Source organism: Equus quagga, chromosome 15 (genome assembly GCF_021613505.1).
Source record: "Equus quagga isolate Etosha38 chromosome 15, UCLA_HA_Equagga_1.0, whole genome shotgun sequence".
Taxonomy (NCBI): domain Eukaryota; kingdom Metazoa; phylum Chordata; class Mammalia; order Perissodactyla; family Equidae; genus Equus; species Equus quagga.
Genome location: NC_060281.1, coordinates 63,672,190 through 63,816,368, shown reverse-complemented (window position 1 = coordinate 63,816,368; position 144,179 = coordinate 63,672,190). Strand labels below are relative to the sequence as shown.

Below are 144,179 nucleotides of genomic sequence, written 5' to 3'. Positions count from 1 at the left end.
AGAGATGGTGAACAATGCACGTGGCCCTGCAGTTCCTGACAGAACATCTTGGGACCTCAGGACCCTGTGGAGAGCCCTTGGTGACATCTGCCGCGTGGCACATAACGTGAAGCCACAACTGTCTCTGGGTCTGAGAGTTCTGTGGAGTTCTTTTAAAAGTTTATGCCAGTCTGAGCTGCGTTTCTTGCATTCTAACCAGGAGTAGGACTGCCACTAAGAACTCTGACAACCACCACACTGGAGAGGCAGTGAGCACAATCGTCCTTGCCAGAGTTGGTGTCACCACGCATGTGGGCTGGTCAGAGATCCAGAGAAGCAGTCAGACTGTGCATGGAAATGCAGGGTGGTGATGCCGAGCATGCAGGCTGGTTCTGACTCTCCAGGGCCCCTTTCTCTCTGCACCAGAGCTGCACCTGGGGCAGCATGGCTTGTCCACTCACTGTGCGACAATGGAGCTCAGCCTACCTCGTCCTCCAGTTCCAGCACCTTCTCCCGGTACTCCTCCAACTCTTGGCTGGTCATGGCGATGACCTCCTGGAGCTCCTTCTCCAGCATCATCTTGCTGTGGCCGACTGTCTGCAGCTCCACCTCCAGGGCCTGGATTCTCTCCTAACAGCCAGGACAGGAAGGTGGATTTGGTCATGGGTTTCCACACGGCTGCGTGACAGGTGCTGACCTCCCTCCCTGCGTAGCCCTGCATCGTACCTATACGAGGCTGCTGACCACACTCGACAGGTGACGTGCTCCTGACAACACTTCCCTTCCCTTTAATGGACTTAACTAACCAACTAGAGCATGCACATAGTAAGGACTCACAAACAAAATAACTTTTTCAGTTAAATGCTTTGAAAATACAAAAAAATTTTGACTTACAGATGAGAGCTATAAATTACTATCTGTGACAAGTAAGGCCCACCAGGTAACACTACACGTGTCTGCATGCACATGCATATGTGCACACACGTGGACACATACACGCACAGGTGTGCAACACATGTGTGAACATGCATGTACATGGATACACATGCTTGCTACTGCTATGGTGCAGGCACTTTTGTGAAGTGAAGTATCTCTTCACTTAGCCATCCTAAGGAGGAGGTTCTGTAATTTACCTCATTTTGGCCTCATTTTACTGAGGATCAAAAAGGTGAGTAAACTGCCAAAGGTCCCCACCTTACAAGTAGTGAAGTGCAGACTGAACCAGGGTTTTGGCTCTTGGGCTGTGCTGCTCAGTTGCCACAGGTCGCGCAACAAGGAGGGGGATGACAGATCCTACAAGGCATTTACAGCCTACCACTGGGACCGTGTAAGCCAAAGAATTAAGAACACAAACAGAAATACTCTAAAGTAGAAGAGAAACTACATTTGAATAAATTCTCCCCTCTCAACATTTTATCAAGTCAGCAGGTGAGAAGGAGTATTTAATTTATTCACTTTGGTAAGAAAACACCATGCTATGAAATAATCTCTTCCTACTCGTAAATTCTTAAATGGAGAAGACATAGAAACAAACTTCATGTAAGAAGAAAGAGAACTGCCAAACGTAAGTAAAATGACTCAAACTGGAGAGTTAACAAATGAAATGCAAATTAATTTACTCAGGAAGAATTTCACACCTACTGGCAAAGTGAAAGGAAACAGTGGTTAGATCCAAAGCTGGCAGGGATGTGGGGAGACCAGGACACTCATTTCCTAGGGACAGAGTGACACTGGGAGGCTCTGAGCAAGTCTGAGAGGGTTTATCACATGAACACAAACCCCCTGACAAGCTAAGAGCTCCTGCCCTGCTTCCCCGTCCTCCACCCTTCTCATGGATGCCATCCACTCCTGTTTATCCTAACAATAATCCAAAAGCAAACGGATTTTTGCCTCGGGATGCCAACAGAGGAAGAGCGCTCCCTCCCCCATGTCCAGGGTCCCTCTTCCTTCCGAACTTGAGCATCTTACAGCCAATTCTATCCTGCTATGACCTCCTTCCCTGATTCTTCCAGAATGATGCCACGGTGTCTGTCAGCAGAGCCACCTGCAATACACCCTCAACCTGGATGCTGGGGGCCACCTGCCCACTCCGCAGCTCCTGGCCCACCCTGTGCTCACACATACAGCTTTCCCTCTAGGTGACCACCCAGTGCCACTGGTTGCTGCCACCTCAGAGATGCCTCCCCATCCGCCCCTCCTGTTTCCTATTTTGCTGCCTTTGTTTAGTTCTCGTCACTGCTCAGCTGCTGCAGGAGAGTCCAGCTGGTCTCCCTGTCACAGCCTCTCCTGGCCTCAGCCGTCCTTCAACCACTGCCCATCGGTGTCCTACCGACAGGAGAGTGAGCATCTCTCTCTGTCACATGCAGTCTGTTCTCTGTAACATGCAAGATCAAGTCCAAACTCCCCACCCAGCCCCTTCGCCCTCCCCAGCTATGCAGACGCACCACACAGCATCTCGCTGCATGCCTTGCACAGAAGCACTCCTCTGCTGAGATGCCCCCTGTCCACTCCAATGCCTCCTGCTTATTCAAGACCAGTTCAAATGTCGCCTCCTCCAAAAAGCTTTTCTGGGCTCTCCAAATGCCCTGAACCCTCTCAGGCCCCTCTCACGCTGCTCACAGTACTTCATCGGCTCACAGAAATTCCTCCCCATACACTGAAGGGGCAGAGAAGGACAGGAGCGAGCAAGGAGACCACCTGCGGACCCTGCCTTGCTTCCTCATGGCGAGGACCCAGGTGCCTGAGCCAAGGAAAAAGAGGTGACATCACACACATCACAGGTTTGCAGAGATTGAAGTGAGAACGTATGTGCATTGTGGAGTCCCTAGGCACATTGATACCATGCAGGGTATTAAAGAAAAGCTGCCCACTTGCTACTTTTGCTTCTCTTTTCTAGACTCTTCCATGACAGTTTCAAATAGGAAATGTCTGTAAATGTCACGTCCCTACACTGAGTCTCCTTGACTGGCCAGGAACAGATGGGTTACCCACGTGCAGAGTGAGGTCACTGCCACTGACGGCTGCCTGGGCTCTCAGCTGGCTCAGCTCTGCCTCTGCGGACTCCTTGGCCGTGAGGGCCTCCTGTAGGCGGCGGCTGAGGATGCCCACGGCGTTCTCGTAAGCCTTGTGTTTGCTCTTCATCTCCTTCTGAGCACTGGTCAGGTCCGAGCCTAGCCGCTTCATCTTCTGTTTCTGTTCGGTGATGGCCCTAGTGCACGACAGAGGAGACAGAGAAGGAAGTCTGAACTCACCTCCAAGGCAATAGCCCCAGCTTTCTAGCACAGAACACCAAGGAAAGGTGAAGTGCGCCTTGGAAGTCCATCCTTATCTGCCCCCAGCTCCCCTCTCTCCAGCGACCGCACTGCCCAGAACCCAATTCCCCAGGACAGGTCCGTGTTAAGTCACCCTGCTCCCCCCTTGGAGCTGTTTAAATGATGTCGTGAGGGAGGGAACAGTCCTCTCCTACCAAATAGAAACGCTTCCAGTGTTCTCGAACAGCAGCAATAAATGCAACCAACAGGTTCACGAGTAAATCACCAGGTGATAAAGCAAAGCAGGGCGGGATGCACATGGGGATGAAAAGGCCCCAGGGCCCCCCTCTGTGTGTGCGTGTGGGGTGGGAAGGACGAATGCAAACGCTGGTCTGTCGGGAGCAGGAGGGGGATGGATACTGCAACAAGCGCACAACACGAAAAATCACACAAAAACACACAAAAGGGGAGGACACTAACACATCCATGTATCTCCGCCAAATCACTAAGGAATCAATCTTCCAGCAGGATACCCTAGGTCTCCCATAAGCAGACCCTCAGCTGCTTCTCCTTGGCAAGGGTTCAATGAACAGTGTCCTCAGGAGTCTCCCTGGCCCCCAGTGGGTGCCACACCCCCAGCAGAGCTCACTGCCCCCTGCGCCTGTGCCCCCAGCCAGCACATATCACACGGCCCACTCACTTTGTGGCTTCTTGCTGCAGCTCTTCTATTTGTTTCTTGAGCACCTCATTGGCCTCTGTAAGAGCAATCATCTGCTCTTTATCAAACTGCAAAGACTTCAAAAGAAGGGAGGAAAAAGACAACATGAGGAACAAAAGCCCTCCCTCTGCAGCTGATTCTCGGACAGCTTCCTGGTGGGTAAACACGCCACTTCAGGACCACCCTTGAGGACATGGGCTTTGAAGAAAATCCTGACAGAGAGGTTTGCCCTTTTTATAAATGATCACTTTATAGAGGTCAAAAGTGTCCTGAGCTGTCTGTGACCGGAGCTTTGGAGGGAATAACTGGGAAGGACCAGCTAAGGGGAAAGCCGCTGGGTTATGTCTCTCACAGGCTCCCACCTTCACACTCGCCCGCCCTCAACCATGGGGACCTTCACACGTGCACATCAAGTCCTGTCGCTGGCTCCCGGCCCGTTGCTGGCTCCCACTGCACTTAAAGCCCAGAGCCTGAACCAGCTGCTGCAGTGCAACCACGGCTGGCCCAGGGCCTTCCTCATGCACCAGGTCACCTGTCTGGGACTTCGTGTGGTCCCCTCAGACTCAGGAGACTCCCTGGCTTTCTGCATGGTGGCTGAACTCTGAACTCAAATGCCAGCTCCCAGAACCCGTCCCTCTAACAGCTGTGCCCACCTCACAGGTGTATCCTGCCCGGACTCACCTGTCTACTCCACTTGGACATGAGCTCCAGGAGGGCCTTGTTCTAGGCTGTCTGCTCAAATCCTCTCCCCATGCCCCCACCCACAGTAAGCCCCCAGGCATATTTGGCTGTACCTTCACAAATCTAACACATTCCCAAACCTGTAAGTGCGTCTCCATCTCGTCCCGCTCCCTCTGCACGGACTGGAGATGCCCTTCGAGATCCGCCATCTGCTGATGGACCTGGGACACTTCCTTCTGCAAGCGTGAATGTTCCATCTCCACGGACTTTTTTTCCCCTTGAAGTTTAATTAACTCTTGCCTCAGCTCCTTCACCTCCGAGTCCAGCCTCTTCTTCGTGGCCTTCAGCTCGCTGATGAGCTGGTCTTTGGAGGTAGCATCCCGCCGGTAGGCCTCCACCATCACCTGCCCGACAAGACAGACGCTTCAGCCAGAGTGGGGTGAGGTCTTTCAAAGGGTCAAATGGCTTAAACAAAAATGCTCACTACTTATCCAGGGCATAACTTTTTGGGGGCTAGAGATAATATATTTCACCAAAACCCAGACACCATCAACTGAGATACAACATTATGCACCTGAACAAGCCTGGGTGATGCAAGGAGCAGTCACGCCAGCTGCTGGGTGCCTGAACTATTGCATCGTCTCCAAGGAATCTGACAATTCCTCTCCCTTCAGTTTCACTGCCTGGCATCTAACAGTTACTGCCCTTGCTTGTATCTCACTAATAAAATTCAACACCACTTACAACGTTCCCTCAGGGGGTTGTCCCTCCTTAGACCCTTGGCATTTGGCGCCACCTGACACTCATTCCTCCAACAGCAGATGAAAGCTTCACTAACAGAAAATGTACATCACGCCCTTGTGCATACACCATGGCTTATTTCAATGATGGATTATGCTGCAATTTCTTCAAAGACATGTTAAACATAAAACTCAGGGGCCGGCCAGTGGCTGCGTGGTTAAGTTCGCACGTTCCACTTCGGCAGCCCAGGGTTCGCTGGTTTGGATCCTGGATGTGGACCTACACACTGCTCATCAAGCCATGCTGCGGCAGCATTTCACACAGAGGAACCAGAATGTCCTACAACTAGGATATATAACTATGTACTGGGGCTTTGGGGAGAAAAAAAAAAGAGGAAGATTGGCAAGAGATGTTAGCTCAGAGTGAATCTTCCTCACTAAAAAGCATAAAAAAAGAAAAAACAACAGAAAATTCGGCCTACGTGCCAGTGATGCACACTCTCTCTGACATGACAATAGAGCATGATCCTCGCAATCACAGATATCAACCCCACTATGAAAGTGCATCCTGACTTTAGAGATATTAAAATAGGGAGGGATGAGGTGCATATTTTAATCTCTGTGAAGTGCCTTTAAAAATGGAAAGAATCTAGATGTTACCTTCCTCTTACTTTTGTTCCAGTGAAGTGATTAAACCATACAGGATTTTTTTCACACACTTGTTTTACATAAAGAAAACCAACACCACACTTTTACCTTTTGTTGAAGAAACTGTTCCTTTATTTTCTGCGTCTGTTTTTTCAGAGTGGTAGTCTCTTGCTGTAGCTGCTCCACCTATAAAAGACGTGTTTGCAGACATTTCACTGATGGCTCCAGGAGTGCCCTGTGCCTATGAAGGACACACGTGTACAGATGTTAAGCTGATGGCTCAGTTCTACTTCCCAGGGTTAGGTTGACCCTCGGTCCCTGAGTCAGGAAAACAGCCTCCAGGGTTGGAAAGACAGCTTTCCAGTGAGACTGAAATGGCACCACCACTAGACCCTGCTCTGTTTTTAGGATAATAATCTTAATCCAAAGTGTAGCACCAGTGACTTCGTTAATAACAATATAGGCAAAATTCAAATATGATAAATAATGCCTAGTACCACCAAATATCTGTCAGAGTCTTCCAAGTGTCATGTGATGTCCCACTTACTGAACTAATAGGAAAGAATTCCCACAATTCCTCTGAACTACCTCCCCTACTGCATCAATGACCAGCCTCAGTGCACTACCCGAGAAAGTAACTTACCATGGACAATCTTTACAGAGAAAACGCAGCCTCCTTTAATTTTACCTTCCAAAGACAACATGTTATTGATTTCCTCTTGTACTCAATGCTTATGAAATGGGATTTGCAGACAAAATTATTCCTTGACACTAACTCTACTTCCTGAACACCCTGTAGCTTTCTTCTTCTGTCTGTATTTTTAAACATTCACCTATGTCAAGTCACGTCACAGTGTTAGCACAAGAGCTCCCAACCGTGATGTGCAAGGTCATGTCCACACACATCCGGACCCTCAGGCCATCTCCCTGTCCGCACCACTCACATACTACAACTGTCCTGCCAATGTGACCAGTGGGTCCCACCACAGTCAGGAGCACAGGAAGGAAAAGCCAAAAGTCCATGAAGCTTTTCCCAAGTCTGAGCTCCAAGTCATCTTTGGATAGAAACTTGTTTCTTGGTAGATTACTTTCAAAGCCTCAAACACAACTCGGTTTCCTTGTTCCCGGCATCTATACACCTAGCTCCGAACACAGGACCAGAAGCACACCACCAGCTGGTGCGGGTCCCTTCCCCAAACGAGCCCTGGGCCCTGGCCTGGAAGTATTCTTCCACATTTATAAAACAAGGTGCTCAACAAAAGGAACAAACAATCTGCATTAATTCTTATATGGATAATTTCGATTCATAACAAAATGAGAGCAAACTGCATTACCTGGCTGGTCTTAACGGCTAATTCTTGTCTCAACTGCTCTAAAATTTCCGACGTTTCCTCGGTACCTTCCTCCAAGCGTTTTGCTCCTCTATCAAATTCCTCCCTGGTGCTCTTGGCCGTTTGCAAAGCCACCTCCAAGACAATCTTCTCGTTTTGTAGAAAGCGAATCGTGTCGTCCCTGGAAGCAGCCTCCCCTTGCAATTCCTCCAGCCTGGCCTGCAGCTCGTCATAGTGCGTCTGCAGGTCACCCAGGGACTGCTCCCTGGTGTGCAAGGTCTCCTGTGTCGAGGTGAACTGCTTCAGCAGGTCCAGGTGCTCCTGCTGCAAGGCCTCAAGCTGCTGGTCTCGCTGATGCAAAATCAACTTCACCTGGAAAGAAAGGAACTAGATTCAATATGACTGCTCTTGAATTAAGAGTTTATATTTTTTCCCTGTTTATATTTTAAATAATTTGGATGGACGTTCTAGAGGCAGTCTTTTGTATGTCAAGTTCTGGTGCAGAAGAATGCCAATAGAAGCAAACCCCTAGTAGGTCTACAATAGCAGCTGAGTCTGATGAGGTGACATTAAGATGATCCTGACGGACAGACCAATGGACAGCCATGCGAGGACAGCCACGTGTGGCACTGGGGTGTCTATACGAGCCCAGCCACTCAAGGACAGCCACGTGCGGCACTGGGGCATCTATACAAGGCCACAGCAGGTGCTTGCCTGCTCTAACTGCTGCTCTAGGGTAGCTGCCGAGGCCGCCATCTTCTGTAGCTGCTCCTTCTCATCTTCGAACTCTTCCAGCCTCCTCTGCAGATCCTCCTCCACCATCGTTTTTGCCTCTTGAATCTGCACAAACGCGGCTTCCTGGTCCAATATGTCAGCCTGGGCCGAGAAGACAGAGTATTTTTTAAAAAGCAGGATAATCTGACAGCTACAGCAGACTAAGCAGAGAAACCCGTCACTCCAGTGAGAGGCACTCATCCATATCAGCTTCCTCTCCACAACCTGCAAATGGAGGGCCAGGGGCAACAGGGGGCAAAAGGTTGGTGATCTGCTGCCCAAAAGACAGGCCACCTCCACCAACTCCACTGTCCATGGTTCCGTCTGCTGACCCTCGGGTCTGGCCGAAGGAAGAAGACAGGAGACAACCCAGTTTTAAGAACTGGGATAAAGTGACGGATGAAATCTCCATGGTTGCCGCTTACGTGAAGACAGGTTGTAGCGTGACCCTACTTGTGGGGTGTGATAAATGAACATTCTCTTTCACAGGATTCTCTCTTGGTACCACTTGGTAAAACCAGAGACCTAGAGCCCTGGGACAAATATGGTTTTCCTTACATTTGACCATGTAGCTAAGACCCAACAGCTAGGTGTTTCTTAGGGAAAAAATGTTAGTTTATAACTTTAGAAGTCTTTTTAGGTCTTTGACATTGAGCCCTTGAAGTATATACTTGACATAACATGATTCTATTCCATCATCCATGTCATTCATGAGGACAAAGACGCACGAAGCAGAGAGATGGGAGACCACACGAGTCACAGGATGCTGACCTTCCAAAGGACGGTGGAAGGTCAGCAACGTTCTCAGCACAAAATTGCCATGGTGTACACCCCTGAGGGCGTATATCTTTTTTATCTTTACTTTTCCCAACAAGTCTACTAAGTAGGTTTTATTATCCTCATTTTACAAAACAGGGAACAAGGCTCTGAGAGGTTAAGAAATCATCTGGGGTCTCACAATTATAAAAGAGAACAGGTCAGAGCTACTGCTCCCCACTACCTTGGAAATACTCTGCGGAAGCAGCTGGCCAAAATCATAACTACTTCATACGGTTGTTGGAGGATTAAATAGTAACGCAGGTTGAGTGCTCAAGAAAATGCTGGGGACCAGCTCCATGGCCAAGTGATTAAGTTCGCGCGCTCTGATTCGGGGGCCCAGGGTTTCCCAGTTGGGATCCTGGGTGTGGACATGGCACCGTTCGTTGGGCCATGCTGAGGCAGCATCCCACATGCCACAACTAGAAGGACCCACAACTAAAAACATGCAACTATGTACTGGGGGACTTTTGGGAGAAAAAGGAAAAAAATAAAATCTTAAAAAAAAGAAAAAGAGAAAATGCTTATTACCACTAGGCTCTCAAATGCTCTCAGATGTACAAGATACTAAACTCCTTCCTCCTACCTGCTCTCTGGCCCGCACCACCCCAACCGCCTGGACGAGCACTGCAACCCAGGCCCATGGCAGCTCAGAGGAGAAGAGCTCCAGGTTACCACTGACAATTCAGAGAGATGAGCTTACAGTGAAGGTGAGGAACAGAATCCCAAAACCTTAAATCACTGCAAGTTGTTCAAAATAATATTTTAAAGACATACATACGTATGTCTAAGTAGAATGTTAATGTTCATGTATACGTATCTGCATAGTTTCTCAACCTTGACCAGTGTCAAAAAAAGGCCCAAACCTCCCCAAAAAACATGAGGACGCAACAGCCCCAAAAGGGGCACGGCCCTCACCTCAATGCCCTGGAGCTGGACAGCAATGCGCTCCTTCTCCTTGATGGACCTGTGCTGGGTTTCCGTCAGCTGGTGGGACAAGGACACATTCTCAAGTTTCAGGTGCTCCAGGAGGCCCGCCTGGGTCATCTGTCCAACCTTCAAAGAGAAAGACTACAGGGTAGAAAGTTGCTAGATTTCAAGCCCAAGTGCAGACTGGCCAGACCCTGAGGCCACCAGGGTGAGGGTCTCTGCCCAGCAACAGCCCCGGGAGGACAGCTCCCCAGGACCCCACCACGCTGGGCTTCCCTGCCCACCCTCCTGCCAGCCACCTTGACATTCAGGCCGTCTTGGTTGTGTGTACCTAGGAGGGGTGAACTGGCAGTTCAGAAGTCAGTGGTCATCATCCCCAAGACTGAGCAGTTTGTGGCAAGACCTACATGGAAATTCCCATTGAAGGAGCATCTGCGAGTCCCAAGGTGAGAGGTCTGACCTGGACAACAGGGACAGCCAGGGCTGGAATCTGCCCATTAAACGAACAGACCAACTATGCCCAGACACATTCCAGGCCCTGCCCTGCCAGTGTCTGACTGTCCTGGACACTTGACAGCTGATCGTGGCCATTCCCAGGAAGCAGCATTGGCAATGCAGCCCAGGGTCTGACCAAAGCCATCACAGATAGTCAGCCCCCTCTGACTGACCGTCTCCTCAAGAAAAAGGAGCCCAAGTTTACACCACTCCAACACGCAGGCCCCCAGAGGAGGAGTCAGTAAAAAGAAGTCCGGGAGCACATGGCTCTGGGACTGGACCTTTGAGCACATCCCTTTCAGATCCAACCTGAACACTCCTAGACTTGAAAGATGCCAGAAGTGGATAGAAGTTGTGAGTTTCAGGGTCTAAATGGTAGCTGCCCAGAGCAAGGGAGATGCCATCTGCTGGGATTGTGTTTCAAGGCAATGAAAGAATAACTACTACCCTGCATGCTCCTCCCTCCTGAATGTTCCTGGAAACACTTCTATGTTTCCGGGAAAAGAGGGAGAAAATCTATCAAACACCCTACTCAAGGAATGCTGAACCCGGGTGCCAAAGGTCTGTGAAAAAAGCAGTCACAATACTCAAACTACCACTCCCTGGGACTCTTCCTCTTATTTTTGTCTTCCGAATTCCATTTCTGATTTATGTTAAGACATAAAAATCTGGCCTCTTTGGGGCTGGCCCCGTGGCTGAGTGGTTAAGTTCGCGCACTCCGCTGCAGGTGGGCCAGTGTTTCACTGGTTCGAATCCTGGGTGCGGACATGGCACTGCTCATCAAACCACACTGAGGCAGCGTCCCACATGCCACAACTAGAAGGACCCACAACAAAGAATATACAACTATGTACTGGGGGACTTTAGGGAGAAAAAGGAACAAAATAAAATCTTTAAAAAAAGAAAAAAAATCTGGCCTCTTTAAATATTTTATGCCTCAAAGAAATGCACTGTAGCTTCAAAATTGCATTAACTTGTTCAATGATTTATTTCTAAGTATGTTCTAAGTAGAACAAATACTTGTCTGCATGGTTCTTTAGCTTAAAAAATATGTAATATAAATTTAGGAACACTTCTATTTTGTCTATTTCTAGACTTTAGATTTTAAAAAAGGGAGCATTTGGTGGAATTAGCATTTTACATCCCCTACTTGAAAAACAGTTTCAATTAATCTACAATTTTCTCTATACAAAAAAAAAAAAAAGAAAGGAGAGAACAAAGCCCACAGGTAAATTCAAAAAGAAGACTCAGCTGATCAGGCCCTATCCAGCACCCTCAGATCAATCTAACGAGTACGGGCAAAGTGCCTTTCAGCAACTTGCCTACTGTCCCGAGTGCCTCCAGAACCGCCAGAGCACACTAAGCCCAGAGGGAGCGGCCTCACAACGAAGCACAGCACTCCCAAGTTCCTCTGCACACCTGGAACAACACACTCTCCCACCTTGCAGAACCAGAGGTGACATGCCTGCACCCTAACAAAATGGAAACAAAGAGAGTGTTCATGCTGGAAAGACCTGGGGATCAAGCAGCTGGAGAAAGGAGAGGCTCTGACCAGGAAGGTAACATGTGCCGTGCTCTGTGCACATTAGAAACCACGTCACAGGAGGGCAGTGACCAGGGCAGGGGAGCTGGGTACGAGAGTCCTCAGGCCCAGACAGACATGGATTTGAGAGCTAGGTTCAAACCTGAAAGGAATCCTCCAGAGGGGATGAGACTCACTGGTCAGAACACAAGAAGTTCCAGAGAGGAGGACTTTAAAACTAAAAATGCTCACGCAGAAACTGTGAGACTCCCTGCGTCAGAAGGTTATGGAAGGCAGTTACTGTACAGGATGGCTAATTGAGCGGTTAGTAGATTTTTTAAAAATATATCTGTGAAATCCAAAAAAAAAAGTCTTTTTAATTTAGGAAAAATCCAATTGTTCCACATGAGACATGAGGTATGACCTGCCAGGCCATGTCAGGGGCCATACGTACCTGGATGTGGGCCATCTCGCCCTGCAGTCTGACCCGGGCCTCCTGGGCCAGGGCAAGCTGCTGTTGGTACCACTGCCGGACATTCTGCAGAGACGCAATTTCTGCCTGGGATGCCTTCAGCTTGCTGGTCAGTGTTGTGCGCTCCAGCTGCACTTGTTGTAGCTGGCTCTGCAAGGCTGTCATCTGTTGTCGCAGGTCATGCACTGAAAGCAAGCAAGCACAGCAGCTCAGACTACCTGCTGCAAATGGAGAGCCTGCAGCTCTGCACAGACATTCAAACCAAAGTCAGTCTCTCTGCAGAGAGCAAGAAACCCAGCCAGTTCTTGTTAATCATAGTCGTGCTGTTCCATAAAGTCACGTGAACACTGCAATCGAGGACATGGAACCATGGCTCCTGGGGGAAATACAGGGTCAGGTTCTGGTCAATTCATGAGGACTCCACCTTGTTTTACGTGTTTCCGTTTAAAGACACTCACTCTACACTGTGGATTCATTAACACTGAACTCCCAGCCATGAGCACCATATGTCTGGCCTGAATGGAGCTCATCTAACATACATGTTCTCTCCATAAAATACATCATAGCCTTCTTGCACTTAAGAACACCAGACAGTGTTGGGGGCTGACTTTAAATAGCAAAACCACCCCAAAAAAGCAAAAAGATGCAAAAAATATGGCAGTAAACAGACCATCAGAGACTATCTGCAATAGGAGAGCTGAAACAAGAAGGCTGAGTGTCACGCTGTTCATCTAAGCTGGGAGCAATTACGTCCCGTGACTCCCATCTTTACCAGCCTGCACCTGTCTGCAATGACCGTGAAAGTGGTGTGAGCACTGACTTTGGGGTTACAGATAAATTTAAGTGAGTAGGGGCCAGCCTGGCGGCGCAGTGGTTAAGTGCGCACGTTACGCTTTGGCGGCCCAGGGTTTGCTGGTTCGGATCCCGGGTGTGGACATGGCACCACTTGGCAAGCCATGCTGTGGTGGGCATCCCATGTATAAACTGGAGGAAGATGGGCACGGATGTTAGCTCAGGGCCAGTCTTCCTCAGCAAAAAAGAGGAGGATTGGCAGCAGTTAGCTCAGGGCTAATCTTCCTCAAAAAAAAAAATTAAAGCGAGTAAGTGAATTAGGGGATCTGCAAATACTGAGGATCGACTGTGTGTTTGCAAAATCACTACGGGTGCTGTGGCTCTAGTCCCTGAACAGCCCGATGACGTCTGTGAGCCATCAATAAACTGAGGAATGGTATTGTGTTGCTAATTCCACACTAAAACCCACTCTGATATGGTCAACTCTTCACATTGATGAGAGCAGAGTGGGAGAAAGGAGGAGACAGAAAGTCACAGACAACCCAAATCACAGTACAAACAAAACTAGTCAAATATTTTAAAATTAAAATTATACTCAATATTGAAGAAAACATTTACCATTTTAAAGAGAGTTTCAAAAAAGAAAGAAAAGAAAAACAACAAACATGGTACTTTAAGAGGATCCTCAACCCCTTATCTGAAATTCTTGGGGCCAGATGTGTTTCAGAGTTCAGAGTGGTGAGATTTTAGAAAGGCAATAGAAGCCATCACTTCATACCCCAAATCCACTGCCTGTACCCCAATTCTACCACTCAGCACCCCTAATCCAACACAGGGCAGAGATATCTTCAGCTCAGCATGTGGAGGTTTGCACTGTGCTGTGAAATCAGCCTGAGGCTTTGTGTGAGTGTAGGTCAGATGAGCTCTGGTCAGGTCAGGCCTTGCAACCAGAGTTACAAAATTACCTTGGTGTTCACAACTTTTTGGGTTTTATAATTTTCTTAAGAGACTGGGCATCATAAAATTTTCAAAGAGTAAAAACCATCTATTTTGTTTCTCAGCTGGCACTTTCTTTTTTCTAATATCAGGATAAAACCTCTGTGACAGCAGTTTGTCACTTTTTCTTTTATGTCATCAGATCTGAAACCCAGTCTCACAAGCCTCCGGCCAAGACACCACCCTGGCAGATGTGATCCTTCACAGCAGCCCCACTAGCCACTGTCGTCACTCAGAGGGCCCAGAGCTCTGCCAGAAGAACCTCATCTGTCCAGCCTGCACTGGAGGATCTGAGATCTGGGCCAACTGATCGTCCCTCGGGCTCTGATCTTCAGTCTCCCCATCCCTGCTTCCTTGTCTTTCCTCCTCCTGGCAGCCGACCTGAAATGTGAGCAGGCAGACTAGTCTTTTTGGCACCTGGCTGGGCATGGAGCATCAACTCGGAGGATAGAGCACACACCCCCAGGATGAGGAGACAGCACATGAGGAGAGGACCACACAGGTTTTCCATACATGGCCTGCCACCAAGGTCTCCTTGACTCCATTATTCCATTTGTCCATCATTCCATAGGTGATTCCCACAGGGATCCAGCTAGACCAAAAAGCTGAACTCAGGGTAGGAAAAATAAAGGTTTCCTAATCAACAACCTAAAAGTTGCTTTTAAATATTTTAAATAAAACGTGAAATTCAGTGGAATAAGCAGGCAGCTGTAGCCCCCTGAACAACACTGGACTTTGAAGGCAGGATGAATGGGAATGAACTACTGACTATTAAGGTCCCAAGTCCATTTCTCTTTTTTTTTTTTCTGCTTTCTCACCCCAAGTCCCCCAGCACATACTTGAATATTTTAGTTATGGGTCCTTCTAGTTGTGGCATGTGGGACGCCACCTCAGCATAGCCTGATGAGGTGCCATGTCCGCGCCCAGGATCCGAACCAGCGAAACCCTGGGCCGCCAAGGTGGAGTGCGTGAACTTAACCACTTGGCCATGGGGCCATCCCCGCAAGTCCATTTCTAAGACCTAAGCTGCTCCCCTTGATGTGCATGCAAAAATGTACAGGAGTCCATGAGCTCAACCAAAGACAACACCTACTTCAGAAAAAGTAGACACCTCACATATAAATAAGAAGGAACACAATCCTACAACCCCCAGCACATCAATATGACAAAAGTCAGTCCCCAGAGCAGGTAAGAGGAACTCCACCACAGGGCCCCAACTCCCTGGGCACTTCCACAGGACTAAGGCACAGAAACACAGACCACCAGGAGCCACTCACCTGTGTTGTCCTTACTGAGGATGCTTCTCTGCATCTCTTCTACTTTGGCCATGAGTCTTTGGTACTGCTCCTCTGCCACCTGCAGATCGCTATTGGAGGACGCCAGGCTGGCATTCTTGGCTTCCAGCATGTTCTGCAAGTCGGTCATTGCTTGCTCTAGGTCCCAGCAGGACTGCTTCAAGGTGTCCACCTCCGAACTGAGCGAGTCCTGCTTCTGCTGGCTGCTGTGGCTGTGCTCCACCTGCGCCTGGAGCTTTGTGTTCAGGGCAGCCAGCTGCGCCTGCAGCTCTGCCTTTTCTTTAAGTGCCTGAAAAGATCCCCAAACAGCCACACTGACTTTCAGAAAAATAAGTCACTTCCATCCTGTGTATTAAGAGGGCTGCCAAAACAAACCAGGAGACAAAGAAAGGTGTCCGAAGGTGAACTTTACAGAAAAGCACCACATTTTCCAGACTACTCAGTCACTCTTACACAATGGTTATCCCAAAAGAAGGCAGATTCGCCAAACGGGCCCAAGAGGCAGGAGGGGGAACTAGAATCTGTTTTCCGCAAGCCAACACCTGAGCAGGGCAACAACTGTGGAGAGCTGTGCAGGCACCCATTCACCCACGAGGATGTTGGAAAGCATAGTTGTTAAAAAAACAAAAAAGCACACAAGTATGCACATGCAAGAGTGGTAAGGGACCCCTCAAAGATGGAGAGCAGTCCGAGACAGATCTAGGAAACAGAAGTGGCAGAACATCTCTGCAGGGAGAGGCTGCTGCTACCCCGGAGGGACTCTGAGGCTCCTCCAGGGCTGCTGGGCACAGAGCAGCCAGAGGCACCGTCCAGGGCTGGGTGGCAGGACCACAGGGACCACTGCCTGCAGGATAAAGCAGCAGTGAGAGGAAAGGTGGGGCCTCAAGAAGCCCCAGGGCAGCAGAGAACGTCCACAAAAAGAGGAGCAAAGGGCACGTGCCTGTCCACCAGTCAGCTTTTCACACCCATCCTACAGTCAGTCTGTCAGGGGTATGCAAGGAAATTCCAAAATACAAAGATGAGCAGACAGAGGCACATCTACACACATTAGGAGAAAACCAAAATCATGAGGACAAACAACAAATTCAACAAATAGAAGAACAAATGCCCAAGACACAGTTAAGTGAGCAAATGCAATGAAATTTCACAATAAGTGTAATTAGTATCTTATACAGAGATGCCAGAAAGTATCATACCCATAACAGCCCACCAAGATCTTGGTTTGTACACAAGTGAAGAGCAGATCAGCATCCCCGGAGGATAAGGAGGTAAAGTCAGGTAAAAGCTAAGGTTCTAGGATTCTTATGGGGTGAAAGTGCACATGAAATGAAAACACACTGGATGAGGTGACCTTCTAAAGTGGGATGGAAAGTGATAATCAGGTACAACCAAAATTAACCTTGAAACCTCTGCAATCACCTCTTCTTCTTTTTTTTTTGAAGATTGGCCCTGAGCTAACATCTGCCAATCCTCCTCTTTTTGCTGAGCTAACATCCGTGCCCATCTTCCTCTACTTTGTATGTGGGACGGCTGCCACAGCACGGCTTGCCAAGTGGTGCCATGTCCACATTCGGGATCTGAACTGGCGAACCCCGGGCTGCTGAAGCTGAAGGTGCACACTTAACCACTGCGCCACCAGGCTGGCCCCTGCAATCACCTCTTCAATCAACAGTTTTATGTACACAAAGTGGTGGGTCTGTGTCCCAGGACCACATCGAACAAAAAAGCCACAACAAATATGAGAAATGCATTTAGCTGAGTGAGCTATTCTCGGTGCGAGTAGTTTCCTGCCACCACCCCCACCGCCCCTGCCCCAATCTGAGTGTGCGCTCCTGAAAGAAACCCTCTCCTGCTGCAACATCACACCTCTCTGTGACTGTGTGCACGTCTCCGGCTCTCCATGCCAAATGTACACAGTCCAATTCAACCGAACTGACCAACTGTGTTGACATAAAGCTGAAAATTCAGGGCTTGAAAATTATCTTTCAGGCATATACTAACCAGATAAAGCAAAATTCCCATCAGAAAAAGCAGAACCCACAGCAAAAAGTATTAAAGGGGCAAAGATGACAATTTTACCATGCGAGAAAAAGGTGAAATCCACCAAAAGAATTTAAGTATTATGGATTGTTAGGTATCTACCAACAGAGCTAGGAAATATTCCAGGCAGATCCCTTTGGTGACACACGGAGAAAGTGAGCCATGCACAGTCAAGAGCAGGAAACACACACCTCTTTCTGAGGCTGACAAATCAAGTAGAAAAATGTGAGGATACAGAAAACTTGGCTGATGGTGACAATGATGACGATATTCTCAAAGACATCTAAAACTTTGTACCCAAAGAACAGGAATTGCACATTCTTTTCAAAGACACAGCACATTAATACATCCACCAAACATCCCTTACCTGACTAGCCTCCAATGATAAAGCTTCCAACTGCCCTTCAAGTCTCATTTTTTCTTTAAGAACCTGCAACATTTCATCATGAGTTTCAGCAACAGAGCTTTCCACGGACACGCTGGAGGACAAAGGCACAAAGGATGAGGCAGTGGGAATATGAGGAATCATCATCCCCCGAAACCTGTCCATGTTCTCCAAATTCCACACACTCCTGCTACTCTCCCCAACATTCTAAAAACTAAATAAAAAGATTAAAGTAGAGAACTAAAGCTCCTATGAATGCTAATAAACACCCCCACCCAGTGGGCATTTTCAGCCACGATGGGGCTGGAACATCCTTACTGAAATGTCAGCTCAGGTTAAGTATCTGTACGGATTGAGAGACAGGTCTATATAAATACTGGAAGACAGGATACCTTAATATTACAGACAATTACTGATTAGATCTAATTCCATTTCTTACAAAGCAAGAGAGTTGTGTACAAATAAAATGCTAAAGACTAAGGATGGAATTAAGGGAGAAAAACAGTGTATCACCAGCTCCAGCGACAGAGCAGGGTCTGTAGACATCACCCACCTGCTACAGATGCTGTCTGTCCGGCTCCGCATCTCCCCGTTGACCTCCTGCCCCTGGTCTTGGTGTTCAGCTGCTGCAGCCTGGAGGACATCTGTGATGGAGGGAAAATGGCCCAGGGCACCAGCGGCAATCTCCTGGCCGTTGACCACATAGGAGGCTTCTCGTGTACCCACAGTGTTCGCCAGAAGGCCGAGTGTCCCACGGGTGGAGACGCTGCTATAGGAGGAACTGTCACTCTCGTTCCCATCAGCCTCAGATGCATTGTCTCCTGGCAGAGAAGTGTTCTCCAGGCGGTCGTCTGCCTCAGGACACAGCCTGATCTCAGACACCACTGATGTAGCGCTGCTTCGGTTCTGCTTCAGGGAACCCCTGGCAGAGTCCACAGCCGGAACATTTCCACCAGAATTCCTAGTATCTGAGTCTTCAGTTCTGTAATCAGCCAGAGACCGAATTTTGCCTGATTTTGAACTTTTTTTCTCCTTAGGATGTGCCAGGAGCCCTAAGCTGCCCACCTTTGGCCCCCGAGGGACACTGGTGCGCAGGAAGGAATATTCTTTTGTCATAGCCACAGCACTGGCCCTTGGTAAGGTTTCTGGGTTCAACATAAGTTCAGGATCAAGTGTGCTAAAAAGTCTCATTTTAGTTGCAGGTTGACTGGACTGAGAAGAAAACAAAAGCACAAAAATTGTGTTTATAATTGACAAGGAGCCTTCAAAAACTGCCAATTCAGAAAGGCTGCACCAATTATCTTCCCTCTGTGGATAAAGAGAGCACCCTTCCACGACATCTCTCCCCACCCCGGCTCCACCCAGGCCGTCTACCCTCTGCAGTCTCACTGCCTCCACGTCACATCCCAGTGACCAGCCCAGGCACAGGCCTTTAACAACTGTGACCTGATAACACTGTCAAATATCTATCAGAGCAAGCCGTTCCTCATCATACCTCCTTTACAAAATTTTCCTGGCTGTTCTCCCATGTTTATTCTTTTAGATAAACTTGAAAATTTTCTTCAAGTTAAAAAAAAAAGTCCTGTTGAATTAGAACTACCTTAAATTTATAATTACCTAGGGGACAATGAGCTGCTTTCCTCCATTTATTCATATCTGCTTGCATGTCCCTCACCAAAGGAAGTTATGTAGTGTTCACCTAGATTCTAAGCCATTTTTACTGCCATTTTAATTTCTTAGATATTTTATCATTTTGTTGTTATTATAAATATTATCTTTTCCTGTTACATAACTGGTCATGTTAGGATAACACGATTTTTCAAATTCGCATTTTTAAACTGACAATTTTCGGAACCCTAATTATTTTAATAACTTTATAATATTTTTATAAATTTATAATAGTAATTTTTTCAGTTGGTTCTCTAGAGTTTTTCAGGGTGTTTCCAACACTTGCAAACAACAATAATATTCTCCTCTTTTTCAACATTTATGTCTCTTACTTCTTCTTCTATTATCATGTTAGCTAGAAATTCTCAACTGGCCCTGAATGAGGTTGGGCATGAAGGAAGACAGTGCTCCTTGCTGCTATTTCAACATGACTCTCACAGAGAAATAGTCAATCTTATGTTATTCTACAAAGTCAATGCAATCCCAGCAGGGCAGGGGGACAAAGGGGAGGATGAGAAACATCTCAAAATGATACTAGGATGCAACTGGAAGAACAAATAAGCAAGAATACAGGCATACCTTGGACATATTCTGGGTTCAGTTCCAGACCACCACAATAAAGCAAATATCACAATAAAGCGAGTCACATGAATTTTTTGGTTTCCCATACTATACTGTAGTCTATTAAGCATGCGATAGCATTATGTCTAAGAAAACAATGCACATACCTTAATTTAAATAATACTTTATTGCTAAAAAATGCCATCACCATCTTCTGAGTCTTCAGCAAGTAGTAATCATTTTTGCTGGTGAATGGTCTTCTAAAAAATGCAATAAAGTAAGGTATGCTTGTAGCTAGAAGAGCAAGGGTGTGGGGCTGTGGGTAGACTGGACCACCAACGTTAACATCACTTTAAAGCTACCACTAGACTCACTGAGAGCTAGGAAGGCAGCAGACAGGCCAATGACACAAAACGCAGCCCAGAAGTCAGCCCAAGTATAGGTGTGGTTTGTAGACATCCCAGAAGAACCACAATACGGTAGCTTTGGAACAAGCAATTCACGGTAACTGACCAGCTATCCAAAAAAGGCTAATTCCCACCTCTTGCTTTCATCCAAAATATGTCAAACGGATTAAAGAGCAAAAAAACCCCCAACTTTTTAATACTTTTTATACCATCTTACATTATTATGTCTTTATTTCCTTAGTATAAGAAGCAAACATTAGTGAATTTTTTTATAGTCTTCAAACGGGGATATCCTTTTGAAATATGACATAAATCCCAAAAGAAGTAACAGCAAAGATTGAAAAATTTAACTGTAAATATTTAAAACTGATGTGCAGCAAAAAAATTATACCAGAAGTCAAAAGACGTAGCAAACCGGGAAAAAATTATTTGCAATAAATACTAAAAAGGGATGATTTCCTTGGATGTGGCTCCTACATAGCAAAAAGATAACCAATAGAAAAATGGACAGAGACTGACAAAGACACACAGCCAGCCACTACATGAAAAAGATGTTCACTGTTAGGAGATACTATTTTTTTTGCCTATTGAGGACAAAAATTCAATTTTTGTTATTTCTAAAGCTGTCAAAGATGAGAAAGCTGGCATTCTTATAGGCTCCTAACTGGAGTGTAAACTGGTCCAGCCTATTCAGAGGGCAATAAATATCAAATAACAAATATATAAAACTTTTTACCCAATAACTTGACAGTTAAAGATTTACCCACAAGGGCCGACCGGGTGGTGCAGTGGTTAAGTTCACACTTTCCGCTTCTCAGTGGCCTGGGGTTTGCCGGTTTGGATCCTGCGTGCAGACATGGCATCGCTTGGCAAGCCATGCTGTGGTAGGTGTCCCGTATAAAGTAGGGGAAGATGGGCATGGATCTTAGCTCAGGGCCAGTCTTCCTCAGCAAAAAGAGGAGGTTTGGCAGTAGTTAGCTCAGGGCTAATCTTTCTCAAAAAAAAAAAAAAAAAAAAGAAAAGAAAAAGATTTACCTACAAAAGCATCCCAAGACACAAAACCTTCACTGAAGCATTGTTTGCAATTTAAAAAATTAGAAACCACCTAAATATTAATCACTACGGGTTGGTTAATGAAATGCTATTACGTACACAGAAAGCAGGTCTCCACTGTGCCCATGGAGAGGCACTCAGGACACGGTTAGTGAGAGAGGGTGTCCTACTACATAAAACCAAGCATCATCTGTGTGCGAAGGTATACACATGAAGATGCTCTCAAAGCATCTATCAGACTATAAATAAGAGAGGACTTTTACACATCATCTATGCCATTTAAATATGAGGTCTGAACAACATTCCTCACATTAAGGAAATAGTCCTAAAGAAGTAACCTCCTACTCCTAGTTTAGCAGTTTTTGCTTGTTTTGTGTGGCTTTTTTGTTTTGTTTTTGGTGAGGAAGATTGGCCCTGAACTAACATCCGTTGCCAATCTTCCTCTATTTTGTTTGTGGGACGCTGCCACAGCACGGCTTGGTGAGCAGTGTGTAGGTCTGTGCCAGGGAAGCAAACCCACAAACCCCAGGTTGCCAAAGCAGACCACAGGAACTTAAGCACTACATCACCAGGCCAGCCCGTTTTGCATTTTTTGAATCAAGAGTTCTGAATTTTTATCAAATACCTTTTCAGCACCTGCTGAGATGATCCTAAGTCATTTCACGTGGACCTACTACTATAACGAGTTCTGTCGACAGATTCTCCCATCTTAAACTAACCTGGACTTACAGAAAACCTCACTAGGCAATCCTGTGTTATTCTAAAACTGACAGACAGTGCTGACTGGTGACGAGCATTGTGCACTCCATTCACAAGCGCAGCAGAGCTCTGTGCTCAGATAGGCAGGTTCAAACCCCAGCTCGGCTGGTGGCACCTCTGACTCTGGTGGTCACTTCAGCTCTGAGCTTCAGTGAAGAACATTCCTCACTAGGTCGTGGGGAGCAGGGCGGCACCTCCCAGCTGCACTCTGCCTCAGTGGCCCTGCCCTGAAGGTCTCTAGGGGAGGGCACAGGTGATGGCTCACTTACCTGGCACCTTGCTGCCTGCCTCCCTCAGTGGGGACGGCTGAGGGTGAGGGGACTGTAAAGTCAGGCAGACCAGTTTGTGATGAACATGGCATTTCCATCAGTTTGAGAGAGGTTATCTCACCAAGGACTAAGAAAGGATCCTTCCATTTAAACTACCAGTTTTTTATATTTATACATATATATAATTTTTTAAGATGAGGAAATGATTTCACATTTGTAATTTTACATTGAACTCTTGACACACTGACTGCCTAACGTTGGACCACCCAGGCAAAGCCTGGGACTCGCCATGCAGGCCTCTGAGAGGCAGAGCGTGGACAGGCCCTGGCACACAGATGCTGTCTAGTCTGCATATCCCTCTGCCACTTTACCACCGACTGACCTCCAGCAAGATCCTTACCCATCCGAGCCTCAGTCTCCTCTTCCAAAATGTCACTTGTTTCACGTGATTGTTGTTAACATTTGTATTATATAAAGTCCATGGGGAATTTAACACAGTGCCTGGCAAATAATAATTACTATCATTATAACTTGTCGTGGGCCACTAAGTAGGTCCCTGGAAGCCCGTGACCAGGCAGGAGCCTCTGTCGGTTCAGAGCCTGTGCTGGCTCCTCCAGTCTGTTTACACCAGCTTCGAAGCAGAGACATCCACAAAGCCATGGTTCCCTCTTGGAAAAACAAACGGCCAACCCTGACAGGGACTCATCACTACTAAATCATTCACTGAAAGCATTTTTAAACGTTATTTTAATTTTAAATTCTTTTAACTTGAAATTTTTCAAATCCACAGAAAAGCTGGAGGAAGTGTGAAATGAATATTGATACCCCTCCTTATTTAGAGTCACTCGATGGGATTAAAGAGACTGCTTTCACTAGCATCCTAAAAAGCTTTACACCTGAGTAAAACTGACGTTAGCCTATCATACGGATGTGGCAAATTTCAGTGGAAACCGTATCACTCACACAGTAACAAGTGAAACCTAGGACTGGCTGCTCAAGTACAGGGAGCAACAATACCCAAGTACTTGTTGTCTCCGCTTTTCCAACGGCAGATTTAGGAGAAAACATGCTTGTTCCAAGGGAAGGACCAGAAGGGGCAGGAACCAGAGCCCTGCTGGAATCTCCCAAAGGGTGGGAACTACACAAGAGAAATGATCTTTCCAGAGAAGCAGAGAATTAAACAGCAGATCCTAGAATCACATCTGACTAATTATTGCTTTCACACATGAAGTTTTCCATTAGCTTGTGCAGAGAGGGAGACTCACTCTTTCCTGCTGGCGCTTCACCCTGTACTGTTTGAGCTGTTCTTCCAGTCGTTTCCGAGCCTGAAGTCGGACCTGCTCCTCCTTCTCGAGGGGCAGTGAAGACTCTGTTGAGCCTGCAATGGGGAAATGGCCATTTAGAAACACATAAAGCTCTGGGCACAGAGGACCAATCAGAATAGCAGCTTGGCTGTTTTCTGTATAATTACTAATATGATTCAGCTTCTAAACAACACACGGCTGTCTAGTTTGAAAAGACTATTTCCAGATGGAAAGAAAACTTTGAGCCTCAGACACTGGCCACAGACAGGACCCATCTGGTAGAAGACACACTGGCCAAGCACAGGGTCTGTGCTCAGCCACAAGTGCATCGCTCCCTAGGGCATCCAGCTGGTAAAACAGGACATGGACAACTTGTGCCTTTTAGTAACAAAAGAACTGAATTTTAAGTCAGTGCCAGTGTTGACCGCTCTGAGGCTCAGGGTCCTTGGCTCTCGCCAAGCTCTACTCTGCTCTCTGATGTTACAGAGGAACACGTGAAGGGCAGTCTTGATGGAATTACACCCAGTGATGGGGAACAAGAACATGCCTATCATACAGTCAGACGATACCAAACAGGCTTTCTTTATGCAGTTGCAATGAGGGACATAATTTGATCCACAAATTATATTTGAACTCCTGCAATAAAGAGTCATGTTATAGTAAGGTGTGCAAAATCACAAGAGTACTCAGACATTATTTATTAAGGAAAAAGCTGCTCACAGTTACCCCCTCAGGATCACAGAGTAAAGGCTGAGCAGTCATCCCCCCAGGGCCTGGGGCTGTTACCCGTTTCCTGATAGAGGCGATTCCAGTCCAGAGGCCTCACTCAAGAACAGGAGGGGAAAGGAAAATTTTTGGCTTATAACAGATTTTGAAATATCTAAAACCCAAATCTTCTATTTTTGGTAATAAAAGGGCTGAACAGTGAGTGAAAGGGTCCTTTCACCTACAGCAAATGTGTGTACGGAACCCTGCTGAGGGCTGAGGTGGGTCAGCTAATACGCTGATGAGAAGAGACAAATGTCATAATTTAACCACTTTATAGATGGCACCATCTTCAGATGTGGTTTCTGAGGAAATAAGCAGCTGTTGTTTTAAATAATCCCTAAAACCCAAACAGCTGCCAAGAATTTCACCGGGAATTCATCAATGTCTTCACTAATTTGTGTCTATCATGGAAAAGGCCTCTAGTTCTTTTCACAAGGCTAAGAAACCCAGACAGCAGAAACCCAGTGGCCTATGGCCTCAGGCAGGGAACCCAAATCAGCAAAGTCAACACCAGAGACACAGCCCCAGGGCTGGGTGATGGGTGAACACCCGTCAGGATGGGCAGGGCCAGGTGATGGGAAAACACCCACCAGGACGGCCGCTGGCAGCTGAGGCTGCTGCCGTGTGGGCACCTGGGGCTAAGCTCACGAATCCCTCAGATCAGGAATCCAGACTCTTATATGACGTCTCTTGACTTAAATGTTGACAGTTAGTTTACAGAAATGTTTAAAATGCACTGCAGCTCTAACAAAATAATGCCTGTGAAGAAAAAGTTAAATAGTCCAAAAGAAACATGGGCCAAACATATGAACAGACAATTCACAGAAAAGAACAGCCAAATGAGCATCTCATGATCTTGAGATCACGAGAGGCTCAAACACTCTGGTAACCAGCGGAGGGCAGGCAGCAAATTAAAGTAACAAGGAAGCACCTCCCACACCCACCAGAATGGTAAAAACAGAAAAGGAAGGATGTCTGTGCTGTAGGGGTGGGAGACAGTGTCCTCTCACGGGTTGTTAGGGGGGCAATCTGGCCACACGTGATGGAAATAAACATGCCCGTTGCTTCTGACCAAAAGTTCTGCATCTGGAATGAAGCCCACAGAGATAAGGCTCTGGTGCTGCAGACAGGTGCTCACTAACACTCAGTGAGGTGCTCACTGCAGCACCAGCATCGTGGCCAACGCAATGGCTGCAGAGACTTGGCCAGCCACGCTTGGGGCTCCTGACCAGCCTTCAAAGAAGGAATTTGGAGCTGCACCAGTGAGAAAAACATGTAATAATGTGATCAATATAATCCCATTTTAAAAAACAATGACCAAAAACCTAGCTGTTTAGAGAGGCCTGTAAAGAATCATGTGAGAATGCGGCTGACCCGGATGGGTGGGGAGGAGGTACCGAAGGGGGATGGAGGGATAAAAACAGCATGGGTGAGGTGATCCCCTTATGTAAAATCATGTATGTCTCTGTATGAAAACACAAGTGTTAGAGAAAGGCCTAGAGGGTTCCAGGGCTCACAAGCTGCCAGTCTGCAACTTGTTCACCCCTGAGTCCCCAGGGAGCAGCACAAAATAAACATCAATATTATTCATAAGAGAAAGCCTTCAAAGTTTAACTGTCAAGACTAACTTCCCACTGACTGCCTGCTCACCATCCAGGGTGACAAGAGACATGCACATACAGGCCCTTTAAATCTGGACCTTGAGCACCACTGTCAATATCGGACCATGAAGAAGTATATTTTCTCTCTAAAATGGAGCTGTTTGTTAAATGCACAACCCACCACCGTGATAAAACACTGAATGGCAGGGAGACAAGCAGCGAGCCAGTCAGGGCATGTACCTCTGAAGGGTGGTGAGTGACAAGGGACACAGGAGGAGGGTTGGGAGAGAGCAAGGAAAAGCCCGGAGGGAACAGATGCTTACACAGTTGCGTTTCTTGCATAGGAAGACTGAGTCTGAGAGACTGCAAGGCTTCTTTTCTAACATTGCCCTCAGCACTAGTCCCCTGAGACTTCCTTAGGTTGTCATGGAAACCAGCCACACCTGGAGAGGCATCAGGACCCAATGGGCTTGTGGTGGGACCGGGAGATGACAGAGGGTCTGGGAACTGTTGCGGTGGCCCGTTCTGACAGACGTCCCCCTTGCTAGGTACATCCAGGCTCTCTCCTTCATCTGAAGCTCTGCTGACCTCGACAATGGCACCTGGAAAAGAGGGCATGCTGGGCCATCACAGTTTTAACAACTAGATCATGTTGTTTTTCAGACACACAACTAAAATAGGACAAAAGAGAATCGTGAGCATGAACCATCTCCCCATCCTATAAATCTGTTCACTCTGAGAGGAGAGCAGGTCCTGGTTCTTCTCCTGTGGGCAGGTGACGTGGGACAAGTCATCCTTATCTGTGGAATACCTGCACTCCCACACTATGGTCGTAGAATTTAACTAGTAATGTTTCCTTTTCATTTAAATAAGATCAACGAGAAATCTTATCAAAGTCTTTTTAAAAATATCAAAAGAAAACAAATGCTTAATACATAGTGGACAACGTTCCTAACACGCATTGGTAACAGCAGCCAGTGCTAATCAGAGTCACAGACTCACATTTATGAAGGGATGATTCCAAAGTGATTTCAAAGCATAAGTTTATCCTCCAAAATGAAAAATATAAGGCAAAGAGGTTAGATTTGCAGATTTGCTGATCAGAACAACTATGGCAAAGTTGAGTACAGAACCCCGAGTCTGTGCTTCCGCTCGATGAACACTTATTAGATAAAACCCAAGTTTAACCAATGATGACTATGCACTCATGCATCAAGCTCAGTTTCACCCACTGACATTACTATACATAGACTTGTTTATACAATAACTAAAACCTATTTCCTTATCAAAAAGAAAGAAGGAAGAAAGACTTCTTACAATTAAATAATTTTTAGTCTTTTCCCTGCTCCCTCACCCTGCTGGGCCAGTCAGTCCGCAGTCGAAGAAACAAGACAGATGTGGAGGGAGGGAGGAGGCGTGCGGGGGTTTCCCAAGAGCAGCAGTGCCCAGTCTCTCACAGGAATCAGCGTCACTGGGATCCCATGATGTACCTGGTATGCACCCAGGAAATTCCCCTTTTGCCCAAGCAAATTCAAAATGTGTTTCCATCACTTGATATGTGAGTCCCAACTAATACAGCTACCCTCTCTCACACTTCCCTGGAAAGAAAACCAGAATACAAACAGGGCGCCACAGACACTAAGCAGAGCGAGGAGACCCGACCACAGCCCTGACACAAGTGTCTGCACTTACACAAACGACCCCTTCAGCTCCCCTGCTGGTTGAGGGGGGGATGCTGCAGTTCAGATACAAATTAATCAGGTCAATACCACTTTCTGATGGGTTTATACATCTGGGGAGAGTCTCTACACCTTTCCATTTACATAAAAAAGTACATTTTCGAGCATCATATTGCACTTTAAAAAAACCTAAAAGTAAGAAGAAGAATTGTTTCCAAACATATACGTAATTATGGATAAACAAATAACAATGATGACAATGGTGTCAGGACAATAACAAAAACGGCCACTACCACTTCCTGGACGGTTCCTGAGTGCGTGCCTTTTACGTGTGCCATTTCTTTTAGCCTCACAACTACCCTAAGATGTAGGTGCCATTAATCTTCCATTTTAGACATGAAGAGAGTGAGGCTGAGATAAACTAAGGATCTCGCTGGAGGGCATAGTGGCAGGTCTAAGCACTGGCTCCCTGTCTGTCCCACTGTAGAATCCTTGGTCTGGGACTCTTACTGGGCTCACCTGGCATTTAAGGACAGAAATCAGCAAAACCGTTTTAGATGCCTAAACATCGTTTTACAAGAATTAGAATGTAATTTCTGCCAGTAAATCAGTTCGTATATATGCTTCGATTTTCAAGCAGACACTGCACTGACCCTCCTAACAAGGAAGAGGTATGAGAACTGAGTGAACGATTCACCCTCTACTTCTGATGCACAAATAACCCATCAACTAATGTGCAAATGTAATCTGATAATCCTTAAATCACAACTGGACCATTTCCGGATCCCAGTTAATAAAATTCTGGCAACCAATCAACCCAAAAGGTAGACTGTTAGGCAGAGAACAATAACGTATCAGTGAAGACCCATAGAAGGCTTAAGAGCAAACACTGCTGCTCCATCCTGCTGGAGCAGAGAGTGGGACAGCTCCTCTTCTACTGAACACACATGATGCTTGATTTAAAGTTGGCATCAGCTAGGAAAAAACACTTGTCTGTGTACTAAAAACACACTTTGAATGAACGAAAAGTTCATTATGATCTTAAACACCACAGTCTTCCTCCAAAATGCAAGCTGGCCCATGTCCTCCTGTTTAAAGGCAAAATGTCAGCAGCACACAGAGTAACTGGCAACTTACGCTGTGCTTCGTCATGTTGGTCAGGCGGCGCCAGCGAGCCCGGGGACTTTGGGAGGGCCTCAGCATGAGCTGAGGCACCAGTGCTGGATCCATCCTCCAAGAGGCCATCCTGCACAGCAGACGCACCATCCATGGTCAGGACGACACAGGCTGCGCTGACACTTAGGGGCTGCAAGTGAACTGCTAGCAAGCTTGGTTTCTGCCATTAGCAACAGCCAAGAGCTTCTGGGAAGGACTGCACTAGGTTTTCCATTCTCAGGAGAAGATTTAAAGTCTCAAAAGTGGCTTGAAATCAAACCAAGTAAAATCATGATACCTGACAGGAGGGGAAAGAGAAAGGTTTTATCAATCTTCATTTGTCAGACTGAAAGTAACAATCCCAAGATTAACATTTGGTTCCTAAATTGCATCATATAGTAAACAAATACATATTTACTGATTCAACAAATAATCCTAATCACCTACAAGATCCTAGGTTCTGAGTATAAAAAGCTGATCAGCCACACCTGGGCCCATTCCTGAAGGCACTCGTGTCTGTATCAGTGCCGGCTAAAGACCGAGCTGCAGGCACAGAAGCTCCATAATTGGCTCCGTAACCATCACAGGTGGCCACTGACCCAGGGGTAGGGCTTGGGAGACTGAGGAACTGAGTTTTTACTTAACTAATTTGAGTGTAAACAGCATATGTGGCCAGCAGAGTCTGTACTGGACACGCAGGCCCAAGTGCTCACAGGGCAAGCTCCCCTCCCAGGAGACCTGGTGTGACGGTGCCCAAGGCCACAGCTTGGATCTAGAGGGGCAAAACAAAAGCAGCACTGTGTGAGACATGGTGACTGTGCACTGTATGGGGGAAGCACGGGGACGAGGATGCATGGAAAGGCAGCCACTTTGGACCAGGGGCAGAGAAAACATCTCACAGAGGTGACTGGTCCCATCTTTCATTTCTAGCAGGATTAACTATGTTTTAGATCATCCTGGGTTCTAAGTTTAAGGGAGGAAAGCTTTGCCCAAAGTTTGGCAGTTAGTTATCCCTTCTAAAGTGTACTGAGGATGTTATCAATTTGCTTCCTCATCAACAGATAAGGTGCAAGCCATCATTCATTCTGCAGAAATGCTGGCATTTACTTTACTTAAAATAAGTTTCATATTATCCTACATACTGTTCTGTGTTTCACATGTTTCAGGACAAAAATGTACATGACTTTCCTCTCCAGCTTACAAAACCCACAGACATTTCATGTAAGACCCTAAGCAGTGGCCCTCACAAGGAGGGGCTGACACTGACTCAACAGCAGTAGGACATAGGTGCACTTGTTTTTCCAGAAGCATTTACTCTGATAATCCTCTCTCACCCTTTCACCGTCAACAGGCACCCACTGGTGGCTGGCATAACCTGGTCTACCTATGCAGCCAGTGACAAGTGACGGGAGTGTCCTTCTGTGCAAACCCAGGAATGTTTAGCTCACAACTCTAACAATCCACATGTTCTTCTCTGCCGTCTGGCACCCTACAGGCCAAACACACTATGTGTTAACAAAAGTACTGTGAAGGATATAAAAAGGTTAGGTCTACTAAGAAGTGTAAAACTAGCAGTAAAGGTTTGTACTACAAAAGACTGTTGATTGAAATATGTGAAAACGTGGATAATTACTATCCAGTGTAGCTAACCAAAAAGCACTGGGTGCGGGGCTGGCGCAGTGGCACAGCAGTTAAGTGCGCACGTTCTGTTTCTGGCGGCCCAGGGTTCTCTGGTTCGGATCCCAGGTGCGGACATGGGCACTGCTTGGCACACCATGCTGTGGTAGGCATCCCACATACAAAGTAGAGGAAGATGGGCACAGATATTAGCTCAGGGCCAGTCTTCCTCAGCAAAAAGAGGAGGATTGGCAGCAGTTAGCTCAGGGCTAATCTTTCTCAAAAAAAAAAAAAAGCACTGGGTGCCAGTCTGGCTCATGGTGCCTGCTTCATAGAAGTATTTGAAGACTGAAAGGACATCTGAGTCAGAGAAATGGAGGGAGTTACTGAGGCTGGCCAAAACGTGATCCTGTGTGCAAGTTCTCAATCTTGTTTCATCTCTGCAACAACCAGTAACCTCCTTCATCCCTGGAGAGACTTTCCAGGTGCAGGGGTAGACAAACGGGCCCTTGGAGGCTCCACACCTCCTTGCACATCCCACAGGCCCCAGCTCCATGGAAAACCACCAAAACTCCTAGCAAGCCTGCCCCTCTACTACAATCCCAGACACTCCACTCCCTAAGAAGCAGCTGGGGTAAGCCTGCCAGGCCAGAAGAGAAGGCTGTAAAAAAGCAGCCCATAAAGGAAGGTGAGGCACTTCAGCCAAAGAATGGCCAGGCTGCCCCTCCATCACCGGCTTGCCACTTCAAGGACACATGACAACAGATAGATGTGTAGGAACAAACATGGCGGAATGCGGAATCAAACTGTCACTGCACACAGCCTACTGTACGTGCTGGTCATCCTAACAAGTTCCTCGACAAAAGAAAACATTTGCATTTTGCTTTGAAATGTCTTTATTTCTGCCTTGTGGGGAGCAGGGGTGAAGATGTCTAAATCACCACTGTATTGTCCACGATGCCCGGAAGGGTAACAATGATAGACGAATAATTTTCAGGCAGAAGCTGGTCCCTCTGCTGTGGACGCCCTTCTCCCCTTGACCAGCAGGCAAATTCCCATGGATCCTTCCACATCTACCATTAGGTGCTGCTCTGAAGTCTCTCCTGGGCCTCAGGTAAAGCACTTGGCCCACTGCCTTCTGCCATCACATTACCCTCTGCATGCACACCACACTGCAATGTGTGTCTGTCCATCTCCTCCATCACGTTGTATGATCCTTGGAAGCAGAAACCACTACCCCAAGACTGCCCCTACCACTTCCAACATCCCCCACTCAGAGCAGTGCTCAACGCAGGCTACTGACTTAATTCCTTGGCTTTCACTTCTTAGTGACCAAGACAGTGTTCCCAAACAAAATGATACAGTATTTGCATCCTTGAGCATCAACACTGCCTTTTCAAATACAGAAAAATTCTATTTCTACTAAAAATACTTGGGAGCTACAGATTCAGTGGAGGCAAAGAAAGCCCCTGAGAATTAAAAACTGAGAGAGCAGCTTGTAATGGCCACAGCCCAGATAAGCAATGTCACTGGTATGAGAAGGAGGAGCAGGACAGCCAGCAGGGGTGGACTTATCTACTAAAGACAGACATGCCAACCAGAGAAGTGGGGGCAGAGGGGCAGCCAAGGAGCCACAGAAGAGAATGTGCCACCACAGAGGAGTGGCACATGGTGACAATGGCTGACGCTGTCTAGAAAGAGGAACAAAGGCCGAGCCGTCTGAGGCCCACTGATGAAGGCACATCAAACACGGAGACAAATGCATCAGCCCATCTGAGCCCAATGCCATCACAGACTACATTCACTCAATTCCTTTTGGATTTGTTGCTAAACAAGAAACCTTCTAATTCCCAAGTAGTCCTACCCCCTCCAGAGATGCACGGTACAGCTCTCCAGAATAGAGAACCCGTGACTGTGACTGGTCATGAAAGTGGCTCCTGTTCACATGCAGCTCCTCCCGAAGCCAGACAAGACACAGAATTCACTGACTGCCCAAAGCGGCCTCTGGCAGAGTGGCACTTCTGTGGGTACTAAGCCGGCATTCCCTGTCTATCCTCAGTCTCACATGAATTTTACTTAGTATAACTCAGTTGTTCAGGGCCTCATTACCTCAGACTGCTGACAAAAACAAACGAGGAGGAGGGTCAGACAGCAGAAGCACATCACCAGGAAGCTGTTATTAGTAGCACTGCATTTTGTGATTTAAAAAAATAATAATAAATAAAGAGGTCAGTCTTATCATAGTACCATTCTGACCACCTGCATTCCACTGTGTTTCCTGGAGGGAAGAGACCGGACAAAGCCATGACTGCGAACTTCACAGAGAGTTCACACCTCTGGGCTCACCCCTGTCTGACATCAAGGGACTTCATGCTGAGAACCACCGTCAGGCACCTGTGCGACTCCCAGCTTCCCCCATACAGCAGATTACACGAATTCGGTATAGACACATCAACAGCTCCATCCCCCCACCTTAAGTTGTTCCTATGGGCAATTAGAAACAACAGAGTATGGCCAAAGATAAAACAGGCTTCCCTTAAGAAGATAATACCTAGTTGAGGCCACACCAGTAACCAAAAGTGACCAGAGACACACAAAGTGAAAGCCCTGAGAAACCCCGTGCCACTGTACAGCAGCGCCAGGTAAAGGGTGGCCCCGGGGGCAGGAATCCCGGCTCCCAGTCCCGACGCCTCTACCCTCAGCAGGAGATCCTGGGCAGACTTCTAAACCACAATCAGCCAGTTTCCTCATTAGCAAGATGAGAAAAGACACAAAATCTTTGCCAGTACTGAATGCAACAAGGCACAGGGTCTGTCCTAGGCCCTCAATAAATGGTAGTTATTACTATTAGTGTAATTTTCCTTTCAATTGCTTGTCAAAATTAATAGGGAAAAGCCAACTAAAGATATTCTCACTTAAGAAGGTATACTGCTGCTTAAGGGAACTGGCCCAAAAAAGAGCTACTTTTGAATGTGAGTAATGTCAGACGCTTTTTCTTTTCTTTTCTTGCTATTCAAGGTACACTGTAACTGAAAGCCATCATTCCAGTAAAGGGTTATGTTTGCAATTAAAGGGATAATTTAAAATTTTTTAAAGTCCATGAGTCACCTGCGAATGGCTCACGCGGACCCAGCGGTTTTCAATCACACTGACAACAAAATCCGAGCCTCTTACTCCGCGCGGCCCCGCCCACACTGCACCCTGGTCCTCGTCACACCCTTGTGACACTCCTCTGCCCAGGAACACCGACTCGGGTCCTCCCTCAGGGTCCTCACACTCGCTGCTCTTTCTGCCCGAAGCCCTCCTACCCCGCAATTCGGCACGGCCAGCCTCTTGTCCGAGGCCCCGGCCCCAACGTCACCTCCCTCCAGACCCCCGCGCACCACCCGACACGCTCGGCAAGCGCCTCTGTATCAGTCGGCATCCCCGACGCAGCGCGCGCAGCGACGGGGGACACGGCGCGACTTCCCCTGCACCCAGGACCCAGGGCGACGCGCCCGTCGCACGACTGACACAGCGGCCGTGGGCTCCACCAAGGCCAAGCCGCAGGTCCGTTCCCTGGGCAAGTGTGCCCGCGCCGCTCGGGCACCCCGGGCACCCAGACCGAGACGCGCCGAGAGAGGGAGAGGAACCGCCACCCGACCCTCGGACCCCGGCTCCACGACGGCTGCCGTCCTGACAGGACTCCGAGGAGGCCGAGCGCGCGTGACGGGAGAGGCGCTGCGCGGGCCCGAGGGGAAGGCGTTCGTGGAGCAGGCCCGGGCCCCCCGCGAGCAGCGGCACCAGCACCCGGCCCCCGCGTCCCCGACCCCCCGCCGCCCCCCGACCCTCACCGGCGCTGCGGAGGCCGCGACAGGCCAGCCCGACTGCTCCGGCGGAGACGTGGCCGTGCGAGGGGCGGGACGCGGTGCAGCGCCGCCTCGAGCCCCCCGGACACCACCAGCGCGCGCCGCCTCCGTTCCGGAAAAAGAACGTCCTCCTCTGCCCGCCGGGAGCCGTCCTCGGGCAGGGCTGCTCTGGACGAGGGCCAGGGTGACCCCACTCGCAACTAGCCCGACGCAGATTTCAGAAAGTGAGTCTGCGCCTCTTTTCCCGGTAGAAACGTAGCTCGCAAGACTTGCAGGACCAACTCCGACAGGAAGCCGGACAATTGAGCTTCCGGCGGAAGTGGCGTGGCCGGCGCGCCGGTCCCTGCCCCACCCCGCCCATCCCCTCAGATTATGGGCGTGACCACTCTGGCCCCGCCCCGGCCCCGTTTGGGGCGTGGCTAGTAAACGCGGGGGCGGGGTCATGTGGCAAGGAGGTGGGGGCGCGCTGGGTCCTCCCCACCGCCCCTCAGCACCCTGAACCCCGAACCTTTTATCCCGCCCATCGTTATTCATCTTTCCATCTTTTCATGGTTTCGTCTTTGCGTTACAGCAAGCCCTAATATGGAGTAGTGGATTCCTATCACTTTCTTCTTTTTCAGGATTGTTCTAGCTATTTGGGGGCCCACGTCCTACCATATAACTTTTAGAATAAACTTGTCTATGTCTACAAAAATCCTTCCTGGGATTCTGATAGGAATTGCATTAAAACTATAGATGGATTTGCGGAGAACTGACATTTTTACTATGTGGAACATGAACATGTATGTCTCTCCTTTTATTTAGATCTTCTTTGATTTCTTTCATCAGCATTTTGTAATTTTAAGCATGCAGATCCTGTACATGTTTTGTGAAGTTTGCGCCTAAGTATTTCATTGTGTTTGGAGTGATTGTAAGTGGTATTCTGTCTTAAATGTTGGTTTCCACATATTCATTGCTAATATATGGAAATGTGATGAAATTCTGTGTGTTGTGCTTGTATCCTGAGACCTTGCTGAATTCACTTATTAGTTCTAGGAACTTTTTTGTTGTAAATTCCTTGGAATTTTCTATGTAGACCATCGTGTCATCTGCAAGTGCAAAATTTAACTCAAAATAATTATGGATTTACATGTCAAAATATATGAATCAATAAAACTTTTACAAGAAAAATAGGAGAAAATTTTAAGGTCTGAGGACTTGGCGAAGAGTTCTTAGACATGACATGAAAAGCACAATCCACAAAAGAAAGAGATAGATTGGATTTTATCAAAATTAAAAACGTTTGTTTTGAGAAAGACTCCATTAAGAGAATAAAAAGACAAACTACGGACTGAGAAAAATTTGCAAACCACAAATTTGATGGACTAGTACCTAGAATATATTAAGAACTCTCAAAACTAACAGTAAAAAAATACTGGGCCGGCGGGTGGCACAGCGGTTAAGCATTTATGTTCCACTTTGGTGGCCTGGGGTTTGCCAGTTCGGATCCCAGGTGTGGACATGGCACTGCTTGGCAAGCCATGCTGTGGCAGGCGTCCTACATATAAAGCGGAGGAAGATGGGCACGGATGCTAGCTCAGGGCCAGTCTTCCTCAGCAAAAAGAGGAGGATAGGCAGATGTTAGCTCAGGGCTGATCTTCCTCAAAAAAAAAAAAAAGAAGAAAAGAAAAGAAAAATATGATTAGGGGGCCTGCCCGGTGGTGCAGTGGTTAAGTTCACATGTTCCACTTCAGCGGCTTGGGGTTCGCCAGTTCAGATCCCAGATGTGCACATGGCATCACTTGTCAAGCCATACTGTGGTAGGCATCCCACATATAAACTAGAGGAAGATGGGCATGGATGTTAGCTCAGGGCCAGTCTTCCTCAGCAAAAAGAGGAGGATTAGCAGCAGATGTTGGCTCAGGGCTAATCTTCCTCCAAAAAAAAAAATACAATTAGAAGATAAGCAAATATGTGAAGAGATGTTTCATTGAACAGGATATACGGATGGCAAATAAGCTTGTGAAATGTGTTCAACATCACTGGCCATTACAGAGATGCAAATTAAGACCATCAGGGAAGCTAAAATAAAATAGTGGCAATACCAAATGCTGGCAATGATGTGGAGAAACTAAAGCTCTCATACTTTGCTGGTGGGAATGTAAAATGGTGCAGCCACTCTGGAATATAGTTTGGCAATTTCTTTAAAAATTAAACATATGCTTAATTATATGACCCAGCAACTGCACTGCTGGACATTTAACTCAGAGAAATGAAACTTATGTCCAGACAAAGGCCTGTACACTATTGTTCACAGTAGCTTTATTTGTAATAGTTCAAAACTGGAAACAACCAAAATTTAACCAATCCTACAGTGGATGAATGGTTATACAAACCACGGTACATCCACACCGCGGAATTCTCCTAAGCGATGAGAAGAAATATTGATATGCGCAACAACTTGGATGAATCTCAAGGGCATTAGGCTGAGGGGGAAAAATATCAAAAAGACTATACTGTTATGATTATGCTGATATGATGCCACGTATGTAACATTCCTGAAATAACAAAATTATAGATATGGGAAAACATTAATGGTTGCCAAGGGTTATGAATGATGGGGGTGGCTATGACTGAAACAGGACAGGACGAAGCAGGTCTTTGTGGTGATGGGCAGTTCTGCATCTTGATTGCAGTGGTGGTTCCGTGAATCTGTACATGGGCTAAAATGACATGGAACTGTGCACACACTTCAGACCAATGTGAGTTTCCTGGTTTTGATATTGTACTGCAGCTATGTAAGATACAACTAATGGGGGAAACTGGGGAATAATTAAATTAGCAAGAAAAGTGTGACAAACACTAAATCTAAATACAAACAGAAGCAAATGAGCCTAATTATATATTAAATTGATGGCATATCCATGCAGAAGAAAAACACTACTCTAAGTAAAATTTTTAACAGTTTTATAAGGTATTATTTACATACAATATAGTTTACCCATTTCATGTGTACAATTCAATGATTTTTAAAGTAAATTTACAGTTACATTTACTACATTTTAGTAAAAAAACTGGATTTACTATGTTTAGTAAATAAAACTGAATTTACTACAATTCAGTTTTGAACATTTCATAACCCCAAATGATCCCTCTTGTCTATATGCATACAGTCACTGCCCATTCCCCCTTCTCTCAGCTCCTACCAACCACTAATCTATTCTCTATCTCTATGGATTAATCTATTACGGACATTTTGTATGAATAGGATCACACAATATGTGGCCTTTTGTGATTGCCTTCTTATTTACTTAGCATAATGTTTTGAGATTCATCCATGTCTTAGCATGTATCAGAATGCAGTTCCTTTTTATGGCTGAATAATAGTCCACTGTCTGGATATACCACATTTTGTTATCCATTAATTTGTTGACGGACACAATCCAGTGCCTCGAATGGCCTGGGCAATGTTCTGTGTGTAGGGGGTTAGATGGAGGAAGAGGAGAGACGAGATCCCCCACTCCAGTCTAGCTTCTTTTGTGTGGGAAATACCAGACATTCAGAGCAATGACTTACGTGTGTTGGAGTCAGAGGGCTGCCAGTTACATGGGGTCGTCATTCATTCAGTAAGTATTCATTGTGGGCAACTGTATACAAAGTGGTATTTTAGATACTGTACACAATCCCTGCTGTCGTGAGGTTACACTCTGTCAGAGAACTAGACGACAAACACAGACAGGCAAGACAGGAAGTGATGAGTGAAGAGAAGGACCGGGTAAGGAGGGGTGAGGAGGCATGCAGCTATTTCAGACGGATGGTATGGGGTGGCCCTCTGCCATGAGTGTGAGCAGACACATGAATAAAGTAAGAAAAGGAGTCATGGAGGGAACTGTGGGATCAGGGTTGCAGGATCGGGAACAGCAAGGGAAACCATGTATTCAAAGGTTTCTCGACGAAGTCATCCTTTAGCTGAACTCACATGGCGAGGAGGCATGTGAAGCTCTGAGAGAAGAGCTTTACAAGGAGAGGGACGTGCACGTCCAGAGGGTCTGCAACGAGGCTGAGGGGGCAAGCCGCTACGGTCCGTCAGAGCGCTGGGAAGCCGTCTGATGTGTTTGAAGAGATCACTCAGGTGCCTTCCAGATGTGAGTTGTGGGGCAGCTTGAGCCTTGGGCTCTGCTGGCCATGGGCCTGAGGCTAAGGGATGGAGCACAGCGGGAGGGCTGAGGCCGAGTTCTGGAAGTAGTGCTCAGTGGACTTGCTGATTGGGGGCGGGTGGCACTGAGGAAAAGAGAGACTGAGGACAACTCCTTGGGGATCCAAGCCACAGATGGGAGCTGAGCCATTTTCTGAGATGGGGGAGACTGCGAGGACAGGCATGGAGGGACAGGGCAGGGCTCTGTGCGGGAAACAGAGTTCTTTTTGCCAAGTGGAGTCTGCAGGCCGGCACCTAGAGATGAGTATTTGCAGTTCAAGGGATAGGCATCTCCTACATAGATCCAAAAGCCACAGGGTGGAGGAGCATCACTGGGGAGCAGGTGTTGCTGGAGCAGGAGGGCTGTCTCATTCATCAGAGTGACCCCAGCCCAGGGTACATACTCAGCCACATCCCATCAACAAGCTAAGGTGCCCACGGGAGCTCAGGTGAGCATAGAATTCTCTACCTCTTACTGCAAAGCCTCAGAAAACACTGGACCCCTCCTGAACACTGAAAACCAAAGGAGAAGCGTGTGGCGGGGGGGGTGGGGGTGGGGTGGCGTATTAGCTTCCTGCAGCCGTGTAACAAATCACCAGAAACTTAGTGGCTTAAAACACATGAATTCATTCTCTCACAGTTCTGGAGGTCAGACATCCAAAATCAGGGTGTCTCAGGGCCGTGTTCCTTCCGGAGGCTCTGGGGAGTGTTTGTTTCCTTTGCCTTTTCCAGTTTCTAGGGCATCTCTGGGCTACTGGCCCCTTCCTCCATCTTCCAGAGCCTCACTCCAACCTCTGCTCTGTCACTGCATCTCCCACCTCTGACTTTCTTGCCTGCTTTATCAGGAACTTGCAATTACATTGAGGACCCACAGGATAATGCAGCATGATCTCCTCATCTCAAGGCCCTTAATGTAGTCAGCAAGGTCCCTTTTACTAGATAAAGTGACATATTCACAGGTCCCAGGGATTAGGACGTGGGCGTCTTTGGTGGCAGAGAGCATTGTTCAACCTTCCATAAGGTGTTAATAGTATGTAGGTTTTGCCAAGAAAAACCATGTGATTTTTATAAAACCCTGTGGAGTTGCACGTTTGATGATAAGTGTTATGGGCTGAATTGTGTCCCCTAAATGTTGAATGCTCTAACCCCCAGGACCTTAGGATGTAACTGTATGTGGACACAGGGCCTTCAAGAGGTGATTAAGGCAAAATGAGGCCATATGGGTGGGCCCAATCCAGTGACTGGTGTCCTAATAAGGGGAGATCAGGACACAGACACGCACAGAGGGACGACCACATGAGGACACAGGGAGGAGACGGCGTCTACACGCCAAGGAGAGAGGCCTCAGGGGAACCAGCCTCCAGACTGTGAGGGATAATTGTCTGGTTTAACCCCCTGGCTGTGGCGTTTCTTATGGCGTCAAGGAAAACACACAGAACTACTACCGAGAGGAACACCGCTCACAAGCCCACGCTCGCACACATGGCAGATGGCCATAACTCCTGGTCTGATTGACTTCCAACATTTCATTCCCACACTCGTTCGAGAGACGTGGACTACTGCCAGTCTGCTGCTCTAAGACACAGTCCAGGCTCACTGTCTTTAGAAGGAGACAAAAACGTCAAACAAAAATGAGAGCACACATTAGGTTTAGCAGAGGCAAAGGAAAGAGCCGCCACCTGTGCCTCGGGGAGGACTCCCACTCAGTGGCGTCTAAGCTGGCCTTCACTGGATCTGCTCACTTGACCATCCGCGATCATCATATGCTGGCCACATCAGGCGTTCTGGCCGAGTATACAACAATGAGCAAGAGAGGAAGTCCCTGCTCTGGAGTTTTGAAGGGGGAGAAAAACAGTAAGTAAATGTTTACTTTCCAAAAATGACAGGCATCAGGAAGAAAGCCAAACAGGTTGACACTAGAGTGGCTGGGTGGGGACCCATGTGGTGGAGTGGCCAGGGGTCCCCTCTGAGGAGCACATCTGAGCTGACCCTGAGTGATGATCCGGTGTCACCATCTGGTGCTCTGTAGGAGGAGCAGTAAGGAGGAACCGGCACACGCCAGGGCCCAGAGGCAGAAACACAGTGGAAGACTCTGCAGGTGGGGTGGGTAGAAGGGGAGGTTTCCTGGGGGAGGGCAGGGGCGACCCCATGCTGGGCCTTCAGAGGCCATGATATTGTCATTGGTTGCTATGTAACAAGCCACCCCAAACGTAGTGGCTTCAAACAACTCTCTTATTTCTCATGATTATATTGGTTGAGTGCAGTGGTGTACTGGTGTTTAACAACCTTCTCGCCAGAAAAGACAAAAACAAAATGACCCTGATCTGTAGCATTTACCCATTTCTGTGGTGTGAACACTCCCAGCAGGGCCGGTTTCAAGCTCCCAACGTAAGGTCCACAAATGGGTGGGTGGGAAGGGCTGTGCACCATCGTAGAGAACCTACACCAGACAGATGCACAGACGCAAGTGCCCACGAGAGCACAGGTGATGGTCACATGGAGTCAGTTCATTAGGAAGGAAGGAGTCCTGAGGGCTTATTACCTTTGTTTTTAATATGAGTTATGAAATCCAACTGTATATGACTTTTTAAATGGCTGTGTTTAGGTCATCAGCTCATGACATTCCTGAGACCCTAACAATTATCTCCTGGGAGCTGGCAGGTGGCTCTTCTGCAGGTCACCAGGACTTGTGGTGCACTGGCCTCCTTCAGCTGGCAGCTTTGTGGACTGGCCTCCCTCCCACTTCTCTGTGCAGCTGAGACAGCAACGGAGAGCAGGAAGGAAGATGCATGGCCTAGCACTGCTCCATTCACTTTTGCTGACATCACAAGAGACAGGATAGAAAAGAGGACATTTGAAGCAAGGGGCACACTCGGAACAAAGACACGAACAGCATGTGGCATGCCCAAGGACATGCCGAAAGATTCTGCCAGGAGATAGGGTAATTGAGACGCAGGCTGAGAGTTGCCTCCGTGCCAGGCTAGTCTGAGCCCTTCACTTCTCAACACCACCTGCGGTAAAAACTGTATTGCTTCTGTCTCATAGAAGAGGACACAGGCTGAAAGAGGCTGAGAAGCAGTGGGAGTGAGGAGACGAGAGTGACAGGCCAGATGGGGCCACACTCCAAGGGCACCCAGGACTTTGGAGTTAACTCTGCAGGGAGCTCCGAATCCCACCCCGAAAGTGTCTGGCTTCCTCCACATCCCCACCTACAGGCGGCCTGGCGTTTCCAAGGGGAATACCTGACCTGGCTGGTGCTCCCTTCAGACCACCACCTGCACAGTCCCCATTTGGGTCAGACCTGGGCGGGCTCTCTGGCCTGCCGGGTGTAAGCCCCGGCCCTGCTGACCCAGAGCCAGTCTGCTTTCTTCATGGAGACATTGCCCCTTCCTCTTCCTCTTCCTGGGTTGCCCCTGCCGTGCCCCACCTCCCTGGGGGTGCTAGTGCCCAGGGAGGCAGTGAGAGGCTCAGGTCTGGCCCATCAGTGATGGGGTCTGAGATGAACTTCCCTTGGAACCAGTGGGGAGGCTGCCAGCTAACCACTTCTGCCTGCTAACCGCTTCTGCCTGACGGAAGCTGAGGTCTGGGGAGCAGCCATTACAAACAGAGGGAGGGGGGGTCCCAGGACAGCATCCAGCCCTCTTGGTCCAGTCACACTTGGTCAGGTCTGCCCTGGGCTTTTCGATTAATTCCCCCTTTTTGCTTTTTTCCTCCAGAGAAGAGGTTAGTTTGCTAGTGCGGGCTGCTGATGTCCACTGCAGTGACGAGCCCACCTGATTCAGAACCCAGCTACTCGGGGCCTCTGTGCTGCATGAGGGCCTGTCTAGCTGCAGGGCCCCAGCTGGTAGAGGCCCGCCTCAGACTCCACCTCCTCTCCCAGTTTGGGTACTTCCTGATGGCAAAATCCACGATGCCCCCTGCTGCTCTCGGCTCTGGGCCTGCAACCTGATCCTGCTATCTCCGCAGCATTCAAGATGACTTGCTGGGTGCCAGGTTGCAGCTCTGACAGATGCTGGCCCACTGAGGCCTCCATGGCATCAACCGTGCACCTCAGAGCTCGGACCCACACGCCAGGAAGGCCTAGTGTGCAGCCCTTTGGAGGGTACATGGCAAATGGGAAGTGTGGGTAGGGATGGCCCCTGTTCTGTCATGGGGCACCAGGAGCCCAAGAGGGATGAGGGCCTGGGGACGGGCTGAGCAAGGCTGTGGAAGGACATGGGGGGCAGGAACCAAGCAGTGGAGACCCAGCTGGGCCTGCTCTGGGGCTTGTCCCAAGAAGCCGGAGATAAGTAGGTGGGTGTCTCCCTCTGCACAAGCCAGCCACACACCCCAAGGGAGCCTGTGCCACCAGGAGAGACACACATCAGGGCTCCAACCCAACTGTGGGCTGGCTGTGGGGTGGGGTGGGAGGGTGCTGAGGAGCAGGAAGTACAGAAAGTCATAAAAGCATTGCGTGAGAGCACACTCATTCAGCTCTGTGGAACAGCTTGTCGTCATCAAGCCTGGAGATCAACCGCCCTAGTCTCAAGGCTCCTCAGCGTGGGTTAGAGCCAACCAGCTCTGTGCTGACCCCATGTGCTCATTAGAAATGGGGTCCCCAAGCTCTAGCAGAGTCAGCTCCACACCATGGACCCTGAGTCTGATGAGCCATGTGCCCTTCCCTGCAGGGACAGACCCAGCACAGCCTGAGGAGAGGCACACGTTCTGTTTAAACCTAGGCAAAAAAAGGCGGGTCTATCCTCTAAGGGGCCAAAACTTGGTTCTTACTTTTCAGGAGGGGGAGGAGGAGGGAGTGAAAGGGGTGATGAGGAGCGGAGGGCAGGCCTCACTCTGCACAAGCTGAGCCTGGGGCTTAGACACAGAGCCAAGGCTTCGACTCGACCAAGAGGCTGTGGCTCCCTTGGTGTGGGCGGACCTGAGACCCCAGGCCTGTCCCCAGGGCTCAGACCTGGGCCCCGACCCCGAGGCATGCCTGCCTGCAGGGCCCACTCATTCAGTGTGGCGGCCCTGCCAAGTGGCCTCTGGTGGCAGTAAGTAACTAGCGCCATCTGCAGCCTGTCGCACGGTGATGGGAAGGGGCACACTGCAGCCCGCACACAAACACACACACATTCGGGGAGAGAGACAGACACGGCTTGTTTATTAGGACGCGGAAGGGGGCTTCTTCCACAAACAGCGCTGCTTCTCAGAGTCTGATCAAGAGCAAGTCAACAGTGGAAAATTGTATTCCTGAGGAGAAGCAAAAGTTACAATTTTGCAAACAAGCTTAACAGGTAATTTCAACAGAAGATAAAAAACTTTTTTCCTTTTTACAAAGAATAAAATTTCAAGTATTATTCCAGATGACAGGGCAAACCCCACGCAGGAGGAAAAGGCAAGGACTAGCAGAAGCAAGGCCCCTGGCCGTCTGCATGGGAAGGGGCGCTGTGGGCAGGCGGTGCCGCCAGGGCTGGCCTGCGCATGGCCCACGGCTGCACAGGCCCAGAGGGAACGGAGAACACGGGCACCGCTCAGCGGCCTGCAGCAAGCACCAGCGCTTTGCTCCTCCACAGGCTCGAGACGGTGGCGACCCACCTATACCTGCCGGGAGGGGCCACACTCTTAACGTCGGAGGTCTAGCGTTAGCAGTTCTGGACATCTGATGATTTTTTTTTAACAAACGCAAACATACATTCTTTCAAAAACCATACGATCCCCAATTTTAGTCAATTTGAAAATTATAAATTACGTTATTTGTGTTACAGTTTGTGATATTTAAATCTTATTAGAAGATAAGCACCAAACCTATTAAAATAAAAAACTATGAGACGCTGTGGCTGTCCTGTGGCAGGGCACTCCGCACGGCCCGTGGGCTGTAAACTGCTGCTCCCTTTCCTTAAACGGCAGAATGCTTCTGACAAACTTTCCTTCTCCCAGGAAGCTTTTCTTGAAGAGAGACATCCGCTGTAACCACAGCTGTGGGGAAGGTACAAAGAGCACACCTGCATGTCGCCATCTTGACAGGAAGGGATGGCTGAGGGCTGCTCTTCCAGCCGAAGCGCCCTGAGTGGCCCAGGGCTCAGAGGAAGTTGTGCCGCCCAGGCTGTGGGGGGTCTCACTGAGAGGGTCTCACTCCACAAAAGAAAGTCACACCAGAGGGTAGGACACAGAGACCCCCAGTGTCCCCTGAGGGGGACTGTGAAATATAAACATTTTAGTTTATATTCGGTATTTTCTGAAACACGCCATCAGTGACCTCCGATGCTGCCAAGCCATCTCGATGCCTCCCTGGATGCTCAGTTCTTGAACCTGGTCTGTTCACAGATGTGATTGAATTTCCTGCAGGGAGAAAAGAGTCACATTATACAATGGGGCATCAGAGAAGCCTTCAAATAAACCAATTCTGAAATTGCATACTGAAAGAACTACACGGACAATCAACTATGCGCGCACATAGGGGCTGCAGAGGCCTATTTTTAATACCATCAAAGAAACTAACCCCCAAAGGCAGCCTTCCTCTTTCCTTTTTAAATTTAAAGTAAAAGTCAAACATCTTAGGTAATTTTCTAGAGAAGACTTGAAGCTGCACCTCACGGTGCCACGAACCACCCGCGAGGCTGACAGGCGTGCCCACTGGGTGACAGTACTGTCACCTTCCTGTCCATGAACAGCAGGGCACCCCCATGGGAGACGGCACGCCTCTGCTGCCCCTGCCCGAGTTTTTATTGACAGAGGCTGGTGGGTCAGCAGTGAAGTCTCCTTTCTCACAATGAATGGCCTCTCCCACGCACTGTGCAGCTCAAACAGGAAGCAGAGCCATGCCTTGGAAGGAGCTGCCTCTCCAGTCCTCACTGTGTCTCCTGCACTAAGGGCACTCTGTCAGTTACTTTAATTAGACGACACATGACGGGGATTACAGTTGCTTCAAACAGCATCAACACACGACACTGACTGATATGATCACTTCTCCTACGGTTTAAAAGCGGAGGTGAGCTTACTCCAGCAGACGACCCATGGCTGTCACCAGGAAGAGGCCTTTTATTAAAGACTCCGTGGGAAACACCTGGTGAGAGTGACCCACTCAGAGCCATCACAGACACCCACTCGTAGCACCAAACACAGACAAACACATGTGCACAGCGACATGTGCACGGGGCCCATGGCTCCGGAAGGACGTTCTCATTGACCACAGTCACTGATTTGGAAAGTGCTAAATGTCAAATGTGTCAGCTGGGAATGACAGGCTGTACTCTGGAGACCTGGAGGTGGAAGACGCAGGTGAACACTGGCATGCAAACATCTCATGAAGCAAGGTAACAGAAAAAGAGCAGAATTTCTAAATGATAATGCTATTCTATACACTACGTGACTTTACAGATGCACAACCACTAAATTAATATGTTTTTAAGCAGATCATTGAACAGTTCATGGACATTCCTAAAAACTGAGATATCAACTTGGTGAAAACACTTAAACAAAAAAAAATCACTTTCCTGTTGATAAAAATGGCAAGCAATAGGATATATTGGAGTATATGAGGAAGCCATTTGGTGTAAAGCTGATTTGGCCTAACTTTATTTTTTTTCCCAAAAGGGTGTTGAGCACACATTGTATATCTGCTTTAAGCCTTTGCTGTCTCCCAAAGGCAAGAACAAATGCCCTTAAGATAAAGTTGAACTTCCCCCACACTGGCATTTCCTTAAGGATAAGCATTTCTCTCTAGGCTAGGAACTGATTGCTGTGCTCACCTGTGACCACCCAGCTCGAGACAACAGACCTGCCACGCTGCTGTGCCCACCGAGACAGCAGACCTACTACCTGCTGTGTCCATCAACGGCTGTGCCAACAGGGCAATCTTGTGACTATTATAAAAGAATCGTTTCAATCATGTGTGACACGTGCTCTTGGACAGTACATAACCACTCCATACACCCCACTTCTTTGGAGTGCTTCGTTCCTTTTTGGAAGGATTCTCCCAGGCTATACGGTCCTCATGTCTGGCTCATAATAAACTCATGCCAATTTTGATGTATAGATTGGTTATGGATTATTTGCGTCGACACTGTTAGGAAAAGTAGGGATTGGGGCCAGCCTGGTGGTGCAGCAGTTAAGTGCGCACGTTTGGCTTCGGTGGCCCGGGGTTCACGGGTTCAGATCCCAGGTGTGGACATGGCACCACTTGGCAAGCCATACTGTGGTAGGTGTCCCACATATAAAGTAGAGGAAGATGGGCATGAATGTTAGCTCAGGGCCAGTCTTTCTCAGCAAAAAGAGGAGGATTGGCAGCAGATGTTAGCACAGGGCTAATCTTCCTCAAAAATAAATAAATAAATAAAAGGAGGGATTGATTCCTGCAGGACTGTTTCAGCTCCCCATCTAGCATGAGGACCCGTGCTGACACTCCTGTGCCCAGCCCAGCAGAGCACGTGTCTGACTCACATTGCATGGTGGGCCTTCACCTGGGTACGGCAGTTGCGGCCCCAGTAGCAATCAGGACGGGACGTTACAGCCACTAGGAAGAGAAAAAATTACATATGTGTAATAATACATTTCACACTTACACACTCAGCTAAGTGAATTTAAGTAGAGACCCGAAGAGAAACAGCAGCTGAAACGCACAGCATTTTGTCATGCTTTATATCTAGTTTCCTTGGACTGCTCCAAGATTTTAGGAAAGGAAAGAAATGTTTAAATAAAAACGAATTTCGGAGTAAGACTACTCCAGTAGTCTATGGGATGTTTTTGAGCATCTTGTTTTAGAAACTCATGTCACAGCAGACAGGCCCAGAGCCTGAGCTGACAGCAGGTAGAGGACGGAACCCACGTTACGGCAGATGGGCCCAAAGTTGAGCTAACATCAGACAGACCATGGTCCGGAAATAAGCGCAGCCCTCACGCAGCCTCTCTGCCCAGTTTCCTCCTCGCTGACGCAGACATCAACTAAGGACGCAGAGCAAAGGCCCACGTCAAGTATCCATCCAACATGAAGGAGAGCAGGAGCCAATCCCAACAGAACACAGTTGGGGGCAGGGGGGGTGCTGCTTACCTGGCAACTCAGATGGAGGAATGTTCTGCCGATACTGGTAGGTCAGCTCGCGGAAGCTTCGCAGTCCGCAGCAGTAGCACAGCACGGTGTTCCCGGTGACCCTGTAGTCTGGAAGGGACACCCACGGGTGCGGCCAGCCATCAGGCAGCGCCACACTTCCAGAACAGCAGAACACACATGGCCTTGCAAACTAGTGGGAAACTAACATACTGATTCATAAATGGGTGAGAGACAATGCACTAGAGGCTTGAAAAACAAGAAGAAAACCAATTAAGATCTCAATTTATTTCCTTACAACAAAATAATTCCACTTGGAGAAAAAATTCAAATATTTTTAAAAATCCAAAAAAGTACTAAGAAAGATGAGTATTACTCTTCTCTTCAGCTATTTCTAAGCATGTCACGAAAACCAAACGGCACATAGGAAAGGATCTGTAAAATTAACTGCCTACAGCTTAAGCATCACAACGGAAACACACACAGCAAAGGTGAACTACTGATGAAGTGGTGCAAAATGTATCTGCAACACAAATGACAAGTGTTGTACCCTTAATTAACAAACACACCACCAAATCCATCCTCCCAAATCCAAATGGTCTAATATAAACATGGGCCAAGGTCACACATAAGCAAATGACCCATAAGACAACATCTTCAATTTTGTTAATAATCAAACATGGGCAGATAAAACAATGCTTTAGCACTGTCTCCCTGTTTCATACAGACAAGGCCTGAAAGGCAAACGCAGGGCTGATGGGCTCAGGGGGCCGGCCCTCACGCCCCGAGGCACATCCTTAGGGAGGACAGTTCACATGACAAAGTCTCAGCTGTGTGTACCACTCTCCAATAAACCTATTTATTCACCCTAAGGAGACAACTCTTCAAATCTCCAGTACTGCAAGCTCAGCAGCTACAGTGTTGTCTCATATATAGTATATATGAGTGAAAAGCTCATATAGTGAAAAGCTGGAAGGGACTTAAAGACCCTTAACTAATGAACTGGCTGAATAAACTACGTTAGTGTACTGAACAACAATTAAAATCAAGGTATAGAGGGGGCTGGCCCCATGGCCGAGTGGTAAAGTTTGTGTGCTCCGCTGCAGGCGGCCCAGTGTTTCGTTGGTTCGAATCCTGGGCGCGGACATGGCACTGCTCATCAAACCACGCTGAGGCAGCGTCCCACATGCCACAACTAGAAGGACCCACAACGAAGAATATACAACTATGTACTGGCGGGCTTTGGGGAGAAAAAGGAAAAAAACAAAATCTTCAAAAAAAAAAATCAAGGTATAGACCTTTATTGACACAGAAAGGGTCCCAGATATACTGTTGAGTCAACAGTAGGTTATAAAACAGCACATACGGTAGGATTTCACTTATGAAAATTGTGTACACGCATGAGCGTATGTACTCAGAAGGGTCATCACAAAAACATAATCACTGGGTACATCTTTAGGTGGTGGGATTTCCGATGACTTTTACTTTATCCTTCATACTTCCCTGTACCACTCACATTTTCTTTGTGAGCCATGTCATTCTTATAAAAAGAATGAGCCATTAAAAAGCAAAAAGAGGGGCTGGCCCAGTGGTGCAGCAGTTAAGTGTGCACGTTTCGCTTCAGCAGCCCAAGGTTCACCAGTTTGGATCCTGGGTGCGGACCTATGCACCACTCATCAAGCCAAGCTGTCGCAGGCGTCCCACATATAAAGTGAAGGAAGATAGGCACGGATGTTAGCTCAGGGCCAGTCTTCCTCAGCAAGAAGAGGAGGGTTGGTGGCAGATGTTAGCTCAGGGCTAATCTTCCTCAAACAAATAAACGAAAAAAGCAAAAAGAGTTAAGACCCAGCTGATAGATTTAGGCAACCCCACAGAGCTGCCCCAGCATCCGAGATACTCACTAGAATGTGTCCATGAGACAGAAACACCTTAGAAGATTGTAAGTATTCCCAGGAAACCTCTCAAGTCTTTTGTAATAATTTATGTCTTTGAGAAAAAGTCACTTGCTGGCTTTTCTGCAGCTTCCATCAGTGACAAGAATCACATTTCACAACGCACTGGGTGTCCCTGGGAGAGGACGTGAGCCTTCACCAAGTCACCGACACAGAGCAACAGGCCAATGAGGACCCTAAGGGTGTGGGAACAGCTAGCCCCCAGATCTCGGCGCTGAGCAGCGGTGGAGCCAAGGTCTCTCCAGAGTGCCCTCTCCTCCCTCGTGGAGAAAAGATCCTAGAATGCATCATGTGGGCTCAAACCCAACTTTCAAAAAAATTCTGAAAGTATGAGGACCTTTCTGTCTGTCTCTGCCAGGGTAGACAGAAGCTAAAGTTGTGAATGTGGGAAAGCAGACAGCAGTACTACCAAGGTGTGGCCTGGCAGGTGTTCCTGTATTATAGGAGCAAAGGCACCCCGGAAGTGCACATCACCCCAGAAGGGGAGCAACCACGATGCAGCTCACCAGACAGTAAGAAGAGTCCCCTCTGCAGGGCCACGAGGCTTTCAGCTAGCACGTTCTTCCACGTCAAACCCCTGGTTGCCAGGTAATTCTGCGATGGGGAAACAAGGGTGACAGAAGAAATACTATCTTGGAGAAAGAAATACTCAAATGACAAGAGGGTGAACATTCCAGAAAAGGCCCTTGAGGTTGGGTGAAGCCAAAGCATAACCAGCCTAAATGTGGCAGGCATTTGCAGAGGGCGGCAAGGCCGTGTACCACGTGCAGCTATGGGGGCCTCCTTCCAAGACCATGGCTGAGGACACCCGGGACAGCCCAAGGACCAGGACGCTTGGAAGAGGCCCAGGATGCCCGGGACTGATGTGGTAGCACATTCACAAACTGGTGCACAAGGATTCCTGTCTGAGATGCTTTTTTGGAGCCTCAAAAGGCAGGCCAGCTTTAGAACCTTGAGCGTAGGACTTACCACTCTCTCTAAAATTCTGCAAAGACATTCCTGCACAGGAGTGGTGAGATATCCAGCCTTGGCCGGAGTGGCCACAGTGCAGCAACAGGCCCATGACCATGTGACAAGGGAGCTGAGGGTCTAGATCTGTGCTCTGCCCTTCAGACACAGGGAGATGCCTGGCTCCTTTTGTGCAAACCTACAACAAGTGCCCCTTGGACACCTAGCCAGAGTGTGGTAGTGCTGAGGAGCATGCCACACAGGTGAAGAGGCCCTCAGTCCTGTGTGTGATGCTGGATGTAAACGGGGGTAAGGAAGCTTCTCAGCAAGAGACTGACATGCACATTACACACTGACATTCTAGGAGCCAGGCTAGTTTCCTGAACATGGGAAGGAAAACGGTCAGAAAGGAAGAGTCAGAGAGAGGCCCTGGTTCCACCCAAGAGCCAGCCTGTCCCCTGCCCTGACCCCAGAAAACCTCTGCGTGGGGCAGGGCAGGAGTCGGAGCCATGGGAAGCAGTTCCTGTGGATTCATGATGTGATGGGCATAAAGCAAGTACTGATTTTTTGGAGTATGGGGAAAACAGACATACATCAACGGGGTGCAGAAACTCAGTGGCAGCACTAGCCAGAAAATGCAAAAAGAATCATTCACGGAACTGACGAGTTCTGAGGAGGCCTCTTCTTGGCCTTCGTCTAACACACATCTGCATGCAAAGCCTGGTACCTTCAGGATGTCCGACTCATAGTTGTTGTTGCTCAGCACCCCGTCCAGACACCTGTCGCCCAGGTTGAGTTCTGTCAGGATGGAGGAAGGAACATTATCTGTTTTATAGACACTTGACAAAAGCATGGTTCACCCAACAGTTAACTAAATTTCCTTCATTATAGAGTTCAGAAAGAATAAAAAGTTCCATGATAAAATACTACTTTAAAGAGAGAACAAGTAAAATGACTTCTGTTCCACTGCCTCCTGAAACAGACAGCTCTCCAAGTCTCCTTAGCGCCTGGTCTGTTGTCATGGAGTCTGAACACTGAGCCAGACTGTGTGTTTTCAGTGGTGGTGTTCCTTGTGCATAACCCTCCTGACTGTGAAGTCAGTGTCCCCCTAACTGTTCTGTTATTGCTTGGTTTTGAGCTAACATGGACTGACGCTTCTAAATGGCAAAACCTACGCAAAATGTCACGAAAAGCTAATTAATTTGTGGTGACCAACGGTGGCCTCCCCTTCCTCGGGCACACGGAAGACCACACCACCCTGTCACCGCCCTCAGGTGCACCAAGGAAATTCGCAAAAGCCAAAGTGACTCAGCTGAAGAGCCGACATTACCACAGAATGGTGCCAGGCAGCCAAGGCAGCCGGTCCGGACGCAGCCCCAGTACAGGTGGCAGAAGGGCTGCAGGCAGACAGCACCTGTGGAAACAGAGCACAGCCACCAGGCGGGCATCTCAGGGAGGAAGAAATTCAAATAACAGGGGCCAGCCCAGTAGCACAGAGGTTAAGTTCTCACACTCCGCTTGGGTAGCCCAGGGTTTGTGGGTTTGGATCCCAGGCATGGACCTACACACCACTCATCAAGCCACACTGCAGCAGCGTCCCACATACAAAACAGAGAAAGATTGGCACAGATGTTAGCTGACACAGATGTTCCTCTTTTTGGTGAGGAAGATTGGCAACAGATGTTAGCTCAGGGCCAATCTTCCTCACCTAAATAAATAAATAAAAGTAGAATTAAAAAAGAAATTCAAATAACCATGAAGTAAACGACAGGCTCGCTCTCAGCACTAATCCAGGAACTGTAAACTACACCATCGTAGTCCACCTACTAGATTTAAAAGCGACACAGAGAACTACTGTGGCCCTGATGTGGGGACAGATGTCAGAAGTGGACTCCTGAAGGAGAACCACCCATTATGGAAACTCGGTGTGTGATGGGGGCAGCGTTACCAATTGGTGGAAAAAGATGGATAAGATGGATTACTCAATACAGTCACGTGGGGAAAATTATTATGCAGATGAAAAAACAGAACTGCATCCGCACTTCAAACCATAGACAAAAGTGGACAGCACTGTGGAACCTGAGCCTGGAGGGACACGGGCGAGGCTCTGTGGTGCGGAGGTTGCTCAGGCAGGCAGCGTGCACCCACACCCTTACTCACACTGCTGGGGGGCGATGCGGGGGTCCTGCTCGCGCTCCGCCCTTCGGTCAGGCATGGGCTGGAAGCAGCAGGTACATATGGCGTGGCTTCCCTGCAGGGTGCACACGTAATCCTGGGCTGCGGAACAGACAGGATGTCCCGGAGGTGCAAGTCAGGACACAGGCAGAAAGAGAGCAGGTTAGGCCCATATCTAGAGGACACCCACAAAGTATACATGAGGAGAGACAGACCTACGAGAAAACCCAGAGAGAACTCAGTCCTATTCTCCTAAATGGCCAAATGACAGTCTACCATTTAAACTAAGGAGTTGCTTTTTTTTTTAAGATTTCATTTTTTTCCTTTTTCTCCCCAAAGCCCCCTGGTACATAGTCGCATATTTTTAGTTGTGGGTCCTTCATGTTGTGGCATGTGGGACGCCGCCTCAGCATGGCTTGATGAGCAGTGCCAGGTCCATGCTCAGGATCCAAACCGGCGAAACCCTGGGCCACCAAAGTAGAGTGTGCGAACTTAACCACTTGGCCATGGGGCTAGCCCCTAAACTAAGGAGTTTAAATAGACCGAAAAATAGCCAAAGATATCTTTTGGTATAGTGGTTGTATCAAGATTTCAAAGATTCCTTAAAGGTTTTCTACCATTTCCTATAAGGGAAGGGCAGGCCATAAAGCACATACCATAAAACAATAAAGCAAGTTCTATATTTAATCTCTGCATCCTCCAAATAAGTAAGTGACAGACCTGGAGGGCAAGACTGGTGGACCCCGCCCCGGGAGCCACGTCCAGGTGGTCCAGCCCCAAGACACTCGTCCACCACCAGGAGGCTCTATCTCTGCATGCACACTGGCTACAGGCCCCATCTCAAAGGGACTTTAGTCTGCACTCTGCAAGTAATAGAGCCCACCTGTGAGTGGCAGAGCCAGGAGCTGGCCAAGCACTGCACTGCCTGTCCCCATCCACTGGGCCTACAGGAAGCCACCGAGAAAGCCACGGCACACTGTCATGGCAGATGGTTAAGAATGTGGCTCTGGGTCACAATCCTGGGTCGGTGGCCTTGTGACAGGCTCAGGCCAACAGTGGCTAGGAGGCTGGGCCCTTGTGGGGCCACTAACCACAGAATGGCCAAGGCTGAAAGCACAGATTGCACATGCCCACTTTCCCTTTCTTGATGGCACCTGAGGACTCGCCCATTGGAAACAGGCAGTGACAGAGCTCAGGGAGGCTCTGTTAACACCACAACCTGCTGCTGGAAAGTGGCCAGTCTCTCATTCGAGCAGCCCATGTGTGCTGGTCATTTGCTTCGGCAAGCACCACTGGTGATGCCATCACCAGTGATTTGGCATCACCAGTGGTGTTTGCCGAATGCCCTGAAGCAGAGGGCTGGGGGGGCCAAGTGACAGAATCAAGACTGAATCCCCAGGGGTGTCCAGGAGCGGAGGCCCACAAGTGAACAAGTTAATTATCTGGCTTAAGAGCCCAAAACAGATTATGAGAAGCAACGAGCTACAAGAGGTAGTGGGATTACTTGAGGCAGGACAGGAGAGCAGGGGGAAGCCAGAGAGAGGCCAGCAGAAATGCCAGCCAGCATCCCAAATGGCGACAGCAGAGCAACAGCACGGAAGGCGCGGCTGTCTCACCTGTTGTGACACTGGCAGATGTTGACGGTGCGTCCCCCGGGGCCTGGGGTGCCCCTGGCTCGCTGCCGGGTCCTGGGCAGGGAAGGGGCTGCCCCGCTTGCCTTCGGTACTCGGGGCACTGTCTGCACACAATGTATGGCTGGCTGCAGGGAAAGAAGAGGCAGACCTGGAGTGTGCAGGAGTGGCATGACAGCCGCTCTTGTGGGTGTGGGTGGTGGCGACCATGCCCCAGCCCTTACGAGAGCAGACCCAGACCCCCAGGCCCACTGGCCCCTCCTCACGCCTCAGCTCTGCACCATCTGCTGCCACGCAGTGTGTGCAGAGGGAAGGACAGAGCGTCCCCGCCTGGCACCCCGTCAGCGCTCCCTCCGCAACAGCAGCTGAGGGCTCTGCTCTCTGCCACCTCCCGGCTCCCCTCCCCTGTGCTTTCCAGAGCCCTCACTCTCTTCAGCTATGCTGGGGTACTGAGACATCTCCTGCCTGCCCTCACTGCGGCACAGCATCTCCTGGGGCTGTGCACTCAGTCCCCACATGGGGCAGGATGCACTCTCACAGGTTCGATGCTGGGGGAGCTACGAACCATGTCCAGAGGTGCACTCAGCCTGCCCAGTGCACTCAGTACTTGTCACCCTGGGCACCGACAGAGTGTCTGCACATCCTTCCCTTTGTTAGAGTCAGAGCACAGTGAGCACAGTTGAATGCTGCTGTCCTCAGTGAGCCTGCCAGCCGGCGGCAGAAGCCCTGCACCACGCCGAGCTTTAGGCACTTCAGCTGAGCTATCACAGTCTGCAGACGGTAAAAAAGAGCCCACAGGGAGGACGAACACAGACGCTTCCCCTCATCTCAGCCAGGGAACACCTTCCTGGGCCTGCCACCAACAGCAGGACCCAGGGAGGGAAGAGTAGGGAAGACCTGACTAGAAAAAGCAAAAACAGTGAAAAGACGTTCGGCCTCATTTGTAAGAAAAACATTCTGTAAATGGGCACGAGGCCACCTTCCTCTCCTGCTACACCATGTCAGCAGGAATGACAGAAATCCCTCCACGCACCCCTCAGAGAGCCAGTGAGCGCCTTTTTGATGCGCATTTGATGACACAAGTGTCAGAAGTCCAGCAAGGCATTCTCCAGTCAGACTTCGACCTGAGGCTTTCACCGGCATCTACTCATCTCCACGAAATAACTGGCCACGTGCACGAAACTATAAACGAAGGCCATGCACTGCAGCCCTGCTTCTCAATTAAAATTATCGGAAATAGTACAAAATCTTATGTACGGTATAATCCCATCTTCATAAAAATATTTATATTACATTCTACCTTGTTTAAAAAAAGTATGTATGACTATGTATATGAATGGCCAGATTGATATAAAATAAGGTGTTCACAGTGATTTTCAGTTTCCTTCTTCGTTTTTTTTGGTGAGGAAGATTGTCCCTGAGCTAATATCTGTGCCAATGTTCCCCTATTTTATATGGGACACCACCACAGCATGGCTTGATGAGCGGTGTGTAGGTCCACACCTGGGGTCCAAGCCCACAAGCCCTAGGCCACCAAAGTAGAGAATGTGAACCCAACTACTATGCCACTGGGCTGGCCCCTTGGTTTCTGTTCTTTTTGCTTGACCATTACTTGCTAAATTTTGTGAAAAGAAACAAGGTTTTGTTTCTTTGTCTGTTTAAATATCATGGCCTCGACTCAAAATCCTTGATTTCTGAGTCAGGAAACATCAGCGTTCCACAGCAGATGAACCAAGGTCTCCTAGGATCACATCCTCTCAGCCAGGTGACGGTGGCTTTTCTGTAATGACATCCTGACAAATGATAAACATTGCAACTTAAATGGCAGAACCTGATGGCCACTAGATAAGCTACAGAGAGTAAGGGTGCTCATGTGGGACAAGAACATATTAAATCATAATCATGACATTTGTCATAGCCCGTGAGTCAGGGAGCTGGATGAAGAGTCCGTAAATAAAAGGGTATCAGCTATGTGGTCATCATTTCTTAACAGATGTAAGTCAACCCATTATGGTGTCCACCTAAAACCTACATAGTGCTATATTTCAATTATATCTCAATAAAACTGGGAGAAAAGTGCAGATAAGCAGCAAAAAAAAAGAATAAATGTTCCATGTATATCTGGGGAAAACAAGGGTATTGGAGGAGGCAGGGCAGCAAATATCTTCAGTCACCTGGTCAGTGGCTGTCCTCAGCACCTGCCCCACTCTTGCCACACTCAAGGCAGGTGACGTCACTACCCAACATCACACGTCAGAAGTGAGTCCAGACCACCAGCTGGGAGGCAGGTGGGCTGCTCAGTGCAGAACCCAGACTCAGACACCATGCTGCTTGCCCAGCTCCTGACTCCACTCGGAGCCAGGTGCAGGCTCACCTAACATCCGAGGATTCACTGTCCACATCCGACAGCTCCAGCAGGTCCTCTGAACTCCCCTCCTCATCAGAGAAAGACCTCCTGACTTTGGGCTGCAGCATGTCTTGAGTGATCTTGTTCCTGGCAGCCATGCTCCGCACATCTTCCTCACTGCGACTCTTGTCTGCAATTCAAAGAACACAGCTCTGCTGGCTGGGGGCTCCTGGGGAGAGACGCCTCGGGCTCCTGGAGCTGGGCAGGCTGCCCCACTTGCCTGGGTGCTGGAGAAGGTATGCCTCCACCAGGTTGTTGAGAATGTGGTTTTTACAGATCCGCTCAACCGGACAGCGGCAGGTGGGACACAGGGCAGAGCGCTCCATCCAGCCAGAGTAGCAGGCCGCGCAGAAGGTGTGCATGCAGGGCTGCAGGCTGAGGGCACAAGGACAGGTGTCAGACACCCCCTGGGGCACTCGAGGGTAGAGGATCGGGCCACCGGTTGCAGCATGCCGGGGCACAAGGGGCACGGCCTGCCTAGAGGTGAGAAGCAGGGACTCCAGGTCACGCTGCTTCTTTCCCCAGAGGAGGATGTGGCCTTGCTCAGGCTGAGGGTTGGTTACAAAACAGAAAAGAGAGCGAACTCCCTGCCCAACAAGCCCTCTTGACTCAGCGGAACCTCAAGCCCGTGCTCCTCGTGCGGCGCCCACTGCAGGCAGCATGTGTGTCCTCAGCTAACAGATGGGAGACGCCACCTGCCTTTCACAACCCACCTGAGAAATGGTCCCCGCACAAAAACACCGCATTCCACCTAAACTGCTTTAACTCAGTCCTTGTTAATTTAAAGAAGCCAGAGGCACGAGGCAATCCGTATTCCAGGAGGGATAGGAGAGGAGACTGTGACTTAGGAATACGAGGCACAGAGACACTGAGTGTAGGAAAGATCTGAATCTCCGCTAAAATTCGGACAGGCACTAACTCTTAAGTTCCCACAGACAAGCACGGAGGGCTCTCCCCAGGCACTCCTAGGCTCTTCACTCTGGGACACTTGCTGTACACTGACTGTCACACTTCCTCTGCTCGGTTAGTTCACCTGATCCATGCCTGAGGTGGCTCAGGCCACACAGGTTAGACGTGACCCATGTCTACCACAGCCACCCCCACATCAGCCTTGGTCCCGGGGCTAGGTTTCTGGCTAGTTGGCCACCCAAGTCAAATGACAATGGTAACCTCAGCAGACTCAACCCCAAACATGACTCAGAATTTGCTTCACCCATGGCCTCTGCTCCAGAGCCCACAGCCCTCCCTGGACGAGGTCCTGCGGCCATGGTGCACTACCTCACACAGTCGTGCAGCAGGTCCTGGCAGATGATGCACGTGAGCGTCTCCTCCATCTTGTCCGGCTTCACGGCCACAGTGCTGACATCCTCGAGGGCTGTGTGGGTGTCTCTACTCTGGTCTGCGACCAACATCTGCAGCTCCAGGTTGGGCTCCCCGTCTGCAAGAGAAAGGGACACGTTCTGACCGTCATGACCAGGGAGGAAACAGACGCTTGGTCTTTTGTTTTACGAACATCTGAACCTGTGGGCAGAAGACAAAAGTTCTCACTGGTGCTCGCATTTTAAACGGCATTTTTAAGGCCCAAAATCAGCCTCATATTCCAATATGCTTAAATTCTGTTTTAGAATAGTTAACGACACAAAGGACATTTAGGACACATGGTTAAGAGACAAAGGCCAGCTGTCAAAGAGTATCTGTGTATAATGTCACTTTCGTTTAAACAAACAACATGATTCTCGATTCATGGACACGCAGGAAGGCACAGGCCACAGACTCACCAGGAGCTTTAACAACTTGCTTCTTTTCTTCTGCTAATGTGTTTTAATTTTCCTACAATGCTCATGTGTTGTTGATGACAGATTTTTATCTTTAATTAAAGAAATATTTGCACACAACTTAAAAAGTCAAATATTTAAAAGAAAACGGAAGCAGCAGTTGTCTGTCACAGCCTCTCCCCACCTCCAAGCTCCCTCTCAGGGAGCCACTCTCACACCTTTCCAGTTTCTCCTGCATGCACTGCCGTGCCCTGACCTCTAACGCTGCACCTAGGTTGACCGACATCATCTCCCAGCCTCTATTATGGTGGAGAAGGATTTTGCCCCCAGGTCCCCTTCCTAGTACTGCTGTAACACGACTGCTGGCTCAGGATATGGTACTGCTGTTTATCATGCTTAAGTATTCACTGCCGAGACAAATAGAACACTAGAGCTAAGTTTTCTTTCTTATACAATTTTTCATTCTTGCTGGAGTTAAAAATGGCTTCAATTTTATACTTGCTTACCTTTTTCTGTACCTGTTGATGAGTCTTCCCACACCCTCCCCAAGCTGATAATTCAATTTCCCACTCAACACATCAGATAATCTCATTTTTGTCCCCCAGGCCCCTCCTGGAGCCATCCTGTCACACCGCTCCAATCTGAGAGCTGCTCGCAGGCCTGTCAACCAGCTACTGTCCTACCACAACATTCCCAAATATTTTTTACAATCTTTTAACTTTAGCTTTTAAAGTGTAGGTTTTTCTCTAAATCATCTTTAATGTGAAAGTTCAAACTATCACTTAAAGATAACTTAGTGTTAAAAACTAGTTGTCAGGGGCTGGCCCTGTGGTGCACTGGTTAAGTATGGTGCATTCTGCTTTGGCGGCCAGGGTTTGCAGGTTCTGATCCTGGGCGCAGACCTATACCACTTGTCGGCGGCCATGCTGTGGCGGCAACACACATATAAAGTGGAGAAAGACTGGCAGTAGATGTTAGGTCAGGGCTAACCTTCCTCAGCAAAAAAGAAAAATTGGTTGTCTTATCAGGATAGAGTGGCATTGTTTCCAGACTAGGAGTTTATCCTGATAGTAGACAATTTGATCCCAATGATGCAAACAGGAAAGAAAAGGCCCAGATTTCCATTTGGAAAATGTTGAAGTACCAAAGATGTCAGCCTGAGACAATGTCCTCATGCTTTTGCAGAAGATGAGGCCCCATTGGGGATGGACCAGACAGTCCCATTGGGGCCCCAAGGCACTCACAAGAGGGTGAAGGATACACAGAAACACGAGACTCTGACCTCCTTTCATTCTCTTCTTAATGGGTTCCAAATCTTCCTGATCCTGGGGTTCCAACAGAGAAAAGGATGCTCCCTCTCTGTCTGGGAAAGCTGAAGGGAGGCTGGAGATCTCATCACTTGCCTTGGAGGGACCACACCCTTTTGGGGAGACATCTGCATCTCTGGAGCCTGAGAAAGGGAAGGGACAAACAAGAGAGGTTCTGATTTATCTGCCTTGGAAGGAGAGAGCGTTTGGGGTAACGCACCACTGATTCAAACCAGGTGCAGGTAATCCACAATGCCTTATTTTGAAAATAAATGCTTACTAAAAATACTTGTTTACTCAACTCACATTTCTTAAATGCATTTGTGCCCAACGTTGTGCTCGGTAGAGCTGGGGGCAGGTAGCATCTTCACAGTGAAAAAAATGCAGAGATGTTTGTGATGGGGATCAGCCCTTGCACAGTGTAACATGGGGCCAGTCCACATGCTGGTAATCACGTCACACACACTATGCTCTAGACAGTGTTAACACAGAGGTACAAGTGAAGTCGAGAGCTTCCAGAAGAGGGATGCAGCAGGCTGCAGACTGCAAGGAGATGAAGACCAGAGAGGAGATGGCAATGATGACTGCGAACTGTTTTCCAGACAGTGTGATAAAGGGAAGGAAGGGAGAGAGTGACTCGCAGGGAAAGTACTGATCTACATAAGCAAGAAACTCAAGTCACACTGAAATGAACTGGGCACAAAGCTATGGAAACTTTCCAATAACTTTTATCTTAGCAAAGACCTAGTTTATAATATGACAGTATAATACATATCTAGTCTATAATATTCATATGGTGTTACTATTTTGAAAAAGCTAGAAACTGGCCTACAGCAGCTGAAAAAAAAAAGTGAGAATTGTTTGGGGACAAATGAACTCGGACACTAAGGGAGGAAAACAGGCAGCTTCCTGGGCAGGTTCTTGGTGCTGGTTTTCACTCCCGCTGTGGTCTCGAGGGCCTTCTGCGCTCAGGAGGGCTTCTCACTCCAGAAGAAGATTATGATGATGGTACCTCCCTGACAGGCACGTGGTGAGAAGTAACTTCACACTTATCAAAAGCCCTTGGTGCCCTACCTCACATTTAGCAGGTAAGTATTAGTAAGTATTAACTATGGTTGTTTTGTTAGTATGCATACACTTAGGCACTCAGATAGAAACATTTCCCCAAGTTGTCATAATTGGAGCTAACCTTTCCATTTGAACAATTTGCCTACAGCAGTATTTTTTTCTGATCATGCTTTTATTCTTTTAAATTACACAAGTAATATACGAATGCATTGCCCTTTTACGGCAGAATATTCCATCGTGTGTGTAGGTATATGTGTGTATATAATACATATACATACTATACAACATATATATAATATACACACACATTTTCTTCACCCATTCATTCATCCATGGACACTTACATTGTCTCCATATCTTGACTATTGTGAACAATGTTGCAGTGAACATGGGAGTGTAGATTTCTTTCAAGACAGTGATTTCACTTCCTTTGGATATATGTCAAGAAGTGGGATTGCTAAATCACATGGCAGTTCTATTTTTAACTTTTTGAAGATCCTCCATACTATGTTCCATAGTGGTTGCCCCAATTTACATTGCCAGCAAGGGCACACAAAGGTTCCCTTTTCTCCACATCCTCACCAGCATTTCTTACCTTTTGACTTTTTGACAATAGTCATCTAGCAGGTGTGAGGTGGTACCTCACTGTGGTTTTGATTTGCATTTCCCTGATGATTAGTGGCATCTTTGCATTGATCATCTTTTCATGTACTCGTAGGCCATCTGTATGTCTTCTTTGGAAAAAGGTCTATTCAGCTCTTCTGCCCATTCTTTAATCAAACTGTGTTTTTTGCTATTCAGTTGTATGAGTTCTTCATAAAGTTTGGATATCAACCTTTTATCAGATACATGATTTGCAAATATTATCTCCCATTCCACAGGCTGCCTTTTCATGTTATTGATGGTTTTCTTTGCTGTGCAGAAGCCTTTAAGCTTGATGTAGTCCCATTTGTTTATTTTCAGTTTTGTTGCCTTTGCTTGTGGAGTCAAAGCACTGCCCTTTTTTTTTTTTGAGGAAGATTAGCCCTGAGCTAACTGCTGCCAATCCTCCTCTTTTTTCTGAGGAAGACTGGCCCTGAGCTAACATCCATGTCCATCTTCCTCTACTTTATATGTAGGACGCCTACCACAGCACGGCGTGCCAAACGGTGCCATGTCCACACCTGGGATCTGAACCGGTGAACCCTGGGCTGCCGAAGTGGAATGTGCAAACTTAACCGCTGTGCCACCAGGCCAGCCCCAAAGCACTGCCCTTTTAAAGAAATTAGAACATCATCAAAAAATTATCAAAAAAAAAATTATCAAAACCTGACCATTCACACTTACATTGTGCTATACATAAAAAGAGAATAGAAAAAACTCTATTGCTAAAATAGGTTTTCTTTATAGGCCAGAGCTGTTTTGTGCTTCACTTCTGAAGAGTTACAATAACCACAAAACGCTCAGCTTAGGACCAGAGACAAGGCACATTTGGTCTGGTTGGAGATTTGTACTCAATCCCAAATGCCCATAACCTTCCATCTTATCTGAGCTTGTATGTGACACGCTCTGGGGCCACACTCAGGTATGCTGAACACTTCTCTCGGGGCTGCCATTACGTGGGGGGAGACTTCAGGTGAGCGGAACCAGCAGTGGAGCAGCACCCACCCCAGCTGTGTGTGCCTCTGCAATTGAAGGATCCCGGACAATGCTGTGAACGGTGTGTGGGCCTCTAGAACCTGTAGAACTTCAGCCATCCATGTAGTTTTTCCATTTCTGGCATGTTTTCATCTTGAGAGTGTGATTGCCTTTTCTTTCACTCAAGACTTTGAGGTAATGATGCTAAAACAGAGGAAAATCAAAAGGCCTCTGAGAAACTGGGATTACAGTTTAGGAGTTACCAGGAGACAGGCCAGTGGGCCTCTTTTTGTCACTGGTTTGGTCTACATAGCCCCTCTTCTCTCTGAGGTGCTGGGTGAGACTCACAAGGCACTCACTGTCCACAGCCTTTCTTGCTACTAAGCATGGCTAATGAGCATCTACGAAGCCCTGAAAAGTCACAACCACACACCACAATGGTGTTCCTCAGACAGCAGGGGTGTCACAGATCTGGGAAAAGAGTGAAGTATGCTTCTTGGAGCGTGTTGCTGCTGAGGATTTAGGCACACGTGGGCACAGGGGCCTCTGGACAAAGAAGGTGGGGGGTGCTACAAAGCCATAAGGAGGATAACAAACAGGAAGTGGAGCTGCATGCCTCAAAAAAGAGGAACAGTATTGGCAAGTAAAAAGCCAAATTCACAAAAAATCGATACAGGTTCAAACGATGTGGGAGAAGACCTTCACTCAAGGAGGCATACTGAGTCCTGCGTTTCCTGCCTCTCCTTCCCCACGTCCCACCAGAACAGATGTAAAACTAAGGACTATTCTGCAGCAGAGCAGCCAGATTGGCCAATGGGATGGATTTCTCCAGAAATCTTCTGGGAGAGAGTTCTTTGCTGCTGCTGAGCAGTCGACAGAGCCACTTGAAACAAAAGCCCTTTTCACAGAGGCTCCCCTGTCCTGCTTTTGAATGTGGTTGTGATGGCTAGAGCCCTGGCAGCCATCTTGCAACCACAAGATGAAAAGTAAGAGGACAAAGAGGCAACATGCGATGGACAGAAAGTGTCTGGTGACATCCTGAGCTGATGAGCCAGGGCTAAGCTGTGTATCTCCAGACTGTGTCTGGGAGCCAGGTTTTCTGTTACTCACATCCAATCACACCCTCACTGAGATTTAAGAGGGTCTTCTCTCCATAAAAAGTCTGTAGACCGGCCAGCCCCGTGGCCTAGTGGTTAAGTTCAGCAGACTCTGCTTCGGCAGCCTGGGTTCAGATTCTGGGTGCAGACCTACACCACTCATTGGTGGCCATGCTATGGCAGTGACACACACACGAAATAGCGGAAGACTGGCACAGATGTTAGCTCAGGGCAAATCTTCCTCCAGCAAAAAGAGGAAGATTGGCAACAGATTTTAGCTCAGGGTAAATCTTCCTCAGCCAAAAAAAAATCTGTAGAGTGCTCCACAATGTAAAAATGAGAGAGCAAGCATTCTAGGGATAAATAAGAATTATCCCAAAACTAGCTGAAGAAGGCTATAAAACTTCACTGAAGAACATCAAAGAGCTCAATAAATAGGGAAAAATACCATTTTCCTGGGTATTGTAAAAATGTCCGTTCTCCCCAAATCAAAATCTCAACACTTTTTAAACTTGAAAAGTTAATTCTAAAGATAATCCAGAAGGAAAATAGCTAAGAGAGTAAACTAAAACAATTAATACATAGAGTGTGATCCAATTTAGGAAATATATGTATACATCTATTCTACATTCTAACCCTACAAGGAAACATTCGCGTCACGCTGTACCGAGATGGTCTGAACTTCTTCTAGTGACCAGGGAGGAAAGTAAAGAATTCATGCTGTAAGGACCAGTATATGTAAAACTGGTTAAATCATATGCTCCTCTGGGTGAGTCTTGAAAACATGGTGCCGAGTAAAAGCAGCCAGATATAAGAGGCCACATAGTGTGTGATTCCATTTATACGCAGTGTCCAGAACAGGCACAGCCAGAGGGACAGGACGCAGATTACTGGCTGCCAGGGGAGGATGAGGAGTGACTGCTGGTGGGTACAGGGTCTCCTTTTGGGATGATGAAAATGTTCTGGAATTAGATAGTGGTGATAGCTGCACAACACTGTGAAGACAGCAAAACCAACTGAAGTGTACTTTGGGTGATTTTTATGGTATGTGAATTACATCCCAATAAAACTGTAAAAAATACCACAGAACTATGGGCCCTCACCTTCAGCATTTCTCTTGGGGATGGAACATGAAGACAATATTTACTACCACTGAGAGCCCGACGCCACCTCTGAATTCCTTAGTGGCTTATCCATTTCTGCGACAACACGGCTCAGGATTAGTGAACGCAGCTCCCACCCAAGATCCCCATCTCACCAGAGCTGGAGGGAGGCACTCGCCCTGCAGAGGTGGGCTCTGTGGAAGAGGTAGAGGCCGTGGGGAAGAGGGCCGACATTGACGTTGATGGCTGTGGTTCCTCAAAGCACACCTGAGTGGTGGGCGACGATGGCAGGACCTGGGGCTCGTCATCTCGCCCGGCCCCTGAGGTATCTTTGGTGACGTGGAACACGTTTTCTTTATTAGCTTCTGTAAGCACAAAAGGAGTAGGAGGAGCGCACTGAAGGCTCAGGTGGAGCACCGCTGCTCCCGGGAGGGCACCCCAGCAGATCAAGAGGTGCCTCAAACAATCGACAGCCCTTCACACGCACCCACTGCTTGGCTACGATCTCACTTACCAAAGCAGTCCTGTGTCATGCTTTGCTTCTCATGCAAAGATTCGTAGAGGTATGCCACATCTAAAAGGAAATTGACCACCTGAGTGCAGGGTCAGCCCACGTACCAGCGAGAACTCATTTTTTTCTTCTGTTGCCTCCAGTTACTTCGCAGTCACTCTGTCCCTGTTGACTATTTTGACTTATCAGCTAGTAACATTCACCAGTTTAAGGGATTTTAAAACCAGTGATCCAGACGACTTAACCAACATTAAAATAATTAAGCCTCAGGAGAAAACGTCTGGAACCAGGAGGCAGACTGAGGGAAGGTGAAGCGACAGCTGGGTGATGAATCTCTGCCTTGCTCATCCTTTCGAACGACCAGAATGAGCAGACATAAGGCCCGTCCGTGTGGCCAGGGGCTGGCTTTGACTGTGCCTGCGACAACCTCAGGAATATTGGTGCCTTCTTCCTGTTTCGGGGGTGGCCTTCAAAAGACTCCCCTAACTCTCCTTCTTCCACAAACAGACACTCACAGCTGCAACAGCCCTAACGGAAGCCAGTCTAACCTCTGCAGTCTCCTTAACGTCTCCAAAAGCGGAATGTCAATGCCTTCAGAGCCTAGAATAGGTCTTATCCCCACAACACAGACTCCTCTATGTCACCGAACCATCCTCATTCACGGCCCCTTGGCTGCCATTCCAAGAGCATGGCTCCTGACCACGTGTCATTTCTGACTGCAAAGCCAACGCTCCCATTCCTCAGCAGACAACACTCACACCCAGAAGCTCTGCCAACAATAAAGGAACGTAGCTAACACTGACCTTCCTACAGGCACTCTCCTTCCACGAGGCCAGCCGGCTGTGGCAGGACTTCCCCACCATACACCACCCACATGTCCACCCCAGCAGGTTTCCCTCTTTCTTACTGTGTTCTGGCTCATTCTTCCTGTACACCAAGTAGATGACATCCCCGGTCTGTAAAGGGCAAATCTGCTTCTTAACAACCTTCAGCTTGTTAATTACCGTTCCATTTGTGCTGGAAAGACAACAAAAATGCAATTTATCCTACTTAAAATAACCTGGAGTTAAAAATGTCTTTTTCTAACACCGCTAGTGAAGCAGTTCAATACCACCACTTTGAAAATGATAAACACTCACAGGAATGACGTCACTACTTAATGAGGCACACACACAAGTGCTGCCATACAATTCTCTTGAGAACAGCCTGCCTGTGGCCCTTACTGACAGCCCGACAGTCTCATCAAGTGTTGAACACCTCCATGCTCCGACGCCACACTCTCCGCCCTCCGCCTCCTGGGGTCGCGGCACTGCTAAGTGCCACGCTCTGATTGCCAGCTTCTCTCCTGCTCCTGCACTCAGCTCTGTGCACTGCTCTAGCCCTCCCTCCCGCAGTCAGACGTGGGTCAGTTTACTCCTCACACACTGATCATGCCTATGAGATGGCTCCAGCATAAGCAAACAAATGCTGGGCTTCTGATGGGAAGATGGCATGGTCCCTGCAGTTGGAAGGTCGCTCCCGTCAGTCAGGGACCCACTGCGGGTGGGACAGGCGCAGGGTGTCGCGGGATAGACAGAAGCCTGAGTCAGCAGGGCTGGGAAGTACTTCCCTGGGGAGGGCCTCCTGAGCGGACACCCGACACAACTTCAGAGGTGGGTGAGCACAGCCTGGGCAAGGGGACAGCGGGCAGGACAAAAGCACAACTCGGCAAGTGGGCAAACTGACGCAGTATCAGGCACTCAAACCACCCCTGCCTGAACCCTACGGATTCTCTCCTGAGGCCTCTGTGCTGAAGAGGCTTCACTTCTACGTCTGAGCACATGTCACCGCTTTCATTTTCTGTAAAGGGCCAGACAGTAAACAGCTCAGGCTGGGCAGTCACACAAGCTCTGGCCCAACTACTCAGCTCTGCCACTGTCGCATGAAAGCAGCCAGACTACGAACTGCAGGGCCGTGGCCACATCCCAGTAAAACTGCACTTACAAAAGACACAGGGCTGCCACCATACTGCCTGGCTTCCCCTCACAAGCCATCCTCACCCTCTTTCAAACCAAAAGTCTGATTTCACCCTTCTGCTTAAACCCCTCTGATAACTTCTCACTCTCCCAGGTTGAAGTCCAGACTCCCTAGCGTGGACACTGGGGCCTTCCTGCTCGAGTCTACTGCCCAGCTTTGCAATCACCACTCACTCTGACCATGCAGGGCCTGCTCATACCCCTGGGCCTCTGCACCTGCGGCTCCTTCTGTCTGGAACAGCCCCTTCCCTCCAGCCACCTCAGCCAAGGCATGCAGCAGCCTCCAGCAGCGGGAAAAGGCATGGAAGGGATTCTCTCCCAGAGCCCCCAGAAGGAGCTCACCCTGCCAACACCTTGAACTTAGGCCAATGAAACCTGGGTTGGATTTGGGACCTCCAGAACCATAAGATCATAGATTTGTATTGTTTTAAGCCACTAAATTTGTGGTAGTTTGTTACAACAGCCACAGGAAGCTAATACCGCTGTAGAGGCAGTGTGGGGAAAGCCAGGACCTGACACAGGAGGATGGCTCTAGAACCAGCAGTTACTGTCCATTGCGCTGAGAAATAAAGAACTCCATCTGCCATCTACTAGAAGAGGGGGAGGAGCATCTGTTCTTCCTAATAAAACCTAATTCCTAGTCTTCCAAGAGCGCCCGACCTCTACAGAAATAAAAAAATCATTTGGTGGGAAAGGCACACTCTCAACGTACTGCGGGAAGGGCACCTGCCACCTGTACCAGGTTTAACGCAGGCACATTTGGACCCAGCACTCCTTCCCACAAACATATTCCAAGAAAATGATCAGACATAAATGCAAAGAGCCTTGGAGGAGAGTCACTGCAGTGTCATTTATAACAAGAAAAAGCCAAAACAATAAATTTCCATCAGTAAGGGAGCTGACAAATAAGTTGCTATATAACAATAATGAAAAAGACACGAGAGATCTAGACGTACTGACATGTCAAGCACTCCATAAACATGAGTGACAAAAGCAGAAACGACAATATAAATAGCATAACCTCACTAATACAAAATAAACGTGTATGTATTTTTAATGGGTGAGTGGGATTTTGGAAAGCTTTTCACTTTTGTGTATTACTTATGTTGTACAAGAACTAAGGAAAAAAAGAAAGATTTTTTTGATCAGGGGAAATAAGTCTAACTTGAATAGATTTGAATGAACCAAAAGTTTATTACTGCCTTTTAAGTCGTATTTCTGAGATATTTTTGCTTAAATCTAAATACATTCAGGAAGTGTCACAGACACCGAAGCATCACTGAGCTTCCCATCCTGGAAACCAGAGAATCCATTTCCTCACACCTCGAGAGCCCAGCAAACCACGGTGGCACAGAAAACGAGCCCTCGCTTCTTCCCCACAGTTACCAGCTTCAAGTCAGCTTCCTGAAGCAACACGAGAAAGCAGAAAAGAACTTCAGAAAGAGCTTACCTGGTATCCTCCAGTGATACCTGACCAGATTTTTCATCCACTGTAATTTTACAGTGATCTCCAGAGACCAGCTTATTGCCGGGGAACGAAAGGTCACAACCTTAAACAGACAGGGGACAGGCTGGTTACGACCGTGAGGAACATGCACAACCCGGCCCCTTGCTTAACCAAAGCACATGACTGGAAACCAGGACCCACACTGCACACACACAAGGAGACAACACTTAATCAAATAAGGTACAAAGAAATTTTTTAAAAAGCATTTAAGTGTTAATCCAAAACAAAGGGATAGGGACTGCGTCTTGAACCTTCCTGACTCTCATTACCTAGAGGATACCCCATCAACACCTACAGCTACACATCAAGAGCTTCTTGGTGACAATTTTACAATATGCACACATATGCAGCTAGCCTGGTAAATATTACAGAACTTTAAAAAAACTCAGGGGCTTAATTAAATAATCCTTCAGTATCTTAACTCAATCCTTAATTTCTTCTCTGTGTAATCTAAGGTTTCATAAATCATCACAAAATTGAAGCAATGACAGAGAGTCATAGAAAATATGACTGAGCAAATTATCATAGGCATACGCATGTTTAATAAAATTTAAAACAGAAGGGGGATGCGCCTACAGCTGAATACAATCACTCCATCTGCCTTAAATGCAAGGGACAAATTCTCAAATACTTTGCTCTCTCCTTATCAAAAAAATAAAGCTTTCAGGAGCTTTTTAATATCCCATATACAATATACAATAGGTTTATACTACATCTGCTAAGATTTACAGTAGCTTTATTTTTAATAACCCACAGTGGGAAGCAATATAAGTGTCCATCAACTGGTCATCAATTAACAAACTGTGACACATCCAAACAATAGACCACTACTGATACACACAACAGCAAGGATGAACCTCAAAAGCATTACGCCAAGGGAAGGAAGCCAGACACAAAAGCCTGGTGGAATACTGTGAGTCCACTTAGATGACATTCTGGAAAAGGCAGAACTATAGGGATAGAGATCAGATTGGTGGATGCCAGGAGCTAGGGGTGAGGCAAGGGGACTGACTCCAAAGGGCCAGCAGTGAACTTTCTGGAGTGATGAAATGTTCTACATCTTGACTGTAGTGGTGGTTTCATTTCTCAAAACTCACTGAACACCTAAAAGAGGAGAATTTTAGGGGTTGGCCTGGTGGCACAGTGGTGATTAAGTTCACGCACCACGCTCCAGCAGCCCAGGTTTTACAGGTTCGGATCCCAGGTGTGGACCTACACACCACTTATCAAGCCACGCTGTGGCGGCATCCCACATACAAAGTAGAGGAAGATTGGCACAGATGTTAGCTCAGGGCCAGTCTTCCTTACACACCAAAAAAGGGTGTGTGTGTGAATTTTACTATATGTGAACTATACTTCCACGGACCTTAAGTATTAGAAATCTTATTTGCACAAACACTTTAAATTATGAGAAGTACTTTGTTACGTTTATCTAAGGCGAATTTCATTTGTGCTCAACATCATCCCAGTACACTGAGCATAACCACCAGGATAGTCTCCTTGCAGCCCCAAACCCAAGACTAGTCACTGTGTCACTGGAGTGGGTTTTCAACAGGCTTCTTCACACTGGAACTAATTTGGATTAGAGATACTTTGTGCTAAAGCTCTATTCTTGGCATTTGCCCTGCTTGTCATTCAGTTGGTTCAATCTCTCACATGCTTAGTACACATTTCTGCCACTCCCCTAGAGTGGGGACCTCTTTGGGAAGGCGAAGCCCTCATTTCCCTTCCCACATATCAGTTCAGCTCTCTTTTTTCCTCAAAATAATACCCTGTATATAGCAAGAGTGTAATCATTTTAAAATAAATATAATCAAGTTCTACAACTCTTACAGAATGTTTGTGTGCCACCAAAATTTCTATGTTGGAGCCCCAACCCCCAATGTCACTGGATATAGAGATATGGCCTGTGACGAGGTGACAAAGGGTAAATGAGATCATTAAGATGGGGCCTTAATCTGACAGGGCTGGTGCCATTACAAGAGGAGGAGACACCAAGGCTCTCTCTCCCCACAGTAGACACAGCAAGAAGGCAGCCGGCTGCAATCCAGGAAGAGGCTCTCACCAGGAAACAAATCCACTGGCACCTTGATCTTGGACTTCCCAGACTCCAAAATTGTGAGAAATAAATTTCTGTTGTTTAAGCTTCCTGGTCTGTGGTATTTTGTTATGGCAGCCTGAGCAGACTAATAAAGCAACCTTTACATTTTGCTGGAAAGGTTAATACATTCACTGGAAGCACTTCTATTAAGAAATAGACTAACTCAACAACACAGTTTTGCTCCTTGTATCAATGCGTAAAATGATGTTATTACAATGTTGTGTTATAGCAACAATGGCTAACATTAAGTGCTAACTCTAAGCCAGGCTCCTTCTAAGCACTTCACATGTACAATCTCATTTAATCCTCAGTGATTCTATAAAGTAGGTAGAAAGACACAGAAAGGTAAGTTGTTAGCCCAAAGCAAGTTACGTGGTGGTGCCAGGTTGGAAACACAGGCAGTTTGTCTCCAGGGCTTCTGCTCTTCACCAAACTTCCTATTACATCAATGAAAGACAATTAATGCATTTTTCAAGAGTTTCTAATGATATGCAGATATATTTTCAAATTTGTAAAGAAAGATTTTTTTTAACTTGATATGGGGATTTAAGACTGCCAAAAAAACCCTCCCCAGACAAAAACAGGTGCAGGTACATGATAAGGGGTAAAATAGAACCAAAAAACATTTACTTTTAAACAGGAATCTTTCGAATTCTTTCTTCTTTAAAGTATAACGTCAGAGAGAGAATTAATTTTCAGACAAACAATATTTTTCTTGGCCTGACCAGTGCACTTTTCTCCCTGCAGGAAGGCTCCAAGAGAGGCCAAAGTACCAGATGGCTGTTCAGGAATTTAGAGCAGTAAGTGTGAGAGTGAGGGCACGTTTCTCACTAGCTGTGTGACTTTGTTCCAGTCTTTAGTTTCCCAGATTCACTAAATCAACAAACATTTGAGCAGCTCTACTCTAAGAGCTGAGACTTGAGATGTTTTTAACGTAGCCATCTACAGCTATAAATTTCCATCCGAGCACTGCTTTAGCTGCATCCCATAAGTTTGGGTACATTATATTTTCATTTATCTGAAGGTATTTTCTAATTTCCCTTGTGACGTCTTCTTTGACCTATTGGTTGTTTAAGTGTGTTACTTAATTTCCACATATCTGTGAATTTTCCAGTGTTCCTTGTAACTGATTTCTAATTTCATTCCATCAAGATCAAAAAAGATGCTCTATGTAGTAATGAACTTAAAAAGATTGCATTCTGGGGAAAAAATGCACCTACTGCAGAAAGTTGTAATGAGGATTAAATAATTTGCACGAAGCACTCAGAACTGACCGGGCAAACCCATAAGTGAATAAATGGCAGCTCTTACAGGACAGCCCACTCCACTGGAAAAACTGGATAGCACAGCGCGCCCTGCCCAGGGGCCTCCCACAGCCTGGTGGGCCCTGTCTCGCCCAGCCCCCGTCCCCAGGGCCCAGGGCCCCCCCCCCCGGGCCCCCGGCCCCCGTGCCCCCCCCCACGTCCCCCAATCCCCGCCCCCAGCCCTCGGCCCAGTCCCGCCCCGCACCTCTCCTCCGCCCGATGGTCCACTCGCGTTTCCTCAGGAGGACGTGCGGCTCGCCCTCCTCGGCGCCCAGGCGGAGGAGCCTTCCCCACGGCTGCTGCTGCGGCGGCTGCTCGCCCTCCGCCGGCCGCTCCATCAGATTCACATCTGACGAAACCCGGAAACATCTGTGAGACTCGGGACTGCAGAGGGAGACGCTGGGCCCGCCTCCCCCCGCCCCGCGGCCCTCCGGCCTCGGCGCCCACGCCACGCCGCCGCGGGCCGGGCCGCACGCCTCAGGCCTCCCGGGTCCCGCCCGCCGTCCCGCAGCCCGCGCCGTCCGCTTACCCCCCGCCCCGCGCCGAACCCGGAACCGGCTGCGTCGCCGCTGTCAACAGACATTGCGGATCCCTCAGCTGATCCGCGGGGCGGGGCCAGCGGCGTCCGCGCCCTGCGATTGGCTGGCGGTGGCGCCCACCGAGCGCGGCGGCTAGAGCGGAACCGGGAACGACCATGGAGAGGGGAATGTGGGGGCTAGCGGAGCGTGCGCAGAGGGGAGGATGCGGTCTAGACGCCATCTTTGGTGCTGGTCGGGAGACTTCGTCTTAGCGGATCTCGGAAGTAGCTGCTGGCGGCGCCACGTTAAGTCGGGGCAAAGGGGACCGAGTAATTGGGAGGTTGGGCACCGAGACAAATGCTCAAAGCCGCGTTGCAAGTGCAGATGGCGCTTCGTTTTGCGAAGCGACGGTCTGCTTTACATAGACGAGATAAAATGCACATCGAAACATTCGGATTTCCACAGGTCGGGGGGCGAAGATCGGAAAGTTTGAGGACGCCCTGCAGAGCTCTGGCGAGTGAGGGCAGCCCGGCCGTCGGCGGCCGGAGCGCGAGGCGGACACCTCCGGGCGTGTGCCGTGCCTCCACGTGGAACGCACGCCTCCTTCGACTCGGCTGGAACCCAGCGGCATTCCCGCTGCGCTCCGGAGAGGGAGGCCCCGGGTGGTCCCTGCCGGCGTGGAGGCGAACGTGGCTGGACACGGGCGGCCAGCCCGCGGCGGCTGCGGTCAGAGGGCGGGCAGGCGTCGGCGCTGGCAGGGCTCCGGAAGGGGCTTCTGAAAATGGGAAGTGGACGCCCGTGGTGTAAAAAGAACAAGCATATTCAAACTTTCCTGAAAAGATAGGACCTGCCAGTGGGTGCCTTGGGAAGAGAGTCTAGAAGTCAAGGGAGGGAGGGAGACGTCTTTCACTATATTTTCCTTGTGTAGTTTAAATTTTACACCATTTGTTATTTTTACCTTGTTCACTTACTACTGTGTTTTTCTCTAAATAAAAAAAAATGTGAACCTTCTATCCCTGACTGTTACTCAGTATTATTTTGTGGGGGACTGAGGTCTCTGTGCTTGCTCTCTGAACCAGGGCCTGTCTCAGTCCACACGAGGCACACCGTTCACTGAAGCTGACCCAAAGGAGCAGCCCCAGGCTTCTTGGGTGGGAGGCTTCTGTACCACCTGGACAGTGAGCGAGCTCAGGCCTAAGACGCCTGGCAACTTAGCCTTGGTAAAGTGCATCTCTCCTGGCCATCTCAGATTCAGGACATAGGAAAGACCAGAATTTAAGATTGCTCTGAAGAAGTTTGGTTTAGAGGGAAAAAAACCAAGTCATAGCACCTAGTTGGACTCTGGGTGTTGGAGACGATATGTGCCTGGCTAATCAGGCCTTTTTGGTCAGATGGAAATAGTATATTCAAGAACACAGCTGGTTCAGCCCCAGCAACATCTCAGATTTACATGAAGAATTGGCAACTACTCCCTGGTTGAAACCTTATCCTCTCTGTCCCTCCCCATCACCTGAAGCAAATCCACTGGCTCAACAGGGCCCTTGATTCACCTACATTCCCCTAAAGTCTAGGCTTGATTCACTCACGGTTTGGTTTTGGTGTCCAACCGGTTGCAGTGGTTCTCCAACTGTGCAGACATAAAAACAGACATAGTCGCTCTACTCTGGACAGAACTGATGGCCATTCTCACAGCTCTGGCCAATACCTTGATTTTTTGACCCTTGAATTGTTGCCAGTGGTCTAGCTCTCTGTTCTGTCACTTTGAAAAATACTCTGACAGATTAAAGACATTACTCTTTGGGGCTACAGAATATAAAAACAATTTGTGGCTGCCTGTCAGACTGTCCAGGTCAGTCATATAGATGCCGTGGTTCTTTGACGAAAGCAAATAGAACTAAGCTATCAAGCCTACCCCTCCCAGATCACCAACTGCCACCTGCAACAATCATCACACTGGAAATTCCACTGTATCCTCTGTCACAAACTGGCAAAAGTAAAGGATTCTATGTCCCTGACATAGAAGCTAGCAAGTACCTTGCCAGATGGCAAACCTTATACCTTGTTCCATTGGAGGAGACTTGTGACTCCTGCCAAAAGTTGGCTCATTGGTTTCGTATTAATGGATGACACATTTCTCGGGGCATTGACCTCCCTGCTGCTGGAAAACTGACTATATCAGCCCTTTGATGCCTTCTCAGGGCTACCAGTGATGCCTCACCACTCTTGACACTTTTTCAGGATAGAGTATTGTTATTTCATCTGATCAGCCAACTCTGCACACATTGATTTGGTCCTTGAAATTAAACTAAACTCTTTCACGTTTTCGACTGTCTGGACCATCTGCCATCTCACAGGGGTGCATCTTTTGTTACCAAGTCCATTTAATAATGACTTATAGTCAGGGTATTCCAGGGATCTGCCAAGATCCCTCATCGTTTCCTGTTCTACTCACCTGAGTTGGGTTGTTTGGTTACTGTATTAATTTCCCATTACTGCTGTAACTAATTGCCACAAAGTTAGTGGCTTAACACAAACTTGTTATCGAATAGTTCTGGAGGTCAGAAGTTCAAAATGATTCTCACTGGGCTAAAATTCAGGTGTTGGCAGAATGCGTTCCTTCTGAAGATTCTAGGGGAGAACCTGCTTCCTTGTCTTTTCCAGCATTGTTTAGCTCATGGCTTCTTCCTCTTTCTGCAAAGGCAGCAGTGGCGGGTTCAGTCTTTCTCACCATGCTATATCTCTGTTTCCAACTCTTGTGCCTACATCTTTCACTTATAAAGACCCTTGTAATTAAATTGTGCCCACCTGGATAATCCAGGGTAATTTTTCTATCTAAAGATTCATAATTTAGTAACATATGAAAAATCACTTTTGCCATATAAAGCAACTTATTCATAGGTTCCAGAGAATAGGAAGTGGACATATTTGGAGGTCACTATTCTGCCTACCACACAGTTAGTAAACTCTGTTGTCCCCAAATAGGGATCATCTCTTGTATGTTTCCTGGACAATGTTCAAGAAAGAGTGGTAGGAAGATATGTGAGATTATATAGACATATTTTAACACTTTAGGTTTCCACTCTGACCATTCCTGGGCATGATGCTTCTGTGTTTCACCCACGAGCAACAACAGACCAGCCTGATTGTAATCTCCTCCAGGTGGCTGTCCAGATGGCTGTCCAAAAAGAATCCTAAGGGATGGAAATAAAGTCAATTCTGGTTCATTCACCTGAATTTTCTTGTTGGGGTGACACAGTCTTGAATCACAAGACTGATAATCACTTGGTTAAGTATACTGCTTGCTGATTTCCCCTACAGTGGCCCACACAGACCAAAGTGGGAGATATCGTGAGTCTCTGAAATTTTTGTAAAAACACTTTTGTCACAATCCACAACTTCCAGATGAAAAGTCTGGGTGTGAATTTGGATTAATTGTTGAAAAGATGAAGGTAAAACTCCTGAGATAAGACATACTGATTCTGTAGCAGTGAAGAGTAAGCAACAATTGTGGCAATTCAGAGCAGGGTGAGGTAAATGGGACAGCTAACACACTCTTTGCCCCCCTCTGTCCAGCACTGCACGCTGATTCAACAGCTGCAGCTGACAATCTGGCCTGCTGCCAAATTTGTCATGCCCACCCACAGCCTAGAAAAACCAAACCAAATCTGACTTCCAGATTCCAGTCCAACATGTAAGTAGCTTGGAAGTATCACTCCCAGCCTCACAACGAGAAAAAAGCTGAAGAAACTGGAAATCAACAACTCTTCTTAGATTCATCAGATAACTGAGGTCACAGGGCAAATACCAGCCCCCCAAATTGTAGAAACAGGCAAATAGAGGGAATCACAGCTTACTGGAGCAGAAGCCACTGCTGGAGCCAGTACCAGGACATTAAAATGTAAACTGGATTGGTAAATTGCTGGAGGCTCCATGTGGACAAACTTGAAAGCTAAAAACTTCAGGGGGGCCCAGCATTAGAGGACTTCCTACAATTTGTTGAGTTTCACCACCAGCAACCAGGCTAGGTTTTTAGGGTGTAGATCAAACACAAATCACCCTGTACTTCTGGCAGGGAGTGGGGAAAAGTAACCATTCTGAAAACACCTGGAGCATTCTGCCCTCCAGGGAAACTCCCTACCAGAACCTAACCTACTGGCTTTTGTGGGAGCGTGATGCTGGGGAGAGATGAACCCAACTCCAGCCTCCTCCGCCTTCCTGTCTCACCCAAGGTGGGGCAGCAAAGAACCAAACAACCTGAGAAGCACCTGTGAAGGTCACAGCCCAGGGACACAAGCTCAGTGTATGCTGAGACCTAACCCTAAGTCTGTAGAATGCTTCCCCAGCCCCCTACACTAAGGACACACCAGTAGAGCCCTGTGTAAAAAGGGGCGGTGGCTGAAAGAACTGCACAGCTCAGACTTTACTCAAGAAGGGGTCTCCAGGGAAACCCAAGACAACGGGGGACAAAGACAAGGACACCAGAGAGGAAATCTTAGCCTCTATCACCTGCACCTACGGCAAACAATGAGCAGTGTGACTCTTGGCCAGATACACATAAAATCTCACTCTAAAGGCCTATTTACCTCAATTCCTTTTACCTAATACATCATGTTGCACTTTCAATAAAAAAACTACAAGGAAGGCCAGCCCTGGTTGCCTAGTGGTTAAGTTCAGCACACTCCACTTCAATCACCTGGGTTCAGTTCCCACGGGCAGATCTACACGACTCATCTGTCAGTGGCCATGCTGTGGCAGCAGCTCACACGCAAAAAAGAGGAGGATTGGCAGTGGATGTTAGCTCAGGGTAAATCTTCCTTAGGGGAAAAATAAAAACAACTACAAAGAGTACTAAAAGACAAAAACACGGTTGGAAGAGACAGAGCAAGCATCAGAATCAGACTCAGATATGGCAGAGATTTGGGAATTATCAAGAATTTAAAATAACTATGATTAATATGTTAAGGGCTCTAATGGAAAAAGTGGACAACATGTAATAACAAATGGGTAATATGGACAGAGAAATGGAAATTCCAAGAAAAAATCAAAATGAAATTCTAGAGGTAAAAAACATTAACAGAAATGAAGAATGCTTTTGATAGGCTCATCAATAGACTGGACACGCCAAGGAGAGGACCAGTGAGCTGGAGGATGTGCCCACAGAAACTTCTAAACTGACCTGCAAAGAGAAATTTTTTTAAAATTACACAGAATATCAAAGAACTGAGGTACAATTACAAAACGTGTAACACACATGTAAAATGAATACCAACAGGAGGAGAAAGACAGAAAGGAAGGAGAGAAGAAATATTTGAAATAATAATGCCTGAGAATTTCCCAAAATAATGACACCAAATCACAGATGCAGGAATCTCAATACCAAGCAGGATAAGAACCACAAAAACCTACACCAAGGTATATCATCTACACAGAAGCTCAAAGACAAGAGATAATCCTGAAAGAAGTCAGAGGAAAAAACACTTTACCTTTTGAGGATTAAGGATAAGAATTCCATTCGATTTCTCCTCTGAAACCATACAAAGAAGAAGAGAGTAGAATGTAATATTTAAAGTGTTGAAAGAAAACACCCACCAAACTAGAATTCTGTATCCTGCAAGATTATCCTTCAAAAGTGGAGGAGAAATAAAGACCTTTTCAGAAAAACAAAAATTGACTTTGTTGGCCTGCCTTGCAAGAAATGTTGAAAGAAGCTCTTCAGAGAGAAGGAAAATTATAAAGGTCACAATCTCAGATCTACATAAAGAGAGAAAGAGTGTCAGAGAAGCAAAAGATGAAGGTAAAACAAAAACTTTTATTCTTCTACTCTTAATTGATCTAAGAGATAACAGTTTGTTCAAAATAATAGGAACAATGTCATCAGCAATTATAGCTGTTAGAAGGGCCGGGGAGAAGGAACTGGGGATATACTCTGAGATTCTTGTGTCACCCATGAAGCAGTATAGTGTTATTTGACAATGAACTTAGGGAGGCCTGCCCGGTGGCGCAGCCGTTAAGTGAGCACATTCTGTTTTGGCGGCCTGGGGTGCAAGCCGTGCTGTGGTAGGCATCCCACATATAAAGTAGAGGAAGATGGGCATGAATGTTAGCTCAGGGCCAGTCTTCCTCAGCAAAAAGAGGAGGATTAGCAGCAGATGTTGGCTCAGGGCTAATCCTCCTCAAAAAAAAAAAAACAAAAAAAAAACAAAAGAAAGAAAGAAAATGGGTTAGTTGTAAATGTATTTTGCAAACTCTATGCACCCACTGCAGAAAGTTAAAAAAAAAAAAAGTATAATTGACATGCTAAGAAAGGAGAGAAAATACAATCATATAAAACGCTCTATTAAAACCAAAAAAAGGTAGAAAAAGAGAATAAGATTTTTAAAAAGAAACAACAAAAGCAATGAATAGAAAGCAGGAACAAATATGGTCAATATTAATCTAACTCTATCAATAATCACTCTGAATGTCAATGGTCTACATATACCGATTATAAGACAGACTCTCCATGCAGGTAAAAAAAGCAAAAAACCAGACCTAACTATATGTTGTCCACAAGAAACCCTCTTTTAATATAAACACATAGATACAGTAAAACTAAATGAATGGAGAAAGCTATACTATGCTAACACTAATCAAAAGAAACTGGGAGCAGCTGTATTAATTTCAGACAAAGCAGACTTCAGAGCAAGGAAAATTATCAGGGATAATGAGAAGCACTGCATGATGATAAAGGGAAGATCCTCCAAGAAGGCATAAGACTCCTTAACGAATATGCACCAACAACACAGCATCAAACAGGTGAGGGAAAAATGGAGAGAACTTCAAGGAGAAATTGACTAATCCTCTATTATATTTGGAGATTTCAACACTCTGTATTGTAACTGACAGATCTAGTAAGGACATGGTTGAGCTTAATAGCACCACCAAGCAGCTGGATATAATAGACATTTATAAACCACTTCATCCAAAAAGAGCAGAAAACACATTCTTCTCCAGCTTATGTAGAACATTCACCAAGACAGACCACATTATGAACAAAACACACTCAAACACATTTTTTTTTAAGATTAGCACCTGAGCTAACAACTGTTGCCAATCTTCTCTTTTTTTTTTTGCTTTTTCTCCCCAAATCCCCCCAGTACATAGTTACATATTTTAGTTGTGGGTCCTTCTAGTTGTGTCATGTGGGACACCACCTCTACATGGCAGAATGAGCTGTGCCATGTCCGTGCCCAGGATCCAAACTGGTGAGAACCTGGGCCACTGAAGTGGAGTGTGCAAACTTAACCACTCAGCCACAGAGCCAGCCCCTGAACACATTTTTTAAAGAAAATGATACAGAGTATGCTCTCAGACCACACTGGAATTAAACTAGAAATCAACAGATAGCTGGAAAATTCCCAAACACTTGGAAACTAAACAACACACTTCTAAATAACACGATGGTCAAAGAAGAACTCTCTCAAGAGAAATTTTAAAATATTTCAAACTAAATGAAATTGAAAACACAACTTATCAAATATGTGAGATGCAGCGAAAGCAGTGCTTAGAGGGAAATTATAGCATTGAATGAATATATTAGAAAAGAAGAAAGACCTAAAATCACTAATCTAAGATTTCACCTTAGGTAACTAGAAAATGAAAAGCACATTAAACACAAAGAAAGCAGAAGGAAAGAAATAATAAACATTAGAGCAGAAATCAGTGAAATTGAAAACAGGAAAACAATTGAGAAAATCAATGGAACCAACAACTCGTGCTTTGAAAAGACAAAAAAAAACCAGATAAATCTCTAAACAGGCTATCTAAGAAAAAAAAAGAGAGGGTGGAAATTGCTGATATCAGAAAAGAAAGAGGAGCCATCACTATTGATCCCATGGATACCACAAGGATAATAAAAGCATATCATGAACAACTCTATACCTACAAATTTGGTGACCCAGATGAAATAGACCAATTCCTTGAAAGACAAAATCTACCAAAACTCACACAGGGAGAAATAGATGACTTGAACAAGCTGTGTGTATTGAAGACTGAACTGGGAGAGCCCCTCGGGAGGGAAGTCTGTCTGCTGCTGGGGCGTGAGTTCTGTTCCGCAGGGGAGACTTCCAATCAGCCAGGTGAGTACCCGCAGGGAACACTCCATCAAACATCCTTCTTCCCCTGGACCTGGGGGGATATGAAGGCGCTGAGACAGGTCTGTGTGGGCCATAGTAATTACTAGATGACCTTAATAAATCCATTGTTATAACCAATAATAGCATTCATTGATTGGGACCTTGTTAATGGTGTTTGGATTTAGTTCAAGTGTTTACTACATGAGAAATGAAATTTGACCATCCTATGCTCATGACACCTCCATACTGTATGCTTCTTATAGAGGAGTCCATTTTATATCAATCGTATGACTTAATGCAGTGGTACATCTAATGCATATAACAGTGCATATAAAGTATATTTTGTGGGGTTTTTTGCAACCAACCTGGTGTAATCTTGAATGTGTTGTCACCAGTGGCAGAATTTCTTTCTTTTTAAAGGCTGAATAACATTCATTGTATGTATATACCACATTTTCTTTATCCATTCATCTGTCCATGGACACTTCCATGTCTTGGCTACTGTGAATAACACTTCAAGGAACGTGGAAGTGCTTTTGGAAGGAGCATGGCCCTGCTGACACCTTGAATTTGGACTTCCAGCCACTGTGTCAGACTGCATTGTATAGGGAATAAAAGTTCAGGAAAAATCATTTGGCTGGTGTCTCTCCCTTGAGGTTCTAAAAATTCTCTCTTTGTGATGCAAAAATAAAGGATGTGAGACAATCCTGGGAAGAGAGGAAGCACCTAATTTCATCAGTAAATGTACAGTAAAATAATTGAAATAGCATTTAAATATCATTTCCTGTTTAATAGAATGAGAAAAATCAACAAGGGAGATAATATCTAATAATGACAAGAATTGGGAGGAAAGGTCATTGCACACATTTAAATGACAATGTGAATTACACAGACCTGTGGAAAATAATCTGAATACTTCTACTCAAATTCCTTTTTTTTTTTTAAAGAGTGGCACCTCAGCTAACAACTGTTGCCAATCTTCTTTCTTTTTTTTCTGCTTTTTTTCCCCAAATCCCTTCAGTACGTAGTTGTATATTTTAGCTGTGTGTCCTTCTAATTGTTGCTTGAATTCCTTTTGACAAACATATTCCACAACTGGAAATGCACCTCCTAGAAATAAGAGCACTATCAGGTACAGGTATATGAAGGAAATTACTCATTTTTATAGCAGCTGCTTGTAGTAGCAAAAACTGGAAAATCTACAAGTTTCTGAGAATATGGGAATGTGATTCATTCAGTTCTCAGAATATTATTGTTCTATTAAAAAGGATGAGAGAGCTAAACAAGGTGACTTGGCAAGGGGCCACCCCCGTGGCGTAAGGGTTAAGCTCACACGCTCCACTTGGGTGGCTCAGGGTTCACCAGTTTGGATCCTGGCCGTGGACCTACACACCCCTGGTCAACTCATGCTGTGGCAGCGTCCCACATAGAAGAACTAGAATGACCTACAACTAGGATATACAACTACGTACTGGGGCTTTGAGGAGGTGGAAAAAAAAAAAGAGGAAGATTGGCAACAATGTTACCTCAGAGCCAATCTTAAAAAAATAAAAAGATCACCGCAGGATTTTCATGAGTTCTCAGGTTAGAGAATCAACACACACAATATATATATATATATCTATGCACCATCTTAGAATAAAAAATGAAAAAATTATATGTGTATATTTATTTATGTTTTATTGTATAAGGCCAGAAACTGATGTGGCAGAATAAGATCAGGCTGCTAAAAGTGACTACCAAGGATGAAAAGGGAAAAGGTGCACAGAGATGTAAGCAAAAATTTTAAGAAGAAAATTAAATAGTTTATGATAAATACAACATGGGTAATATATCATATGAAATGCAATCAGATTAAATGAGTATCTACAGAATATCATCTGTGGTGCCCCCTTTGTGCAGGATGTTGGGAAGTTTTTTTGTTGTCTGACCAATACTTTTCTGTATTGTTTGAATTTTAAACTATTAGGACATATTCTTTTTTTAGGATACAAAACGATGATTTAATATACATATACAGTCATGCGCTGCATAATAACGTTTTGGTCATCAATGGAACACATATGCAATGGTGGTCCCATAAGATTAGTACCACACAGCCTTGGTGTGTAGTAGGCTATATCATCTAGGTTTGTGTAAGTGCACTCTATGATGTTCACACAACAACGAAATCACCCAAGGTCACATTTCTAAGTACGCATCCCTGTTGTTATGTAATACATGACTGTACATTGTGAAATGATTACCACAGTCAAGTTAATTAACATATCCATCACTTCACATTTTTACCATTTTTGTGTGTGGTGAGAACACTTAAGATCTACTCTCTTAGCAGATTTCAAGTATGCAATACAGTATTATTAGCTGTCGTCACCATGCTGTACATTAGATCCCCAGAATTTATTCATTTTATAATTGAAAATTTGTACCCTTTGAACAACATCTCCTCTTTTCTTCCATCTCCCAGTCCCTGGCAACCACTACTCTACTCTCTGGTTCTATGAGTTCAACTTTTTTAGATTCCACATATAAGTGAGATCATGCAGTATTTGTCTTTCTCTATCTGACTTATTTCACTTAGCATAATGTCCTCAAGTTCCATCCATATTTTCACAAATGGCAAGATTACATTCCTTTTTATGACTGAATAATATTCCATTGTATATATATATATTATATATATATACCACATTTATATACTGTTACTCTTAAAACTCTACTCACAATTCATTCAAATAATAGCTCAGTGTATGTAACTGAATATTTAATTTAGGAATCCTGAGAGAGCACACTATAGGAGTCAATGAAAGCAAGGTCAGTGCCACACTAGATGACCTTAAAAGAGGCTAGCTCACCAGACACACACTGAGAAGAACTCAAAGGATCTGGCCATTATCCAAAGGCAAATATAATCAAATGATGGCACCCTCTTTGTGACGCTCAATTCTTTGAGATGTAGGTCTGTTACTGCACAAAAGGGCATGATCTACTCTCAGCAAGACAAAAGCCAATTGTCAAGAGGCAAGATGGCGGCAGAGAAAAGGCATTTTATTACAGCTTACTAGCAAGAGGGAAGATGGCTGACTAACATCCAAAAGAACCATCTTAAGGGGGCACAGAATCTTAAAGCAGTTATACAGGCCAGTGGGTTATAGGGGTGGGGGTAGGAACATTGACCCTGTGGTGCTACAGACTGGGAGTTGCCACACTAGATCTTTCAGTTGTCATTGATGATGGCTATCAGCATAGACTCTCTGTTTGGGGGTCATCACATTCCTAAGGAACTCAAAAGAATGAAGTTATCGTCTTATCGCAGCTGGGAGGTATATGCACTAGCAGGGGTCATAAATTCTACAGAGCAGGTGGATCTCCTGGAGGGTGCAAATCCAGCTGGGTTAGTCAGTCAGAGGTCATTCAAAGCTACGACATGGTGTCTTTTCTGCAATATGGCTTCTCTTATGCCAACCTTGAGTTGAGCCGGTTTCAGGTCCTGATCAAGACCCTGCCCCACCTCCCTAAGCCAGGGAGACAGAGACCAGGATTAGGGGAGAGGGACTGAGGATAAGGCACAGGAGCAGTTTACAGCTTTGAATTAAATAAGCCAGTAGGAAATTAACAGGGAAAAGGAACAAATGTGGGGCATGTGAGGCCGTGAGGACCAGCACAGTTCAGGTTTCCCAAGTGTAAATTTCCACATGTCCCCTAAGCACCTTCCATCAACCAGTCTCCTGAAACTCCTTCATGCCCTGGGCTTTCCACCTGACACCTGTGTCCAGGTGAGAAAACAAAGCAAGTGAAGTAAGTTGGACTTCCCTTGTAGACCCCAAGACCTTCAGCATTCAGTCTGTTCTAAGAGGAGCAATTATCAGGAGCAGCCCCTCCGGATCCCAGATCTCCCAACCTGTGGCAAGAAGCCAGGAACAACCAAACACTGTGGTGTCAAAGGAGCCTGTGTGGGTGATGGTGAGGAAGCATCACTCCCGAGTCGGGGTTCAGCAGAGGGGCCCCAGCCCCATGCTGAGATGGGGAGCAGCCCTGTGGGCCCCCTCAGGGGTCCTCATCACACATGTCCCAGCATCTCCCACCAGGCCGGCTCGGGGAAGTGGCAGGCACAAACAATGAAGGATGCAGGCATTGAACAGCCCTTAAAAACCATACCCAAGTTCAAGTGGGAAGAGAAGTAAACAGTTCCTATCTAATCTGAGGACAGTGACCTCAACTCTTATCTGGTACACAGGATACAAGACTACAAGCCAGGTCCTTTTCTTGATGCTAGGGATAAAACCATTAGGAGCACACGGCATCCAGTTGGGAGGGGGCCATTTAGGTGGGCGCTTCTGTCTGCTCTGCCTCCTAATTTCTCTCCCACATTCCCCAGACTTGCAGCTCCCAGTGTCAGGCTCCTCGCTGCCACAGAGACCTGGGAGGTGAGAGCATTGTCAGGGACTCTTCCCCGTGATCCCATTTCAGTGATGTAACGTTCCCAGGTCCTTGAGAAACACGTTCCTGGGTCCTAAAGCTGGCAAGAGGCTTATTTAGCTTTTAAAAAAGACTTACATACATTTCAAAGAGACAAAGAATTTACAATTACAAATTTTCTAAAGTAAATACTCTGAAAGAAAAGGGAGTCTCTGCCTTTTTGCACCAAGGCAAGTCCCCCCTCCCACCTTGCGTTTACTCTGGGGCAGGATGCTCCCCCTTCGCTGCCTGCAGTGGGCTTTTCCCTTGTCATTGACTCCTAAAAGAACTGCAAACTCTCCGACAATAACAGTTGTTCCATGTTTCTTCTTGATCTCAAGCTAAGCATCTTTCTTCTACATCTGAGGTTCTGCTGGCCTCATCGTTGCTCCAGTAACTTGAGCTTCATTAAGGGCAATTGGAACCGAAAGCAAAACATTCCCATTAATTAACTAATTTCCAAAAAAAGGAAAAAAAAGGTTACACCATTGCAAGTAGACATCTATCATTTTAAACTTCTGAGGTATGAAATATTTACTCTTTAACAAAGCTAAGGTATATAATGAAAATCCTGCAACAAATGTAGGCAGCTTCACCTCAGAAATTTTTGAGGCATTCATTGAAATAACACATTTTAAGTTCTCTGTAGATTTTTCTTCTTCCAACATCTGCATGTAGGAAAAAAAAACATGTGTTTCAGTATTTCAACGGAAACCCTATGCAATACACAAAGAAAAAGAAAAAGTATCAACAAAACATATTCTATAGCTAGCCACAATATTCAGATAAAAAGAGTTGCTCCACTGGGGGCCTAGAAGAAAATTCAGGTGCATAATGAAATGAGGAATGGGGGGGCCAGCCCAGTGGCGCAGCGGTTAAGTTCGCACATTCCACTTCAGTGGCCTGGGGTTTACCAGTTCGGATCCTGGGTGCAGGACATACGCACCGCTCACCCAGCTGATGCGGGCTCAGTGAGCTGAGGAGTTGAAAGAAAGATTTCTTGGACTCTCAAGGTCTGGTGGTAGTGCTCCTTTATTCAGAGAATAGCATGGAGTAGCATGGGGACAGGACCCAGGGAAGCATAGGGGCAGGAGTTGCGGGCAGTGAAGAGCTGCAGCACAGGGACAGGACCTGTGCGTGGTGAAGAGCTGCAAACATTGGGACAGGACCCATGGGTGGTGTAGAGCTGCCCTCAAACATGGGTTGAGGGTAGGGCTAAATTTACAAGACATAGGTATGTGAGTGATTTCTTTACAGGACAAAGGAAAGATCATGTAAAAAAGTTGTTAAAATGGTATCAGTACAGGTGGGGTCTGGTTCGCAGGTGGTCCTATAACTTTGGATACAAATCAGGTTTAACCAGGTCGAATCAGGTCAGGACATCCTATACTTCCCAGAGGATGATACAGATCAGTACGTAGGGCAGGACAGCTTGGGCCTCTCCCTGGGACAGGCTTGACCTGTATTAAAGTCATGCTGTGGCAGGTGTCCCACATATAAAGTAGAGGAAGATGAGCATGGATGTTAGCTCAGGGCCAGTCTTCCTCAGCAAAAAAGAGGAGGATTGGCAGCAGATGTTAGCTCAGGGCTAATCTTCCTCAAAAAAACAAAAACAAAAAAAGAAATGAAAAATGGGGCCAGCCCTGTGGCAAGCGGTTAAGCTCGCCTGCTCCACTTTGGTGGTCCAGGGTTTCGCTGGTGGGGATCCTGGACGCAGACCTAGCACCGTTCATCAGGCCATGCTGAGGCAGCGTCCCACATAGCACAACCAGAAGGACCTATAACTAGAATATACAACTATGTACTGGGGGGTTTTGGGGAGAAGAAAAAGAAAAACGAAAAAAAAATAAGATTGGCCACAGATGTTAACTCAGGGCCAATCTTTAAAAAAACAAAACAAAACAAATGAAGAATGAACAAAATCCTTGAAAGCATAAATATTTTGTGTCAACCACCTCTTTCCTGCTTACAAGAGAACGAGGTAGATACTGGATGACAAGGGGAAACCTCTCAGGTCAAAAAGCTCAAATCAATGGTTTTTCTTAATGATGGAGGAAAAAATCCAAAGTTCACTCTGAAAATTCTCTCTTCTCAAATCCCAGTTCTCCCACTTCCTACATGGGTAAACTGAGACCGGTTATTTAACCTGTTTCTCCGTAAAACAGTGACGAGAACCACAATGTGACTATGAGACTAGCCTCAGCCCAGCTCTGTGCCCCAGGAAGCTGATACAAAAAAGAAAGAAAGGAAGAAAAAAAGCAAAATTCTCCCTTCTCCCTTAAGAAGGTCAGGCTGCTCAACTTAGCTAGAAATTTCACCAGTCATCTCTGTTCCACATTTCTCCAAGCACAGTGCCATGTGATGTGAAAATTACCTACTGTTGTGGGGTAAAAAAATATTTTCTAGGCTCTTAAAAATAATAATCCATTGCGGTATTAACACCTGAAATATCAGATAATTTTTCTGAAGAAAGTACAGATTCTTAGACTCCCACTCTTAACTGTTGTTGACAGCATGAAAAATTGTAGGGCTAAACTTACCCAATGTACAAAATTCCCCCGATGTATAAAAGAAGCTCAGAGGCAACTCTGGCAACAGTCAGTAGTGAACCTGAAACGAGTAAACAGCTGGCCATTGACGATTAGGTAGCTAGTGAGACAGGAACCAGCCTATGAGACAGGGCCATCTGTAAGGCCCCCAGCCTAACAAGATAAGGCCGCTAACCGATCAGCAAGCTAGGAGAATCAGATAGACGCCACCAAGATCCACATTCCACAGTTCAGGGCTTTCCCCCGCTCACGCATGCGCCCTAGTACCCAGGAGTCCCCTGAAGGTGACCCTAGCCCCATCAGCATAGTAAACATCCACCCAGGGGTGGGGAGCTAGCATGCTAATGATACATCCGTCACATGTACTAGCATGCTATGTGACAGTGCAGGTGCAGGCACAGCGCCACCTCTCCATGCTGTGACAAGGCCCTCCTCCCCAGCCCTTGCCTAACAAAAGCCCCACAACCCTGCTCCCTAACGAGCCGGTCACCTGCTCCTCTCCTTTCCACACTGGCTCCCTTGTCCCTGTGTTGTGCACAAGCTAATCAACTTTTACTTTTCTACTTCTGTTTGTTGTCTCTCTTGATTTCCATCCTGGGGGACAATAAGAAGCCAATGTGCCAGTAACAGTAGTGACTACAGTTTTTCTGCAATTACTGATTATAGCTTTTAGTTGTTCACCTGCCCGTTGTTGACTGTGCTGTGTAGGGGAAGAGGGAGAATTCCACACCCCCACCCCACCCTGGCCCGCCCTTTTCCCTAACCTTCTTACGGCTGGTCAAATAATTCAAAAGGCAGGTTAGTGGGAGAAAATCAAACAGAGTTTAATAACATGTATACATGGGAGAAACCCAGGGAAGCTGAGTAACTCGCCAGAATGGCAGAAGCTGCCACCTTAAATACCATCTTCAGCTAAAGACAAAGGAGGATGTTGGGGGTAGTGGTTTGGGATTTCAGAGGGGAGGAAGACAATATACATGAAAATGAAAATGAAAATGAAAATGTTTGGGTTTTTTTGGTGAGGAAGATTGGCCCTGAGCAGACATCTGTGCCAATCTTCCTCTACTTTATATGTGAGTTGCCGCCACAGCACGGCTGGTGAGTGGTGTGGGTCCATGCCCAGGATCTGAACCCATGGACCCCTGGCTGCTGAAGTGGAGCATGTGAACTTAACCACTGTGCCACCTGGCTAGCCCCACAAATGTTTGTTAAACAAGTTTTTGCTGGGCGAAAAATGGGCTTCTTGGTGCCTTTCTATTCCACATACTTTACCTTATAGTATAGCACGTTATCTTGTGGCATTAGCTCCTTCCTGGAACAGGCCTTCTATGTTAAATTCTTTCAGGCAGTTTGGGGGAAGGTCAAATGTTCTTTCTTAGCCTTTATCGTCTTCAGCTGGAAATAATCTGCATGCCAGGATGGCACGTCTTGGGGTTGCCTGCCTTGAACCCCGTCAGGAGCTTGGGCAATATGCTATCTGACTCCCACTAGGTTCCTACAGATAACATCTCCCTGGCACCTGGGTCATCATGGTAATGGGGGTTTGAGCTGTTTTTCAGGAATTAGGACCCTTTGTCCAGTTCAGGCCGGTTGAAACCACCAACCTATCAACCAGCCCACGCAAATGCTTGAAAAGTGACCTTTTGATGTAAAGAGGGTAAAAACTCCACCCTCAGATCATGCTAATGCCCCATTTGTGAACATGGGTCCCATGAAGAGGTATGCAGTCTGACTACGCTTGCGCAAATCATCAATTACCTCATCTCTCCTCACCTCCAATCATCTGTCTCTGTTACCGGCTCTTGATTAACACCAGCTCTGATATTGGTTCCCCTACACTGAGCCCCAAAGCACTCACCCCTTCCCCTGCTGTTTTAGTTATGCTCACATGTAAATATCTGTTTCTTTAACCTTTGACTCCCTGAGCTTTACAAGTGAGTAGAAGTTACAAATTGTTAAGGCCCAGATGGCCTTGCACTCACACGAACGTTTTGGCTAATCACAGGTCCTTGAAGTTTATCACAGAGAAGCTGATGTCCAGAGAATATTAGGAAACTGAAGCTTCCCAGAGCCCAACTCCTTAGCTTCCTGGCACCAGAATCCACCACCCACCAGGGAGACAGGCAGCCAAGGCCAGCCACCTGCGGAATCCATCCTCTCCCTGCTCCCTGCAAGCAGCCGAAGGCTGGTGGGAAAATGCAGGCCAGCAAGGCCACAGGCTTTGCCCTGCCCACATTCCTTGCAAACCTTTAAAACCCTTCACCCATTTCTTAACCAGGAGCTAGCAATTCTTAAGGCAGTAGCCATTGCTTTGCTCCCTCTGCCTGGCAAGAAAGTAAAGTTGTTTTTCCTTTTTACCCAAGACTCTGTCCTTATTATTTGCATTGGCACCGGGTTCAGAGACGAACGTTACACCTCCACACTTTAGATCACCTTGTCCCCACCCCATAAATACCCCTGAGTCCCCATTTCTGGGAGACAGATCTGAGATTAAGCCTCCTGCCTCCTGGCTTTACTGCCTTGTGATTAAACCCTTTCTCTCTGCAAACTCCTCATCTTGGCGATGGGTTTAATTGTGCAGCAGCCAAAACGAACCTGGTTCAGTAATAAAACTCTTACCAAAGCCTAATTCTTGACATTCTAATCTCCTCAGTTCCAACAGACCACACACACTTTCAGTGCTGTCACCAGGACTTGGCTACCACCTTCAAGTGTTCTGACGTTATCTCACAGAAAGTATACGGAGGTCAGTAATGATTACTCAGTACTTTTACTTCTCTGGTGAGGATATAATCCAGGAAAATAAAGGAGCTTTTGTCTTAAATTTACTTGCTTCATCAAAGAAACTCTTATTGACTTATACAGCATGTTTATTTGCTTCATTGATATACACAAATGTGTAAAAAAGGATTCAGAGTTCAAAATTAAAAATTACAGTGGGCATCAAAACCTACCCAGGGGCCGGCCTGGTGGTGCAGCAGTTAAGTTCGTGGGTTCTGCTTTGGCGGCCCGGAGTTTGCTGGTTCGGATCCCGGGTGCGGACATGGCACCGCTTATCAAGCCATGCTGTGGTAGGTGTCCCACATATAAAGTGAAGGAAGATGGGCATAGATGTTAACTCAGGGCCAGTCTTCCTCAGCAAAAAGAGGAGGATTGGCAGATGTTACCTCAGGGCTAATCTTCCTAAAAAAAAAAAAACCTACCCAAAGTGGGTGGATCCTTTCCAGACTAAAGCTTGTGGGTCTGCTACATAAAATGCACAGCAACAGCAGATGTGTCAGCTAACATCTTCTGGAGAGGGCGAAACCCCAATCATCCCCAGAAGACATCCTTAATTACAGGATAACATCATTCAGGCAGAACCATATTTAAGCACCATGTACAGTAAAAGTTTCTTGCCACCTAGAACATATTTTTCCTTTCAAATACTATAAGTAATGTTGAGGTTACCTGAAAAATTTGTCATCACAATGGAATATAATTGTAGTGGGGAAACACCTCTTATAATGTTACAGGAAAATGCACCCAGAAAGGCCCAACCAGGAAAATCATGGATATTCCTCAAACTTTGCATCCTTGCTCATGAGACAGCGAGTTTCCTCTGCCCCATGGCATCCAACCCAAAAAGCAGGGGCGACCAGGGGGAGCGATGGGCAGGTGAGTGGAAGTAAGCACAGGTTCCGAGCGGAGTGCTGCGGCTGAGGGGCACATGCAGAGCCTGCAAAGCCAGAGCTGGGGCCAGACGCCTGAGACCAGTGAGCCAAGGTGGAAATGCTTCCCCTGCCTCATCTGCCTCCACACTTTGTGCTGACCCTTCATCTGCCGGAGTCTCCACGGGAGCTGTGGGGAGGTGAGGGCAGGCGCAAGATGCTGAGCAGAAGACAATGCCTTTGCCTGTGTTTGGGAGGAAGAACTATTCCTGTACCCTTCTAGGTTCTTCTGGCTGGTCTACGAATTAAATCGACTTGAGACAGGCTAACAGGAGAAAACAAAGTTTAACAACATGGATTCATGGAAGAGACCCAGGAAAACCAAGTTACTCCCCCAAATGGCTGAAGTCATCTCCTTAAATACCATCTTCAGCTAAAGACAGAAGAGGATGTTGGGGGTGGTGTTTGGGACTTCAAAGGGGAGGAAGGCAATGCCCATGGAGATGGAAAAGCAAATGTTTGGTAAACAAATGTTTGCATGCTTTGCAGAGACAATGGTTCACGGAGAGGACTCTGCTCTCCAGGCCCTGCGCAGTCTCCCGCACTACACTCAGCCCATATTCTGTGTAGGTATCTCTGGCGATAGCTGTTCCTACTACAGGCATTTATCTAAATTCTTTTACGCAGTTAAGGGGGAGGTAAAAGAAAAGCTTCCTGAGTCTTCTATTTCTTAAATATAATCAACCTAAAATAATCAATACCCCATAGAGGCATATTTTGGGGTGGCATACTCTTTCTTTTGGATTCAATTAATTGCTTCATGAACTACAAGCTTTTGTTGTCCTTTATTGGGGCTTTGAGGTAATGACCTATTTTGATCATTTTGTCTGAAGATGCCTTTATTTCACTCATTATTTGAAGAACTTTTACTGAAGTACAAGTGCAGAAAAGTGCACATTGGGTACAGAGCATGGACGCCTACACTGAACACATCCATGTAACCAGCACCGCCACCACCCCTTGACCCCATTCCAGACTCAAGCGCCTCTCCTAACAGTAATCACTATCCTGAGCGGACTAGTTTGGCCTGTTTTCAAACTTGTTATGAGTGGAATTATACATGTGTCCTCTTTTGGGTACGGTCTCTTTCCTCAGCGTTACGTTTATTAGATTCATCCGTCTTGTGCACATAGTTGTATTTGCAGCTGTGAATTTTCATCTATTTATTCCTCCATTTTACTGCTGGTGGATATCTGAGTCATTGCAAGTTTTGGCTACCACTAACAGTGTTGCCATGAACATTTTTGTCTAAGTATTTTGGTCAGCACATGTATGCATTTCTGCTGGGAGTACGATTGCTGTCTCTTTGGAAAAGCATATGTTACATTTCACTAAATATTGCCAAATAATTTTCCAAACTGGTTGTACTAATTTATACTCCTCTGGAAAGGAGGATACACACACACACACACGCACATACACTACAGAGCAATAGACACAGGAGAGAGAAAGATGAAGAAGGCAACCGCCATTTTTTTCATTAGAAATCTTACTATATTTTATCCATTGGTTTAGGCTTGGTAGTATATACCAGGGGGAAAAAGGTGATCTAAACAATATGGAAATTTCTTTCTCATGAAAAGAAGTCCATAGGCAGGCTGGTGTGCCGGCCCCATGAAATCATCAGACATTCCCCTACATTTCCACCACCCTAGTTAGTGGCTTTCATCTCATGGTCAACTTATAGTTCAGGATGGCTCCTTGAGTGCCAGACACTAATTCCAAAGTGTAGGAAGAAAAGAAGGACAAACAGGTCCTCTTATTAGCTGAGTCAATCTTCAGACCATTTTTATTGGGCAATTCACTTTGTATTGATTTATAAGACACATACGCATATACACACATATAGTATTAACCCTGTCATATATGCATGAGAAACATATTTTATAACTAATCATTTGCCTTTTAACTTGTAATTCAGAAATCAGAAGTGTTTACAGTAAAATCTGATAGTATTTCATTTAGAATTTTTGCCTTTTGTGTCATTCTTAGGCCTTTCCACTCAAGATTGTAAAAATATTCATCTATATTTTTTGTGACTGGCTTTATAAGATTATATATATATTAAAATTCAAATCCTTTTGGAATCAGTTTGTTGTCATATGTGAGAAAGTACTCAAATAATTTCCTAATGGTTAACAATTTGGACTAATGTCACTGATCCACAAATTTATTCATTCCCCACCTTCAGCATAAGAAAAAATCATATAAATGTTTTATCTGCATGTATCTTTTAAAATATTATTGAGGTCATATTGGCTTATAACACTGTGTAAGTTTCAGATGTACATTATATTTCAGTTTCTGTATAGACTGCATCGTGTTCACCACCAATAGTCCAGTTTTTATCCATCACCAGACACATGTGCCCCTTTACCCCTTTCACCCTCCCCTGCCCCCTACTCCTCTGGTAACCACTAATCTGTTCTCCTTATCTATGTGTTTGTTTATCTTCCAAATGTGAGTGAAATCATATGGTATTTGTCTTTCTCTGTCTTATTCCACTTAGAATAATTCCCTCAAAATCCATCCATGTTGTCGAAAATGGCACAATTTTGTCTTTTTATGGCTGAGTAGTATTCCATTGTGTATATATACCATCTTCTTTATCCAATCATTAGTTGATGGGCACTTGAGTTGCTTCCATGTCTTGGCTACTGTGAATAATGCTGCAATGAACATAGGGCTGCATAAGTCTCTTTGTATTGTTGATTTCAAGTTCTTTGGATAAATACTCAGTAGTGGGACAGTTGGATCATATGGTATTTCTATTTTTAGTTTTTTGAGGAATCTCCATACTGTTTTCCACAGTGGCTGCACCTGTTTGCATTCCCATCAGCAGTGTATGAGGGTTCCCTTTTCTCCCCACCATCTCCAATATTTATTTCCTGCCTTGTTAATTACAGCCATTCTGATGGGTATGAGGTGATATTTCATTGTATTTGCATTTTGATTTGGATTTTCCTGATAATTAGTGATGCTGAACATCTTTTCATGTGCCTGACAGCCATCTGTATACCGTCTTTGGAAAAATGTGTGTTCATATCCTCTGCCCATTTTTTGATCGGGTTGTTCATTTTTTTTGTTGTTGAGTTGTACGAGTTCTTCACATATTTTGGAAATTAGCCCCTTGTTGGATATATGATTTGCAAATATTTTCTCCCAGTCAGTGGGTTGTCTTTTCGTTTTGTTGATGGCTTCCTTTGCTGTGCAGAAGCTGTTTAGTCTGATGTATCTGCATGTATTTCCTAGCGATGCTCACACTATCCATTCTTACATCTTTATAACAAGTATAAGTGGCTCTCAGGAGCTTTTTCCTCAATTTACTGCTTTAAAAAACCTCCAGGCTTTTCTCACAGTTATCACGTAGTTGTTATTTTTACAGAAAAACTTTAGAAAATTTTGGACAAGTAAAAATCATGTTCATGACAGTGGCTTATGGGAAATGAGTCTTGTGGTTGGCAGGAGGCTCCTCTGACACTGTGGAGCTGGGTAAAGCGCGAGCAGGTGGAAAAGGCACTTTCCCTACATAGAAATGACAGCAGGTTTGAGAACAGAACCTGGGCCTGGAGACACTGCTGAGGTAGAGGAGCTGAACCCCAGACCACACATCCGGCCAGGATGTGGAGACGGGCCAGAGGGCTCGCAGGGGGGCAGCCCCCCAGACTTCAGCAGAATCAACAAAAATTGTCTCTGGAGGAAAACGTCCTCCAATTGATTCACCCAAGATGCCTACAGATTAAAGTAAACAAATAATGGTTCACCAAGATCACCAAACCCACAAGGAAACAAGCCATTATGAGGGAAAAGGTCATCCAATGAAAAGCAACTGATTTAGGCGCAAAAGATATCAGACATTAGAATGATCAGATACAGGCTATAAAATGATGATTTAAATAAATCAATTAGGAAATCACAAAGATAAATAAGCAACAGGAGACTATAAAAATGACCAGGCAGATTTTTAAAAGTTTACTTTTATTTATCTTAAATATGCATATAGCAAATTCACTCCAGTTGACGTGAAGTGCTACGAGTATTGACAAATGCATAGTCATGTGATTGTCACCACAATCAAGATACAAACGCTTCCCTCATCCCCCCAAAATTCTCCCCAAACCCTCTCCTGCTGCCCCTTTGAAGCCACTTTCCTTCCTCACCTCCAACCCCTGGCTATCACTGATCTCCCTCTCTGTAATTAAAGCCGTTTCCAGGATGTCACATAAATGGAGCATTTTGAGCACAGCTTCTCTCACTTAGCACAATGCGTACGACCCAGCCATGCTGTGCATATACTGGTGGGCTGCTCCTTTCTATTGCTGAGCAGTGTTCCATGATACGTGGCACAGGACATTTACCTATTCTGTTGGTTACAGTATGTTTATCCATTCACCAGTTGGACATTTGGTTTGAATCCAGTTTTTGGTGAATATACAAAAATGGCTATAAACATCTCAATACAGCTTTTTATGTGAAAATAAGTTTTCCTTTCTTTTGGGCAAAAATCGGCAATATGGTAAATGTATACTTAACTTTATAAGGAACTGCCAAGTTGCTTTCCAGACTGTATTATCTTGCATTCCCACTGTTCCAGTGGCTCCACATCCTCACCAGCATTTAATATTCAGTTGTTTGTCCGTTGTGAGCCTAAAAGATGTGTAGTGACATCTCACTGTAATAGTAGTTTCCCTAATAATTAATGATGTTGATCATATTTTCATGTGCTTATTTAAAATCCACATATTTTCTTGGAAGTTTTCAAGTATTTTGCCCACTTAAAAAATTGAGTTGTGTCCTTATTTTGAGTTTTGAGAGTTCTTTGTATATTCTGGATAAAAGATCTTTCTTAGATAAGTAATTTGCAAATATTTTCTCCCACTCCTGACTTTACTTTTTTAACAGATATTTCAATCGAACTGACTTTAAATTCATTAATCCTGTTTTCTGCTATATCTTCTCTGCTGTCAATCCCACTCAATGAGCTCATAATCTCAGACATCATATTTTTAGTTTTAGAATATCCCTTTTTCTACACATTCAGTTTATTACAATTCTACATCTTTTCATTCACTATGTCTACCTCTTCCTGTCTTCTTCTACTTATTAATGATAGTTATCTCAAGGTCCTTTTCTGCCAGTTCCAATTTCTGAAGCAAGTGTGGATCTGCTTCTTTCTCTTTTTTTTTTAAAGATTGGCACCCAAGTTAACACCTGGTGCTAATCTTCTCTTTTTATTTCTTCTCCCCCAAATCCCCCAGTAGATAGTTGTATATTCTAATTGTAGCTCCTTCTAGTTGTGGCATGTGGGATGCCGCCTCAGCGTGGCTTGATGAGTGGTGTCACATCTGCACCCAGGATCTAAACCGGTGAAACCCTGGGCCACTGCAGTGGAGTATGCAAACTTAACCACTTGGCCATGGTACCGGCCTGTGTGGGTCTGTTTCTATTGACTGTTTTTTTCCTTTGATTATCAGTAACATTTTCTTGAGTTTTGGCATATTTAGCCATTTTAAATTTTATATTAAATATTCTATAAATAAGAAATGTAAAGGCTCTCCAGATGATACTCTCTTAGATCAAAGAGGATTACCCCTTTCCCAATTCAGGAAAGTAATATAGGTTCTGTGCACTTCGATCAGAGATTGAGCTGTGTGGGGGCTGAGTTGAGGGTTTATCATTGAGGCATAATTTACATACAACAAAATGCATGTATTTTAATTGTGTGGTTTAATGAGTTATGATAAATATAGACCTGTCTCCAACACCCCAAGAGACAAACTATTTCCAAATCCCTCAAAATGTTCCCATTTGAGTTTTGTCAAAAATTTTTTTGCATATACTGAGATGATTTTTCTTTAGTTAATGTTGTGAATTACATCAATTGGTTCTCAAATATTCATTAAAATTTGCACTCCTGGGTTAAATGCCACTTGGTCATGATGTAGTATCACTTTCCTATGTTGCTATTATTTGTTAATTATGATATGCTAATATTTTGTTCAGGATTTTTGCATCTGTATTCATGAATTGGTCTGTAATTTTACTTTTCTTATAGTATCTTTGGCAGGTTTTGGTATGAGGGCTATGCTGGCCTTACGAAATGAGTTGGGAAGTATTTCTTACTCCTCTTCGTTTGTGTAGGATTCATATTGTTTTAATAAATTATTTCATAGAATTCCCATCAGTGAATTTTCTTTTGTGCTGAGGTGAATTTAATACATGCAATAGATATAGAGCCATATATTTTACCTTGTGTCAGTTTCATCTAAGTGTCCATTTCATCTAAGTTGTAAAATACATTAGGAAAAAATCTGTTTGTAAATTCTCCTATTTTTCTTTTAACATCTACAGGATCTGTAATGACAACTCTTCTTTTGTCCCTCCCAGGAGTAATTTGACTCTTCTGTTCTCTTCATTGGTCTAGCTGGGGTTTATCCATTCTATATTTTCAAAGAATCAATTACATTTTTGTTAATTTTCTCAATTTTTTGTTTTCTAGGTTACTGATTTCCTCTTTTGTCTTTATTGTTTCCCACCTTCTACTTTGGATTTACTTTGCTCTTTTTCAATCTCTGGAAGGCTGAGGCTTAAATCACTGATATTAGACTTTTCTTCTTTTCTGACAGGTTAAAGCTGTAATTTCCTTTAATGCACAGCTTCAGCCGCAACTCTTTAAGTCTGGTGTGTTGTTTTCCCTATCATTTAATTCAAACTATGTTTTTAAGTTCTCCTTTGATTTCTTCCTTATTTTATGTGTTACTTAGGAGTGTATTGCCTAATTTTCAACTATATGGGCATTTTCTAGATGGCTTACTATTATATTTATTTTAATTCTATTGTTATTATGGAATATATCCTATGATTTTTATCTATGGAGACCTGATTTATGGCTTCACATATGGTCTATATTAGTCAATGTTCCATGTCCAATGTTCCTTGAAAAAAATGTACATTCTGCAGGTTTTATGTGCAGAGGTCTGTAAATGTCAAAGGTCAGGTTCGTTCATAAAATTTCCCAAATACTTTATATCCTTCTAGATTTTTTGCGTGCACTTGTTCTATTAGTAAGAAGGAAGTAAAAAAATCTCCAATTACGATTGTGCATTTTTCTACTTTTATCTTTAGCTCTACCCATTTTTAAACACCTTTATTGAGGTGTAATTCACCCATTATAAGTGTCCAATTCAAAGGCTTTCAGTAAATAGGTAGAGTTATGCACCATCACCATAATCCAGTTTTATCACCCCTACAAGTACCCCCATTCCCATTTGCAGTTGACCGACCCCCAGCCTAAGGCAATCACATATCTGCATCTCTTTTGATTTGCCTTTTCTGGATATTTTCACACAAACAGAATATCTAGTCTTTTGTGTCTGGTTCCTTTCTTGCTGCAACTATGTCATAACTTTTTATTGCTGAAAAGTATTTTACTGTATGGGTATACCACATTTCCTTTATCCACCCAAAAGCTGTTTTGAATTGTTTCCAGGATTTGGCTGTTATGAATAATTTTGCTAGGAACTCATATACTCTGCAAGGTTGAGGTGCTGGCTCTGAACCTGCTCTGAACCTGCAACCACTATCTACTGTTTCTCCCACAGCTGTAACGCACAGGGTCCAATCTTGAAAATAAGAACTAGTCTAAGTAAAACAGAGGGAATTCAAGATGAGAAGTTGGTTACACAGGGATAGTGTTACAGGCTCCTAATTAACACCAGCCCTGCTATTGGTGGTTCCCCTACACTGAGCCCAGCATATACCAGGTTAAAACCAAAAGCACTCACCCCTTCCCCTGCTGCTTTAGCTACACTCACATGTAACTATCTGTTTCTTTAACCTTGATTCCCTGAGCTTCACAACCAAATAGAAGTTACACAATGTTAAAGCCCACATGGCCTCATGCTGGGCTCCCACTAAAGTTGTGGCTCATCACAGGTCCTTGAAGTTTAGGACAAAGAAACTGATGTTCAGAGAAGATCAAGAAGCTGAAGCTTCCCAGGCCCCAGCTCCTTGGCTTCCTGGCACCGGAATCCACCATCCACCATGGAGGCAGACAGCAAAGGACATCCCTCTGCAGATTCCCTTCTCTCACCACCGCCTCCCTGCAAACAGCCTCCCAAGGCCAAATGCAGGAAAGTGCAGAACCGGCAGGGCCACAGGCTCCCCCTCCCTACAAGAAGCCACATTCCTTGCAAATCTTTAAAATTCTCACCCACTTCTTAAAAGAGAGCCAGCAGCTCCTAAGGCACCAGCTTGTTGTCAGCTCCCTTTACCTGGTAAAGAAAAAAAAAGCTGATTTTCCTATTCACCTAAAACTCTGTTCTCGTTATTTGGATTGGGACCCAGTTCAGAGACTGAACTCTTGGTAACAATAAGAGAGATGGGAAGCCAATGAGGGTGGCAAGACATCAGGAATTCAACAGAAGCAAGAATTCATTACCAAGACTAGGCTGGAGGGGTCAGAGGAGGTGGAGGTATTACCGGAGCCCAGAGGCCAGGGTCATCCAGCGGTGCTGTAACCATGGTAGGCCATTTAGGAGGAGCTGGGGCTAAAGAGGGGACACGGCCTTTGCTGGAGAGAATGCCTGGGGCACAGACGGGAAGAAATACCCTAGTTTTTACTAATCTCACACCCTCCAATCTCCCATTAATACCTTCCACTAACCAAACTCTTCTAGAAGCACCTGACACAGGAGACTGGAACACATCCCATGAGGCAGACTTGCCCTGCCTGAGAGCAGAGCAGGCTGGGGGAGGACAGGGGATGGATCTGAGGACCAAGCAGGCCCAGGATCAGCACAGCCCACCATTTTGTTATTCAGCATCCTTTCTTCTCACACTTCTGTGATACACATGTGACACTTCTGCCTATTGTGAATCAACAAATCACACAATGACACTCACTCTCTCCCCCAGCAAGAGGAATACAAAGTTCTATAAGTTACTGTTCACATCTCAAGTCTAGGATGTCTAGACACAACATAACTTTTCTTGATCTCATGATCTATGAACTAAATTATAAAACAAAATGTCACCAATGCTCCATATCAAAACAAAACATAGGAAAAATGTGTTGAAACATAAGAAAAATATGCATAGCAGGTACATTCATCTCTGTACTTATCATACAACTCTGGTTATTATTATGATTTTTTTTGGTGAGGAAGATTGGCTCTGAGCTAACATCTGTGCCAATCTTCCTCTGTTTTACATGTGGGATGCTGCCACAGCATGGCACGATGAGTGGTGTGTAAGTCCACACCTGGGATCTGAACCTGTGAATCCCAGGCCACCAAAGCGGAGCATGTGAACTTAACCACTACACGACTGTGCTGGCTCCTGGTTGATTTTTTTTTATATAACTTTCTTCTGCCACCTGTTCCATGTTATGCTTGCCATTAGCCAGCTATCAGCAAGTCAAGGTTCTTTACCTGGTGAGGAAACCCAAATCTTCATTACTGAAGAATCTGAATTCCTAGTAATCCTATCCTCACTGAGGGGCTTTAGATTCCCACTGAAACTTACTATCTTACACGGAAACAGTAAAAGGCTCAGCAGCGAATCTGTTGGTTCCATATATGGTCCACCTGGCCCCAGCTGTGCACCAGCAATGCCTAAACTCCACGGATTAAAAACTTCAGCAGTAATAGTAACCTCCTCTTCTGACTGTTGATTCACTTGCACAAGAAGCTGAAAACTTTTAACTTCCAGTGTCACAGAACTATTTTTGTGCCATTTGGTAGAAGCCTTCTTTCCTTGAGAATTAAGACCTCTAACCCAGAGGAATCCAAGCTTGTAGGGATGGAGAGCAAAAACTGTGAACGAATAATTACTCATTTGTCCATCTCACCACCCTCTCTGGCTTCTCACTTCTCCCATCACCTGTGTCATCAACTTCCTGTTGTAAAGTCCTTCTGTTTTACTTAGAGTAGTTGTTATTTTCAAGGTTGGGCCCTGACTGGTAAACCAGCCACCAATGTTCTCATGACACTTCAGAGTAATGGAGACCTCCTCATACAGGCAGCGTAAGAAATCTGGGGTCAAACCATACCCTACAGCGATACTTTGCCAACCTAGATCCTAACTTTAACTTTGAATACAACCCCATATGCACTTAATGTCTGCTCTTGGATATACAATCTAAAGAGTATTCCTTTCTCTAATGAAAACAGTTGGTTTTCTGTAATTCTGAATGTTACAATCATTCAAGAAAGGATTTGGTCATTGTCAAGCGATACCAAGGAGAGGAATTACTAAGAATTCTAAACAGAGGTAGGCACAACTTGCATAATAGACAGTTTCAACAAAGACAAATTTTTGTGTTGGCAATACGAGAAAAATCACACGTTTAGGGAATAGTGCAAATCTCTAAATTTCACCAACCATCAAAAAGGTTTTTGGCATTTTCAAGGCACATTATTAATAATTTTAACTTAAATAAAAGTTGGTGCATTGAAAAGCAAGATAACATCTTGCACATTGCAAGGTTTCTTGTAATTAAATAATTAAACAAAGATCTTTTACAAATAAAATAACTCAATTTCTAAAGCCTCATCTGTATGAGATCTCTGAATCAACCTGTCAAAAATCCTAATTCTCCTAGCAAAGTCTCTGCATGTAACCTTAAAGAATTACATGGCCCTTTAAAAATAAAGTGGGTTTCTTTTTCTAATTATCTGCAAAGGACTTAAGGAAAACATTAAAAGATTGGCAGAGAACAGACAACATGATGTCTTATCATATTAACATAAAATACAGATAGTTTCTTGGCCATATTATATTTGATCAATGTACAACTGAACTTGCACAGAAATCCCACTGGAAAAATAGAAGGATATGCTTTGTGGGCCTTTTGTTTTTACTGCCTCCATTTTTCACATATTTAGATTGATGAGCAATACAAATCAGAGCTTCTCTTTTGCTCAGTCAGCCATGTTAACTTGCATTCTTGCCTTTTACGTATCTAATATGAACAGCAATTCTGTATATAAACTGGTGACTCAGAGGAAGCTGGAGATTTTATTTAAAAAATCCCAGCTCCTGTTATTGAAGACAGAGCATGGTAGAAGTTCTCAAACTCATTTACCTGTGCCAAGAAAGTATCTGGTAATACAATTTAGACTATTTTTTAAATAATAAGTCAATAACTTGACCTAGTTTACCTTCTATTGTTGTAGGACAAGGTAAATGATATTCTGTGTAGAACTCTTGACAGATGCCATGCTATGTACATGACACATAGCATGTTCATGGTTATATTCATTTCACATATGCTCTGAAAATATATAAATTTCATATTATGTAGCCATAATCAGGAATATAAGCCCCATATACCTCTGAAAGAATATGCTTCTTGTTCTGCTGTCATGACTATCGAACATACATATATAGACAAATACATAAATATCTTTAAAGCTTCACACACTTATGAGTTAGAATTGAATATATAATCTTTTCTTTAAAGATGCAGTATCACAGTTGTAAACTGAATTTCCTTTGAACATTATTTCTATGGAAATATTTTTCCATATTCTTTTAAGTCATGATTTTTCTCCTCAGTATGAATAGCCTGATTTACAATGAGCAGCTCTCTGCTCTCCTGTCTCTGCCACATTCACTGTGCACAGGCTCACTCTCCCAGCTGGCACTCTGACGTTTAAGGAAGTATAACTTCCATCCAAAGACTTTCCTGTACTCATGACATTCACAGAATTTCTATAAATGAGTTTTAGGGTACAGAAAGAAGTGTGATTATTTTCTTAAGTTTCTCACATTCCCTGTATTTCTAGGGTTTCTGTTCTGTGTGAGTTCACTGATGTATCATGAGGTATGACTTCTGGGAGAAGGCCTTCCCACATTCGCTGCAGCCATGGGGCTTCTCTCCTGTGTGAGTTCTCTGATGTATAATGAGCTGTGACTTCCAAATAAATGCTTTTGTACAGTCATTACATCCATAGGGTTTTTCTCCTGAATGAGTTTTCTGATGTCTAATGAGGAGTGGCTTTCCACTGAAAGCTTTCCCACATTCACTGCATCCATATGGTTTCTCTCCTGCATGAATCCTCTGATGCTTATTGAGACTTGATTTCTCTCTGAAGGCTTTCCCACATTCACTGCACTTATTGGGTTTTTCATCTATGTGGGTTCTCTTATGAGTAATAAGCTGTGACTTCCCACTAAAGGCTCTCCCACATTCACCACAGCCATACGGTTTCTCTCCTGTATGACTTCGCTGATGAATAATGAGCTGTGATGTCTGAGAGAAGACTTTGTTACAGTCACTGCATTCATAGGGTTTCTCTCCTGTATGAGTTCTCTTATGTGTAATGAGATGTGACTTTCGAGAGAAAGCCTTCCCACATTCACATCCATAAAGCTTTTCTCCTGTGTGAACTGTGTGATGTGTAACAAGGTGTGACTTCTGGGAAAAGCCTTTGCCACGTTCACTGCATTTAAAGGGTTTCTCTCCTGTACGTGTTCTCTGATGTACAACGAATCGTGACTTCCTGCTGATGACTTTTCCACATTCATTACATTCATAGTATTTTAATCCAATGCAAGTTTTTTCATGTTTTTTATAGAGAAATGATTTTTCATATCCATTTAACTTACAAGACTTCTTTCTTCCACAATTTCCATTCTGAGTAAATAAATCTAATGAATATTTCAAATGTTTTCCATTTGGGACACACTTACTGGCTTTTTGCTTTAAAAGTGAAAGGTTCATGCCTGACTGAACTATTTTTCCACTTGCACGACCTTCGTGGGCTTGTTCCAAACTTTTAAGCCTGTCTTGGATTTCTTGGTGCCAAGCTTTGTAATCATCCACTTTCCAGTATTCTAAAGAGTAGAACAATAAACATATTTTGTGAACCCTTCAATAACTGTGAACCCGATGAACTAGAACTTATGAGCTAGAAATGCAGAAATACTCACGCACAACTATATGCTTTTGTTTGGGAACTAAAATTAAGTAAAGTGCTCTCATGGAAACTGAGGTAGAAAACCAATAATAGGCAAGGAAAAGGAAAAAAATCTTTGACTAAATAGGCTGTTAGAGGCCAAGATATAATAATTCTTTCTAGGCAAAGGTACAATCAACTCTGAGATAAGGCAACAAAAAGTTGCACTAGACGGTAGGGAACGATGACACCAAAGCTATTCCTTTGGTTACAGGCATAGAAGGGGTAAACTATCATCAAAGAAATCCAGGAAAAATAACCGAGGACATCCAGTAGTAATCTGAGGGGTTCAACAATAGAAGGGAAAGGAAATAGGAGGGAATTAGAAAAGTGAGAGGAAAAAGTCACAATGAATCCATATACATGAGAAAAGAAAAGGAATCTATTGGCAGGTTAAAGTTTGGGGTGTGGAGAGGGAACATGAATGTACAAGATCCTACATGAGAACGAGAACGCTAAGCTCCTCAGTACAGATAAGAGGAACATCTCTCACTCTAAAATCAAAGCAAAGAAGGACAGATTATCCTAATACGGATATGTGATATACATGATATGATATTTGGGTATCCGAGAAACTCACATCAATGGTCCTGAGTCACTTCCAAAGGCTGAGGACTTCAAGATTCTCTAAAGAACATTTCAAAGGTACCCCCCCTTCACTATCTTCACTGTCCACTGCAAACTGGCATTTAAATTCCAGTCTCACATATGACAGGTTACCAATCACTCACCTGAAAATCTCTGACCTGTGATATCTTCATCTATTATCCATTGCTGCTCTTCCTCCAATTTGAAGATCACATCTGGTTTGATAACTTGAAACCCTGTACATGGTAAATCAGAGGACTTGAGCCCAGTTTCTTGGGCTTCAGCCTTCTAAAGAATAAATGAATGTTTCAGAGGCTTCACAATGAGGCCTTTCATATGGGGTGTGAGTATGCAAAACTCTGAAGACAAAAAAGGACTAAGAAATTTTGAATTCTTAAACTAAAGCCCTAAATCTTTAAACACTTGAAGGCCTCAGTTTTTAGAAAGTGAATAGGAAAAGACAATTGGCGGGACAGAGTCTGAGTCCACACAGGAGCGTGTCCTTACCCAGCGACACAAGGCTGCTCCAGTTCTCCAACACCACACTTCTGTCCACACTCTTCTGAGCAGAGTCCAGCAGCTGCCACTCCTCCCAGGTGAAGACCACAGCCACATCCTCAAATGACAAGGATCCCTAAAAGAGCAGGTGCGTATTAAATAGGAAGAAATACTTACTGGAGCAAAAGATGTAAACAAACACTGTAGCAGGAGCTGGTTGCCTTCGAAGTAGCCATTTCCTCCTCCTTTCTTGCAAACCCCACTTATATTAGGGGTGAAAATGTGACCAGTTCGAAGTAACAAGTCATAACGGTTCTAAGCGAGTCTTGACAGTCCTATTTCCCTTTGTGCTTCTGTCTCTTACATCTAGATTTAGCCACATGATTCTGTTCTGGCAATGGGAGGGAAGAAGTGTGAGAAGGGAATTTTGGGGAAGCTTTTGCTTTTCTGATACAAGAGACAGATACTGATAGTGCCCTCTGCCCCCATCTACCATGCTTTCTGTTGTAATACAGACGGTATACTTGGAGCTGCAGCAGCCATCTTGAGCTGCGAGGCAATACGTGTAGTACAGAAAACCAACTTGTGTACAAGTACAATAGAGGTCAACACTAGAAATATCCTTAATCTTTTATGACACCAGTGAAGTGCTGTGCCAGCCCAAGACTGTCTACTTCCAGGTATCTTATAGGAGACAATTAAATGGCCTTATTATTAAACTATTATTATTTAGGTTTTCTGTTACTTGTAAATGAAAGCATTCCTAACTGATACATTTATTCTGACCATTCTTATCAGGATTCCTTATATAGGCGCTCTATCATATACCTAGTCTTGCATTACACTTTACTTGAGAAACAAAAATCTGTTAAAATTCCTATTATTTTATTTTATGTGCTTTAAATAAGATAAAATGATCCAGAATATGTGTACTGATCAACAAATGTGTTAGGTACCACTGTAGGTGTCAGTTTAGACGAATAAAACACATCGTTTCCTGAGAGAGCTTTCAATCTTGGATAGCAAGTCCAATTTATACAAAGCTAGAATGGAAGAGCATGAGTGGAATAATTAAAACTACAATGAGTTATCATTTACACCCACTAGATTGGCAAAAATTAAAAACTTGACAATATCAAGAGTTGGTAAGGATGTGGATAAACAGAAACAAGCACACTGCTGGTGGAAGAGTGGATTGACGCAGTCTTTATAAAACCATTTGGCATCATCTTATAAAGTGAAACACTCACAGTTCCTATGACCCAGCAGCTACATTCCCTAAGTTTATACCTTAGAGCAGGGTCTGCAGACTACAGACCACGGCCAAGTCTAGCCTAGCACTTATTCTTTAAGATAAAGTTGATTGAAAGACAGCCTCCACCTCTGCTCATGCACCGTCTGGGACTGCTCTCGCACTGCAGCAGCAGAGCTGACGAGGAGCCACGGCGAACTCAGAGCCTGAAAAGTCTAATGCATTTACCATCTGGTCCTTACAGAGAAAGTTTGGTGCCCATGCCTCAGAGATTTTCTTGCACATGTGTACCAGGCGACAAATATCAGCCTTTATAGAGCATCAATGTTTAAAACAGCTCAAACATCTACTGACAAGAAAAACAGATCATTATGGAGTCAAAAAATGGATTAGACAGCAGTGAAAACACGTGAATTCCAGCTCCACACAAGAACATGGACGAAAGTTAACAGCACATTTGCAAAAGCTTTTCCAACTCTGAGAATTTACAATCATGGATCTTTCTTCAGACAGATCTGTGGTTCCAATGTCTCCTACCTGCAAGATCTTGGAACTTCCAAGCTACGTAATTAACAAAAAAGTGGTCCCTGACCAGCAATTCCCCTGTTGGGTTACTTAGTAGAAGCAAAACAATTATTGATGAAGGGACACTCTCAGCCCAGGCTGCACAAGACTGACAGACAAACACGAAACCTTACTCTAAAATTTAAATGTGAGCACAAGCAAGAGTCAGCAGAAATAATAAAAAGTAGAATCTAACTTCTAAAAACATGAGAAAAAGGAATATTGGACATAAATGTAAAACAGGGATGTTAAAACTCTCAAAGTCACAATAAAAGGAGTGAAAACATGAGAAAGAAACATGGCAATATTTAAAAGGCCAGCACATTTAAAAAACAGCAGCAACAACAATAAAACAGAAATAGCATAAGTGAGAACTATATCAACTAAAACTAAAAAATCTATGGAGGGATTAAAGGGCCAGTCACAGACAGATGAGTGAGACAGACCTGAGAGTGTAGGGAGAATGCCGCAGCCAGACTGAAACATGAACCAGAAGGTTTCCCCAGTTCGGATCCTGGGCGTGGACATGGCACCGCTCATTAGGCCATGCTGAGGTGGCGTCCCACATGACACAACTAGAAGGACCCACAACTAGAATATATAACTATGTTCCGGGGGGCTTTGGGGAGAAGGAGGAAAAAAAAAAAGGAAGACTGGCAAGAGATGCTGGCTCAGGTGCCAATCTTTAAATAAAATAAATAAATAAATACAAATATATTAAAGAATTTAGAGAAAACATGGATATTACGGGTGAAGGGATGGAATATTTCAGGAGAGAAAAGGAAATTAATTTTTTTTAAAAGACCCAAATGGAAACTCTAGACTGAGAAACATAACAGCTGATATAAAATACTTACTGAACAGACTTTGCAGATTTGACATTATAAAGGAAAAGGTTCATGAACTTGAAAATTGGTTAACAGAAACTATACGAACCAAAGCACAAAAAATTGGAAAAAAATTTATAGAGTATCTGTGACCTGTAGGATTATATAAAAGTCTTATACACTTGTAATTGGAGGGTCAACAGAAGAAAGCAAATAGGACAGAAAAAGAATTTGAGCAAATAACAGCTGAAAATGTTCCAAATTTGATGAAAAACACCATCCCACAGACCCAAGAAGCTCAGGGTATCCCAAGCAGGATACATGTAAAGAAAACCACAGCAGGCGCCAGCCCGGTGGCGCAGCGGTTGAGTGCGCACGTTCTGGTTTGTCGGCCTGGGGTTCGCCGGTTTGCATCCCAGGTGTGGACATGGCACCGCTTGGCACGTCATGCTGTGGTGGCATCCCACATATAAAGTAGAGGAAGATGGGCACGGATATTAGCTCAGGGCCAGTCTTCCTCAGCAAAAAGAGGAGGACTGGCAGCAGATGTTAGCTCAGGGCTAATCTTCCTCAACAAAAAAGAAAACCACAGCACGGCCCAGCAGCCAAACTGCTGAAAACCATAGAGAAAGAGAAAATCTTAAATCTGCCAAAGAATAAAAGACACATTACATTCCAGGGATCAAGAGTGAGAACTGACCTCTCACCGCTTCACAATGCAAGGCAACATATAATGGAATGAGGTGTCTAAAGTGCTCAAACAAACAAAAAGTCCTAGAATTTTATTTCAGGAAAAATCCCCTTCAAAGGGCAGCTGCATGGAGATATGTCAGCATGTGTCCATCAACACTGAAGGACTCACCAAGGAGGGCGGGCCCCCCGCAGTGGGGGGAGCAGGGAGGGGGAAGCCCAGCAGAAGGGCTTCACTTTTGTGCCTGAGTGCTCGGGTGTGGAAAGCAGGAGGGGAAAGCCTCATGGAAATTCACGGGCGCATGTCCTCCGATGCCCAAGCACCAGGAGCACCATGCAACCAATCCAAAAGATGAAAGGAAAGAGAGACAAGGGACAAATGGGACAAATGGCAAGATGGCAGACTTGAACCCAAACGTACCAATACTTACTTAAAATGTTAATGGATTAAAGAAACATTCCAAATAAAAGACAGAGATTATTAGACTGGAAAAAAGTAAGACCTAACTATAGGCTACTTACAGGAGACACACTTAATTATAAAGGTACAAATAGGGGCCGGCCTCATGGCCGAGTGGTTAAGTTCACGTGCTCCGTTTTGGTGGCCCAGGGTTTCACTGGTTCGGATCCTGGGCGCAGACAGGGCACCACTTGTCAGGCCATGCTGAGGCGGCTTCCCGCATGCCACAACTAGAAGGACCCACAACTAAAAATACACAACTATGTACTGGGGGATTTGGGGAGAGAAAGCAGGAAAAAAAATAGGTACAAATACATTAAAAGTAAAGTAAAGGAAAAGATAATATCACACAGACATTTACCACAAGGAGACCAGAACAGCTATATTAGTGTTAAACAAAGTAGGTTTCAAGACAAGGAGCATTGCCAGAGATAAAAGAGGACATGTCATAATCACAAAAGGGTCAATTCATCAAGAAAACATAATAATCCTAAATGTGCATACATTTAATAACAAAGTTCAAAATACATGAAGCAAAAACTGACAAAAATAAACGAGTATAGAGTTTCAGTTTTACAAGATGAAAAAAGTTATGGAGAGAGATGGTCATGACGGTTGCACATTATCAAAGTATTTAATATCACTCAACTGTTCACTTAAAAATAGTTAACATGGTAAATTTTAGGTTATACGTGTTTTATTACAATAAAAAAAACAGAAAAAAGATGATCACTAATAATTTAAAAATGTAAATTAAAACAACAAAGATGCCATTTTTCATCGATCAGACCGGCAAGGATAAACATTGCTAAGACGCAGTGCTGGTGAGGCTGTGGGGAAGAGTCAGCAAAACACTGTCGATAGGATGTAAATTCGAACAAGCTTTTTGGAGAGCAATTTCGTCATCTCTATTAAATGTACACTTGCATGGCCTTTGACCCAGCAATTCCACTTCTAGGAATTTATTGTACATAAACTCTTGAACAAATCCTCAAAAAAAAATGGAATTAATAAAAGGCGAAATAGACTAACCTATAATTAGAGCTGGAGGTTTTCACATGCCTCTCTCAATGACTGATTGAGCAAGTAGAGAAAAATCAGTAAAGATATAAAAGAAGTGAACATACTATCAACTGATTTAACCTGACTGACATCAATTGAACATTCCACCCAGCAACACATTCTTTTTGATGCACACGGATTATTCCCTGAGATGCTGGACCATAAGACAAGTCCCAAAGGACTGATGCCATAAGGAGATGTTCTCTGACCACAATGGAATAAAATTAGAACTTAATAACAAAAAGATATCTAGAGGGGGCTGGCCCCGTGGTCGAGTGGTTAAGTTCGCGCGCTCCGCTGCAGGCGGCCCAGTGTTTTGTTGGTTCGAATCCTGGGCACGGACATGGCACTGCTCATCAAACCACGCTGAGGCAGCGTCCCACATGCCACAACTAGAAGGACCCACAACTAAGAATATACAACTATGTACCGGGGGCTTTGGGGAGAATAAATAAATAAATAAATAAATACAATATTAAAAAAAAAAAAGATATCTAGAAAAGTCCTCACCTCAAGTATCTAGAAATTAAGCAACACACTTCTACATAATACAGGGGTCAAAAAAGAAATTACAATGAAAATATTTTGGACTTAACTATAATGAAAGCAAAATAGACCAAAGAAACCACAGTCCTGGGGCACAGCAGCGAAGAGGAAAACCAACAGCTTCAGAGAGCTCTCAGGTGGTCCATTTCAGACACGCCCCAGCCATGTACCCATGGCTCCTTGCATACAAGACATGCACTGAACACATGTTCAGTTCACTGCTTTAACGGTTATCTGTATCATGTTGCTCATCTAACTGTAAGAGGAGACTCCAGTCAGATCAATTTGATACGTGAAGTAGCTAAACTCACGCATGACTTTTGAGAATGATTAGATAAGTAATGTGATCCAGACTTACAATTAGTGGTGTGCTGATAAATCAATTTTTTTTGAAAAACAGAGCCCTAATTTGTAGCATTTGCTAATATCTGTGTTGTAAATATTCCCACCATGGCTGATTTCAAGCTACACAAGTTTAATAACTGGTTTGCACATTCCTCAGTGTTTAACTACTGGCTCTTGCAAGCAGGTATGAGCTGGCTGGAACATACTACTGGTAATTTTTTAAAAAATGGTTTCAAGCTAAACAGAAGACCTGCATTTTACATCCAACATAGGTTATCACCCCTAGAAAAATCAGTATATTGATTTTGAGACAAATATCCTTTTTTTTTTTTTTTTTTGCTGAGGAAGATTCACCCTGAGCTAACATCTGTGCTAATCTTCCTCTAATTTGTATGTGGGTCCTGCCACAGCATGGCTGCCAAGGAGTGGTGTAGGTCTGCGCCTGGGAACTGAACCCAGGCCACTGAAGTGGAGCCTATCAAACTTAACCACCAGGCCATAGGACCGGCCCCTGAAACAAATATCTTAATGCAAACAACACAGAAGTCCCACGTCTCTTTTCTTCAACCATTATATTGATCCATTAAAAGGAAACAACTAGAGTTAATATTAATACTTGAATGGAAAAAAAAAACAATACATTGGCCACATAGCAGAATGAATCTGGGAGAAGAGGACATTTGTAGTCTGAATTACCAAACTGAGGAACTGCAAGAATGAAGATGAAAAGAAAAAGAAGTCAAATATATTAAAGTTTTTAAACTTGGAGGATAAATCTAGAAGAAAATATACATCAAGGAAGTATCCCAGAACTAGAGAAAATGAAGAATAAAGCGGAGGAAACAGTCAGTGAAATAAAAGAAGAAAGTTCCCAGAAGTTGCAGGCAGACAAGAGCCTTCCAGCTGAACTCAGTCAAGACTGTGAACAAAAATTTTACATGCAGACGCATTGGTGTGAGATTACAGAGCATCAAGGATACAGAGAGCAGTACAAATCAAACCCACAATGGGTACCATTCACACACACTAGCACGGCTACAACCAGACAACAAGCGCTGGTAAGGAGGCGGAGACGCTGGAACCCTTGTACGTCGCTGGTGGGACTGTAAATGGAACAGCCACTTCAGAAAAACAGGTCATCAGTTCATCAAAATGTTAAATATAGTTACCACATGAAGCAGCAATTCCATTCCTAGGTGTACGCCCAAGAGAACAGGAAACAAAACATATACACAAATATTCATAGCAGCATTATCCAGAATAGCCAAAACACGGAAATAACTCAAACGTCTAGCGATTGATGAACTGATAAAATGTGGTATAGTCATACAAGGGAGTACTATTCCACAATAAAAAAGAATAAAGTATTGACACACGTCCCAACTTGAAATTAAGCTACATGAAAGAAACCAGTCACAAAAGACCACATATTGTATGATTCCATTTATATGAAACGGGTAGAATGGGCAAATCCACAGGAAACAAAAGCACATTTGCGGTTGCCTAGAGCTTGGGGGTGGGGAGTGGAGGGACAAATGGGGAGTACCTGCTAATGAGCACAGGGTTTCTTTTTAGGAGGATGAAAATATTCTAAAATTAGATTGTAGCTGCACAATTAAATGGGTGCAGAACCCTCAAAATATACTAAAAAACATTAAATTGTTCATTTTACTTGGGTGAATGGTATGGAATCACAATTTAGGAATAAATAAGTAAATTACTCACCTGGGACCTGGTCATTTTCTGCTACTCGTGGGAAATGGCCCTGCTCTATCCTGTGAATCTTCTGGAGTGTCTTAATGCTCAGGTTAGAGGTCTCTGGTCAGAACTGTCTTTGCCAAGGTGAATCCCTGGTCCCTGGACCTTCTCCTCTTTATCTCAAGCCAGTTAGTTCATGGAAACTGGAATCTGTTGAATCAGTGGCAGATTCTCTTTGGTTGAGGCAGACTCTTTGGCATCTAAATCTCTCTCTTGCTGAAAACTCACCTTCATTTAAAGCCCAAATTGAGTTTTCTATCGACTCTAAACAGAGTTAACAAGTACCCCAAATACTGGAGTATGCAAAAAGAACCCCACGGCATTAACAGCAGTGTTTAACACAAGCACTCTGCAAAAACACCAAAAGCCCCTGTTAACTCCATGATCATCTGTGAGACTCACTCAATAGCTCCTCCATAAATACCTCCTGAAGATGCCTGGTATAAACTATTACACGCTGGGGATTAACTGTGTTTCAGGGAAAGAACCCGAGATATGGCATAAAACAAAGAAAGTTCAATCCGAGCTTTTTCTCTTGCTGGCCACGTGCTTCTAAGCAAGGCACTTCACTCTACAGAGGCCGCGGGTTTGGTTTTGTTTTCTTTTCAAGTGGTGATGGAACCACAGACCATGTGGGATGCTTGTAAGGATTAAAGGAGATATGGAGACGAAAGTGCCTACTAAAGACTTAAAATAAGAGGTGGAAGTAGAATGATTAACACAAGGGGTTTCTGGAGCCTCAAGGTGTATATGGGAATCCTGCCTTTGCCACTGGAGTCCCCGTCAACTCTTTAACTTGAAGGGACCAGCATCCCCTTCTTTCCGTGCTTGGATTGCAGTAGGGCCTCTGGCCTGGCCTGGCACCACACGGGAACAAGAGAAACAGCGCAAAAGCCAAAACCAGAAGCGCATGTGAGGGGATGGAGGGGATGAGTCAGGTGGGATGGTCTGAGAAAGGCCTGCCGCTGAATTCCAGAACTCTCGTCTCACACGAGCGTCCACAGCACAGCACAGCACTCCGGAAGGCCTGAAGACTCCACCTGATTTTCTTGGTGACAAGGGTGGGTGACCCAGAAAATTGGGTATTACTCTATCATCCTCTCTGAAAGTGAGTGAGGAAGACAGAGTGTGTGTTTGTGAGACACAGAGCAAACAGGAAATGAGGACATCACTTTCACTGTCAAATAAAGGCAAGTAAAAGAGGAGAGTGAATCCATCAGTTCATTAAATGAACAATTCAACAGTTTCTCCTTAAAATACAACAAAAGTTCACTTTAACCTCATAATGTTCTTGAGAGTTCTAAATTAGTTAATACATGTGAAGAGTTTAGAACTGTGTACGGCACATAAACATTTAGTAAATGCTAGTTAGCGCTATTATATGATATGATTATAGAGAAATCAGAAAACACATATATGCTAAATAAAGAGACGGTTGTTATCCATAATCCCATTACTTCAAAGGTACCTCTCTCGTACGGTGGCAGAAACCATGCTGACAGGGAGCTAGCCTCATGGTCGAGTGGTTAAGTTCGCACACTCTGCTTTGGAGGCCCAGGGTCTCCCCAGGTCGGATCCTGGGTGCCGACCTGCACACTGCTCATCAGGCCATGCCAAGGTGGCGTCCCACAGAGAAGAACTAGAAGGACCTACAACTAGAATATGCAACTGTGTGCTGGGGGGCTTTGGGGAGAAGAAGAAGAAAAAAAAAGAAGATTGGCAACAGGTGTTAGCTCAGGTGCCAATCTTAAAAAAAAGAAACCATGCTGACATTACAAAAGTGTGATCTTATAGTCTTTTTAAATTTTTGAACCAGCTTGTGTGCTATACAGTGAATACATTTTCGGACCAAAAAATATATCCATAGACCTGTTATTATACCATATCATAGGCCACTCAATCGTTCTCAATTACTAACCTCTAAATAACTCCTAATTCCTCACTCCATACTCCGCCATGCATTATCTCTATGGGTCCCCCAACCATCAACTCCCATGGGTCTCCCTGGACATGAACTGCACAGGCCTTCAAAGACTCATGCCCAGAGGTCTCCCCAGCTGCTCCCTCCACAGTCAGCTCACTGACTCCCAGACCAACCAACACCTGGTATCCAGGCGTGCCTCGTCTCCAACCGCTGACCCCGACGCCACTCAATTATTATCCTCAAAGATGTCCCAATCACTTCCCCTAATCAACCACCTGCAAAGACGCTTTCATCACTTACTCCGCCAGTCACATCCCCAGCAAGCCCTGCAATTCCCCATCACTCAGACCCAGTGTGCCCATCACTAACTCTCACACGATCCCACTACTTATTAACCCCACAGGCTTCCTAATGACTCATCCTATTGTCCCCACAAACTGTCTCCTCAACTGTCCATATCTACTATGTCCCCAAGCAGTCATTCCCATAGCCCCCAATTACTCACGGCCAAATGTCTGACAATCTGTGACCTCCATCCACAGGCTACCAAATCATTCAGCCCACTGTTCCCCAATCACTTACTCTTCCAATGCCTGATACCCAGGCCTCCTCAATCACTCAGCCTGATAAAGCTCCCCAATCAATTATCCCTAATAGTCCTCAATTCCTCACCCTTCAGGCATCCTAATCACTGGTCTCTCAATTCCCCAGCCACTACATAGGCTGACATCCAGTACTCACTTCCTCCATGAGCCTATAATTACTGATACACACAGCCCTCTCCCATCCCCTACCCCCACAGTCCTCCAAAGCCACTCAGCCCTGAGGCACAATAATAAGTTAATGAGAGAAAACCTCCCTCCAATAATGAAATCCATAGTCTCTCCATTCACAGAACTCTCACAAGCCCCAGCAATCCCCAAACCATACAAAACCCCAGTCACTCACCCCACAAAGATTAAACTTCATGGTCCTTCCAAACAGCAAATTCCAGTTGCCCTTCACTGACCCCATGAGGCACTCCCCAGATGCCCCAACCACTGACACCCTGAAGGCATCGAAGTCCAGACCTCTCACCTCTAAATCACCGACGCCCTTAAACCAACTCAGACCCCTAGGCCCCAGTAATTCACTCCCCGCAGGCACCTGTAAAGCACCAATGCTCTGCGTCCCCCATCATCTATCCCGGGAGCTGTCCAATCACTGTCTACAGACGCCTGATTACAGACCCACAGACCCCGAACACCGGCCCTAACAAGTCCACATGCACGCATCCCTCACCACCTGCAGTCACCGAGAGCCACTCCCCAGTCTCCCCAGCTCCCCCAGTCATTCATCCCCACAGGCCCCCAACTGCGCACCTCACCCCATCCCGACCCCACAGACCCTTTCCGCACTCGGCCCGACCCAGCTGTCCCGCTCCAATTCATAACATCCGCAGTCCGACACTCAATGACCCTGCAAAGGCCGAATCACCCAACCCCCGGGGTCCTCGGCCAAGGTCTCCACGCTCTCACCCCCACTGCCCGCCGCCCCGGACCCCACTGACCCCAACGCCGCCCCACCAGCCGCCCGCAGGCCTTCCTCGGACTGGCTTGGGCGCGCCGGGGACACCGCGGGACCCTGGCGGACACGGAGGCTGCCCCCGCCCCGCACACCCTTACCCTGCGGCCCGCAGGCCGAGATTGACGCGGTCCCGCCGCGAAGGTGTCTGCACAGAACTACATCTCCCAGAGTCCCGCTCGCTCGGGGACTGCATCTCCCAGAGGGCTCTGCGGCGCGCCTCGCCGTAAACCGCGGGCGCGTCTTGGCGCGGTGGGCCGGCCGCGGGCCGGGCGTCTGCCGTCCCTGCCCTGGGAAGTCCCGCGGCAGAGCTGACCTGCCGCCCAGAGACGGACGGTGGTGAGAGGTAGCGCAGGGAAAACGCTGCCTCTCCAGTGTGATTATTGATGTAAGAAATTTAGGTCCCGTACTGCGAAACGGAGTCCCCCACTACCTTAACAAAAAAGAGTAGAAGTAAATGAATTAGGCATTAAATTGAGCAAATTGGGAGAAAACAAAAGTCACCTCTGGGAAGCAGGAGGAATTCAATTCATGAAAGCAGAAGTTAAAAATGAAAATGACTAGAGCTGATACATAAATCTAGCTCTTTGAAAGTTTATGTAGTTAAATCATTACAAATCCAAGTCAAGGAAAACGTGAAGAGCGCACAGATTCGCAAAATTGGGAATGAGAAAATGGACGTAACCACATAAAAATAAGATGCGGAGCACCTTTGCCTGGCTCAATACTACGCTGGAAATCAGTGTGAAATGAATTCTTTCCAAGGAATATTTAGATAACCATAGTTAAGTTAAAAGAGAAAATCTTACAGAACAGTAACTTGATAAAACGGAAAACGTTTTCAGACATACCCACCCAAAAACACCAGGTTCAAACATTTTAACTGCTGAATTTTTAAAAATCTTTAAATAGTAGGTAATTCTAACAATAAATTGTCGCAGTGAATGTAGAAAGAAGGAAAGCCTCCGTCCTCATGTTACAAAGCCAGGGTCACCCGCGTCCACCTGACAAAGGCCCCAGCAACAAAGCCCAAACCAAAACCCACACCTACAGACACCTATAGACATTTATGCAAAAATAAGAGAAAATACTGACAAATTGAATAGGCGTATCTATTTAAAATACACCGTGACTAAATGGGGTCCACTCCAGGGATTCAAGAATTCTTCAGAACTAAGAAAACTATTGGGGCCCATTGATGGCATAGTGGTTAAGTTCACACCTCCCACTTAGGCTTCTGGATTTGCAGCCCATCCAGGTGGGGACCTTCACCACTGGTCAGCCTGCTGTGGCAGCGACCCACATATAAAATAGAGGAAGACTGACACAGCTGTTAGCTCAGGGCTAATCTTCCTCAGCAAATAAAATAAATAAAACTATTAATAAATCCACCATATTAACATATCAAGGGGGGAACCATATGGTCACTTCCATAGATGGTTAAATAGGCATTTGATAAATTTTAATGTCCATCTAGATTTTTAAGCCCTTAAAATTGGAATGATTATATATTAGCTTAACATGATAAAAATAAATAAATGGAGCATTCCCATTAAATCACAAGCATTCCTATTAAAATCAGGAACCAGACACTATTGTCACTATTTTTCTATTTAATTTGTAAACATTTTTTTAATATAATTTTTTTTTTTTGAGGAAGATTAGCCCTGAGCTAACATCTGCTGTCAATCCTCCTCTTTTTGCTGAGGAAGAGTGGCTCTGAGCTAACATCCATGCCCATCTTCCTCTACTTTATGTGTGGGACGCCTGCCACAGCATGGCCTGCCAAGCAGTCCCATGTCCACACCCGGGATCCGAACAGGTGAACCCCGGGCCACCAAAGCAGAACGTGTGCACCTAACTGCTGCACCACTGGGCCGGCCCTGTAAACATTTTTAAATCCACAGAAGTACTGAGAATAATGTACAGACACAAAAGTATCTATCACCCCCAAATTATTAAAAATATTTGTTCATATTTGCTTTTAAATATTTTAATAAAAGAAATGAAACATTATGTAATCAGCTGTTTATTAGCCCCAGACATCTGTCCCACTTATCAGTCCCATTCCCTTTAGCCGTCCCTCCCCAGCCCTTCCGTTCAGTGTATCTATAGCTACACTACATGTAGACTATATGTGATGATGTTGTCTTAGTCCATTCGGGCTGCTATAACAAAACACCACAGACTAGGTGGCATATAAACAACAGAATTGATTTCTCACAGTTCTGGAGGCTGGAAGTCCAAGATCAAGGCGCCAGGAGATTCCGTGTCTGGCGAGGGCCCTGCTCCAGTTCGTAGATGCTGGGTCCTCACATGGCAGGAGGAGCAGGGAGCTCTCAGCCCTCTTTTCTAAGGGCGGGAATCCCGCTCACAAGCCTCCATCCTCAGGACCTGGTCACCTCCCAAAGGCCCCTCCAAGAACCATCACACTGGTGCTTAGGTTTCAATATATGAATTTTGAGAGGGCACCATGTTCAGTCTATAGCAGATGTTTTCTGTTTTAATTTACATGAATGATAGGTGAGCTGTAGCATTGTTTTGATCACTTTTCAAAACTCAACATTAGGTTTTGAGAATTGTCTATATGGATGATTATACATACAGTTCATGCCTTTTAACTACAGTATAGTGTTTCATTTTATGAGTACACCATAATTTATGATCTGATTGTTGGATATTTAGCGCTTTTTGTTTGTTTGTAGTTTTCAGTTTTGGTTTGTTTTTACTATGTCCTGGCCCAATCAGCCTACTTGTCCCTCACCAGTGACAAATCTGTAATTCAACAAACTTCTTTCATGAACTCATTGCAATGAGAGAAGCTAAACACCTGGGAAAATGTCGGTCATCTCTTGAAACAAAGGAAGAGATTAATATTTACAGGATTTAGGCAAAAGGTGAAATGAACTCAAGCAGTGTTTTTTTTTCCAAGCAAATTCTTTTTTTTTTTTTTGGTCAAGATTGGCCCTAAGCTAACATCTGTTGCCAATCTTTTTTCTTCTTCTTCTCGCCAAAGCCCCCCAGTACCTAGTTGTATATTCTAGTTGTAGGTCCTTCTGGTTGTGCTATGTGGGACGCTGCCTCAGCATGGCCTGATGAGTGGTGCCATGTCCGCACTGAGGATCCGAACCAGCGAAACCCCGGGCCGCCGTGGTGGAGCACGCGAACTCAACCACTTGGCCATAGGGCGGCCCCGAAGCAGTGTTTTGATAATAAAACAAGGCTCTGTGTAAAGGGTACAACATCAGGCCTGGAATGTCTGGTTTCCTAGGAGACTACAAAGTTAAGGTGACAATGGGCGGCTGTGTCCAGACCACACTTTACCTGAAGCTCTGCCCCTGGGCTGGGAATGAGGTTGCTTCTCTGGGTCAAAGTGATTTAGATCCTCCAGGCAAGAGCGGGACATTTTATTTTTACTGACACACTTACAAACAGCAAAGTTTATGATTTTAGAGAGAAAGTTTTCTCAGTGAGGAAGAAAGCAGCAGCTACTCAAAGCGGGCTCCTTATGAACATTTCCAGCTTGTCCGTGGGAGAAACACTGTTTCTTGCTAACTTTGCAGCTGGCTGAATGTATGTCTGCCCTGCCAGCCCAATGACTGGCAATCGTTTACTTTCTCGATCCAAACTAAATTTTATTTTTGCAACTTATTCAAACATTGCTTCAGGGAACATTCTTATACATATTTCCTTGTATTCACGTGGAAGTGTTTCTTTGGGGCACAAGTAAACTCCTGGCTGTATCATGTGAATATCCCCCGTTTCACCACATATTGCCAATTCCTCTGCAAAGTGCACTATGACCAGCAATGGACGAGAGCTCTTGTTAGGCCACTTTCCACATGTTCTGTGAAGAGCTTTGCCTATTTTTGTATTGGGTTATTTGACTTTTGCTTATAGATTTACAGGAAGTCTTTATTTAATATATTCTAGATACTAATTCTGTGTAATTATTCCAAGTTCCTTCTGATTGGCTGCTAGTCTTTCCATTTTGTTTGTGGTGGTTTTTTGTTGTACAGAAGATTTGAATTTGATACAGTGAAATTTATCAGTCACTTTTTTTTTTAAGATTTAATTTTTTTTCTTTTTTTCTCCAAACCCCCCTGGTACATAGTTGTGTATGTTTAATTGTGAGTCCTTCCACTTGTGGCATGTGGGACGCCGCCTCAGCATGGTTTGCTGAGTGGTGCCACGTCGGTGCCCAGGATCTGAACCGGTGAAACCCTGGGCCTTGAAGCAGAGCACGTGAACTTAAGCACTTGGCCACAGGGCCGGCCCCCTATCAACCAGTTTTTATTGTGAATTGTACTTTTTCTGACTTGCGTGGGAAATCCTTCTCAAGAGAGTTAGACAGCAGCATGCTAAAGGCAGATCTCACCCCTTCCTGGCTGGAAAGGCGGTATCTTAGAATGACATGTATTGTCAGCTTTCAGTACAAATACTTTGTCAGATTAAGGGAGTTTCCTTCTACTCCTAGTTTGAAAAGAATTTTCTTTCCTTTCATTTTTTGACATTGAATATTAAAATTTTCAGACTGCTATTTTCTGCATGTATTGAGAGGATCATATAGTGTCTATTTTTTAATTTGTTGATTTGGTGAATTACATTAAGAGATTTTCTTTTTTTTCTTTTATTGCTTTTTCTCCCCAAATCCCCCCAGTAGATAGTTGTATATTTTAGTTGTGGGTCCTTCTAGTTGTGGCATGTGTGATGCCGCCTCAGCATGGCCTGACGAGTGGGGCCATATCTGCGCCCAGGATCCGTCCAAACTGGCAAAACCCTGGGCAGTCGAAGGAGAGTGTGGGAACTTAACCACTTGGCCACCCAGGCCGGCCCCTAAGAGATTTTCTAATGTTCAACCATCTGCGTATTTTTGGGATGAACCCAAATGATCATGTAAGTATATAAAAATATGTCTATTGTGGACATACGTGAACACATCTAGATGCATGGATATTGCTTAACTCTTGTTGACATTTTATTGAGGATTTTTGACTCTCTATCTACGAGTAGGACCAACTGTGATATTCTTTTTTTATGGCTTTTGTTTTTTTTTAAGTTAATAGCCCATTTTTTTACAGCAGTGTCAGCTTTACAGAAAAACTGACTTGAAATTCCCCCCTCCCCGTTTCCCCTGTATTTACACCTTATATTACCATGGTGCACTGTCACAACCGAGGCACTAGTTTGTTGTTAGTGCCGTCAAGTTGATTCCGACCCCTAGCAGCCCTGTGGACAGCAGAGTGGAGCCCTGCCGGTCTTCTGCGCCAGCCTCTCACCTTCTGGCGCTCTATCAGATAGTGCTCCGCTGCTGTTCACAGGGTTTTCATGGCTCATGCACTCATATTGACACATTATCACTAACTAAAGGCCATGGTTTAGAGTTCACTTTTTGTCTTCGACATTCCATGAGTTTCAACAAAGATGTGTCCACCATTACAGTGTCATACTGATTGGTTTTACTGCCCTAAAGACCCCTATGCTCCGCCTGTTTGTATCTCCGTTCCTCACCCTCCCACCTCCTAGCAGCCACTCATCTTTTAACTGTCCTCAGAGTTTGGCCTTTTCTAGAGTGTCACATGGCTGAGGACATTTTTAAATTGGGTTGAGTATTAATCAGGGCTCCCCAGAGAAGGATATATCTATATCTACCTCTCTCTATATTTTTGCTTGTTATTAGGTCATTTGACAAAATTGGAATATGGACAATATATTAAATAATGGAATTGTATCATTAAAAGTTGATAATTATACTGGGGTTATGTAAGAAAATACCCTTTTCTTAGGAAATACATGTTCAAGTATTTAGGGGTGAAGGTCCATTTATGCAATTCTCAAGTAACATCATGCACACATACACCATACACGCGTGGGGGGAGGGAAATAACAAAGCAAATGGGGGGAGTTGTTTACAAGAGGTGAATCGCGGTAAAGGATATTCTCATTCATGCAACTTTTCTATGAGCTTGAAATTTGGGTTTTTTTCCTAAAAAAAAGAAATAAAATCGGTCAAAACAAACGCTTACCATTGAGAAACATCAGAACACTGGGGACAAAACCAAAACGTGCCAGGCTTCCCGGGAGGGGACGTGGCAGACGAGGGTTAGCACCAGACAGGCTGCGCGCTGGAAGCAGGCGACGCGGGGCCGCGCGTGCAGCCTCGGACTCCCCGCGCCAGCGCGTCAGCACCGCCCGCCGCCCAGGCACGCGGCGGGGGCTGTTCCGGAAGCAGGGGCGGCGGGAGGCGTGTCCTCCGCCCGCAACGAGGCAGCAGGCAGCGCCCCGGCCGCCGGCGCACGAGGGACGCGGGACGGTCTCCTCCGCGCCCCCCTCCCCCCCCCCCCCGCCCCGGCCCGGGCCACCTCGCGCCGCAGCCTCAGCGGCGGGCACGGCGCGACCCCCGGCTCTGCGGGCGGGCTGTCCTCCCGGCGGGCGGCCGGCTCCGCGTCCACGCCCCGCAGGGCACGGGCGCTCCGGGGTCTCCTCCCGCGAGCCCGTCCCACCAGGGGCCCCTGTGGCCTCTAAGCCTCGCCGCCTCCCGCCCCCGACGCTGTCGCACCGGGGCCAGGGCTTCAACAGGCAAACGGGCCACAAACATGCGGCGCATAGCAGCAGCGTGCATCTGACGCAAATAGCACTGAAAGCAGCGGGGATAATTCTCGTTTTAGTTTGTTAATCAAAGGAATTTTAAATAGACTAGGTTCCATCGTCAGATGTAATGTTTGATGAGTACCAAACACCACCAGCGGATTTAGGGAGCTCCTTTCTATTCTTAGGATTTTCCCTAAAGAAGGAATTGGGGGGCTGGCCCCGTGGCCGAGTGGTTACGTTCGCGCGCTCCGCTGCAGGCGGCCCAGTGTTTCGTCGGTTCGAATCCTGGGCGCGGACATGGCACTGCTCGTCAGACCACGCTGAGGCAGTGTCCCACATGCCACAACTAGAGGAACCCACAACGAAGAATACACAACTATGTCCCGGGGGGCTTTGGGGAGAAAAAGGAAAAAATAAAATCTTTAAAAAAAAAAAAAAAAAAGAAGGAATTGGAATTTTATCGTACACTTCTTCTGTTTCTCATCTTTAAATCTGTTAATGTGAATGTGTTAATTAACAGTAATAGATTTTCCAGTTAACCCACTGTGTCAATCCCAGGGTAAACTCACTTGTCACGTTGTTTTAATATCTTACTAGATTTAGTTTGCTAAAGTTATTTTGGATTTATTGATGTTCAAAGTGAGTTTCATCTCTCTATATATTTTGTGATAAAAGTATTCATTTGATCTAAATTTTCAAATTTTTAGCCTAGAGTTGTTATAGTCTCCTCTAATTTTTCAAAACTCTTTCATTAGATATTGTTTACTGCTTATTTCTCTCAAGCAAGCTTTTTGAGAGCTGCATCATTTAATCAGCCTTCAAAGAATCTATTAATAATTTTGTTGAGAAACTCTAGTATATGTTGACTTTTTCTACATCAGTAATTTATTTTGTCCTTGCCATTTAGCTAATTTGATTAATGTGCTGTTCTGAAATAGTGCAAAGCCCGTGTTTATTTCAGTATTCCAGGGCCCATTTCTCTATGCTCCAGCCTTCCCTTCTTTACTAGCTTCCTCTCCACTTCCTCCTCAGGAGCCACAACAGCACCTCACGCACCCGCGGGAAGTGCTGCCCACCTGCTCCCCACCAGGTCCAGCCTGTTTGGCTGACTCCTGGGCCCTGACCTCACCGTTTAGGGTCAGGTGTAAATGAGTTCAGTTGTTCCAACTGTGCGTTTTCATTAAGCATCTGTGTTTTCCCGTGATTATGTTACATCAGGGATAATTATTTCATTAACAGGGCGCTGACCCTGTGGTGTGGTGGTGAAGTTCAGCACACTCTGCTTCGGTGTCCCAGGGTCTCAGGTTCAGATCCTGGGCATGGACCTACACCACTCATCAGCCATGCTGTGGTGGTGACCCACATATAAAGTGGAGGAAGACTGGCACAGATGTTGGCTCAGGGCTAATCTTCCTCAGCAAAAAAAAAAAAAAGAAAGAAAGAAAGAAAGAAAAGAAAAAGAGGAAGATTGGAACAGATGTTACCTCAGGGCTAATCTTCCTCAGCAAAAAGAAAAAAAATCACTTCATTAACAAAATTTTTCAAATTATAAAAGCAAGACATGGTCATGATACATCGTGTAGAAAATAGGCACATATAAAAAAGAATTTGCCTTTAATCACACTCCTCTGAGACAAGCAGTTTAAATCATGATACATCCACTGTACTTGCAGTTGGCTAACCACTCTTCGAATGATACAAAAACCACTTTTTTTTTTCTGAGGAAGATTAGCCCTGGGCTAACATCTGTGTCAGTCTTCCTCCACTTTATATGTGGATCACCACCACAGCATGGCTGACAAGTGGTGTAGGTCTGCACCTGGGATCCAAACCCACAAACCCAGGCTGCTGAAGCAAAGCGTGCCGAACTTAACCACTAGGCTGCAGGACCAGCCCCTGAACCACCATTCTCCATCATCCCTCTACTGCAGGCTATGGCAACTGTGCAGATGTGAATAATTAGAGGGGTGGGAATGGGAATGGACATGAAATTGAACAGGACATGCTGAAACAAGAAGAGGACTGGGTTCCAGACCATGTCAGGAAATGAGGGTGAGGAGCAGGACTGAGGTGTCCAGAATGCGAGACTGGAGGAATGCTGGTTCCAGCAACAAAATTAAGACAGAAGGATTTGCAGCTTGGGAAGGGATGTCATAGTGAGACCATTTATTTCAGAATTGTAAAAGGTCTATGTATTCAAAAAATTAAAAATAGAATGACCATATGATCCAGCAATTCCACTTCTGGGTACACACCCAAAAGAATTAAAAGCAGGGTCTCAAAGAAACATTTGCACATCCATGTTCACAGCAGCATTTTTCACAATAGCTAAAACGTGGAAGCAACTGAAGTGTCCATCGATGGATGAATGGATAAACAAAATGTGGTCTTTCTACACAATGGAATATTATTCAGCCTTAAAAAGGAAGGAGATTCTGACACGCTGCAACATAGTAGGATCTTGAAGGCATGATGCTAAGTGAAAAAAGACAGTCACAAAAAGACAAATAGTGTATGATTCCCCATCTATGAGGTACTTAGTGTAGTTAAATTCAGAGACAGAAAATAGAAGGGTGGGAGCCAGGGGAGGGAGATGGAGAGTTAGCCATCAATGTGGACAGAGCTTCAGTTTCACAAGATGAAGAGTTGTGGAGATGAATGGTGGTGATGGCTGCACAACATTATGAATGTATTTAATACCACTGAACTGTTAACTTAAAAATGGTTAAGATGATAAATTTTATGTCATATGTATGTTGGCACAATAAAAAAATGAAGAAAAAGAGGTCTATATACTATTTTTTACTTTGGTCTCATGAAGAACCTTGGAAACAGCTAAGGCAGGTGTCATTCCTACTTTAGTCAAAACTCTTGACTGCGGGGCCGGCCTGGTTCACACATTCTGCTTCGGCAGCCTGGGGTTCGCTGGTTCAGATCCCAGGTGCAGACATGGCACTGCGTGGCAAGCCATGCTGTGGTAGGCGTCCCTCATATAAAGTAGAGGAAGATGGGCATGGATGTTAGCTCAGGGCCAGTCTTCCTCAGCAAAAAGAGGAGGATTGGCAGATGTTAGCTCAGGGCTAATCTTCCTAAAAAAAACCCCCAAAAAACCCTCTTGATTGCAAGACACAGAAGGCAACTAAAGCAGAAAAGAATTAATTAGGAAACAAACAGAAAATTTGACGGTGGAGACAACCTGAGGGACAATGATCCGTACCTCAAGTGCCATCATCAGGACTTTTTCCTACCCACTCATTCATTCCTCTGCTTCCTTCTAAGGTTTGGAATCCCTCATCCTAGCTGAAGACACGGTTCTCCCTGCACGTAGTAAGGACGAACAGGAGCAGCTCCACCTTCTGGTTTTCAAACCCAAAGGGAGGCCACTTCTCCCCAGCATCCATTTACACGATCCGGGTAAATACACTTCCTGAGTCACATACAGAAAACCTGGGCAGTCACTGTGGCCAAAAGGAGAGGACACGCCTTCGACCAAGTGGGTCAGAGTCATACTTGCCATAAGGAGGGGGGCCATGATCAAGATAAATGGACTGGACAGACACTGTAAGACTACCATAACTCCATTTAAATTTTACCGATTGGGAAATTGGAGCTCAAAAAAGCTTAATTTGTCAAAAACCACACAGTAGTAAAATGGCTAACACTGCACATAAGGTATGCCTTCTGGGTTCCCGGTCTGTCCAGACCCTCAGTCCTTCTGGCTTTGGTTGGAGCTACTTGAAGAAACAGCTGTTTTAAACAGGGATGAATACAGGGTAGCAGTTGTATGATAAAGAGGTTCGTTTCTAGGGAGACAGAAGGGTTCCAACCCACTCTGCCACCTGGTAGCGGTGTGACCTTGAGTTACGACAGTAGCTTAGTGAGTGATAAATGAGGTGACAGTAAAAAATACATAAAGCACTAAGCAGAGAGCCGACCAGCACAGGCACCAAGGAGCCACTGCGTCAACAAGTGCGTCAGGGATCTCTCCTTCCTTTCACGAGAAAGCTTCTCCACAAGGCCGGAGGTGTGCCATGACACCCATTCAGGCATAACCAGAGCAGGCCTGCTTGTACGGGAACTGCGGTGTGGGAGGAAGGACGCCCAGGCACTTGGTCCCCTAGGCAGCGTCCTGGACACGCAGATGTGGAGTCCAGGCCTGGCACCGCCAGCGACTGTGATCTGTGGCAGGACACTGCCCCTCTGTTTAGTGGGGATTTGGATTAGGTGGAATCTCATGGAGTTTCCAACCTCAATGTCTACGGTCCTGCCCAGCCCCTCCTGTCCCGAGGGCACGGGGCAGACGTGGACCAGCCTGCACACTGTGCCTCATCACTGCGTTCCTTGAGGTTATGTGCTTGGTACAGCTAGGCTGTGAGACTCCTGCTCATAGAAGCTTCAGAGCGTTAGGGCAGTCCCGGTTTGGTTTGCAAACAAGCAGGCCCCTGGCCCTCTGCGCAGCCCCAGCCCCCAGGCCGGTGAGCGCAGGGCCGGGCAGAGTGTTGACGGAGCACCACCAGCCGCAGCTGAGCGGAGAGGTGCTCTTCTCTTTACGTTCATGACGTGCGGAAACTGGTGAGAGTTCAGATTCAGTTTGGATATCGAGGTGGAATGGAAACTAGAGTTCACTGTGCCAATGATCACACGCACACAGATTACCTCCAACAGTTTACTCAGTAACCACGTGGGTACAGGAATGTTCCTGTCAAATAGAGCACAGGGGGAAGTGTCAGCAAAAGCTTGAGCTAACAGCTGCCCACACGCCCCTGATCTCCAGAAGCAGCATGCAGTGGAGACAGACGTGAGCAGCTCACAGAAGTCGCTCTGCAGAGAACAGCAGCCTGACGTTTCTCCTCAGCCAGGTGCCCTATCCTCATACGAGAACCACAGCTGGTCCCAGATCTCAGACATCATCACTTGACACGTTCTTCTTAGACAGACACATCATACACAGTAGGAGACATGTGTGCACCTCACTGAGGCCCACAGAGCTGCCCTGTGGCCACCACGGTTGGGGATAAACCCACACTCCTGTTTGGATGGCTGCAGTGGGAGCAGTCCATGGTTTAATGCTCCCTGCACAGGATCACTCTCTAACAAACACGAAAAAGCTAACCCATAGGGCCAGCCCCGTGGCATAGTGCTTAAGTTTGTGTGCTCTGCTTTGGCGGCCAGGGGTTCGCAGTTTTGGATCCCAGGCGTGGACGTACACAGCGCTCATCAAGCTGTGCTGTGGTGGGCGTCCCAGATATAAAGTAGAGGAAGATGGGCACGGATGTTAGCTCAGGGCCAGTCTTCCTCAGCAAAAAGAAGAGGACTGGCAGTAGTTAGCTCACGGCTAATCTTCCTCAAAAAAAAAAAAAAAAAAGAATTGCAAAAAAAAAAGAGAGGCAACAGATGTTAGCCCAATGCCAATATTCCTCACCATAAAAAAAAAATTAACCCATTTCCTTATCTTTTTGTGAATCTGAGCTTGATGCGTTTTTTTATAAATAATTTTAATGAGAGGAATGCTTTAAATGAGAATCTCAAGTTACAGATGTCCCTCTTTGTTTCTTTGTTTCGTCTTACCAGTGACTGCGTCCATAGCAGTTCTCTGTCGGCATCTTTGATCACTTAGGTGCTCACGTATTAGATAAATGTGGTGTTCCTTGGTTTATTTAATCTTAACATTCTGAAACAAAGTCTCAATGACAAGATGTCAAGACTACCTGGATACAATAAATAATAATTGTGATCCAAGTTGTAAAACCCCACAAAGAAAATATAGAATTATCAGAGAGCATCACCAAGTCTACAGATTTAGTCTCAAAACAAATTGACCACCTATCAAGGGATGTGAGTTCACTGAGCGGGAGGGCGCTGGGAGCACACTGCGCAGTGCGGAGGAAAGTGTACTTTGGAAATAGCTTAGTCACATTTCATTCTTTTGAGCTGTCATGAGATGCTACATTGCCTGCTTCTAAGTTGCAGACAGACATCATGAGATAAATAAAATTTTCTAAGATAATGAGAGTGAGAATGGCCTTTCCCTTCACTCTGGCGAATAAAGGGGACCAGCGTGAACCCTGATGGTGGAAACCATTTTACTCTCCTGTATAGGTCACATGGTACCATTACAGAGAAACCACTGCAGGTAACTGTCACATGCTGTATTCCAATCGTGATCAGGTCTCAAACTACTGACTGCATTTGCCGGCTAATGCCCTAACGGCAGGAGCAGAGTGGTACTCAAGTTTATTAACACGGACGGCACTGTGAATGCTGCCTCCCAGGTTATACAAAACGGAAAACCTGCATGAAGAGCTCCTTCAAAATGCAGATTGAAATGCAAATCCAACTGGAAGAGAAAATACCGCTGTGTAGCCCAATGGCAACTATTTCCTTCAGCAGAGGTTCATATGCCAGCAGGAGAGAATGACTGGGGGACAGAGGAAGAGAAAGGTGACATTCTTAAGAGTGTTAGACAAATGACAGGGATGGTGCTGTCGACACTGGCCTCTTTGGCAGTCCATTTCAACCTAACATTATGCTTCCTGAGATTCTAAGTGAAGCGACTCTGGTTTAATCTTAGAAAAGCAGATTGTCTTCTTGGCCTAGTGTCAGTGATGGAACCGGTGTGAAGCCTGTGAAAGGTTCTCTGTGGTAATTTTGACAACTGAAATGGAAAACCTTGTCTGTCGGTCACCGACTACATGAACTATACATAATAAAAACAGCAGAATATGGAATGAGGATATTTTAATTGCACAGCACAATTTTTAAAATGAGAGTACTGGAAGATATGATACATTATTCTTTTCTTCACTCAGTAACTGGTTATCTTTTTTCTTGTCTGTACATATTTAACATAAATAACAATGCTTTCTTGTCAGTTGTTTGGCTAACCCAGAGGTAGCATAAGACTCCATAAATATTTCAGTTTCTATTACTGAAGACGGGTTTAGTAATAACCACAAGACCACCTGCATATGGAGCAGATGGTAACAATCTCCAGAGCCATGTACACATGCAGCAAAACGAAACAAAAAACACAAAGAACTTTGTTATACTTTCTACTGAATTGTTAAAATACAAAGAGAAAATATTAATATACTGTGGGAAATCTTGACAGATGTCAATCTATGCCCTATGAGGCACACGTACCAGTAACTGATGCTCAAAATTTTGTTAAACGCTCATCATTTAAATACATGGCACAGAAGACAAATGGTAAACTCAAAATATTAACTCAAGAACATTTAATAAAGGGACTATTTAAAGACATGTGTTCAGAATTAAGGAAACCAACCAGGGATGGTGAGGCACCCACAGCAGTTACCGCCCTTAACTATGAAGAGCAGGGAGACAGAATTTCGTTACTGAAAGCCGAGGGATTGAGGGCCATGGAAGAGGGCGGCCCAGTGGAAGCTGCAGTCACACAAGAGCAAGATGTTGCCAACACCATGGCCCGGAGGAGGAAGGGAGAGGTGATCAACATGCTAACCTCTCCACCGGCCACGCACCTCTCGTCCCAGCCCCCCCACATTCAAGCCCACGCAGGACCCTCAAGACGCTGTCCCGGAGGACAGCCTCGAGGAGCAGAGACGGGGGGAATTGGGCCTGGAGAAGCAGAGGACGGTCAGCACATACACAGATCCACGATACGTACAATCCAATTGTGCAGCTGCTACAAGGACAAGTCATCCGGAGCCCCGAGGACACAGGTTCTGACTCAGATGATGCAGTCTAGCCAGCTCTTTTTCAAGATTAATGCTTAAGCGCTACTGATGGCAAACGCCCTACTTCTAAACAGATCATAACCAAAATACATTCTCATCCCTAGGCTTGAAGGAGTCAATCGCTTTTTTGAAAGATTCTAAAATGAGGAAAAAACCTTTTCTATTTACCCACGTACTCGCCATTTTCAGAACTCCTCATTTCCTCATTTAGATCCAAATTCCACTTAGTATTATTTTCCTGCTGCCCAAAAACTTCCTTTAATGTTTCCTGAAGGGAGGTCTACAGGTGATAAATTATCCTTGATTTTATTTTTCTGAGAAAGTCTTTTTGGCTTTCATTTTTGAAAGGTGTTTTTGATGAGTAATGGAACTCTGGGTTGCAGGGGTCCTGTTTTTCTTTCAGGAATTTAGAGGCGTGGCTTGGCTGGCTTCCAGGCTGCACGGTCCCGGCCAGAGGCCTCCCGCCATCCTTGTGCTGAGTCTGTTCTCTTCTCTAGGTGCTTTATTCGTGGTTTTCATCGATTTGACTATGATGTCCACCGGCATGATTTTCTTTATATTTTTTCTGTTTTGGGTTCTGAGCTTCTTGAATATGTAGAGTTATACTTTTCAGCATATGTGGAAAATTTTCAGCCATTATTTATTCAAATTCTTTCTTCTGCCCTTTGTCTCTCTCCTCTCCTTCTGGAACTCCAGTTATACGTGGATGACACCACTGTATTCTCCTGGCTCTTTTTTTCCCCAGTCTTTTTTTCTCTGTGTACATCACTTGCGTAGTTTTTATTCCTACTCTTCAAGTTCAATGACATTTTTTCTTCTTCTATGTCTAACCTGTTAATTCTATCTAGCAGGGTTTTTTTTTTCCTAATTTTCGGAGATTGTGTTTTTCATTGTGTGAAGTTCCATTCGGGCTTTTTAAAATATACCTTCCAGTCAGGTTTCATCAAATTCATGTTTTCCTCTACTTTCTATTTATAATAGCTATGTGAACATCCTTGTCCACTAATTCCAACCACTTCAATCTCATCTAGGCCTCTTTCTATTGATGGATTTTTCTCCTGGTTACAAGTCATATTTTCCTGCTTCTTTGCATGCCAGGTAAGTTTTTGGATGTCAGACACAGTGGGTCCAAAGTAGCTTTTAATCCAGAGTTAATTACCCTCACTGGCAATATACTCTTCCGGGAATTCTACCTGATGCCCCACGTGCTAAGCTGTTTCCACTCTGGCTGGTGGGAACATGAACTGTCCCCAGCCTGCTCCGAGTTCCAGGAACTTTGGGCCTGCTGCTCCCCAGCACTACTTCTCCTGGTCTCAGGAAGTTTCCTTCACACACATCCAAATCAGTACTAAGCTGAGAGACTCAAGAGGACTCCTTGCAGATTTCTGCAGCCCTCTCTCTTGGAAACTCCCTCCTCTCCAGTACTTCCCTGCAGATTCTAGCTACTGTGGCCTCCCCAAATGCCAATGCAGCAAGTCTATTCAATGCAGCAGATCACGGTTGTTCTCTTCCCTGCAGTGCAGCCTGGGAACGGCTCCAGGCAGCAGGTGGGCAATCGTAGGTCCCACCTCAACCTGTCCACCTTCTGCCAGGGAGTAAAACCTGTGCTTGTTATCTGTCTAAAAACCATTATTTCATAAATTGTACAGTTTCTAGTCGATTAAGGTAGGAGAGTTACCCACCACAGTAGAAAGCAGAAGTCTTCACACTTCAAACACATCTACCATTTAAAAACCTTTACAATAATTTATATACAGTAAACACAACTTCTTTATAGACTTATTTCAATAGGATCATGCTTATGAAATTCTTGAAGTTACTGGGCCTACTCCTCAGTGTGAAATCTCCAATATACAGCATTTAGTGTTTTCTCCGCACACGTGCTCTTGAGTGCACTGTCGTCATCCTTCCTCTATGAAATCTTTCACTCACTTTTTATAACAACAGAGTTTTCCTCCTGTTTAGGTCTTCTAAATGTTTAATGAGCTGTCACTTCTGACTAAAAGGTTCTGTGCTATCACAATATTGATAAGACTTCCACAGTGTGGGGCCATCTGTGTGTAATAAATGGCGTCTTCTGGGAGAAGGCTTTCCTATATGGTCTACTGTTCTAAAAGCTCTTTCCTTCCTGAATTCTGTTTAGTGAGACTTACCTTTGCAATGACAGTTTTGTCAACAGTCAGCGCAGTGACAGGGTTTCTCTCCTGCATGTGTCCTCAGAAGGGCCGGGAGGCGCGACAGCTGCCAGTAGGCTTCCCATGCTCGCTGGACTCACGTGGCTTCTCCAGGACATGAGTCCTCTGATGTGTCATGAGCTGTGACTTCCTGCTGAAGGTAGTCCCACACTCAGTGCACCCATAGTATTTATCTCCTGTGTGAATTCTCTGATGCCGCATGAGGTGGGACTTCCTAGTGAAAGACTTCCCACACTCACCACATTCATAGGGTCTCTCTCCTGTATGAATCCTCTGATGTATAATGAGCTGTGCCTTCTCAAAGAAAGCTTTGGCACAATCACTGCATCCATAGGTTTTCTCTCCTGTATGATTTCTCTGATGCTTAATGAGCTGCACTTTCTGAACAAATGCTTTCCCGCATTCACTGCATTCATAGGGCTTCTCCCCTGTATGAATTCTCTGATGCCTCAGAAGTTGTGGCTTCCAGGCAAAAGCTTTCCTACATTCACCACACTCAAAGGGTTTTTCTCCAGTGTGGGTTCTCTGATGGTGGATGAGGCTTGACTTCTCGCTGAAGGCTTTCCCACACTCACTGCACTCATAGGGCTTCTCCCCTGTGTGTGTCCTCTGATGGGACATCAGGCTTGACCGCTGCGTGAAGGCCTTCCCACACTCACTGCATTCATAAGGCTTCTCTCCAGTGTGAGTTCTTTGATGTGTTAGGAGCTGTGACTTCCCAAAGAAAGTTTTCCCACACTCAACACATCCATAGGGTTTCTCTCCCAGATGGGTTTTCTGATGTCTGATCAGCTCCGACTTCTTGAAGAAGGCCTCGTCGCAATCGCCGCAGTGATGGTTCCTCTCTCCTGTGTGAGTTATTTGGTGTTTAACGAGCTGTGGTTTTCTGATGAAGGCTTCTCCACACTCCCTGCACTCATAGGGCTTCTCTCCTGTGTGGATCCTCTGATGCCTAATGAGGAGCGAGTTCCTGCTGAAGGCTTTTTCACACTCACTACATGCATAGGGTTTCTTCCCCGTGTGAGTCCTCTGATGAGTAATAAGCTGCGACTTCCAAAAGAAGGCTTTCCCACAATCACCACACTTATAGGGTTTCTCTCCTGTGTGCATTCTCTGATGGGAGATGAGCTTTAGCTTCTGAGAGAAGGCTTTCCCACAGTCACTGCAGCCGTAGGGCTTCTCTACTGTGTGAGTTCTCTGATGTCTTTTAAGCTGGGACTTCCTGCTGAAGGCCTTCCCACATTCGCGGCAGCTGTAGGGCTTCTCTCCCGTGTGAGTCCTCTGATGTAAAACGAGCAGTGACTTCCTACTGAAAGCTTTTTGACACTCACCACACCCATACGGTTTTTCTCCTGAATGAGTCCTTTGGTGAATAGTGAGCAATGACTTCTGGGAGAAGGCCTTCCCGCACTGGCCGCAGCCGTAGGGCTTCTCCCCCGTGTGAGTTCTCTGATGCACAATGAGCTGTGACTTCTTGCTAAAAGTTTTGCCACATTCCATGCATAGACAGACTCCTGACTGCGTTATCTGGCTTGTAATGAGCCACGACTCCTTCCTGCTGGCTTTTCTACATTTACTGTAACCACGGTATTTTATTCCACTGTGGGGTCTATCAGGTTTGATATAGACTAACGATTTCTTATTGAGCTCATCAAGTTTCTTTCTTCCACAGTTATTTTTTGGAATAAGAAAATCAAAAGGACGTTTCAAACTTTTTTCACCTGTGTCACATTTATGAGGCCTCATTCCTAAATGAACAAAGTTAATGCTGGAATGAAATATTTTCCCAAAAACATCATATTCATGGCCTCTCTCCATACCTTTGTCTTGATTATCCTGGTGCCACATTTTGAGATTATCATCTAGCCAGACTTCTTCTAAAAAGGAAAAAAATGAACCCATACTGTGTGAATCCCTCAATGATTATGCTTATTGAAGAAAACTTCTGAAATGGAGCCTAGGATCCTAGTCACACACACACACACAAATCTCTCAAATACAATGTCTACTTATTGGGCATTGAAAATTTTAACAGAAAACAGAATTTAAATTTACAAATTTATAAAAACATGAACTTTTAAATATGGAAATATGAAATATACCCAAGGAAGAGTGATCACAACCAAAAGAGACTGGAGCAATTTTCAATCAAATACTGGAGAGCTCAATTTACTTATTCAAAACGATCTACTGATTATCTACTATGTGTCCAGAACTTGATCTAGCAGAAGGTCAGAGAAGACAGGGAGGTGCCCCCATCAGAGGGCTTACAACGCAGGAAGACAGAGACCAGTGATACACGAAAGGAAAAGATGAGCACACACTGTTGAGCACTATAAGGGAAGAAGCATTGACTAGGATGCAGGTCAACGTGGGATATCAACCTGCCCTCTGAAAGATGAGCAACGTTAGTTTTCAGTACTATCATTACATTTAAAAAACATTCTCATTCAAGATCATTGCCTGAATCACTGAAATCAGTAGCTTCCCCATCATTAGAGCTACTTTTGGGAAAGTTCTCCAGATCTCAGCACCAACTTTTTAATCAGATTTTTTGACATTTTAACTGAATTCACAATCTATATATGATGCTATCAGTGGAAATTATTCCAAACTACAAGAATTCTTTGCATAACATTAGGATTTTTTTTTAACCCGTAAGTATATTTGTCTGTGATTTCCACAATACGACCATTTATGGATATTTTACACTGACCTTTTAGAGGTTGTTCACTTTATGATGAGACTCTTTACTAGCTCTTATGGGGCAATATTCCCAGGAAGTACTCTGCAAGATGAAAGATTTGGCAAGATCTCAAATTTAAGGGACCTATTCTTTTTCTGCAGGATAATTTTTTTGGGGGGGGGATAAAAAAGCCTCATCTAATTCTCAGATATATCAGAATTTCAGAGGAAGAACCAACTGGAGCTGGTGATATGGAGGAAAATGAAAGGATTAATGTGTTGAGCTACAGGAGTGGAGAGGATCATACTAGCCACTGAGATGAAAACGACTGTGGGAAGAAGTTTGGAGATTAAATGCCACAGTCGTATGTAGACATAAAACGTGTCAGACCCACATGAAGAGTAAAAAAAATTGTTTCCTGAAATGTAAAAGTAAATACAATAAATATTTTAAATTAAAATCAAATCAAGAATTAAGATTAAGATATATATCCAAATTAATATATTAAATGATATAAAACTGGGTAGATAAGATATTGCCATACCATGAGGTTCTTCAACATAAATGGAGTTAAAATATCACACAGCAGGTGGTGGGAGTCATACACCCAGCAGACTACCTGAGGGGATGCATGAGAAGCCTGAGAGAAGCTGAACACCAGATGCACCACAAGGATGCACTGGAAGCTGAATGCAAGTCCTTGGTCTGCACAGAGGCAGGGAAGAGGCAGAACTCCACACTTGCAAGGTATTCGATTTTTATTCTCTATCCATGGATTCACCTTCCACTCTCTACAGGTTTAAAACAGAAATCTGACAAATTAGAGGGAGGAAAAAAATAAATTAAAGGAAACTCAAAAGTAATCAGTGGTACCCAAAACAAGAACACTTTATGAATTCTTAAAGAGGAGGAAAGAAGCCTGCCTCTGTGGGTTGGACGGGGGCAGGAGACAAGGAAACAGAGATTGAGGAAGCTAAGAACCCCCTGATCCAAGAAAGCAAGGTCCTAAAGGACTGCCATCAACCTGTGCCACCGTGGAGGTGAGAGGGGGTCTATTTCATCATCAACTCCACACACAGGGGACTCACCCTGACGTGGGGACCAGGATACAGAGTACAGCAAAATTCATGGAGAGCTCATGTCACCAATCTTGAGTCAACTCTGACGATTTAGGAACTATAAACACAGTTTTATAAATAACATTTCAAAAGTGCCAGCCTATCATTAGAAACCTGAGGTTCAACTTCCCCTGTGGGCCATACACCTGACTGTTGCTCACCTGGACAGCTCTGGTTTAGGATCTCTTCATCTGTTATCCACGGCTCTTCTTGCTCCAGCTGGAAAACGGCATCAGGTTTGATAATTTGATAACCTGTTAATTGAAAACACAGAGGACGTGGACCCAGTTGCTTGAGCTAAGGGACTGTTAAACATGAAGCCTATTTTACTACAAGGGCTATAAAATAAAGCAAGTGAGGGGCCAGCCCGGTGGTGCAGCGGTTAAGTGCACACATTTTGCTTCAGTGGCCTGGGGTTTGCCAGTTCGGATCCTGGGTGCAGACATGGCACTGCTTGGCAAGCCATGCTGTGGCAGGCGTCTCATATATAAAGTAGAGGAAGATGGGCACAGATGTTAGCTCAGGGCCAGTCTTCCTCAGCAAAAAAGAGGAGGATTGGCAGCAGATGTTAGTTCAGGGCTAATCTTCCTCAAAAAAGCAAAAAAGAATATGCTTACCCAAGAAAGCTAGATTGCTATAGTTCTCCAACATCACGTCTCTGTACAAGTTCTTCTGAGTAGGGTTTAGTAGCTGCCACTCCTCCAAGGTGAAGTCCACAGCCACGTCCTCAAACGATATCTAGAAAAACACAATCTCTGGTAAATTTGAGGTGGTTCTCACTGTGGAATACAGACTTTCTTCTCTGTAGTGGTGGGCAGCCTCCGAGTTGGCCCGCTGATCTCTAACTCCTGGTATTCAGGCTTTTGTGTAGTCCTCCCCTCTTGAATTGGGGTGGACTTACTGACTCACTTCCCCTGAACAGAAGAGGGCAGAAGTGAGGGGTGTCACACACAAGAGCAGGTTAAAAAGACTGCGACTTCCCTCTTGGGAACGCTCTCTCGCTCTCTCTGGGGGAACCCGGCTGCTGTGCTGGGAGGCAGCCCTGGGGAGAAACCCATGTGGCAAGGCACTGACGCCTGCCAACACCCACATGAGTGAGCGTGGAAGGGGACCATCTCCCTGTTGCACTGGAGGTGGCCACAGCCTTCTCAACTTCTCCATTATGGGGTCGTGAAAGACCCTGAACCAGACCCACATGGTAAGCAGTTGGCAGATTCCTAACCCACAGAAACTATGAGATAAATGTCTGTGTTTTCAGCCACTGACATTTGGGGTAATTTGTTACACAGCAATGGATAACTAATATCATATCCTAATCTTGCATTACACTTTGAGAGAGAAACAAAAATGTTATTAAAATATTTACCATTATGAATTCATTCATCTATCCACCCATCTATCTGCTGAATAAGAAATTGGAATAGGTTTTTTTCTAAACAAGCACAGTGTTCCTCAAAGGAAGTGCCACTGGTATTGGGAACAATTTTAGCTGAGCAAGATCTCCCCAAGCAGGGTGAGACCTCAGCCTGCCTGGCCCCCACCAGCCAAATGACAGTAACTTCTCAGTCACTGTCAAACCAAAACCACATCCACATATCTAAAACTCTCCTCCCTCGGGGGTGGTTCTGCTCCCAAGTTGGAACAATAGCTAGCTCCTGTAGACGTCTTCTAGAACACCGACACTGAGCAATTAAGGTTCTCAGCACTGTAACAGGTCCTAGAAATACAAAGATGAGTAGAAAAATCATGTTCTTAAATATTTTTCAGTCTCCTCAGGCCAGTGGCAAGAAGGTGTTACAGGGGCCACAAAACCAGTGTATACAGGGTATGGGGGCCAAAGGCCAAGGAGGCGGAACAGCAAAAATGACTTGGAGAAAGACGACATGTTGCAGGATGCACGTCACCTGATTTCAGGTACGACAAGGTGGTATTAGTGAAAGGACAGATGCACAGGTGAACGGAACAGAACAGAGAGCCTAGAAACAGACTCCTACAAACACGCTCAGTTGATTTTGACAAAGGTACAAAAGCAATTCCATGGAGAAAGACGTCTTTTCAACAAATGGCGCTGGAAGGACTGTATACCCATAAGCAAAAGATAAACCTCAACACATGCCTCACACAAAAATTAACTTGAGGGGCTGGCCCCATGGCCGAGTGGTTAAGTTCGCGTGCTCCACTTCGGCGGCCCAGGGCTTTGCTGGTTCGGATCCTGGGCAAGGACATGGCACCACTCATCAAGCTGTGCTGAGGCGGTGTCCCACATGCCACAACATGAAGGACCCACAACTAAAAATATACAACTATGTACTGGGGGGTTTTGGGGAGAAAAAGGAAAAATAAAATCTTTTTTAAAAAAAATTAACTTGAGGGGCTGGCCCTGTGGCCGAGTCGTTAAGTTCGCGCGCTCCGCTGCAGGTGGCCCAGTGTTTCGTTGGTTCGAATCCTGGGCGCGGACATGGCACTGCTCATCAAACCACGCTGAGGCAGCGTCCCACATGCCACAACTAGAAGGACTCACAACGAAGAATATACAACTATGTACCAGGGGGGTTTTGGGGAGAAAAAGGAAAAAAAAATAAAATCTAAAAAAAAAATTAACTTGAAATGGATCACAGACCTAAATGTAAAATATAAAACTATAAAGCTTCTAGCAGAAAATATGGATGACCTTGGGTTTGGCAATGAGTTTTCAGATAAAACCAAACACATGGTGAATTTAAGAAAAAAATTAATAAATTGGACTTTTTCAAAATTAAAATTTTTTCTTTGTGAAAGACATTGAGAGAAAGAAAAGACAAGGCACAGACTATAAGAAAATATTTGCACATGACTTATCTGAGAAAACACTTGCATCCAGAATAAAGAACTTTTAAAACTCAATAATAAGAAAACAAACACCACCATTAAAAAAACGGGCAAAAGACCTTAATACCTATTTCACTAAAGAAGATGTACAGATGGAAAATGAACGTATGAAAAGATGTTCAGCAGCATTTGTCATCAGGGAAATGCAAATTAAAAACTATAATAAGATACCATTACATACTATAAGAATGGCTAAAATTTAAAAAAACCCTGACAAATGAGGATGCAGAGCAACAGCAACTCTCATTCACTGATGGTGGGAATGCAAAATGGTCCACGACTCTGGAGGACCAATTTGGCAGCTTCTCATAAAGTGGAACACAGACCTACCAGATGACCCAGCAGTCCCACTCCTGGGATTCATCCAAGAGTACGGAAAACTTACGTTCACCTGAGAAGCTGTGCTCCAATCTGTACGCAGAGGAACACAACTGCTGAACACTGGAAGCAACCAAGGTGTCCTTCGAGAGTGAATGTGTAAGGACACGGGTGTCCACACGGGACACCACCCTGCGCTAACCACTCAGCAACAAAACAACAAACTGATACAGACAACATGGACGGCCTCAAGGATGAGTGAGAGGAGCCAGCATTGAAAGGCTAGACACTTATAATTCCTTTATATGACATTCTGGAGAGGGCAGCTGCAGTGACAGAGAACATGCCAGCTGCTGTCGGGGTTAGGGATGTGGGAAGGCGAGACTCGGGGAGCTTGTTTGCAGAGGGAACTGTTCCGAGTCCTGGCTGTGATGTTGATTACGTGAATTTGCACACATTTTAAAACTCATAGGAGGTGTCCAGCTCCTGGCTCAAAACAAGGATTTTCAGACCGAACCACAGGCAATTACAAAGGCTGTGCCGGGAGGCCTCACAGGGGAAGCTGCCCTCCCCACACCCCGGATCACAGCCAGTGCACTAGGGGCTCCCCAGGACTGTTATTCTGGTCCCCGTTACTGAACGTGCTGTGGTTTATGTACACCCGGGTGAGCCTTTGCCCCTAGCCCTGACGGGAACTGCCATAGTCAGGGCCGTTACAGAGGGGCACGTGGGAGACTGTGAAGCTGTGCCTCACGGGCCATAACTAACACCACGGACGAGCCTCAGACCAGCACATAAGACGAGCCCTTCTGTGGGGATGAGACATTTGGATAAAAATAAGTTCTGCTCCTAATAAGCTTGTTGTTACCCAGGTGGATGCTCACCACAAAGGCCCCTAGGAAACATAACCGACCGCACCTGTCAGCTACGCACGGGGACTAAAACCGCCTCCACCCCGGAGCAGGCAGTGACGAGACTGGTCGCCTCTTGGGTCCCTGAGAGGAGGGCCTGTGGAGATCAGACACTGTCCTGGACTGGGCCTATGCGTGTGTGCTGCCACTGTCATCAGAAGATGCTGAACCAGCACCAGAGAGCTGTCTGGCCTTCCAGACACTGGCCAAGGCTAAAATCACTGCCAGGGACAGGTTCCCCTGCCAGCAGGCCAGGATGTTCTTGACAGGTGGATTTCACTGGGCCTCCGGTCCTGTCCCGAGGGTTTTGCTGGACCCTGACTGCAGCTGACACTTTCCTGGGATTGGGATAGCCATCCCTAGGGTTCCACCCACATGGGCCACATGGTCTAGGCCCTCCAAGACCACCCCTGTTTCCTGTCCAGCTTTCCTGAATTCACTGCAGCTAGAATAAGCCCAGATTTCCCACACAGCTGAGCAAGTGTTTTAATGGGCAGTGAAGGTCAGACTTCAGCGGCTGACGGGAGGGGTCAAGATAACCCAGCCTGGATCACACAGCTCGGAAGAGCAGCCTGGAGCCCCAGGCAGCAGTCACCCAAAAGGGCCCTTCTCACTGGGGCCCGAGGGAGAAGACATCCGGTCTTCAATTACCTGCCCTCCTTTTACAGTCACTGAGCTCAGCTCCCCGGGGACACTGTGAACACCTTCCATCTCCCAGCATCTTCCTGAAGCCTCAGTGAACGGCAGGTCATATGAAACCATTTTAAAATCTTTTGAAAATTCAGGAGTTTTGGCTAACCAGTTCTTAAACGTGATGTACCTTTCTGGTTCAGTTACATAAAAATATCTGTTCCTCCTGCATAGTCTTTCCAGACAAAAGGTATGAATGGAAACAGGTAATTTTTTAAAAAAAGTTTTGATTACCAAATGGGACACACTGATAATAACAGAAAAAACAAAACCCAGCACCCTAGGAGGACGGGGGAGAGGGAGACATTAATGATCTCTGTTCTTCAGACCTGCTCCTGAAAGCTTTCCCCTCCCCCTGGAGAAAAACAAAAAACAGAAGACACAGCTCCCCTGCTGCCTTTCCAGGCTCCTGTGGATGCTCTGGATTTAGACTGACTGCTGAGCCAACAATGCAGCTTCCCGACGGGCCAACTCTGGGACGGCAGAGGATGGCCTCAGCTCCTGAACTTTCCAGGAGGAACATTTCAGATGTGGTCCACATCTAATAAAGTATGAACTAATAAGCTGAGGTCATGGACAAACAAAATGGTTTGGAACTGCCCAGGCAGCCCCTCTAAAACCAAGGACCAAACTATATTACTCAGACTAGACTAAAACCCCCGGGGCAGGAGGGCCACAATGGAAAGCCACACTGCAGCCCTGTTAACCCTTCTGATTAAAGTCTGCTTGGGTGCCCTTACTCTGTAAACTCTTTGTTTCCAGGAGGACCGCATGTGCCTTCCGGGACTGCACTTCTGAGGTGTGTACCCCAACCATCGTGACACTGTCTCACCCTGGAAGGCCTGGAGGCCAGCTTCCACTTACTGGCCAGAGGCGTGCTGTGCCTAATTGATGCCTTGTGCCAGGCCAAAAAGATTCATAGAGAAACCTGAGAAGCCTCCTAAGGGGCTGAGGGCCCTTCTCCTGACTTGGAAACTGTCACAACCACATTCAGTCCTGAGGCAGGCCTGACCACCCTGCCTCGAGTGGCCTCTTTGTGGCACTGGCCCTTGCTGCCTCAGGTTAACCAGCTGGTTCCTGTCATAGCTCCTCAAGTCTGACCTGTTCGAGTCCATGACGGGGTAGCCTGCTTCCCGTGCAGGTCTGGAAAGATCCAGTGGTGGAGTTGAGGAGTCTGGCTCTTGGTTAAAAACCTCTGTGTGAATCTTCAGGTGCGACCACCTGGCAGGCCTCATGGGGAAGCTGCTCTCCCCACATCAGACCTGCACACCTTGCCCACAGGCTCTGAAGGAGCTGCAGTTGAGGACTCAGGTCCCCTGGCCGGTCATGATCTTATGCACCACACGTCTCTTTATCCGAGGCCTTCGGCAGAGGGCTTTCTCAGGTGCCTCTGCCAAGACCTCCTAATGGCGGGCAGAGGAGAACCCTGAAGACACTTCCCCCACTCCGACTCAGAACCCACTACTCTTCCACTCCTGGCCCTTCCCCCACTCCTGACCCCAGGGACCAAAGAAATGCCAGAGCCTCCTGTTCCTCTTGCTCCCTGGGCAGTGAACGACCCCCAGATCTGTGCTGATCCACCTGACCCTGGACCAGTGCACTGCTCCCTGGGGAACTGGAACATGGTTGTGCTCTTGAAGGCACCATCGCAGTAAGTGATTCAGGCTCCACTGTGACTTTCATTCTGGCTGTTGCTTTAATCAGCTGCTCTGACACCTGGCCACTCAGCTCGCTCTCAGCTCAGCTGAGCTGCCAGAGAATTGGACATCAGAAAAGGGGAAGTCAGTGTTGCCATATGTCAGTTCAAACAATAGAATTTTTAAAAGAAAGGAAAGGACGGAGGGAGAGAAGAGCGAGGGGAGGTTAGCTAGGTGGACAAGAATTGCTCTGAAAGGTGAAAGGACACTGCAGTCCGTTTCTGGAATTGAGACAGTCAGGAAACAGAGCTTAGGACTAGAAGGAATAGGAACAAAAGGCAGATACCCTCATGTCCCGCTTTTGCCAACAGAAGCAAATACATTTCCACCTAAAATGTACCAAAATTCCAACTGAGAGGAGGCTTATGGGGGCCATTTAACGGTTTTGTAATAATCAGTCCAGGCCCACTGTTCCCATCTCCCCTAACTGTGTGTTCGGAGTTCCCCCTGAGCTTACACCGAGGAACTTGGTGAGAAACAGCCCTAGGAAATATGCTCATTTGTCGCAGGATTTACATATTACAAGGCTGCTATTTAGGACTTTGCCCACTATATCATCTACATACATAGCTGTCAAAATGTTTTCTTTATGTGCAACTGTTAGGAAATGTTTGCTTCGGCTGAGTAACTGGTCTGCTTTTTGACAGAGGGACCCATGTGACTATTCCTGTTTCCCTTTTTGACAAGGCTTCTGGAACAGCTGGGGAGGCCTGCAGCTCCACCCGAGTAGT

The 144,179-nt window shown here is 45.7% G+C and overlaps 4 protein-coding genes across 27 annotated transcripts in view; all 4 read right to left on the bottom strand.

Moving 5' to 3' along the window:
- The window catches only part of GOLGA3 (golgin A3), a 46,664-nt gene extending 11,782 nt beyond the window's left edge, over positions 1-34,882 (bottom strand). Inside the window, exons 1-17 of one of the 4 annotated variants that reach the window (XM_046639636.1) lie at positions 34,540-34,882; positions 29,735-29,861; positions 29,072-29,387; positions 26,579-26,857; positions 23,848-23,960; positions 18,419-19,077; positions 17,848-17,959; positions 15,423-15,729; positions 12,340-12,542; positions 9,857-9,994; positions 8,063-8,224; positions 7,352-7,720; positions 6,126-6,203; positions 4,770-5,033; positions 3,931-4,025; positions 2,971-3,187; positions 466-609 (exon numbers count right to left, since the gene is read on the bottom strand). In XM_046639636.1, coding sequence (XP_046495592.1) covers positions 466-609; positions 2,971-3,187; positions 3,931-4,025; positions 4,770-5,033; positions 6,126-6,203; positions 7,352-7,720; positions 8,063-8,224; positions 9,857-9,994; positions 12,340-12,542; positions 15,423-15,729; positions 17,848-17,959; positions 18,419-19,077; positions 23,848-23,960; positions 26,579-26,857; positions 29,072-29,204 — 3,273 coding nt within the window. In that variant the 5' untranslated portion in view covers positions 29,205-29,387; positions 29,735-29,861; positions 34,540-34,882. Of the gene's footprint in view, positions 1-465; positions 610-2,970; positions 3,188-3,930; positions 4,026-4,769; positions 5,034-6,125; positions 6,204-7,351; positions 7,721-8,062; positions 8,225-9,856; positions 9,995-12,339; positions 12,543-15,422; positions 15,730-17,847; positions 17,960-18,418; positions 19,078-20,261; positions 20,355-23,847; positions 23,964-26,578; positions 26,858-29,071; positions 29,388-29,734; positions 29,862-34,539 lie in introns of those variants that run through there. The other 3 variants (XM_046639635.1, XM_046639637.1, XM_046639638.1) reach the window with 3 other exon arrangements.
- An 8,965-nt stretch (positions 34,883-43,847) lies between these two features.
- On the bottom strand, positions 43,848-73,027 carry CHFR (checkpoint with forkhead and ring finger domains). Of its 7 annotated transcripts, XM_046639100.1 has the most exons (19): positions 72,798-73,027; positions 72,474-72,617; positions 71,337-71,401; positions 68,807-68,906; positions 66,249-66,358; positions 65,345-65,404; positions 64,986-65,195; positions 59,921-60,088; positions 58,142-58,301; positions 57,084-57,238; positions 56,831-56,993; positions 54,442-54,584; positions 52,811-52,927; positions 51,981-52,064; positions 51,378-51,448; positions 50,209-50,296; positions 47,754-47,861; positions 47,147-47,219; positions 43,848-45,046 (listed from the first exon to the last, which is right to left on the bottom strand). In XM_046639100.1, exons 1-19 carry the CDS (start codon positions 73,025-73,027, stop codon positions 45,004-45,006), a joined length of 2,292 nt encoding a protein of 763 aa, XP_046495056.1. In that variant the 3' UTR covers positions 43,848-45,003. The 7 variants fall into 7 exon arrangements, with proteins under 7 accessions (XP_046495056.1, XP_046495058.1, XP_046495059.1 ...); XM_046639102.1 differs by lacking the exon at positions 52,811-52,927; XM_046639103.1 differs by lacking the exon at positions 59,921-60,088.
- A 2,572-nt stretch (positions 73,028-75,599) lies between these two features.
- On the bottom strand, positions 75,600-113,314 carry LOC124226196 (zinc finger protein 84-like). 7 transcript variants are annotated; one of them, XM_046639132.1, is made up of 6 exons: positions 113,137-113,314; positions 105,675-105,801; positions 105,311-105,403; positions 80,773-80,952; positions 78,270-78,310; positions 75,600-75,977 (listed from the first exon to the last, which is right to left on the bottom strand). In XM_046639132.1, coding segments are annotated over exons 1-5 (417 nt in total). In that variant the 5' UTR covers positions 113,152-113,314; the 3' UTR covers positions 75,600-75,977; positions 78,270-78,308. The 7 variants fall into 7 exon arrangements, 6 of the variants coding, with proteins under 6 accessions (XP_046495088.1, XP_046495086.1, XP_046495087.1 ...); XM_046639131.1 differs by lacking the exon at positions 75,600-75,977 and adding an exon at positions 77,828-77,962; XR_006885236.1 differs by lacking the exons at positions 75,600-75,977; positions 78,270-78,310; positions 80,773-80,952 and adding exons at positions 84,196-86,026; positions 102,780-102,892; positions 104,314-104,457.
- Positions 113,315-129,970: 16,656 nt separating this feature from the next.
- Positions 129,971-144,179, bottom strand: part of ZNF605 (zinc finger protein 605) — a 23,065-nt gene continuing 8,856 nt past the window's right edge. For all 9 annotated transcript variants that reach the window (XM_046639111.1, XM_046639112.1, XM_046639114.1 and 6 more), the window contains 3 exons: positions 137,582-137,702; positions 137,126-137,218; positions 129,971-135,037 (listed from right to left, as the gene is read on the bottom strand). In XM_046639111.1, coding sequence (XP_046495067.1) covers positions 133,182-135,037; positions 137,126-137,218; positions 137,582-137,702 — 2,070 coding nt within the window. In that variant the 3' untranslated portion in view covers positions 129,971-133,181. The remainder of the gene's footprint in view (positions 135,038-137,125; positions 137,219-137,581; positions 137,703-144,179) is intronic.

What these genes read in the sequence shown, in the direction of transcription:
- LOC124226196 (XM_046639128.1), bottom strand. An exon ending in GAGCAGCCTTGTGTCGCTGG is followed by an intron (nt 105,404 to 105,674) that starts GTAAGGACACGC and finishes TACCATGTACAG; the next exon opens with GGTTTCAAGTTATCAAACCA. An exon ending in CACAGGTCAGAGATTTTCAG is followed by an intron (nt 104,458 to 105,310) that starts GTGAGTGATTGG and finishes TCTACTCTTTAG; the next exon opens with AATACTGGAAAGTGGATGAT.
- CHFR (XM_046639100.1), bottom strand. Translation starts at nt 73,027, where the DNA reads ATGGCGTCTAGACCGCATCCTCCCCTCTGCGCACGCTCCGCTAGCCCC. An exon ending in ATGAGTCGGACATCCTGAAG is followed by an intron (nt 50,297 to 51,377) that starts GTACCAGGCTTT and finishes TCCCCATCGCAG; the next exon opens with AATTACCTGGCAACCAGGGG. An exon ending in GGGACTCTTCTTACTGTCTG is followed by an intron (nt 47,862 to 50,208) that starts GTGAGCTGCATC and finishes TGTCCCTTCCAG; the next exon opens with ACTACAGGGTCACCGGGAAC.